We start from the raw sequence: 128,565 nt of genomic DNA, 5'->3' as shown, positions 1-128,565 counted from the left end.
ATTACCTTTGCTCACGACTATTTATTCCGCGCCAGGCGCAATGTTTACTCCGTGCGCCTTTGTCATGACACCGAGGCTTTTTCTGTCAACAGCAACTTCTCAACAACTGTGCGTATGAACTAAAGCTTGTTGGCTTACACACACACCACACGTGTACACTTTCTTTTTTTTATTCCAGATTGTGTTAAGAGCCACTTCATGGTGATACACACACATTTGCTGTGGTAGATTCGTTGGCGATTGTGAAACCGAGGTGTCGGCGGGCCCGCACTTGTTGGATTTGAGTCTAATTCCTGTTTACACCACTCCGAGAGATCGCGTATGGATTTCTTTTTTTTTTTCTGAGCAAGAGGTATTGAACCAAAACAGAGCGAGGATCTTAGAAATGTAGAGAAAGAGAGTTGGAAAGAGTAACCTCTTTTAGTGCCCACTAAATGGAATCGCCACTCTTGTAGTCTAGACACATGCCATAAAGACAGGGGCACTAAATGGCTATTTTTTTCTGTTAATTGCACCGTCTGTTCGGGGGAAATGGCGTCCACTTCTGCAGTAAATAGTAAACAAGTAAGACTGGATGTCCGAGGAGGTAAAAAAAAAAAAAAGAAACTGCCCAGGAGGCTTCGACATGAACTCGGGTCTGTGTGTAGTCTGCTAACCCCAATCCCTCTGCGCACCGCTGTCATCCCCATTCGTCTCGTCTGAAAATTGGAAAACTGCCTGAAATCCAGTCTTTTTTCAGAGTAGGATTTTTTATTTAAACCTTGTGTGATTTGTATTATTTTTGTATTATGTATTTCCATTTTAATATCTGGGCTGGGGAAGATCTGGTTAGATGCAAATGTTTGCAGATCTGTTGCGGCCAATCGTTTAAAAAGAATAGTCTATTTATCTGAGCTGACCCAAAACCTCATCCTGTCTCAACACATCTCTTATGAATAAATTATTGTTGACTAATTGGGTTGTGTGTCAGGAGGGAAAGGAAAGGAAATCATAGTTGGCATGTTGTTGTTTTTTTTCTCCCTGTGTGTGTGTGTTTCTGCGTGTGTGTGTGTGTGTGTGTGTGTGCGTCCAGCCAACCTTATGTGACCGCATGTGCATTTCGCATTGTGTTCCATGCGCACTCAACATATGTGCATGATGATTGCACGTGTGCATTAACCACAATTTATAATTAAATGTAGTCTTTGAACTTCAATAATGTCAAGGCCTTCACCTTTAACCCGCTGCAATAAAGTGGAATCAAGGAGCCCCTTTAGCCCGGAAATGTGTGCAGCGGCGGAAAGGGCCAATGAGAGTGAGCGGGAACAGAAAATGGAATGTGTACAGAGATCAACTTTGACCCCTCGCATTAAACTACAGCAGGTAACTTTGCCAGCTTTAGCACGCCCAGTAAATACACTTTATTGTCCTTGTAAAATGTATACGTTTTCACGCATGAGGCGTTTTAAAACATGTTGGTATAAACTGTAAGACCTATATTTGTATTCTCTTAAGAAAGAAAAAACACGTTGTCACGTTGGTGTGTGGCTGTCGCAGTGTGCCTGTCGTAATGGGTGGTGCTTTTTGCCTGGGTGCAAACATGAAGGTTTGGATAGTGGGTGTGAGTCAGTCCATCCTGGGAATCCTTGCTTTAGATGTGACTCCTGCTCAGGGTGTTTGTGTATCGAGGCGGTTTTACAATGCAGTGTGCGTGGTTACGCTTTAACTCCAGTGGTTCAGTGAAGGTGAGGGTCACCTGGTTTAAGTCGGGATAAAGGTTAAAGTCTTCATCAGGGCTCAAACGGGTTTAATGCAAAGAAAAGAAATGAGAAAAGGGGGTGGAGCGTGGCGCGTTCCAGTCGCCTCCACGCGCTTTTACGCACACGCATGTATGATATTAGCAGGGACCCGGGATGCATATTTCTCTGCACGGAATGAGATAAAGCCCAATTTGCATATGTCAGTGTATTATCAGGGAAGGACAGGGGGGCCGCTCTGACAAAAGAAAGGCAATGCACACGGAGATCAAGGCTATAGGAGCTCCTCTCTCGCCACACCCACCAACCTTGGCCCTGGGACGGTGACGTGGGTAATTTGTAGTTCTCCCCAACGCCGAACGTCACAAACGGGGAGAGCTGCAGAGGCTCCCCCCTGCAAATGTTGTCCATCAGCCACACGGGGGCCGGCTGCTCTCCCGGCCTCTGCGCCGGTTCTGTTTCCTCAACGGAATCTTGAAAACGTTTCCTGAGATGGATGCCCCGGTGACATCAGAGTAGTAGGCTATTATTAGTCGTAGAGAGACATCCTCTTCCGTGATGCGCTGTGTGACAGGACGGTCCAGGCAGATCCTGTCAAGGCTCGTGTCTGTAGCTTTGTGCACTTGGGTGTTGTGCAGAGGGAAAATGGCGGTGTGTGTTTTATGTATGGGGTGAACCACAGGGGCTAGAGGATAAAATCTATTGTGATTAATTTAGAAAGTAAAAAAGAAAATTAATTCATTCAGTCTGAGGGCTTTACTCTGAAGAATTATAAAACTTCGAAACGACCAATAAGACCAGATTTCCTTTTTATTTGAGGGAAGTGTATTGATAGTAAATAAATATTTTCCTCTCGAATCCAGTAAAGTGTGTATTAATATTGACGTATATAATTTTATTCCTATAGGCTTATAAACCATTATTTATTATAGTAAAAGATGGTAACACAAAGATTGACATCGTTCTTATAATTGCTGAATAATGCAAACACGCAATAGATTTTTCTTTGCTTTAAAATTAACAGCATAGAAAAAGAGAACAACTTGCAAAAAATACAAAATGTGGTGTGTATAAAAAATATCACTAAAGCTTCATACCAATGAAGATGCTTTTCAATTTTGTATTGAACCATTTCCAAATATTTTGCTGCGTAAAACCTATTCACCAGTTAATTTGTTAAATGAGTTCGGGTTTTATCTTTAATTATGAAGTAACTGTAGGGGTATTCTAGTTTTTTTTTCCCCTGCAAATGCTAATCAATTGGTTATAGGCTATTGGAGGGTTTTATACTACAGTGTACTACTCACATCTCAGCACCTATCCTGTCTTACAGGCCCATAAAACAGCTCGACGCTGTAAAAACCAGCCCCTGCTATTGCTGCAACAAAATAACTCTCAAAACGCTTCCCTTTACATTAGTGCATTTGCAGTGCACTATGTATTTATTATCGCCATGTACCGAGCTCAGGCTCAACAAAGTTTTCAGTTCGATTTGGCGGCTGGTGTGTGTGGGTGTGTGTGTGTGTGTGTGTCTGTTTGCTGTGGTCGTCAGCGGCAATAATGTAATACTGCTGCACTTTGTTGGCGGTTGCCACTTTTGGTTTTTAATTAAGAACTTATATGATTCTGGCACCATAAATTTGCAGTTGCGCATGGAGTGGACAGCAGCATGAAAGAGGACACAAAGCAGAACCTCCTCACATCCAACTGGAAAGATATTTCAAAGTGGCTGCCAGGAGCAAATTAGTTGTGTCGCCCCAGTGGCTCCTGATTAGTACAATAAGGAAACCCGCTAACACGCCTGCTGTCCCGCAGCATTCAACACCCATACCTGCAATAATATAACAGCCCCCAGGTTTGGAAATCAATTGCACCACCATTTAGGGGCGAAGGTATGGGGTTGTAGTTTAGACAAGTGTAAAGACCGTGATAAAATACAGTCTCAGTCTCAGTGTGTGTGTGTGTGTATGTGTGTGTCTGTGTGTGTGTGTGTGTGTATAGGCCCCTGTTGGTTACAAACTAGTGAGTACGTGTGAGAAGAAATCCTTGGAAGATTATCGCACACAAACAGCATTATTTACACACTTAAAAAAAAGAACTATCCTCACCCCAAATTGTCTTTGTGTCTTCCTTAAAATTAAAATAGTTTGAATTAACCACAGATAATCTACCGAGCATCTGCAGAAAGTAAATACCCGGACTTGTATTAATGGATTTCGTTTTGGTTTCTATGTCAGAAAAATAATCTTTGCACTGGAAACACCAAAACAGAGCGTTTTTCTAAAGCAGAAATATACGAATGTTCCAGCTCTACATTTTTGATTCGCCCTTTTAATCTCAATTATCATTACATGCTAGTACAGGGCTCATAGGCGTTGTATAGTGTAACATAAAGTAGTCATGGTATTTTGTCTACTACACCATTTCACGTGATTGTGGCACAAGGCCAGTTCTTCTTGCGTTATGCGCAATGCTAATGTAAATTCAACACCGACAATAGTACGCGCCAAATCACGACAACTAACCTTAACAACTGACAACTGACTGAATCTGAATGTGATTATTATTATTTTACATTATTTTCACGATGGTTCAGCTTGTGACGTTACACCTGTAACCTCTGTGCACACCGTGTGTTCTGCCTTCGCACGAAAACATTGTGTTACTGTGACTGGTGTGTGACGTCCCAACAAACAACAACAACCCCTCATCATTTCATTTCAGGAGTGTGACGTCATCACAGTACAATTGTCTTGTTGCTATACCGGATCACTGAGACGATAATGACAGGTCTGACTCCGACCGCGTGAAGGTACCAATGTTCTCCTGTAACACATGAGGGTTATTCAGGGCACGGTGCACATGCACATTTAGGTCATAGTCTCATTTATTTTTATGTCTATGACTTTTTTTTTTGAGTCGAAGTAGCCGGCAGGCAAGTTTTGAATGTGTCATAAAGCCGGGTTTTTTTCCGTGTGTGTCAGAGGTGCGAGTTGAGCTGTGCATTAGGTGTGGCTATTATCATATCCTTGCATAAGGATGTGTGTGTGTGTGTGTGTGTGTGTGTGTGTGTGTGTGTGTGTGTGTGTGTGTGTGTGTGTGTGTGTGTGTGTGTGTGTGTGTGTGTGTGTGTGTGTTAGAGAAAGATAGAGTGTGGAAAGTAACATCCGTAATAATCCTTTATTCCAGTATTTTACTTTTCCTATAGGTGAAAAAAACCATTCAATCTTCAAACTGTATATTTTTCACGAATCACACAGAACGTGTCCCCCATCGATCCAGTTTTTTTTACTTTTACTGCTTTCTAAAGTCTCCACACACAAAGAACCGCATTATCCTTCAGTTCATACAAAAATCACCAAAGCAGCTGTATGATATTCTCTGTTGTGCAGCTACGTTAGTGCACGTTGCTCATGAATGTAGGAAATGGATTGACTGACCACAGACACACTCTGTATTTCATTTTATTCGAAGGTGGATTTCACTTTACATTGAGTGTATCACAGGTGACACGTCGTTATAGTGCAAACATCACCGTTTAAATGCAAATGCACATACTGATTCACAGATTGATAATAAAGAAGGAAAAACATGTCGCCCTTGCCTTTGGAAATGATTCTGAACTGAACACACAGACAGACAGACCGGCGCGCGTGCACGTCACACACAAAACAAACTCGAGGACCCCACGATCTTAACGAACACTTAAACCAGTTGAACCCAAGTAACTACAGTTTGTATTAGTAAAGTTAAAGTTTGATCTTTTTAAGAAGTTACTTGTCCTGCAAGACAATGTAAATATTCAAAAGGTGAACATTTGACATTGTTTTGTGGCAATAAGATAAAAATCCACATTCTACATCACTTTAGCTTCAGTGAAAATGTTGTGTCCGTTTAAAAATGGGAAAATATATAAACAACACTCTTCGAGAATATTAAATTCGTCCAGTAGGTTTTATGTATTTAACATAAAATAATTCAACCCAGCGATTTAACTAAAGTTTATTTTGAATTAACCTTCCTGCGATTGATTCTTGACAAATTTAAAGCAAACTATTTCTTAAAGATTCCGCAGCACAGTGTCAGTCTTATCATGTCGTAGGTCCGTGTGTTTTTGTGCGGACTGCAGCACAGATAACACACACGTAACCAACACAACTGCGCTTTTTCGAACTGAACACAATATCTGCAATGAGAAAATAAACACAACATGTGGATACAAAGCTGACTCAAGTGTTTTTATATGCAAAAGTCACAAAGGTATATTAACATTTTACAGTGGGCTGTTTTTGTATATTTGTGTATTAGCCTCTGAGATTTCACACTAACGTTAGTCTGTGATTTTCAATTTAAATATTCCCAAACTGCTGTGTATGTGTAGCAAATATATCCTGCACATTTACTCATATTCACTGAATTAATGTTTGCAATTGTCTCCTTTTTTAATATCATGACCTGGTTTCGCCTGCACACGCGGCTCAATTTCTTAACATCGTAGGTTATATTGGAGAAATTCAAAATGTAAACAATTATTCTGATCTGCACAAATATAAAGAGTTTGACGAATAGTTTTAGAGTAGAAAATTAGAAAAGAGTCACAGCAAATGTTTTAGTTTGACATGGCAAAAAAAAGGTACGTGCAAAACCCGCATTCGTTTAGTTGAGAGTTAATTATCCTTCCCTCTGGGCCACACTGAGAAGCATTAAGGAAAAAAACAAAAACACCAGTAAGACTATTAATTTCACATCTGTAACATTGGAATCACATGTGAAACAACGAGAAACTTCCTGGCAGTAAGATAAGATTGCGCATAACAATAGCCCAGGTATGCAGTGAATTATTTATTAGGCTGTAAGATGTTTTGTGGTAACAGTTAAACCAGGAAAAAAGGGAGAACGAGGGGGGGGTGAAAAAAACTTAATGCTTGACGTAATCCTGTTTGGGGTTTAGTTTCCTGTTGCAGCACAATAATAAATATTCTTACAGGCCTATCAGCCACTAGCGAACTAATTCCACCGTCTAGTTAACATTTTGTAGCCCATTTCACAAAGAGAACCACTTAGTTCATGAAGAGAGGCTTCGGTGTAGTTAAAGGTAACTTATAGACCTAATAAGATTAAATATGTGGCCTGCTTAACGGATTAAGGTGCAGCTCTGTTACAGCGGTAAAGTAACATGAAGAGAAAAGGCAGAGAGATAATCTGCAGGACGAAATATACGTTTTATTCACTGCATTAAACGTGTTTTGGTAATTCGACCCAAGGACGTCAGTAAGACGCATTTCACAATGTTCCCTTCGGGTCAAATGCAAAAGCGAATCGCTGATTTCCAAACATAACGTCAGAGCTTAAACCGTCTCGGTTTTTTTTTTTCTTCAATTCAAATTCACAAAGAGCCTCATGTCTTATCTGATTTTCTGTCGGATAACACACCTGCATACACAGCTTACCTTGCTAAACCGTTGGCAACAACAACGCCTGTCGATGAGAACAAACTCAAAAACACTTTATGACAAAATCCTCGATGGCTTCGTCCTCGCAGCTCGGGGCGAAAACGCAAATCACGAGGCGAACGAATAAAAAGTTGAAATAAAATCGGAAGTTCTGAAGTGAAACAGAAATCAAAATCTCATGAGCCACGTAGTTAGTCGGCTAAAAAAAAAAAAAATCCCCTGCTGCAGCAGTCGTCCTTTGTTCCTCCCGCTGTCCTGACCCCCGCGCGGTCGCTAGGTGGCGCTCTTGCTCCACCAAACGCCTGCAGGTTTCCCAACTTGACCGCGCTGACGTCACGCCAGTCTGGAGCATCAAGGCCACTTCCACGCCGCTATTGGTCTGAAAATCACATGACATGTCTCCCAGCATCCATAATTATGTTGCTGATATTTTTGCACCCCCCTCCAAAAGATGTCAGCATCCCACTGTCCTGATTGTCCCGGAGAAATCCCGTAGTCCAGACCAGTGGAACACACCACACGATCACTGTGTTGCCAAATGCAAAAAAAATGTCATGTCCGAATAACATAGCGCCCGGTAACTTCCTGATGGATTCCTTAATGGGAGGATCATCTTCCTTCAGGGGTGAGGGTTACTCCAGCAGCCCCGGAATGTACATCCACTCAGCCGCAGAGTACGGATATTCAGTGATGAGAAACATTGGCAAGATTGGACCCTCTCCACTCTCCAAACGAGACGAGGCTCCTCCGGGCGCCCTGGCGCTCGGCGGCTTCCAGGACGGGCCCTACCTGTCAGCCCAGCTGGCCACATGGACCCCAGCCTCCAAAAGCAGCAGGGACGAACAACCTGTTGCCCAGTGTTTACAACCCTGCTCGTTTCCAGCGGGTAACGTCAAAGAGGAGGCGTTTTGTTGCCTCTATCAGGATGACAGCAATAAGGGGAAACACACAACAGAGTCGGCCACTTACATCCGGCTGGGAGACAATAGCTGCCGGCCTCAGCAAACTGCCGCCTCGTCCGGCGGCTGTTTCCAGGTGTACAGCGGAGCGAGGCCGCAGCAGGACGACCCGCAGCAGTTCCCCTCCGGCTTCTCCCTGACACACTTGGCGACATCTGTTGAATCAGCCCCAGCATCGACAATCAGCTGCAGCAAAGCGGCGCAGGAGGCGGCGAGAGAGGCTCCAGAGACAGAGGGGAGTCAGGGCAGGAAGGAGGAGAAGGCCAAGAGTGACAGCTGCTCAGATAACTCGGACGGGGATTTAAAAGGTAGATTAATACTACTACTAATAATACTATACAGCAACCCCCCCCCCCTGACACACACACACACACGCACACACACACAAAGACACACATACACACACATACACACACACACACGCATATAAACGTATGCAGACAAACACATGCACACAAATAATTTGTTAGTTACAGCTTCCCCAAAATATTCCACGCGTGCATGGATGCATTGCTATGTGTGTATGTGCGTGTTTGTGTGTGTGTGTGTGTGTTGTGCGTGCACGTTGTGTGTCACGCTCCAATAATGCAGACTGGTGTTTGATAGCAGTCATATGGGGCTGTATGGGCATTTGACAGCCTCGCCTAGCAGGGGTTATGGTTCCCGTGGTATTTAACACCTTTCCATTAATGTGAGAATGTGAGATGGGCAGTTATCATTGAAATAAACACGCTCTCTCTCTCTCTCTCTCTCTCTCTCCCTCACACACACACACACTCACACACACACACACACACACACACACTCCTCTCCCTCTCACTTTCTCGTCCTCCACTCTCTCTCTCTCTTACATGGATCATATTCATTGTCAGACGGAACCATTTTTAACAGCACAATTTTGCGCCTTAAATTTCTTGCACCGAGCCAATATATGAAAATTGTACGGTTTTTATCAGCAGCTGAAAACGTTTTGCTCTGGCTTAATAATTTCAAAACCTCGGTGCATATTTCTCATGCATGATATTTCAAAAATCATTAGAAATTCACGTTTCTGCCTCGATGAGGCGATAATTCATAATAACTCCAGCCCAGTTTTTGCAGCGTAATAATTTAGAATAAAAGGTCCACGTCTGAGCACACGTGTCTTCTCTTTTACTTTATTCTAAAAGTGGCAGATTGATAATAATATACTGAATTTCTGGGTTTTTCTGACAAAACCACAAATACCACTGTTTAATTAGATTTTATTTTTCAAATATGTGATCAGTCGATTTATATAATATGTTATTATGATCTTACTCATAATAACGATATCATATGATAATCTACTCCTCATAAATTGAAGCTAGCTACAATTATGTTATTGCACATTCCCTTTGCCTCTTTTTCTTTTGCTCCGGTTTAAACCTGGTTTCGGTTTGTTGTGTTATTTATGAGTTGGGCTAAAAGCATGATGACCGACAAGCTCCTTTTTAATTTCCTTTAATTTAATTGGAAGATATACCAAAGGCAAAGGAGGCGACTTATTGAATATGTGTGTGTGTGTGTGTGTGTGTGTGTGTGTGTGTGTGTGTGTGTGTGTGTGTGTGTGTGTGTGTGTGTGTGTGTGTGTGTGTGTGTGTGTGTGTGTGTGTGTGTCCCCTTAATCCCATATTAGTGAATTAAATGTTTTGACAATGATTAAATGTGGGCCACTAATTCAGTGTTCACATTAGGGTAATTATTACTGTAACCTGCGTGTTGTGTGTGTGTGTGTGTGTCTCTTTGTGTTTGCAAAAGAGGCGTTATTCCCTAGAGTCCACAAGCTAATCAAGGAATTAACTGAATGTGTAGCAGTGTGATTTCTCCCTTCTGTATCACACACATGTCTTGCTCCTTTGTCCCTGTTATGTTTTTATTATTATTAGTATTAATCCTGCATTATGCTACAGAGACTTCCTAATGTTTTGGGATGAACCTCCCAAATTTTTTCATTTGGCACTCGTGTGCAGAAGTAATAACATTTTATGGGAGTCTGAGGTCCAACAAGACAAAAGAAGCGCTTACACACCCTAGTTTGATTTGATCCAATTATAACCATACGTCATACGAAAGCAATTTGCGAGCTGTAGGAGTTGTAGCTCAAGGTGGGATGTGTTGCGTCCTTCATTTGTTCAAGTGAGTCACGGAGTATCCGCATCTATAGGTACAATTTAATTCTGTTGCTGTTGGACGGTCTTCAACGTGCGTTTGAGAAATGGGTGTGTACATGTAGCAGCATCCGCTGTATTGATTGTGTCATGAAGCTGCATGTGATTCCCTGCACAAATCCTCCAGGCCTCTGCCGTTTGGCCATGGTTGTAATTTCTCTTTGTTTTTCTCCGGTGCAGATGATTTATCCGCGGGGAAGACGATGGGGAGCTGGTTACAAGCCAAGAGTGGTCGGAAGAAGCGGTGTCCCTACACAAAGTACCAGACGCTGGAGCTGGAGAAGGAGTTCTTGTTCAACATGTATCTGTCTCGGGAGCGCCGCCTGGAGATCAGCCGGAGTATCAACCTGACCGACAGACAGGTCAAGATCTGGTTCCAGAACAGACGCATGAAGCTCAAGAAGCTGAACAGGGAGAGCCGCGAAAGGGGGCAGGGTGCAGTTTACAGCTACTCTTGAGGAGATATTTACGCACACACACATCAACATCTACACTCACGCACACACGCACGCACACACACAAATTTAGACATAACACAGATATGACGCATGGCACAAATACAGACAGGCAGGCATGTATCATTCATCATTTATCAATTTTCCTCTCTTATCTGATACACACACACACACACACACACACACACACACACACACACACACACACACACACACACACACACACACACACACACACACACACACAAACACGCCCTCCTAAATTGATGATACTCCCCAGCCTGCAGACTAGACTTTGATTTCCAGGTGAACACTTGCTGCAGCATGGGGTCAGTGATGTGCTGTTACCTGGTGATTAAATTAACAAAAGAACAAAAACAAAGACCAAACCAAAGGAGGAGACGCTCCCCAGCAGTGTATAAACAACTCGTGGCACGTAAGCAGTATCACTCTGCTGAGCCATAATGAATGTTGTGCCACTTCTTGTGCAGCTTCCTCCCCCGGTGTCTGCCGCCGTGCTGTGCACTGTGCATGCACAGGATGATATCAAGCTATGTCATGGCACACGATTCCAAAACAATAAAAGGAGGGGGGAAACGCAAAGGTTTTATACCAACTTTGTCCTTCCCCTGATGGCATAGTGGTGGGGATGAGAGGGAGGGAGAGACACTGCGGATGAGAGAAGGAGATCAAGGCAGTTTTAATAGAAGTGAGAGACCATAACGTTGATTTAAATATTATCCAGGTGACCACAGTAAGTCAAGGTCATAAAATTCTAATGTCAGGTTCGCCCTGGAAAGCGTTGGGGGAGGATTTTATGATCTGCAAATATAATGTGCTGCAGCAGTAAAAGATGCGTTTAAAGGTGTGTGTGGAGGAGGGCTAATCCACACAGTAGAGACTGCAATGTGTGCAGGATCCAGCCGAGTCGCCGGGGCTGGCAGGAGCAGCCACCCTCCTCCTGCCCGGGATAATGGGAGCTGCACGGGAGCATGGAGATAAGAAAGATGGTGGATAAAAAGGGACAGCGACCACGACGGCTGCAGGGACAATAACAACAACAACAACACGCATCACGGCAAACACGTGGATAACTAAACACGGCAGGAAGGCGTCTGCGGGGGCGAGTGAAGGTAGGACTCATATTTCATGAATATTTCCACGTCCTGTGCAGGAAACTGTGCCACATCTGTCAGGGAAGCCTGCTTGACAGCTCCTGTGGCACGCACGGTGCATGCCTGCTCACGTTGATCACTCACACGAAGTGGCGGATATTATTCAGCTGCTGATGATTTCTTTTGTTTTTATTCCACTCTGCTGGTTGCTAATATTGTTGGCATTTTTGTTTGTGGATGCATACTCTGATTTCATTTTAAAGGTGGCATATATGTACCAGCTGAGTACACGCTGTGCTTTGCAGCTACATACTACTCATGCTGTTACAACTATAGGATATTAAAGCTGACACGTTTCTTTATGAGTTAACTCGTCAACACGTGCATTGCCATCTAAGCAGTGTAATTGAGAAAGTAGCCTGGCTGCAGCCCGGTGTGGTTTTTTATTGTGCTGGTACTCGCCTTTCCTCTTTGTGCTGGATAGTGTTAATCCTCACTTGGCTTTGTGCATGCATGCATTGTCCTTGTCCGTGGATTCTAACCCCCTTTTTTGCGCGAAGCTGAAGCGTGGTTTAGGTAGTTTCATGTTGTTGGGGTTGGCTTCCTGGCTCGGCAACAAGAAACTGCCTTGATTACGTCAGTTCGTCTTCATCAAGGGCACAATTTCCGCTGAATTACCCCCTATAGTCACACAGGTTCCCCCCGCAAATGGCATTGTAAATGAACTGAGCTGCAATATCTTCGGACAGAGACGTTTTCTTTCTTTGGCTGTTGTTTTGTGGCGGGCTGTAAAACCTCCCGAAGCTCTCACAGGGAGAATAGGTTGTAAACAACATGGGGTAAAGTTTTAGACTGCGTTGTGCTGCATCTGTCATCACTGGTTGCCTGCATGGGTTTAATGGTTTCAGCTGCTTTATGATCGGATATATGGATTGATAGATGGATGGATGGATGGATGGATGGATGGATGGATGGATGGATGGATGGATGGATGGATGGATGGATGGATGGATGGATGGATATTTGGCTCTTATATGTTTATCCTGTAAATGAAGCAGGTATATAAATTGATGCGTATTGACATCCCGATGATCCCATGTGAGCAGTTTTTGTTCTTGGGTCTGTTCACGCACGACTCAGACATGTGTCTTTTTCCTCTCTGAATTAATTTTGTTTTTATACCAAGCAGAAACTTAATTATAAAATACCTGACGCTATATGAGCTCAAATAATTTACCACAGTTTATGCTTTAATGGCCTCACTCGTTCGGTTATAAATCACATTTTGATAATTAAGACCTGTTTAATATTTTTTGTCCTGTGGAATTTCTGTAATTATTGTGTTGTGCATTCATCAGTGTAACTAGGCTACTTTATTCCATATTTTCAATGTCCTCAATCGTGTTCATCCCAGTGTCAGAAGTTTTCTTCCTTGAAATGAAGATACTTTTTACGCCCAACCATTATTTTATTAAATAATTTCACTTTACTAATACAAATAATTTAGTTGTTTGATATTGTTCAGAATTAAACTCCAGTAGCATCAGTATTGAATATTGAATATGATTATCCAATAGCACTGAAATATTTAAATGATTCAGCAAACATGGGAATAAATGTATTTACATTGGGAAAATATAGCACATACACACATTTACCTCTTGCCTTAAGCCAAACCATTTGATTATTGACAACATGAATCAATAGCAGTGTACAAGCAGAGGTAAAATAAGGTCACGGAGGAAAACAGAAATCTTCAGGACAGATTATCGAGAGGAAACACAATCATTTATTTATGGAAGAGTCTGCTCCTGTGGCGTAGTCAGCATCTTTTTTTCTTTTTCTTGCAAGGGAGACCAGTGTTTATACCGGTCACTATTTCCCCTTGTTTTCTCAGCCCCCTCCTCCCTTTGGCGGTGGTGCAACTGGAAGAGACAGTCTGGAATCCAAAGTCACTTTCATTCAGCTGCAGTGAATGAGTGTCTCCCTTGGAATGCATCACTGACAAAGACTTTACAGCGCTGGAAACAGCCCCGAACGCTGCACAGATTCACCCTAAAACCATATACACATAAAGCAATTTATTTCACTTTGTTGTGGTGCACAGGAACTGAGGGCTTCACACAGACACCTCCCTAGGACAGCTGAGGATGTGTTACTGCCACTGGCATGATCAGACACGAAGCAACTATGCTTACCACTCCTCTGCCTTTTTGGGGGGTTAAACTAGATTTAGATTTTGAGATGTATATTTAAAAAAATCAGCATCCTGGACTGTGTTTGTACAATTTTACAATAATTAGTAAATGATTAGGTGGAGAAGACAAAGGACAGTAACTTTCTTTCTCTGGAAAATGTTCAGATATTTCTTCTTGTTTTTTATTTTGAGCGTTTTCAGCCAAATGAAACTCAAAATGCGTTTTTTATATTTAATCATCATTAGGGTTATAATTAGGAACAATGTCCTATTTCAATGGTGTGGAATTAGAAATTAAAGCTGTTTTACGCAAGACCAAAATCCAAGCTAAAACTGATGATCTGATCATTATTACACGAGGGTTACTCTTATCATATCTGTTATGATATAAATGTCTATATTGATTAGCAATAGATCCCACAATGTGTTATTCTGTAAAACGTGGGAATTAGATTTGAGGGAATTAGATTTGAAGTGTTCAGACTGAAAACGTTTATTCGGATTGGAGCTTTATTCTATAATTAAGACGCGTATCTGGCTTCTCTGTTTCTGTGCTGATCACAGTGACTCTGGTATTCGCGGTGCTGTCTGTTCCGCACATTGGGACTTTTATAAATAACTTTTGATATTCACTTTGAATTTTTCCATATGCATAGCTTGTGCGCGGATAATATGCTCCAAATGTTGACTATAGATAAAGCACTAATTGGTTTACACTGCATCGTGTGTGTGTGTGTGGGAGAGAGAAACTTCCTGTTTGATGTGGAGCGTCATGGCAATATTTACAGTGCTTAGGTCTATATGTTGTGATTCTATCACTGTTACCGGAAGAATGGACAACGCGCCTTTACACAATAAGCCATGAGATGTATGAGACCGTATAAAGAAAGTCCTGTCACAACACTCATTTGATATCCATCTAACCTGAGGTGACGCCAACTGGTTATTCTGATGGAAGTGAGAGCTAACACAGTCTAGACTGAACCGACAATGAAGAGGATATTTACATGAACATACACAGGAGATAATATTGTCTTAATTCGTCCATCTGCTTTGTGGTCATAAGGAAATACATGCAGAATATTCTGTGGTAATTTGCAATTCAAACTTTTTAAATAAAGAATATTTAAACTCTGCAGTTTGAATATTGGCTTTGTTATTTAAATCGCAACCGTTTCATGGTGCATATTGAAGCTTTTTAAAAGTGGTTTGAAGGTATCGGAATTAAAGGCGTTGGTCCTCAAATAGTTAATTCAAACAGTAACATATATATACCTACATCCAGACTGTGACTCGGTGTCAGGCTTCTTTCTCCAATTGACATATAAAGACCCCCAAACTGCTAATAAACGTCCTGTATAACCAAAACAACTCTGTCCACGTCAGTTTGGAGATACGTTACACAGCCACAGCTATCTCAATCGTATTTGCTCTGTTGTTATCAAGGGAAATCTTGATCGTGTGATAGAGAAATGTCAGACACAATCTCATATGATCGTATCAGTTTCAAGTATTGATGTTATCACAACCGATTAAGTCCTCATCATCATATTTGAGGTATATGGGCACATCCTGTCTGAAACACGCCGTGTGTTCATGTTACAAAGTCAAAGGATCGATTGAGACAGACTGAAGCCTTTAAGAGGCAAATGTGGGATTTTGGACAATAATAACAAAAATGACTAAACTTGGCTGTGGAGGAGCGCAAAGTCTATTTGAAAGCAAACTAAACAAACATTGTTGTTTGATTTATCTCCTTAACTTTTACGCATTCTTTTATCTTTTATCTGGTCTTTGTTTTTGTGTATCGATGACACCGGAGGATATTCTGTTGAACGAAATTAACTACTGTTACTTTTTGCTTTGTTCACCGTATAGCAGGATGTTTTTCTATGTAAAATGTTGAACACAGCGTGACCATTTGAAATAAAATCATACTGTTATCCATGCGGGATAGAAGCGTTTTTTCTGGACCTGTTTCAGTGGCAGTTTCAGTTTTGTTCGAACGTAGCACAAGACAGACATTTGAGAAACAAGAAACAACTGAGGAAATCTTGATGATCTAGTTTTTATTATAGCTCATCAAACATGGATAAACAAGTGGAATAGATACGTTGTTTAAAATATAATTACTTACTATTAATGGACACACACGCGCACGAGCGCGAACACCCACGAGAACATAAAGGAATGAGGATTTCAGTGGATTACTCTGAACATGGCTATATGACTCTATAATGTATTTATATGACCATATGTTATTGTAATAAATGGTCATTGGGCACTTTGTCATTCAGCTGTAATGGCAGCAGTTGAATTAACGGACTCAGACCTTCAACCTGCAGAAAACACACGTACACACACACACTCATATACACACACGCGTATACGATCTGGTGTAAAATGAGGTAAATGCAGTTAACGGCTTTATTCCTGTAAACATGTGGGGGAATATTTGAGTCCCTGCAGGCTGGCGCAGTCATCAGCACACTCCAGGATACCGTTTGGCGCAATCGGGGTTCAGGTCTGGCGTCTGGCCTTTTAAATTTCATGGTTGAAACTGAACTCAGCAGCCATGACGCACATCGCACTTCCAGAATGCGTCTATACATACCGATTACATTTTTTGTCATGCCATATGCGCGAAAACTGAATATTGAATAACACGTCAGTTCATTGTGAACCGTGAGAAATAATTTGGACAAACAAATGTTGCAATTGTATCTAATAGGTGACGTCATTTGCCCCGTGTAGTCTGGGCTTTGACAAAAGTCTTCTTTTAATTTCAACACATTCGGATTCAAACAACTATAACTTCAAAACTGTGTTTTATTTTGAAGTTTGTGTCTTTGGTTAAACTGTCAGTTCGTACTTTATGGATCATTCTGCGCCCAGTTTGATTTAATTTCAGCGTGTAGTGGTTTGCACGGCTGCACTATTATAATTTCCCTTTTACGCATGACCACTGTTTGATCTGCACAAACATATAAATATTTCACTCTCATCTTAAAGTTTAATTAGCCCTTTTTCCTGACCGCCTTTCTTGTTTTTTTTACCAACCACTTGTCCACAAGATACAATGTCAGAAGCAATTACGAACACCATCACGCGTATAACCCAAAAAACAAACAGCCTCCAAAACCACAGGCGGATAAAACATAAACGCAAACACAGCATCAAAACAGCCCAAAAAAAACAACACCCGTCAGCATCACTATTAATTCTTCACCCTAAAAGCACAAATACTATTTCGCACCAAAGTCACCACATCACAGAAATATAACGTGTGCTGCTTTTAGTGGGATTTACTGGTGCATTAGCTCTGCCCCCGTCCAGTCTGCGCACACATGCATTAAAGTTCCCTCATTATTATTTATGGTACAATTAGTCTAATTGTGTTCCCCAATGACACTGGTGCCTTCCTCGCTTTCCTCCGTCTCCTGCGCATAGAAGCATTGTCTTATATTTGTCTCCTGCAGAAGAGGTCAGGGTTGTTTTTACAGCCTCATAACTGACAAGCTACGCTGGTGCACTGCAGGGCGAATACAGTAAAGTCCTGGCATTAGACACAACACGAGCATTAGTCCCAATGTTGAAAGCCTTCATTGGGTTGAACCCGTTTACCTCCACTGCTCCTCTGTCCTCCTCCATCCTGTGTCCTCGGCCTTTTCTCTTTTCCTTGTCTTTAATATAAATAGTTCCACACGCATCTACAGTGGCGGTGCAGGTTTTATGCTTAGGCTGGGGGAACCCGGATGTACTCTTATTAACGACACGTTTATGAACAATCAAATGGCCCTCGTTAAAATTTATTGATGCGCATAAAAAACATGAACGGTCACCAGCCGAATATAGCCCGCTGTAGTGGGCTGCTTGTCAAGAATCCGAATCCCCTCCTCGCCTATCTCCGCAAATCCCCACTTAGGAAATGTTTGGTCTGTTGCGCCATCGTTAAAACAGTGCAAACTTTATTGTTGGGGTATCCTGCATCCCGGAGTTGGATCCCCCCTCGCCTCTGTGTCTATATATGTATATGAGCGCGTGGCTACTGTGAAGGCTCCTCTCTCTATTAAGAAATTAACAACATTCCGCAGGAAGTTATAAACCCTCCACGTTATCGAATGCTCTGCGGGTTTAATATGCGACCGCACACAACCGCTATTAACACTCCTAAATATCATCTTCTTATAGAAACATGGCAGTGAGAGTTACCTCCAATGCGTCCGAGGGAAAAGGAGCGAGAGAGCGTATTCTTTAATCCGATTTATGTGCAACGGTATCCCAGGATAAGTGGCGCATTGATCCACTGTACAATTTCTGTGGGGGTAAATATAATCACGTGGCGGCGAGGCAGCCAATAGCAGGCAGGGAAGCGTTGAGAAATAATTACCTGCCTTGATTGTTCTATGGCTAGATAAAAAAGTACACATACACTCCATATAATAATCGGATGCATGTAAAAGAGTCGGGGAGGCTTCGACATGTCGACCACGGGTCCCATAAGTAATTATTATGTGGACTCCTTGATCAACCATGAAAACGAGGATGTCCTTGCTGCAGCTCGCTTCTCCGCGCCCGGTTCGCACCCAGCCGGCCCTCGTCCGACGTCCCTAGTACCGGAGTGCTCCGACTACCCTTCCTGCAGCTTCGCACCCAAGGCGCCGGTCTTCTCCACCTCCTGGGCCCCCGTGCACTCCCAGTCATCAGTGGTTTACCATCCATACAGTCACCAACCTCACATAGGCACAGACTCGAGGTACGTGCGCTCATGGCTGGAGCCGATATCAGGCGCAGTGACTTTCCATGGCTATCCGGGAAACGGCAGGCACTACGGGCTGAAGCCCGACGCCTTCCAGGAGCACAGAGCCGGAGAGTGCCTCGGCTCCGGCGGACGGACCTACGCGGATTATCTGTACTGCTCGTCCACTGACACGCGAGACAAGGCGCAGCAAAACATACCCTCTCCCGAGTCGGAGCTCCTGGCTTCGGAGAAACATAAAGAGGAGAAGCCGGAGCTAGATCCGAGTAAGTTCAAGCTCCTGCAGTCTTTTACAGCCGGGTGGGAGTCTGTTGCTTTTTAGATTGTGTAAAAACTGCTTTTGCTTTGGAGGCTTTTTTTGAACGCCCCGCATGAAATTATAAAGTGTTTGAGCCTCTTCTTTGCTGTGCAGCTCTGAATCGCCTCTGCTTTAGGGGGAGAAGCTTTAGGAACTATAAAAGACAAACGCTATTAGGCTGATATTGGGGCTATAAAACCAGACGGGGTTGTAAACATGGACTCAAACCTACAGGAAGACGTTGAATTTGGAGGGACACTGCTTAATGTGGAAAACGTGCGAGGTGTTTCTTTTTTAGACATGAGTCAATATTCATCCCTAAATGCTTTACGGTGCATTTTTACGACCATATTTTGACCCCGTGCCATCACATACAGCAAGTCAAGCCCCATGAGCCGACTTTAAAAAAAGGAAATGTAGGCCAATCGTGCGAGGTAAAGCCACACTTTTCCCCTTGACTCCAACTGATTACACACTTTATTCACACGCACAATAACGAGAGGATCAACACGCAGTTATAGTTGCATTCAAAATCAGCTTTTTCTCTCCGGATCCAGAACAAATTCACATGACTCCTGCGGCCAACTTGAGGAATGTAGGGACACATAGGAGGACTTTCAGCACGGACCTGTAACGGCTTGAACTACTGGCCATTTTATGGGCCAATAAAGTGAATAAGCGCATTGAGTATTTTACGACGGTGTGACTCGCAAGTTAAAGTGACAAGGAAGCAAATCAGTGCAGACTCGAGCTGAGAATCTCTCCCTCTAAACGTTGAGTATCAGCTTCAACACCACAGAGCCCAGTGTGATGTGTTTAAATTGACGCATCATCACCATCACCATCATTGGAATTGTTGTGAATCCAGAGGCGCGTTTTCCCCCTCATGAGGCAGTCATTTGTCATTTAGTATCAGTTTTGATAATAAGTATGTGTGTGTGTGTGTGTGTGTGTGTGTCCCTGTCCTCTTGTTTTTATTATTTGCATCTTTATTTTCATTTTTGTTTTACTTGCAGATAACCCAGTGGCAAATTGGATACATGCCCGCTCCACAAGGAAGAAGCGATGCCCTTACTCAAAGTACCAGACTCTCGAACTGGAAAAGGAGTTTTTATTCAATATGTACCTGACTAGGGACCGCCGGTACGAGGTGGCCCGGGTCCTGAATCTCACCGAGCGGCAGGTCAAAATCTGGTTTCAGAACCGGCGAATGAAGATGAAGAAAATGAACAAAGAAAGGAACGATAGAAAAGAACAATAACGTGGACTGCAGTCTGAGGACTCAGGCGCGATGAACCCAGTCACATGGACAGCACAAATGTACCAAAACACACGACGACCCCTTCCTCTCCTCCACCTCGCTTCCTCTTCTTCATATTTATCACTTTGTTGGATTTTGTATTAACCTTCAGTTCGAGACTGTTTGATGCTGATCATGTTATCTTTCCAGTGCACACGTTGTGTCAAGCCTTGAAGAAAAGAAACCGAGAAATAAAAAAGAATTCAAAGAAGACACCCACATTCTGTTTTCACTTTGAAATACCTTTATATAAATATCTATCATTTTTCTTGTTCTTGTAATAGAAAAGTCTACCACAGCAGTTTGTTTACGTTGAAAAGAAGAAAGAAAATACTTGAATTCTTTAGAATTTTCACAAACCCACAATAATTTATGATGTGAATGTTTCTTCTCTCATGTTTACTTCCTTTGTACGTTGTTGTGCAGGTGTTGTATTTTGTACAGACACAGAAAACATCTGCGATCTAGTTTGTCTTGTATTTTTTTGTGATAGTTGTTGCTGTATTTGTGCATCTTCTCTCTTTTGTTTGGGACTGTAGTCTACGAGTTTAATTATAGAGTGTAGCTATAGAAACTCTGCAAATATAAACATAATCACTAAGTGCTTGTTTTCTGTATTTATTGTGACTCGAAGTGGACATCACGTGTGTGCGCATTTGGCCATTAGTGCACGGCTGCACACGAGGGCCCAACGAACTGCACCTCGACTCGCATAATATCTTAATTTTAAAAAGCCGCAGAGAAAGTGCAGCCACGCTCAATCATTATTGTACTAGCGGGGCTGCGGATCGCAAACATTTTATAGTTTTCTAATTAATTGCGTCTCCACACAACTCTTCCTCTCTGGTGTGTTTTGGTCGTGTACAGCTATATAAGGCCTCAATGAGCTCTGCTATTGCGCACAATGACGAAGCCCGAAGCCCTCACGGTGTCAGCGCAGCTAAGACTTTAGCAGGACAGAGTTGTTTTCATTTTTGCTTTGTGTTAATTCTTTAGTTTAAATCAGCCACATTTTCAGCTTTAACAACTCACGCACACACTGAGGAATATGTGCGTACAAATCAAATAAATGCACATTTTACCATGCGGAGAAAATGCGCATTTCTCCAGAAATAATAATAGTAGTAATGGTTTTAAGGCACATCATTATTTCTGCTGTTGTGTTTACATTTTTACTAATGTGGAGGGGCTGCCGCAGTAGCCTTTATTTCAGTGTGAACTCAAACACAAAATAATTTTAGAAGAGCTAATTCAAATGCACACAGCACAATACCCTATTTGAAAACCTTTGCGCAAATATCCCATTTCTAAGAACGCAGGCAGATTGATTTCTAAATATAAACCACTGCTGCGTAGTTTATTTTTTTTAATCTAAATCAATCTCCTACTAAAATAGACTACACTTCGCAGAAAACCTCAGACTGAATCCGAGCAGCTGAGTTTTAGGTGAGAGACAATTTCCCATGTCTCGCATTTGTTTCCTGGGATAGGTCTAAATTGCCTTTTTGTGGTGGCGAACAATACGGACAGGATGCAGCAATTTCAAAGACCAATCCAGCACATTTCCGCTCGGCTCGGACAAAAATGCCAGTTTTACAGCCCCTGTTGGAGCTCGGCTGTTTGTCTCAAATGCAGACGAACAAAGCAAACTCGACTAACTGGCTAGACGTCTGGGCTAAATTACTTTATGGTTTTAATGGACGGTGGTGGTGGACGCGTTCAAAGGAGAGTCATGCGCACTGTTCGGGGGGACTTCTGGCCTGATGGGCCATCCGCAGCCCCTCCGCAGGCTGCGTGGGTCTATTAGCCCACAATTAGATGGGAAAACGTCAATAGTTATTGTTCATAAATATGGCTGCTGCAATGCACCCTGGTATACCGGCAGGTACAGGGGCCATGGCGTTAAATGATAAAACCCACACTTGGAGCTGGTTGTACAACAGGGGAGAGTGGAGCTGTGTGCTTCCAGATGTGCTGGTAAACAGCTGCTTTATTTCAGGAAAAAGACCAGAATCATTCAGGCTTTGGACAAATGGGGAGATCCTTTCTTTCCACATCACCGCTGTTTCTGATTGGTGGACTCACTCGGGTTAAGGTACGCATCTCGACACTAGATGACGCTGTTGGTCCACGTTTTGAGCAGAGTGTGTGTTTTGAATGGCTTTTTTTTTTTACAACTCTGTGGCTTGGCTCAAGAATGAATAGCAACCTATCGATGACAAAATGACAGATATGGTCACGCACCGCATTTTGCGTAATAGGCCACAGAGCAGCATTCAGGAATGCACTAAGGTGTTTGGTGTGTTGGAAACAGAATGTGTGCACACATTGGATTTATTTTAAATTGATCTTTTATTATTATTATAATTTTCAGTTTCCTTCTATGTTTTGAGGTAAATATTTATTTCAGTTTTTGCCAATTTTTGGTTTTGAAAATCTTGGCTGTGGACGTGGCTGACGTGGTATTTTTTTATTACCTTTCATCGTGTGTGCTCTTTGGAATTCCTCTCTCGAGCTTAGACGGGAATTACTTTTAACGAGGGGCAACAATATATACATTTCTATAAATATATAAATAGATTATTAGGACGTTATGTGTCTGTAATGTTGCTATTTTTAAAATAGTTTTTAGTATTTTTAATGCTGTGAAAAATAATATATCAGTTAAAAATGTTTTGGTGGAAAAACAAACCACCTAAAAATATAATGAAACAAAGAGTCAGGAAGCGTATTCAAAATATATAATTACTACTTTAATAGCAGTCATAAAAAATTCACATCAATTACATTGCAATAATAATACATGGCAACACTGACAGCAGGAATAGCAACAGCATTATACAATGAATTGCATCAAACAACAACCAAACATAATAATCACAATAGTAATAGTAATAATAATTTAGGACATGCAGTTTATTTTATTTAAAAAGAGCTACCTGCTTATTGGTACATTTCCATGTTTGACTGTATAGGAGCATCTGCACTAGCGGTTCAAAGCACCCAAGAAATGTGCAACTATGATTGTCAATCTGCATATTTATAGAGTGTGAACGGTCTATAAATTCGCCCCGTGCGCCTTTCATATTTTACGATGATGCGTATAAAACGTCAGTAACCTCACAAAAACCACACTGGCATATTTGGAGAGAGGGGGGAGGAGGGAGAGAGTCCATACGACTATTGAGCTGGGAAATGTGCGCGCGTTGATTGTGGCTAAACATCCCATGTAAAATTTTATGAACTCCTCCACGTGGGAGATTTACTGCTCATCCTCGTCGGTTTTACGGGGTCAGTAAGCGGCACCCTGTATTCATAGGTCGTGTTTATATTTGCGTGTGTCGGTGTTTTACAGCGCGCGGTGCAAAGTGTGCCGCTCTGCTCCTGCAGCTCCACGACATGACACGGCCGGGATGTTTTGTGTGAAACCCCAAATGATTCGCCTGTGTCACACAGCTCCAGTTGTGTTTTGCTTTTGTACTATTTTGTAGAATTGCTTTTAACGAGCTCCTGGAGTCAGTAAAAGGTCAACTATTTCCTAGGGATCGGTGCGTAACCTTCGCTTGGGCCCGAGAGGGCAAACACCAGCTCATGACACCTTTACACAGTAGATACTCCTGCTTCATGCACCTCACAAGCTCCACGCACAGACGACAAGACAAACTATAAACTCAGACATGTGGTGGAAATGCATCATGCTTCACAGTCTTTATATTTTAACCGTTTCCCCCCCCCTCGTCTCCATTGATCAGCTCGGCTTTTTAAGTTGTAAATACAACATTGATCACGTTTAAAGCCTCTTGGGTTGTTGGTTATGATTAGTGTAGCTCCTCTCAAGGTGGATATATATACGTAAGGGCCCACGTCTGACCGGTCACAGAGAGATGAAGGGGTGGTGGGGGGGAGTGGAGGAGGAGGAGGGAGTGGGGGTGCGCCTGTGCATGGTGGGGGTGGTTGGGTGGGAAGCTCAAAAAAAAAAAAAAAAAAAAAAAAAAGGAAAAAGACAGAAAAGAGCAGCGTCTGTGACTGTGCCGGGCGAGCAAGTCAGCTTTTAAACCGTACACATCCGAAGCACAAGCCATGAGCCGGGTTTGAGCCTCGAAAAAAACACCACCCCACTCACGACTGCGAGAGAAATCCGATGAGAGGAACGGCTCAGAGAGAGTGAGCTGCCGTAGATTGTCCAAAGGGGCAGCGTTTCTCCTAGTTCCGGTTTGTCTGCCTGTGCGCGCTGCGCGAGTTGGGACCCTAAACAAAAGGCTGCCATCATCCTAAAGGAGATATTCCGCTGCGAGAGAGCCCGTCTGCTTGATGCCAACCAAACATGAGCTCCTATTTTGTTAACCCTCTTTTTTCTAAATACAAAGGCGGCGAGTCACTGGAGCCAACTTACTACGACTGCAGGTTTCCACAAAGCGTCGCCCGCAGCCACACGCTGGTCTACGGACCCGGAGCAGCCGCGCCGGGCTTTCAGCACCCGTCCCATCATGTGCAGGACTTTTTCCACCACGGGACCACGGGGATCACGAATCCCGGATACCAGCAAAACCCCTGCGCTCTGGCGTGCCACGGAGACGCAACGAAATTTTATGGATATGAAGCCCTTCCGAGGCAAACGCTTTATGGTACCCAGCAAGACGCAAGCCTAGCGCAATACCCAGACTGTAAATCGTCGAGCAGCTCTAACCCCGGAGAAGGACAAGGCCACTTAAATCAAAACACCTCTCCCACTCTTATGTTTCCTTGGATGAGACCCCACGGTCAGAATCGTACAATTATTTCCTATTCTTTCTGTGTTGCTCGGTGCGCGCGCCTGTGAGTGCCTGTGTGTGTGTGCGTGTGTGTGTGTGTGTGTATGTGTGCGTCAGCGTGTGTCTGCCTGTGTGTGTTTGTCTGCATGTGTGCTGAATGTGCCTGAGCACATGTGTGTGTATATATATATGTGAGTGTGACTCAATAACTATAAAACGAAATAAGTGAGGGAACATGATGGGGCACATACAACCTGTACTGCAGGCTGCTGTTCCTCTGCAGCACATGTCCATACAGGGCTGAGTTGTTGCTTTCAAAAGTGCCTTTAAAACACTGGATTGCTCATCGCAGCTCATGACACCAGCTCTTTCAAGTCAATTATCGTTCACATAAGATATTTCACAAACTCCGGAAAGGCACTGTGTGGGGTGGGGGGTGGGGGGGAGGATGGATAAGTCATAGTTTAAAATATGATGCTACCACACAGCTCAGATTGAGCATGCAGAGTGACAGGAGGGTTAGCTGCAGACACAGCATGCCCCGGTTTATCCAGAATCCGGGTTTTAGGGATTTGGGGGTAATTCGACCCTCAGGCCCAACGTGGCTCAGACTCATACGGCCATAATCATAAAGGCTTTGTAGACATTACCTCTTCCATTCACGGATCATCATGTTCAGGCTATCAGGCTACATTAACTCCACACAGGTGTAAACCTCATTTTTATCTACTCAGAGACATTTAACATTAGCCATGCCCCCATCTGTTGTTACAGTGCACCTTCACCTCTTTCCACACTATACATTCTCCTTATTTCTTTACATTCTACTCTAATGTATGTGTGTGTGTGTCTGTATCTGTGTGTGTGTGTGTGTGAAAATCAGGCATTTAGAAGCCATGTCACTAGAGAGGAAAACCATGCGTATTACCTTAAAGAGGCTTCAATCTGAAATAGACTATAATACACGAGGTTTGTAGGAACATGCCATAATATACATGTAATAATTCATAATTAATAGACACACTCTTTAAAAAAAAATTAAAAAATACACTGTCTTCTCATACTCACCTATAGGAACTCTTTAGTGAAGTGGGCGTTAAAGTTGCATTAGACAGCTGATCACTCCACCAACTGTTAATGGCACAAACATGACTGAAAATTACCATTATTACTTAAAGGATATTTATTTTGAAATTTCCCCTATGAGCAAAAATATATTACTGATAATGTACACAACTTTTAAATAAAGGTATTCCACGGTCTGTATGAGTGGATATGAGCTGGCACATGGGGTGAAAGCCAGGATTAATCGCCTATTCATGCTGATGGAAATAAAATATGCAATTCAATGCAGAATTAATAGAAGTCATCTGCATGTTTTTTTTTTTTTTTTAATGGGGAACCGTCCTGCTAACCTCTGGCTTTATTTCATTCAAGCCCCAGGCAGACGGAACGGGAGGCAAACCTACAGTCGCTACCAAACTCTTGAACTGGAGAAGGAGTTTCTCTTCAACCCTTACCTGACCCGCAAGCGGAGGATCGAGGTGTCCCACGCCCTGAGCCTCACCGAGCGGCAGGTGAAGATTTGGTTTCAGAACAGGAGGATGAAGTGGAAAAAAGAGAACAACAAAGACAAGTTTCCGGGTCAGAGGGGAGAGGCCGAAGCCGAGGGCGAGGAGGAGGGCAACGAGGACGGTGAAGTGGAAGAGGCCGAGGAGAAAGAAGCGGAAGAGAAAGAAGAGACCAAGGAGTGATTTTATGGTCCTTTTTTATGGTTATATGGCTGAAAAAAGGAAGAAAAAAGAGAGAGAGAGGTCCCATAAACAGAGGAAGAGTCACAAGGAGCCAGAGAGCGTCAACTTTATGACCACCCTTTCATTTTGTCAAGAGGGAACAGGAATCCCAACAATATTGCTGTCATAAATAGACAAGATTCTCCCTTCTCACGTTTCTCCAACATCGCATTTCCATTTGAAATTTTCTAGAAGCTACACAAGCTTGTAGCAATTTTGTTTTTGTTTTTGTATTAGGAGAAGGGGGAATAAATCTAAAAACGCATGTTAGATGGAAAATGGCTTAGCTCTTATTATTATTATTACTATTATTTGTTTTTTAACTTTCACAAATTTGCTTTTTTAATAATAACAACATCAAAAGCCTAGCCAATAAGATCAAAGACATGACCAACGTCGACCTGTGTTGTAAATAGATTATAGCCTACATTCAAAAAATAAGAACATCATTTCAGTCAGAGTAACCAATGTAGGCCTATAACTTAGTAGTGAGTGTTCAGACATCATCATCATCATCATCGCAGCAGTTACATTGGCTGTCAGCCTGTGTATAAACCCACACGTTTTATTCTTCTAATTGTTACTGTAAACTGTTTTACTCGTCTTCATGTGAATGGCCTAGACAAAGATAGCCATTATAGCTCCTCAGACATCTTCTTGTTTTCTAGGATATACCAGGGAAATGCAATCGTTTGAAATCCTTTGATGCTACCTAAAACCTGGGGAAATTGCAATAGAGATTTCTGAATATAAGAGATTTCATATGGTTTTAATTTTGAAAGTGTTCTATATCAAAAAAACCTTATATTATTAAGTTATGTATGTAGCATTTACCCAATATTACAATATACACTTGTTTGAAGACAATTTGTGAGTCTTGGGAAGACAATTATAGCTCAAAGCCAAGCGAACAAGTTAGAGATTGTACCACGGCACTACCTAAACTCAGAGCCTTGCCTTTGCAGAATTTATATTCCACACTTACATGGCATCGCTCTGATCTGATCGCAAGCTATTTCCCCAACAACTAAAACTGCCTATGACGCACATTTTACTGTGTATGATAATACCTGCTACAATTACAACGATTAAAACAAAAAAAAAAAAGTAAGGGAATTTTTATTTCAATGTGCTGGTGATATAGCGTAGTTGTTTTGCACTGAATATAATCTTTATGTACGTCTTGTTATATATTGATGTGAACAATATGCTCGTTTCCTGGTGTTTCTCCTGTGAAAGACGGATTTGTGTGTCCCCCGCCATTGTTGATGTAAAATCACGAATAAACAAGATGGCTCACAATCATTTCTGGGTTTTGTTATTGATCTAACCGCCTCGGTTGTTCTGCAGCTACTCACCGCCTTCCACGCAAAACACACACCAAGATATGACGCATGCATACGTGAAAAGTGAAAAGCCAATAATCCACAAATTATTTTTATTTATTGATTGGCCAATTCAGAGTTTTTCTTTTTAAAATCCAGACTTTTAGATGCGATAGAAACAATCAGGGCTCACTACACAACCCTCAGTTTTCATATCATAACGCTTCGAGAGGTAATTTGAAACAAATAATCAACCCCTCCAACTACGACTGGAAATGCACCAATGCTGGTGTTTTGATGATGCTATAATTTCCAGCCCATGTGCGCAAAATGTTTAACAGGCGGTGGCAGGAGGGAACAGGAATGCTCGAGCATATTTAATCGCCCATTCTCTGAAGTTTGCATAATTTAAACTTTGCAACTCAATCGATTAAATAAACGCCAGACTTGCGTTTGCGCACGTCTCCCTTTACCTTTTAAGGAGAGGCTGTGGGTCCCAGTCACAGCATGCGCACTCGCCAACGCCTGGGTCGTATTTGATTCATCTTCTTAATAAAATATCAAAAACAAACTTCCTCTCTTCGGGGAGGACGCCAACCTTTTCTTAATGAATCTTGGGATGAATGATGGCGGTTTGAGATGAGATTAACAAACATCTGCTGGCGTGTTATGTTCATCATCAGACTAAATAATGGCAGAGCATGAGGGAGGCTTGGAGCGCTGGAGGTGTTGCGTCCAGACGGAACCTCTGGAATCAAAGCGAGTGTGAGAGGCCAAGTGCAGGTAAAACACCTTGAGTCTCATCTTCTCCTCCTGCTGTGTTTATGGTCGCCGCTTAAAAGTAAACTCATATATGAGCAGCAGCCCCCATAAAAGCAAGAGCCACGTTTATTTGTGCACAGCAACGTGCCTCAAATACATCAATCCAGGTCACTTCGAGTGTTGTTACATCTGCTCAAACACCAGGACCTGCTCGATTATATTCATAGAAATCCGATCCCCTTTTTTCAAAACGTGTAATCGGACCTCTCTGTCTTGCACCTAGCGTTTGAAGCAGATTTTCACATGTATTTCAGAGCTGCGTTTTTACAATTGAAGGCCCAGACACGCTTCTGTGCTGCTGCTGCTGCTGACTTTCCCTTTTTTAAATTTGACTTTCTTATATAAATGTATTAGTGCTACTTAGCAACTAATTGCTGCTGTCGTCTGTCCCTGTGGTTGGAGTCGGTGTCAAGCATCTAAATTATTTAAAGCTCCTGGTGAGTCGAGTCTCTCTTCTTTTTTTTTAATCTGCCCAGGTAGGCCTATTATGATACTAAACTATTTGAGCCTATTAACTATTAAGCTGAAGTGATCCGTTTGGTGTGTATGTGAGACACTGTGTGCGTAAATACTTAAACTGTGGAGACCAGTATCAGGTGTGAGCGCCAGGACACCGTTATTCCTCAGAGGAATATATACTAAGCCTATCTTTAAATTAAAATTCGATGTGTTTATTTTAATTTTAATTTAACAGGTGCATAGTGGGATTTGGAAATTTCAGACTTATTTTAATGCATTTTTTTAAAAAAGACAGATGGAAAAGAAAAGGAGCTGAAGCTGTTTGTTCATTTAATATTTTTTATTTACATTCAACCCCAGTAAAACTAACCTGTGGAGAAAAACATGAGCAACAACTGAGAACAACATTTCTTGTGTTTGATTGGTAAAATTCAACGAGTTGCATCTAAAGTACAGTGTTACAGAATTTACATTGTGCAAAGTCTTTTTTTCACTCCGAAATTCATCTTTAATATCAGACATGAATAGTGCAAAATCAAAACAACAGAAGCAAATGGAGTTTTGCAGATGCTCACTTCAGTGTCGTTCCCCTCTCTCTCTTTTTTATTTTGCTTTATTTTCCCCCTGAATTCTTCAAAGCGCATCATCCTCATCCAGGCTCTTTATTCCTCTGTTTGCGTGCGTGTCTTCTTTAGAAGATTTCCGGATGTGTGTCCCCCCCAAGTCGCAGCAATTCTGTGCCACGAATTTCGGGGGCCCTTTGTGTGTGTGTGCGCGTTTGTGTACTTTTACCATAGGGTTGACATTGCCAATAAAGTTTAGTGGACCCGCTGTAAACTTTATTGGCGGTGTAAAGGATGGGTCCACATCTTTTTTGTCTGTGTGTGTGTAGCCGAGGCTCAGTGTGGAGATCACGGCCTGCAAGGACACGATGCACCGCTCATCCAAGTACGTAACACAGATACATTCTGATTATTTATTTCATTCGTTGCATAATTCCTTTTTTCATATAAAAGAAAAGCTAGAGGTCTTTGCTCTGAGTCATCAAACCTGCGCGTTGGGCTCAAATGAAAGGATTTCTCCTCTATTGTTCATCTGGAATTCTCGTATTTTCCATGTATTTCGATGCTGTAATTCTGCAGATGGCGAAATAATCATCTCGTAAACCCAGAGGTTGCCTCGTGTTGTCCATATATGTCACATGTACATTTCATGTCCATATTTTCCTGAGGCAAATATATAGTTTCTGTACTCTGCATGTGCGCAAAACCTGTTGAAAGTCAGAACCAGATTTACAGTGTGGCAGTAATGTTATTTCCTCCTTGTCATGAGGTCTGATAGTTGATGTGCTGCGGTTGTTCTCCGTAGGCTCCATCTCCACCTTACCTGCTTTTCCAGTTTGAAAAAAATATATATGATGGGTTGTAGCCAAGAGTAAAATTTTGCATAATTTTGACTTTGTTTCCATCATGGAACCTGGAGTGTAGACGATGCTGGATGTGTGGTGCAGTGACATGTGACAACTGCCATGTTATCCATCCTGTGGGCCAGCCAGGGACACACAGGCCCTCATTTGGAAGTATAGTTTAGCCTGATCCAAGTTTAATAAGACCTCTCTGTCTCCACGTCTCTCTCCCGCTCTCCCCTCCCTCTCCTTCCTACTCACACACTTTTATTTCCCATTTCCCTTTGGCTCGGGCACCTACATGTTGGCAAACAGCCTGTCCACCGAAGGTGGGGAGGACTGTCATATCTCTCTGACGCGCGTCTAATTTTTGGCATATGGGGGAATCTTCCGACATTTCCATATCGTGTGGCCATTTTTACTTTTGTCACATTGTGGGGAAAAAAGGAAAAGGAGAAAGATGGGTGCAAACATTCCTGGTTGTTAAAGGGAGAAATTTACAGCTGAGTAATAAAAGTTTACGACTGAATCCTTCCTGCGATTGGCTGCGGCGAGCCACGTGGCGCACGCTCTATGAACATGAACTTTATGCTGTTGTCTATTCTCTAGTCCTTCCCTTGTATCAGCAGCAGACCAAGCTGGGGCGTAGAAACCTCTTTTTTCTCCTTTAATCGAATATAAAAACGCGGCACTGTCTCTCTGGCTCTAGTCCGAGTGATATTCATCCGATTTCCGACTTCCTGACAGAGGGGATCTTCGGGACAGCCGCCGCTTCTACCATCCGCCGCCTGCGTCTATCCCCCCCGGAGGCAATAAAGCCACGGCTGGGAAGGGGGGGAAAGGAGCGATCGAGCCTGCTGGAGAAGAAAAAAGACTTTCCCCGGTAAACAGACACCCTGCCTCCATAGGCTCCTCATCGCCGCGACGTGAGGACAGACAGCAGCGCACGGGAGATGTGCGCTGTATTGATATTCCCCCCTGCTCGCCATCGTGACCCCTCAGCTGCAAACTACACGGACATGCCCGCTGAGGTAAGATCACACATTCGTCTACGGCTCTTTCTCAACGTGTTGTTCGTGTGTTTGGCAATCGGCCGCATGTTTCTGGCTTGGATATGATGCGTGATGCAGAGGAGTGCGTGTGTGAGATCATGAGAAGGCGGAGGCGTCTTTTTTTTTTTCTTCCTCCCTGTGTAGCTGTGACCTGACCTGTAGCCTGGGAGGCTGCTGGTGCGCACAGCCACTGTCACTGCGCCTCTGTGGCTTCATGGAGCCAATAACCCACCACCCCTGCGTGTCTATATGCTCTTCTACCTCAGGCCACAGTAGCTGGGCATTGTACAGATGCTGTGCCAGCTAGTTATAATGAATTGCTCACTGATAGTAAACTTCCTCATCACTCATAGGCCCTTCTGACCAAGGCAGTGACAAATGACGTCCCGGGCTGACTGATCTGCTCTAATTAGCCCATTTCTTGTCCCCATGCTTGTTGTCACTTGTTACATCCAGAGTGTGCCAAGAAGCTCAATAACATCTATATGCAGCTGCACGCGCGCGCACATATGTCTCGTGCACGCCTACACACACAGACAATTCAATATGTGGTATTATATTCGCACTCAGCTCTGTGCAGTGCCCCCTAGCGACCGGCAGCGCCCCATGTGGAAGTGGGTGGGTGTTGAGGCTTGTTGTTTATGGCTGCTGGTTTTTCGGCGGCGGTTCACTGCGGATGTCAGCTGACCCGGCTCATCCACCGCGGCCAGCAGGGAGGGTTCCTGCGTGTCTGATTTGTTGTTTGTCACTTTTGGAGAAGGGAAAAGATTTGTCGTTGTGCAACATTGTTGTTGTGTTTTTTTTTTCATTCGATAGCCTCTAATGAGATGCAGTGAGATAATGGCTGTGTGACATAATCACTGAGGACGGTGTGAGGAGTTAGCATGTGGTTTTTTTTAGACCATGAGAGCAACCAGATGATCAAGTTGTGATGAAACCATTTCATTCATTCACAAAAAGAATCTTGCTCAGTGCGTGTGTGTGTGTGTGTGTGTGTACTTGTATATCTCTGAGCATACAACCTACAGAGTGAGGACATTTTGGGAACGTGAGGATATTTTGGCCGGTCCTAACTTTCTGACCCACTTTGAATCAGCTGTTTGAGGGTTGAGACTGGGATTTAGGGTTAGGGTGAGGCATTTAGTTTTGATGGTAAGGTAAGGGACCAGTGAATGGATTATGCCAATAAATGTCATTACTAAGATAGATACACAGACGCCTGTGTGTGCGTGTGTGTGTGTGTGTGTGTGTGTGTGTGTGTGTGTGTGTGTGTGTGTGTGTGTGTGTGTGTGTGTGTGTGTGTGTATGAGTGAGACACGGTATTAAGAATTGAGGCCTGCATTGCATCACATAACAAAGGCGTGTGTATATTGCAACGTGATCTTAAAGTGTGTGTGTGTGTGTGTGTGTATGTGTTGACGCTGTAACGCTGCCTCCGTGTTATATTATGTTATGTTCGGGGTTTTTTGTGTTTCTGATGCATCTCAGCAGTGTTGTAATATTGTGTGTGCAGATATAGACCCAGTTTGTGTTTTCATGGCGGTGGAGTTGTGTTTTTTCTGCAGCAGCTCAGCGGCCCTGTGTCTCGATTCTTGTCACAATGATTGTCACAGCCTCGTTCTGAAAAGATTTAAAAGTCTGATAACCTACTGTTACACACATTGTTTGCTTTTCCCTCGCGAGACATTGTTGCTGCAATGGATCGTGTCCGCTGATGCCCAACATATATATCTGCCTGCAGAGAGAGGGAGGGAAAGGAAGAGAGAGAGCCCATTAGATGCACGCCATTTGGGTCGTTAGTTAAATTTGGTTTAAAACAAGAGTTGAAAAGCACAGTCTATTGTTTTGCCCCACAGTGTTTTTAAAAGCAGAGATGGGCTCACATAAAACTCCATGAAGTCATGAATCTGTCCGCATCACCACATTCAGAACCTCACTTACTAATCCCGACAGCACAAAAAAATTTTGCCCACTAATGGTCATAATTTATGATGTGTGGATCAACATGCGCTCATTGGGCAACAGCTTCCTGAGTGCTTAACGAGCATAAAGTCGAACACTTCCGGACATTAATTGGGCCGGCCAGCGATGGTAAAGTGCTTATAGAGGGCTTTACATTGTTAGTATGTGAATTACTCCTTATTAGTAAGGTTTAGAGGCGGGGGAGAGAAAGCATGAGGGGCTGAGCAGACTCGGGCTCCCCTCGCTGTGTTTTTAATCTTGGCTGATAATGTCGAAATCTTACACGTCCCGTATCACTAATGCTGAGGGATGTTGTGGTGGTGGATGTGTAGCCTGTGCCTGCGTAAAGAGAAAAGGTTCATGGGAGAGGCTGGGCCCTTTTTGTGCTGCAGGGCTGCCAGACTTGGGCCTCGTGCAGGGGAACTGAATGTAAATGTGTGTGGCAGCGTGAGCTATAATAATAATGATGATAATAATAACGATAGTAATAATAACAATAATAATAACAACAACAATAATGATCACAATAAGCCACGCGTAACGTAATTTTTCTGAAGGCTGCATTGCGCATTCGCAAATTAATGTATATTTAATGCAGATTATTAATATAACGGGTTAATACCTAATAACAGGCTATTGTCAATAATTTATATTTTCCTCTCAGACCGTCTGGTCTCGTTCTCTGTTTGGAGGATCGTGGTGGAGACGTGGACCAAACGGCTCCACTGCCTCCTGCGTCAAAAGCCACGCATGTGATTTGCCTCACGGGCCGCAATAAAGCAGTAAAACACGAGGGGAAGAATGACCTTTCTAATTCTGCACCCTGGCACAACCTCCGCTGCATTCCAGTCCCCTCCAGTCCACACATTGGCTTTACTGTTCAGCCTTTATTTACAACCTGGACTTTATGGAGCGGCGTGTTTTTTTGTGGGGTTGGGGGAAGCCTGTGAATGACAATTAGCCTGAAGGGATTCTGTGTTTAGAAACCCCAAATTATGTTTTAGATGATATTACCAGGGAAAAACGCGTTGAACGTAAGTGTGTATTAATTTTAGAATTTCTATTATAATCTGTTTATGGTGACCAGGCGATGACCACAGAAATTGTTACTGACATTTACAAATTGTCTCTGACATTGTGAGCATGACAAATTAATAAAGTTAGACTCACCACCAGACATCAGATTTAAATGATCCCAGTTTGTGCTTTATTTATATGGTTTGATTTTAAATAGCAGACGTTCATGTTGCAGTTAAACTCACGTTTTCCCTTTTAAAACATGTGAGTGCTGAGTGTGTCCCCTCTCTGCGTGGTAAATAAATTAATCTAATTAGTTGTAACTATATTATAATTAATCCGTCATCGACTATTTCCTAACTTAATATCAGAGTGAAGAGGCTAAATGGAATAATCCCAGGACAGCAGCAGACGGACGGTGCAGCCTCCAACTTTTGGGCTTTTATTTGCCCCAAATTTGCGCGTCGCGGATGTCACATATGGCCACGAATAAGCTGAAGGGAAACTTTTATTGCACCGGCGACTTCCTTCTCTTTGTTCTTGTCTGTTTTATGGGCTATTCAGGATCCCAAACAGCAGACCAAACACTGCTGCACGTTTAGGCTGCGAGTATTCACCCCATTGAAGAAATCAATGAGGTGGACCAATAGGCTGCTGGAGCCACAACGACTGCGTTTGAAGCAGACATTTTCAATAACTGCATCGATTATCCCATTGGCGTCCATTATGGCCTGTTTCGAAAAAGCCAGGACAAAGTTAATTTTGTAGTTGTAAATTAACGTGTGCACATTGCTGCGCATGTAGATGGAAAGCGTCAGAATTTCTGTAAAATAAAAATGCCAATTGGGTAAAAATGCACTCTCCTGAATTGTGCAAAAATTAATATAATTACGTAGATTAAGGTAATTGAGATTGAGGGGCGCGAGTCTTCTATAATAATATTTATGTGGATTTTTTTACGCATTTTACTCGGCCCATTTCACCCACACGCTGCCTAAAATTTGCTAAAAAGAAAAATTCTTAGGTAATTTCCAACCCCGTCATTTGCTGCCGAGATAATGATCGGTTCCTGCTCCCTCTGTGTGTGTCAGAGGAATGTCAAAGTATGACCAGAACAGGGGGAAAAAAGGACTCGAACATCTGCATAAGCATTTGAAGACGTCACTTTTTTTTTCACTGTAATTCAACTCTTAGTTTCTGCGCGTAAAAATATCAAGTATTGTTATGATTTAAAGAGACTGTACCTGAGCTCACAGTAAACAGCGGCCACAGTTGACTTGACCTGTGGAGGATTTTGCCTGACGTGTGGCTGGACAGTCGCATAACTCACTGGATTTTTTTTTTCTCCAAGAGAGTGGCAGAAAAATGATCTTCTCGGGCGCACTGCCTTTAGTCGATACATATTGTGTACACGATTTTCCACATGCTGTGCAGTGCTCTCACATCTGAGCTTGGGGGAAGGTTTTTGCTGCCTGTGTGTTGCAGGGCTCTGCAGCAGAGATAGTTGTTGGTGAGCTGGGGAGCGTCACTTGTTTTATTGCCCTCACGGAACAGAGACCATAAACGCATTCTTAACCACCTACACTCCTCCCCAACCCCCCACCCCGGGGTTCACTGCAAAAGCAATGGAAATTGCTCACATGCCAGATAATTCATACACAATGGAAACATTAACAGTTGTGTTGGAAAACTCGTCGATAGGGGCTGAGGTAAATAACAAATGCCAATATTAATTTTTAGTCCCCTAATGCATGCAAAGGGGCTGCATGAGCGTCCTGTGTGGGATGAGGACATGTGAATGGTGTAGGTCTCTGCAGTGGTGTTGTGAAATTAAAAGTGAGTGAGGGTTTTTTTTTTTGGAGCACACACACTCACACACACACACTATTTCTCACACACACACACACACCCACACACTCTCTCTCTCTCTCTCTCTCACACACACACACACACACACACTCACACTCCCTCTCTCTCTCTCTCTCTCTCTCTCTTCTCTCTCTCTCTCACACACACACACACACACACACACACACACACACACACACACACACACACACACACACACACACACACACACACACGCACACTAAATAAAACAACTCGGATTTTGTGTATACCTCACTAAAATGAGTTAAACCCAATCAACCCTGTACGACACATTTGCACATGAGTGGATGTGTATTTATCCGCCTTCCTCTGACTGATCACTGCACTGGATGACATTGGCCACACTCACACGCATCGCACTTCCTGCTTAAAAACACGCACACATCTCTCAAACTTCGTCTGCAGCTATTTCTCAAACGGCCAAGCTGCACCGTGCGCCTCTCCAAAAAATCTGCGCCGTGTTTATCGGCATTTAGCAGCATGTTCAAGCTCTGAGCTAAAAGCTACAGTTTCTGCTCAACTCCTGCCTCTCAATTGGCGGAGAACGGTCAGCTGACATTGTCATATTGTCTCTCACCGAGCCAAGCCTCGGCTATAACACTCGGGTTTGTGCGTCTTAACCGGAGATTGGAAATTAATAATATTGAATCCTCAAAGTAGCCCACGTCCAGTCGGGGAGGCGGAAAGTCGAAGAAAAAGAAGGGGACCTTGGAGAAAGGTGTGGTTGTTTGACAGAGCCGGGAAGGAGATTTACTGAGGAGGATTGAAAAAAAGAGACCGATAAAGAAGTGGGGAGAGTTGGAGAGAGGGTTACAAGCAAGGTATGAATTCTTATTTCGCAAACCCGTCGCTCTCCTGCCATCTATCCGGTGGTCAAGATGTTTTGCCTAACGTACCCCTGAACTCCACCACCTATGACACAGTCAGACATTTTTCTTCGTACGGCGCCGCTGTGACCCAGAATCGGATATATACACCTTTCTACTCCCCTCAAGACAACGTGGTGTTTGGCTCTGGCAGGGCACAGTATGAGTATGGATCAAACGTGTTTCTTCAAGACAAGGACGTGCTGCCCAGCTGCAGACAAACAAACATGGGACTCAACACACAAAGCCACATTGCTCAAGAGTACAGTTTGGATCAGGGGAGAGCAGGATCGCAGGACCAGAAAACCAACATCCCGATCTACCCGTGGATGCAGCGAATGAACTCACACGGCGGTGAGTTTTACTACGACAAATAAATTAAGCGAATGGGCCAGTTTTACGATATGTCTTACCAAGAGAGTAAGTTACTTTTTATGACCCCATAAAACATTACTGTATTCCCCCGACTTGTAGATGGGCCTTTACATGTGCAAACAAACAGCTTTCATTTTAAGAATGATATAGTAGCCATAATCAGCAGCGAGAGGCAGAGAGGAGACACCAGGATGCTTTGGTTATTTTAGATAATAAAGCAAAGATGCCCTTTGAGGCAGGGATTTGTTTTACAGCTACAAATGTGTTTGTTTTTCTTTTTTGGGATTTGGATTAAACTTGTGAACCCCAACAGTGAGACAAAACTTGTGTTTAACTTTTAACAGACAGAAGCATGTTTATTTTATTTTTTTTAAATGCCAACATAGGATGGGAGAGATATGTGACTTTACTTTGTATCCCAAACAGGAGTGGGCTACGGGACGGACAGACGCCGAGGACGTCAGATTTACTCGCGTTACCAAACACTCGAGCTGGAGAAGGAGTTTCATTTCAACCGCTACCTGACCAGGCGCAGACGCATCGAAATCGCCAATGCGCTTTGTCTAACGGAGCGGCAGATCAAAATCTGGTTCCAGAACCGACGCATGAAGTGGAAGAAAGAGAGCAACCTGACCTCCACGGTTACTGGTAGTGAACAGACAGCAGCCTCTCAGGAGGAGGAAAGCAGTCCCGCAATTGAAGAAGCGAAGGATGAGGACAAGAAGAAAGAATAGTTTTTAAAGGAATTGAGAAGAGGAGGAAAGGAGACCACCTGATGACCATTAAAACCCAACATAACTACCTAAAAAATAGACTTGAGAGCGGCGTCACTGCATGATGGCTACCCCGCAGCTCTCCCACTTATATCTCATGTTGACCACAGGAGTGTTGAGCCTTATGAAGTCAAGTCATTTCAGCCACACGTTGGCCCCTGTGTCACTTGGAGCGCTACGTTTTTGTGTGTGATTGCAATGTCACACTTGTATTGTGAAAATAAAAAGAAGTATTAATTTCTATGTTATGTCCCCTCACGTCATTAAAAAAAAATGTGTATTTATCCCCCACACCCCATCCACCCCTGTGAACTCTTTGATCGCCTCACATAATACAGTGTTGGTCCAGACTTAGTATTGTACATGCACATTCCACGGAATCAAAGGAGAGGACCGGGCGGACACTTCCATCTGATCACAGTGTAATATAGTACTTGAATCGTGCGCAGAAAAAAAGTGTTCTGCGTATAACCTGAAAGTTGCACGCATAATCCAAAAAAATCCACAAACACACACAGCTGAGATGCCTGTATATAATCCAAGTACTCGTATATAATGTCAATCCTGTGAGGACCTATGTGCATTTAGCCGCTTTGATAGACGCAGCATAACATACAATTGCGCTTAGCCCCCCTTTTATTTTGATCATTTGACTCGATAGGATTTCCTTGTGAGATAGATTTGTACACTAGTGATTCTTCACTTCTGTTTGGGAGTTACGAATTCATGTCTTTGTCATAATTGTGTATCATGGAATAAAACATTTGTAAAACTTTCATGCTTGTGTTGTGATTTTTGGACGCACCCCGCACAATACCTAGCATGTGCCGGATGCGTAAATTACGCACCAAACTCAGTTGGTGTTTGGGGAGGTTTGAAAGTACATTTTAATCGTATCATGAGGCAAATTGGGGACAAATGGGAGGATGAAGTGATTTATAAGCAACTAATAAGCTCTTCCATATTTAATATTGGACTTTATGATTGGCATTAGAGGGGCAGGGGAATGAGCAATTGTGCAATATCCACTACGACATTCCCGTAGCTGTATTACTATAACATAACTTCCCGCGACATCCACGTTTCGAGCTCATGCGTAAACATATTTAAACGAAGGGAGCATTTAAACCGGTATTTTTTATTATTATAACAATTATGGCTATTAATACTATAACAAGTATTATTATAATTATTAGCCATGTTTATTATGTGGGGCTGACGGTGGACTCGGGGCGTGTTGGGGGGGCAGAGAGCTCTGACCGGTTCTGACCGTCCTGCCCCATACCAGACACCAGATGACGCTCTTGTCTTACTGTCCTGCCCTTTTTTGCGCTAAAGATCCCTGCCTGGTCCTCAACAACCAACAGCTCAAAGTTTACCGGACACGTTTCTCCTATTCATCAATATCCCCATTGAGTATCAAAGCCAATTTATGACTGGCCAACATGTGCACGTGATCCCATACAAATACACCATATTTGGGCAGCGCACGTCGGATCAAGAATAAAAAAAGATACCAAAGCCTACTCCACCTATAAATCCTGGATTATTTTTTTAGAGAAGACAGCTCTGATTTTCCAAAAGCGGCTACAAAGAAAAGCAATGATCAACAAAAACAAGGAAATAACCGCAACCTCCATCCCGCAGCCCTCTCTAGTTTAAGAAAAAAACTATCGCTGGTGGGTTTAACATGAGCTCGTATGTTGACAGCTCCAATTTCAGGCAAACAAGCGAGACAACTTCTCCAAACAGTATGTTTAGTTACGATCTATCTGGGCACAGGTCCAGCCACTATGAGGATGTTAATGTGAACGGGATATTCACTTGTCCCGTCCCCACGACCTCTGTGGAGCGGGAGGAGATGAAAACTAGCCTGCGTGGCAATGCGGATACTCCTCTCCCGTCAGGACCACAGATAACCATGATCTCCGGTAGCTCGGCTGTGGACGCGAGCGGGCTCGGCTACGGCGGCGCGCTGCTGGGGCGCGGGGCGGACAGGGACCCGGAGAGGAGCGCAAAGTCCGGCGGCAACAAGAGCCAGGAGGGCGAAAGAAACGCGGAGAGTGCGCAATCGGCGAAACGACACGCAAACGCGGGCCAGCGTCAGGACGCTGAGCCGCGGCCGCAGATCTATCCATGGATGACAAAACTGCACATGAGCCACGGTAAAGTTTGCCTATTTTCTGAAGTGCGACTAAGATGCTTGCTCTTATTCACTCTTTACGCTGCAACACTTCTTTTCGCCCGCTCTACTTTCCCTCTTGAGTTTTATAGGCCAAACGCAGGAAATAATAAAAACTCGCGGTCATAAATTTTATGACAAAGGCATCCATTGCTCGTAAACCTGCTCTGTTACGGTGAAGAGGTGATCTGCGGCGTGATTTATGGACGTATAATTGGATAAGAGAACAAATCTGTGATGTGAAATAATATTACGAATTCAGCCTCCGTGTATTAGTGTTTCTTTTGCCTTGCTTTGTTTATGGTCTTGGTTTAACTGCATGTTTTACATTGTCACACTCTCAGTCTGTGTGTGTGTGTGTGTGTGAGTGTGTGTGTGTGTGTGTGTGTGTGTGTGTGTGTGTGTGTGTGTGTGTGTGTGTGTGACAGAGAGAAGCTTTAGCCTTAAATTGAACCCTGGGAAACACCAATGCCCTGACCCAATCATGAACTTTTCACCTCTATAAGACGTGAATAGGGCTGCTCCTGCTCCTTAAACCGCTGCCTGACTTTTTAGGCTGCAGATGGAGAGGAGCTACTTGTGTTTTGTGTTTCTCCACATACTAAAAAAATCCAGACGCACACACACACACACACACAGCAGGAATATACAAAAAAATATATATTTAAAGTCCAGCAGCACAGGCCTGTTGCTTTACTTAGCACGCCTGTGCACGAGCACGTCTATAAATAGGAGAAAGAAATATATCTGGGGAGCATCAGTTTCCATTTTCTAATCCCACTTCTTTTCATTTTACACATCTGTTTTCCCTCCCACGATATTAGACTGTAGAGAGCAGCAGTATTAGGCCGAGACCAGTGTTTACAGGGAGGCCAACACGCCATCACTCATTTCATTTTACATATTGAAATTAGTTTTTTTTAATGTTTTAATGTGAAATGGTGTCAAGGCCCCCTCCTTTAAAGTGAGAGCATTTATTGGATCTAGTTAACCATCCTTATCAGCCTGACATAAATGTTTATTACACGGATCCACAGTAAGTAATATCAGGTTGAATTAGGTTATGTAAAGATATTTGATCTTTTAAATGAGGGTGGAGGAGGACATAAATTCACATTTTTCTGCTTGTAATGCTTATTTTTATGGATATTCAAGGCTTTTTTTGGAGTAATAATATTATTATCATCCTGTTATTATATTTATTCACCACTACAATGCTACTGAAAGCTAACTTATTTTACTACCACTTCAGAATCGGAGGGTAAGCGGTCCAGGACCAGTTACACCCGCTACCAGACTCTGGAGCTGGAGAAAGAGTTTCACTTCAACCGGTACCTGAGCCGCCGCAGGCGCATAGAGATCGCCCACACCCTGTGTCTAAACGAGAGGCAGATCAAAATCTGGTTCCAGAACAGGCGAATGAAGTGGAAGAAGGACTCAAAGATCAAAGTGAAGGAGTAGAAGTGGCCCCGGTGAACATGGGGGTGCACGCAGCACGTTTTCAGCCCCACACTGCACAGTGCTGGAGCGCCGCCTGACCTCCGGATGAACTGCTAGGAGCAATGACATCATGACACCGCTCTGTGTGCTTTATCACCAATTATGTGTCACTCGCTGCAGTTTGGGACCTAATGTATTGAATATCGCTCACTTTGATCAATCGGTTTACATTTCTAAATTAATTTGCAGCCCATGCGATGATAACCTCACTTGACTGCACGATGGGGACAAGAGGTTGAGGGGAGCAGGGCCCTGCACGCTGCGAGGCTGCTGGTCTGCGGTGCACTGAGAGGCTGCACCATACTAATACTAATACTAATCCGTGTTTTCAATGTGGACCAGAGTTTGGTGGAGGCTGCAGTGACAGCATGCAACATTTCCAGCTGTGTATCATCATAAACACTTTGAGGGGAGCGGGATCAAATGAAGGCAAAAAAATATTCCCGAGTGCTTTTAATGAGCTGTCCTGTGAGCAAGAGTCAAATGGTTTCCCACCAGTAAAACCTACTTTTCCACTTTCCTCCCCTCCCCTTATCTTTTTAAATGGACTCTCTAACATGTTGCAGTGCCGAGTTAGGATGTTGTTGGACGTGTGGTGTCTGTTAGTGAGTGGATTTTCACTTCCATCCATGTTGTCCTTGTCAAATCCCTGTGAATCTAAATCATGATGTATAATGCGGCGACTGTGTGTGAAAATATTGTGATGTGCAATGAAGTCATTTGTCTTCTCCTTTGTGAACTGGAGGTTTAACACGAGGGCTGTGGAGTAACTTTCATTTTCTGTTCATTGTAACCAATAAACTCTCATCATTAAAAGTCCGAATATTGTCAATATGCACATTTCTATTCTCCTGATTTTATACTTTAATGGTAGAATTACGCACATTAAGTGTATTTAAATATTGTTTTGTTATGAAATCCACTGAAATAAACTACTTAGAAATTGAGAGACTATTTCCTTTTGTGTCCTCCTCCTGCTCACGCGCTCTCTCTCTCTCCAGTCTGACTCGGAATCCGCACAATTTCATTGACTGACAAACGCGCTCGGAAGTTTAAGGCCCCTCATAAAACTTTATTGCCCCTTTTTCCAGCACTCCACCACAGCCAGACACCGCTTCCTGTTTAGTCAGGGAAGGAAGACACACACAGACACACACAGCCTGTGATAACACGCGCCCACAAGACAACATGGATGCAAAACCTCGGCTTCCTGTGGCCGCAGAGCTGCGCGCCATCATTGTCGCGGCCATATGGCCACTTTATGATGTCGCCCTGCTCTTTAATCCTGGCATCATCACACTGTAGTTAAAAACAACACCGTCTGCTCCTATTTGAGGATATAAAATCACGCCAGTAGCTGCCTGTGATCAGCAGCAGCTTTAAATCCAGTGTGACGCAGTGTCGCCCAAGGTTATGAGCTCATTTCTCCCCAGCGCTACTCAAAGAAAAATAAAAATCAACTCACCTCTCAAACTAACAGCTTCCTATTCAACTTCCTTGACTGGTTTGAGAAACCGGTGGACGCAGCGTCCACTTTCCCATGTGCTCTGTTGGGGCCTAAACCTAAACGTGGACAATGCATTCAATCCCCTTTTACTATGTCTTTCTTTTAGGGTATTTTAAAGTTTACAAGGTTACATATGCCAATTGCCCCAAGCAGGGCCTGTGAATGGTGCACGGGGATCACGTGGTGTCATTTAAGTGGGTTTTATGGCCTGGAAGAGCTGACAAACCTTCGATATATACACATCATATATAATCTTAACTGTCCGGAATCGCAGCTGCCGGCTTCCCCTTCTCTGAGGAGGAAAGGGCTGTGTGGCAGTGAGGATGCAGTACCTTTCTCCGGACTGTGTAGTCGGTGTGGTGCGAGCGACTGAGAGCTGCTGCAGTAAGTTGCCTTTAACTTTGCCTACAGGCCTGAGACTGTGCTTTTATTTCCCCGTGTTATAATAATAGTGTTTGCGTTGTATCAGTGTGACTTTGAATGCATGGGTGTAAACGCATTAAGTGCTAATTTAATGTGTAATTGGTAGTAAATGTTTTTTTGTATCCAATCATGGAGCATTTCTGTTTTTCATAATAGCAAGGATTTAATAATGAGGTATTTTTTACAAGACGTGTACTGTTGCATATTAAGTGCATTGGAAACAGGAATAGTAAATTATTTTTTTTTGTCAAGAGGGTTATTCTTTTACGCAGCATGGTCCATCGTGTTTGTGCCACATTTTAATCCCGAGAAATAAAACCAAACGCTAGGTTTTTCAATGTCTCGCTGAAGATTTTCAATTCAGTGTCATTCAACAGTTTGCTGCGCGTCATGTCAGCGAGAGAAGAGGCAAATATTTGAAAGAAAGGAGACGTGAGGAAAAATTTAAAAAGCAAAAGAAGGTCGGCCAGAGTGATCAAAAAATCATCTGGCGTCCAGCTTCATGCACCCCACCTTCTCTCTCTCTCTGTGTCTCGTCAACACACACATACTGTCTCTTTAACACATTAAATGTAAAAACAAGTTTTAAATAAATGCATCCTCAGTAAAGTCTTATAGTTTGGTAAAGTGGAAAATGCATCTGAGACAAAGTATTGAAGATAAAAACGGGATTAAAAGGTTGTGAGATAGGTTAAATATTTTGTGCGTCATTAAAATGAATCTAAAATACAAACGCTGCTGATAACGAGCTTCATCTCGTTGCTTCACCTCGACACGAGGTTAGTTTTTGTTTTCATCAGTCCCTGTTCTTTTTGAGGTCATGTCTGAACTATTGGCACAAGTCTGACTCAAAGATACTATCCAATATATATCTGGCATCGTCCTAATCCAAATATATCTCACTGCATTGCTGCTGGAAATAATACAAAATGTACAAAAATGTCTTCTAAATATTTTCTGTAATTCGTTTGCTTGTTTATTTTTATTTTCGTGCAAGAAATAGCCCTCATGCTCATTTTTGTACTTGTTGTCTCACAGTGCAGGAACATATATATTTTTTTATATTTATCAGTTTAGAGGCAGATGATGAGACAATTTTGATCGTCACATCATTTTATTGCCCACATGTTGTAAAAAGCACTTTATAAATAACATTCTCTCCTTGGTCAGCGTGTGCAGCTGCAAGTTGGTCTGATATTTTATATTTGGGTGAGAGTTTAGCTCAGCTGACAGAACAAGGTGCAGCGTTGATGCACGGCTCTGCTGCAGCATCTGATCTTAATGCAGGAATTAAATGACAGAAATGGAAACGCTTTTGTTTCAACTCTTGTCTAAACGACTGTCCAGGCTTCAGCGTTGGTGCACAAATGAAGTGAGGTCAGTGCCACTAACTGCATTAGTGTCTGGTTTACTGTTCGATGCCACTCACTGTCTGGTGGAGTTTTTTGTCAGGATTACAGTTCTGTTTTCAGGTGTGCAGGGTGATCAATTATACACCTCCGATAGGGGGCACTGTGTAACACGCTCCTGTGTGGGTTAAACACTGTTGGGGGGCAATGTTTCCAAGCCATAGCATCGATTATTGCTCCTTTCTTCTCGATATTTTATTTCAATTTGCCATATTCTCATTGATGTTATTACTAATATTAATTGTGTTGGCAGGTGGAGAGAAATTGTAATAACGTATCAAGAAAATAAAACAACCCGAAATTCTAGAAAGTAGTTTAACTCCCCCCAAAAAAAAGACATTTAAAGTATTTTCTGTTTAGCCATAAATTAGACACAGATTTGATGTGTTATCTGACATCTTCACAGATGTTGCAGAACTTTTATAATGAATTATTGAATTATCTGATAGATTTTACATCCTCGTGGTTTTTCAGTCACTGCATCTTTTGGAGAACGTTTGAATCAGATATCTCGTTGAATCTAATCTGGATAAGTAAATGAAAAAGATGCAAGATTCCAGCTCAAATCAATCTAGTGTGGCTCCAGTGAAAAGGGAAAAGGGAAACTGTCTAAACATCCGTTTTCTCCGCCACGTCCTGAGCTCGTGTATCTCTTTCTGTGACCTGTGGATCTGACACTGTCATCATTCAAAACGCAGAGGTCATTTCCGGGTGAGCGCAGACTTCCCTTTGTCTGAGTCCAAATAAGACCCACAAAGTGCCATTCCATCGTTTTGCACACCTCTGACAATTTATTTACAATGTGAACACAAAGTCGTGATTTTTTTTAATTGACTGATCGCCGTAATTCAAGTCCAGGGATTTCTATTCCTGGAACATTTCAGCCCGAGGAAAAACCAAAACGCTTGTAGATTTAGTTTGACTGTCTGAAAATGACCCGTCCTCCATCCCTGTCCTCGGTCTCATGTCCTGCAGGAGTCCGCACATGTCCGAGCTTTTCTGGGACATTTGTGTCCCTTCGATCAGGAGACCAACAGAGATCAGGGTCAGACTGAAGCGTCATTAAGATTAAATAATAACTCAACACATCAAAACTGTGTTAGAATCAGAGAGAATAAACCTTTAATAATTTGAATAGTGTAATACACAGGTTATATATGCCTCTTCTCTTATTATTTATATCCTGGTTTGCTCATATTTTCAGTTTATTTATTTATATCACTTTTATTATCTAAATTTTTTTCTTTTAAATGTCTTTTTACACGACTTGACTTAACAGGTACACACTAAATTAATCTAATGGATAATTTATCGGTTATATATTTGTTTCAAACGTAAAAAACTATTTAGCAAATTCTAGAATTTCCTTTTTTTCCCCTCCTTAATTTAAATTTCTACTAAAAGTCGTTTTCTAAATTAAAAAGAAGATAATATTTCGGCCATTCCAGACCTAATTTTTCGTTTCTTCTTTTTGTTTGTTCCAGACACTTCATCGGGTCAAAGCGAGTCGCACCGTGGATGTGTCAGTAAGTGTTTATCCGTCGCCCCTCGCCTGTCCACCTGGCTCCGGCCAGAGGATGTGACACTACACGGTGGAGCTTTTCATGTGGCTGGAGGCAAACATCTGGCTCCACTGACTCGCGCTCTTAACGAATTTGTTTGAAGGTTTCTGGTGTTTGTGCCATGGCTGCGCATTGACAACAACAATGTTTAACACGTTTTGATGTCAAATTTTCCAAAAAACCTTCAAGTCAAGCACTGATTACTGTCTCTCTGCGGTTGGGTGTAGTTAACAGTTAGAAAAGTTGGGTTTAACAGTGCACCACGACTCTAATGAGCCACAATAATGATCTGCAAACCAACCAATGGTTTCTGTGGGACCTCCAGTATCTACAACCACCTCTGCTCCCCTGGCTGCTGCTGCTTTTGCAGGGCATTCAGGTCTAACTAGTCTCCAGTCTGTCTGCACTTCATTAAAACTTTTTATTTTAACTGGACCATCCTGCCTAACGTTATTGCACCTGGGGAGAGTAAACGTGTAAAAGGCTATTAGGTTAAGGGTTTGATTAAAAGCGCATCGCAGCCATTTTCATCAGGGAGAGGGGGGGGGTATTGCTGCACTGTCAAGGTGCTGCTGGTCCGCCAAATTAAAAACAGCCATGCATGGACAGAGCAGCCGCCTCCACATAGTTTTGCGCAGATTTATTTTGTTTACATATGTACATGTGTGAACACGCTTGTACACGCTGTTATTTTGCTGGGGGAAAAAGAGGGGGGGTGGGGTGGGGGGCGAGAAAAGCTCACCGATTTCTCAAATGAACAAATGAAACATCAAATTAGTCCGCCTCAGGGCCTCATTTTTTGTACTTCTGCATTATAACTAGTTATTGAACTAGGTGCAAGATCGGAAAGCCATTTGTGGGGAGAAAGAATTCATTGCTGTCTCTCCATCAATAATCCGTGGCAGTGAACTATTGGAGCCAGTCAAACGCGAGGGGTGAAACGCGGGTCAGGCTGTCTAACTAATATTAAAATGCGCCCGCCAGAGCGCGTGGGGCGAGTGGGGAGTATGTGCTGTGCTCCTGCGCACATGGCTGGGTGCACGACGAGCAGCGTGCATGTAGATGAGCCCACAGTCTGGTAAGATGAGCATGAATCTGGTTTTGTTTAGTACTCTCTCCTCGTTAGTTCACTGCTCCTCGTCTTTGGGACGCTTTGTTCTTCAATTTTTAAAAAATCTATCAAGCTGATCCACGGAGTGCACGCGGAGAAATATGTAGATTGAGATGTATTTTGACAGAGGCTTGAAGTCCCCCCCCCCCCGTGCGCTTCCACTGTAATCAATTCCATTGATTCACAATCTGAGCATGTTTGCTGTTTTTAATAACCCCGGAACAGGTCACATGTCTGATATTGCATTTGTCATCCGAGGCCTTTCTCATTAGCTTCCAGAGTGGCAGGAAGAAAGGTTACTGAGCGGTCAGTATGGTAATGGTGAGCAGAAGAAATGGCTGGGAACAATAGAAACTTATTTTTCATCCGTGCTGTCACGCCGTCCCTTTGTATCCGCCGTGTTTGCGAGCGAATATTCATAGAGGAGCCACCTCAAAGGCAGAGGTTGAATGTGGAGAAAAGAGCCTCTTGTCCTCTGCACACGACGTGCGTGTGTGTGTGTGTGTGTGTGTGTGTGTGTGTGTGTGTGTGTGTGTGTGTGTGTGTGTGTGTGTGTGTGTGTGTGATGCATTCGTGTGTAGCCTTTACGCACGGATATTTTTTATATTTCAGGGATGTTATTTCAAATGTTGTAAGTATCGTGTCAATTGCAGAATTGATTTGTGGGACTCCGAGTCCTCCTGACTCACAGCATCCGCTCGGGCGCACGTTTACTCAAGTATCCATTGCAGCCTTAATATCTGTTGTGACTAGACTCGATTGCATGCTACTCCAGTTACACACACGACGACGTGCTTGCACGGATCTTTGCCTGAGAGACTCCACCTCCTTCTGCAGTTTGCATCCTAACAACATTAGTTGTCTATATGTACCCTGTAGAACCGAATTTGTGTGAAGTACAAACAATCGCAAATACGTCTCTACAGGAATACATGGGCAACTGAAATACCACGCCGGCCTCTGGATTGCTGTCGCTCCTGCTCCTCTCTGCACGTCTCTCATGACTTTTCCTGCTGCTGCACATATACGAGCATCACACACAGACACAATATGCAATGCACTCGCGATGTCACAAACTGTATTCACCCTCCAGACGAGCATGCACTGAGTCGTACCGGCCACAGAGAGAAAACCCATCTGTGCAGTCTGCGGCTTCTACTGTGTCAGACCCTGTAAAACACGTTAGGAACCGGGGTCGTTTAAAAGTGACTGATTTACGGCTTTTATTGCTCTATAAAACGCCTCTAACATCCTCGCTGGAGGTAATAGAAATGTCCTCCGCATTCTCTACCAACACGACAGAAATATGCCATTTGACCTGGATTTTTGTGAACCAAGTTATGCAATTGTTGCAACTTTAACATACAATGTGCTGCTGCTTGTCATTTTTTTAATTCTTATTATTTATACATGCTTACAGATTTGGATATTTCCCTCAGCTGAAGGCTTTATCTGAAGACAGTTTCTAAAAAATGCAGTTTTTCTTAATGTGTCTGGGAGGCTGCTGAGCTGTTGGGAGTTAACCTCTTTCTGTCTCTTTGACCAAAGTTGACTCTGAGATAAGAACGAGGAGCCTACAGCAGCATGACAAGTTTATACAACCAGGCCGTATCACTTTACAGTACAACAGCATACCTCCTCTAATGGGGGCTGCTGTTTAGCAGAGCCTCAGCCTGGATTAGCATGAAGCATGTGGAGGCTGCATTTCCAAATGGCAGTTGGGCTGACATATTGCAGTTTGTATCGATGTATTTGGGAATAAGATTGACTGAAACGTATTCACAGGATAGTGTTAACATGGTTGCATTTGTTTCTCTGCCTGTATATGTTGGATTCTTTGAGAGGCTTGCTCTCAACAGTTGGATTGTAGCTGCCCCGCTCTCATCTGCTGGTCACAGGGAAGCGATTGTCCACACACAGACAAAGTTAATTTACTTATTCTTCATGTGGTTTTATTTAGGTTGTAACTAAGCTACCAAACATGCCTCACAAGTATAAAGACAAGGACTTTGTGAGGAGATCGACAGAAAACAGCCGGGAGCAGAGCTTTTACCAGCAAAACCCCCTGATTGTGTTAATAATATGTTTCCATTTAATAATCGTAGTTTCTATCCAGCATGGTATTTCTGCAGGCCGGCCCTGCATGCAGGAGGATTGCTCAATTACTGGGTTGTGAGTGTGCTGCTGCTCTAATGCAACTCTCTGGTCTGTGAACCTAGCTTCATTGTGCACAGTACTACTGCAGATAAGTGAGCAGATCATACTGTTCTGCTGCTCTCTGGTATGTCCCACCATGATGGTGCCGGTTGTCAGATCAGTGACACCCCAGTGGTGCTGTTCTGTGTTAGCGGCCGTTTGATGTCACACTGGGAGCTCTGAGTTAGTCTGGCCTGTTGGCTGCTCCCCTTTTGGTTCAGTCTGTGACATCAGTTGTAGAGGTTCCCACCCTGTGTTGTTTCTGTGACATTTCTCTGCTCGTCCTCCTCCACTGTTTGGATGGTGAAATCACAACACGCGAGATACTGAATTGTACACATACACTTTTTTATTGTGTCATAGCTGTACATTTTAGAATTAGACGTTATTAATACAGGTTATTTTGCATTCAGGGTTTTTCACTTAATGCACTTTTTCACCATCACCACCATGACTTTTCTTTATTGTTAACATCTTATTCTGCTCAGTCTCTGGTACAGCACCTCACACCTTTGGCTCCAGCCACCTTTGGAATAAGCGGGACAGTAAAAAATATATAACATGGAGCTATGGTTAAAAGTTAGTGAACATGATTGTCTACAAATCAGCAAACCATATATTTTGGTGTTTTTTTTTTAATTTGCTGCTGAGATATTCAAAGCAGCTTTAAAAATAATTTCATTAAGAACCTTTGGCTGAATCCCTCCTTCTTTTGGCAGTTGGTATCAATGAAAACACAAAGGCCCAGTTGTTGAAAGAATAAACTGGAACAACCAGACAGATCAATTGAGACTTTAATTCAGGCGGTCTGACTCTTCCTGTCTCCAACATTATAAATGATTGGGGCCTATTTTCAGAAATCCACCACACCTCCAGTGCCTCTCTTGACATTTACAGTCACAGTAAACCTCCACTATTTGTGCAGGAATGGTTTTAATAGGAACAGCAACTCACAGAAGTGATGCAGCTCTAATTCTTAAGTGCATTAATGGACCATAATGTGTTTCAGAGCTGAAGTGCTGCTGGTTAAAGACTGAGCCCTCATTAATTAGCAGATAACCTTTATTTGAGGTGTGCAGCCTAACAAAATGATTGGTTTGCTATTGTCGTACCTTATCCTTGGCGAATCACCTATTGTCCCTTTGAATAATTGAGAGCAGCGGATCTTGCCTGTTTTATTTTTTCCTTGGTCAGCAACTAGCTACTAGTTTTGTCCCCAAGATCAATTGCTTTGGTAAAACAACCAGGGGAGAGAGAGCCAGGGAGGGAATGAGAGAGGAGAGAGAGAGAGAGAGAGAGAGAGAGAGAGGAGAGAGAGAGAGAGAGAGAGAGAGAGAGAGAGAGAGAGAGAGAGAGAGAGAGAGAGAGAGAGAGAGGTTTGTGCCCTCAATGGCGACTGTAGGTATGCTAAATACCTCTGGTTCCTTATCCGGGAACTACCTCTTCATCTGCTATTGGGCCATAGAGTCACGTGGTAAAAGTAACTTTACAGGGCTGCTCGCAAGTAGGAGGGCTTTATGGAGCAGAAAAACGACAAAGCTAGAAAAATTATTTTCCACTCCAGAAATTAATGATCATGAGCTCGTATTTGATGGAGTCTAACTACATTGATCCGAAATTTCCTCCATGCGAGGAATATTCGCAAAACAACTACATCCCCGAGCATAGTCCAGAATATTACAGCCGCGCAAGGGACCCTGGCTTCCAGCATCACCACCAGGAGTTATATCCTCCGCGGGCGAGCTACCAAGAGCGCCAGTTTAACTGTGCAAGCATCCCCGAACCCGACACGCCACGGGGACACGGAATACCCCACTCTGCGCACCTGCTGACAGGGAAAGGGCAGCCTGCTTCATGTGATACCCCACAGTTGTCCATGTCCCCCGCCACCCCACCGGCCGCCACCTCCGCCTGCAACCAAGCCACCCCGGAGCATCCAAACAGCACAGCCTCCTCCAAGCAGCCCGTGGTGTACCCGTGGATGAAGAAAATTCACGTCAACACCGGTAGGCAACTTGTGTGTTTATGTTCCCTGCTCCCCTCTCGCTCCTCTCTCCCTTTCCCTCCCTTTATCAGTCCCTCTGACTCCCATCTCGTTGCCAGCCCCTGTTCCGATAGCAGGGAAGCCTTTGAAATGGCACAATTGAGGCGGATTTACGACTCGGCATTGGTAATTACACCCACCATAAATTTTATAGCCGAGGTATACTCAGGGCAGCCGTATCACCATGTGGCTTCTGCTGTTATGTATTGCGCGATGGAGAGAAGGGGGAGAAACGAATAAGGAAAAAAAAAAAATTGAGCTTTGTAATCTTGCATTAATAATTTAGCTCATAGTTGGATGTGAGTGTCCTCTCATTACGCACAGATTTCTTAACTTCCCTTTGAAATTTCTCAAACAGCCAAACATTCACATCCAATAAATCTTTCCAGCCATATCTCAGTTGAGGCCATTCTTGTTTACCCCTCCTTTTTTCCTCCCTTCTCCGTCTCCCTTTCTCTCCACTTCTCCCCTTTTTTTCCCCTCAGCGAACCCTGGTTACAATGGGACGGAGTCCAAGCGGTCTCGGACAGCATACACCCGGCAGCAAGTCTTAGAATTGGAGAAGGAATTCCACTATAACCGATATTTAACTCGGCGGAGGCGCATCGAGATCGCCCACACCCTGGTTCTCTCCGAGCGACAGATAAAAATCTGGTTTCAAAACCGCAGGATGAAATGGAAAAAGGATCACAGGCTGCCCAACACCAAAGTGAGATCCTCCACCTCCTCCTCCGGGTCCAACACAGGCTCAGCAGCCGGCGCTGTAGCCGCTGCCTCGGCCACTAACACTGGGGCCCCCGACGAACTCTCCGGAGCACAGCATGGCGAGGATATTACCAGGTTATAAAACCACAGACCACCGAGTGTGGCTAGAAGAAGAACTGGTTATTTATAGAACAATTATATATTTTGTTTTCGTAGCTATCTTGTGCGGTTTCCTTTAAGTCCAAAGTTATATAAAATGCATGTTATATAGCATGGATTACTGCGAATACCGATGGATTATTTTTACGTGATACAGGGTTTAATTTATTTGAAGCTGAATTAAAATGATGTTTTTTATTGAAAAAAAAATGTTTTGAATGAAGGAAAAAAACAAGGTAGAAAAATTTACACTTTATCGAAATGTTATTGTGGGCCGTTCTTTTGCCCTGCTGCCCAAGGTGAAATGCACAATCTATTTATTTCAAGCAACACTGGAAGGAAATCAATATAATAATAGTTATTTTTGGTATATAAAAAAAAGGCTGGAAACACACCATTGATCTTGAACTTGTATGTTTAGGAGAATAACAGTGTGTGAATTACCTCGTGTATTTCAGAGATAGGAACCTGATTTGCAATTTTTAGTTTTGTGGTGTTGATGTTGTGTTTATTAGACCGTTATCAAGCAGATTATTGTGAAATGCAATAAACGGAGTTTTAGTGTTTCTTGTGCTAATCATATTGGTCAATAAAACAGTGAGTGTCTACTAGTTTTACATACGTTTGGTGGAACTTCATTTTTGAGGCAGGGTGAGCTCTGGAAGCATTTTGTTTTGGGCTGTTTGGATCAGTCTCTTTAAAAGTGAACAGACTTACTGGAACATTTTCACGAGGGCAACGAGAATCTCTGTGTTTTTCAAACTGTGTTTTTATCAAACCTGCATCTGGAATTTTTCTTTTTTTGCCTCTTTCAATTTGCAATGTGTACAAACATTGTGTGTGCGTGTGTGTGTGTGTGTGTGTTTGTGTGTGTATGTGTGTGTGTGTTAGTGTGTGTCTGTGTTAGTGTGTGTGTGTGTGTTAGTGTGTGTGTGTGTGTGTGTGTTAAAGCCTCACTAATAATGGACTGGAGTTCTTTCTAAAAAGAAAAACAAACTCTGAAAAATGAAATAGTTTGCGCTGTGCATTATGTGCAACCTCATCAGTCTGAAGGGCATTCAATTACCGCTAAAGACGAGCCACTGAGGCCCTTCACTCCACACTGCCTCAGCTCTGCCACAGCCACGAGGGGAGAAGCTCCTGAGCACACAAATAAAAGAAAGCTGCATGCGAATAATCTAGACGACCTTTACAAATCTGTTAGAGATTAAAGATTGTTATGAGCATATTCTTATCCATTTTGTAACCTATGTAATTGCACTGGCTTTTTTTCTGTAATCCAGTGCGCCATACGTGCCACTGTGATTTCAAATGTAAAGGGAAAAAAAGATAGAAATTAAACAATATCAAAATAAAATCGTAAATTGCAGATATAGACTTCAACATGATGGTCTTCGTTGAAAATGCCAGTGAGGGTGGGGAGGGAGTCAAGTATGGCTGACCTTTGTGAGCCTCAGGCTGCTGTTTGTGAGCAGCAATGTTTATGTTTTCTTCTAACTATCTATACTTTTTGCTTGTATATATATATAAATATATATATATATATATATATATATTTATATATATTTGTGGCCATATTTACATGCTGCTCCCCGCCACCAACCCCTCCCCCTCCCTCCCCCACAGTGGCCACTTGGCCTCCAGCTCTTGAGAGCATAGAAACCTACAATTTAAAAAAAAGAAAAAAAGCACAAAACGCATCTCTGTGCAAAGTCATCGTCCGCTTCTCATCTGGCAGGCGGACCAACAACACACCACAGGAGTGTTTACAACTGTATAGACCTGCTGCTGGACTCCTAGAACAATAATAAGACCAAAATACCACCCAAACATGAGCCCACCCCTCCTCCTCCTCAACTGAACGGTTTTTTTTATTTTCTCACACTGATGCGTTCTTTATTTTGATTTTTTTTTAAGTTTCCTTTTTGCAGAGAGGATTTTCAGTTTAAACGTGACTGAAACCCAGAGACGCGCAAGAATTTGATAGATTATTGAAATTGTGACATGAATAGGCCTTATATAAAATGCCTGGCGTGGTGGGGGGGCACAGGGAGCACAAAAGGAAGAGGTATTCTCCATCATCAATCTTTCACTGCACAGCTTTGTGCCGCGTTCTGGAAGAAAAAAAAAAACGCTCAGACAACAGCCAGATTTGATCCAAACCAAATATTATGTGCGAGGCTGTTTGCTTTTCATAGCACCACCATTCTTATCCATGAGATCTGAGCTGGACCACGTCTACTGGACGTTATAGCGGCTAGAATCTGCTGTCTGTTTTGGGGGGTGGGGGGGGGGGGGGTTGTGGTCCTTTGGAGAGGCGTTAGAATGGTGATGAGACGGCGCTGAGAAATGAATCCAGGAGCCTTTATGTTGCCGGACAGATTAGAGAAATTAATGTGCTCGCCACAGTCGCAGCATCCCTCCAGCCCCCTTTTCGAGGCCCTGTCGCCTCCATGTCGCGAGGCTGAAAAGCTACTTTATTGAAGTTTGGGGGGCGAAAGTGGGAGAAGGCCGAGTTCAGCTCGAGGACACATTTTCTGTCCCATTAGGCTCATTTCAGTCTGGATGGCCGACCCCTCCAACCCTGTGACCTGACTCCCTGCTCTGTACGTGTACCTTCTGTGTGCGAACCTCGCTGGTCCCCCTTGGCCGCGGCTTTTCTTTCTTTGTGGATTTTTGTTTTGTTTTGGTGGGACATCACCGAATGTGTTGCTCTCTCTCTGTCCACACATTGACCCAGGACACTGTTGAACTCTGGGACAGTCCTCGGCGTCCTGTAGATGTAATAATAATTGTAATAATAATTATAAAAAAGCATGTAACTCGTTTCATTTGAGCATGTTGCATGGCTTTTTTTTGGTGGGAGATCACTGAATGTGTTGCACCTTTTGTCATCACATTGACCCAGGACAGTGTTGAACTCTGGGACAGTCCTCTGCGTCCTGTAGATGTACAGGACTTATCATAATAATAAGAATTAGAAAAAAAGCATGTAACTGCTTTAATTTGAGCATGTTGCATGGTTTTGTTTTTTGGTGGGACATCGCTGAATGTGTTGCACCTTTTGTCATCACATTGACCCAGGACAGGGTTAAACTCTGGGACAGTCCTTTGAAGATCTTCAGGACTCATTAAAAACAAGTCTTGTAGGTCAGGATTGACAGTTGTGCACTCCAGCAGCAGCTTTAGGCCCAAACTAATGGGAATGCTTCTGCAAAAGTCAGGGGAAATTGACAACGTGTGTCTTTTTACTCACTCATGAAGTGCAGTCTGAAAACCCCAGCCCTATAATCTTCTATAATAATCATAAAGATTTCATTTCTTGAATTTGAGCATCTTGCTCTTTGATCTTCAACCCAAGTGCTGAAGATTTGTGGTAACTTTAACTGGAGCTAATGCATTGACAGGAGAAATACACATGGTTGTAATATTCTGAGTGATTTTGCAAGATGTGCAAGATGTGCATAAATCCGATTTCCCAAGTTTGTCCTGGCAAACAAGCGAAATATTGTATTGCACTGCCACTTTTTCAAATATCTTAAAAAACTGTTACATTCCCTTAACTTTCCTAAAACAGAAGGCAGTAAAAAAATAGCTTTGTGCCGTCACGGGATTTAAGAGAATAACTGGTCTCAGGTCAGCACATTTTAAAAGTGAGCTGCCAGTTGTAGCTGTGTGTGTCTGACAGGACTGGGTCAACTGGTCATTGTGATTAGTTTATGAACAGACAAGGACCTTCAACTTGCTAACTCTCGACAACTCGTCAAGGTTTTATTTTTATCCAGATGCTAATGTTTTACCTCAGAGGAATCTGAATAACCTACATAATCTTTTCTGCTTTTTTTTTGCTGAGAAGTTAAGATTTACTGCAAAATGCCCCCCGAAAATCTTTAGGGATCATAACAAAATAAAAATAAAATGTCAGGAATGTTGACAACCCCTGAGATATTGCTTAGTGAAGCCAATGCATCACTGTTGTTGGGTTTATTTGGACAATCCGACTCGGTGTTCTCGTTTGCGAGCAGCCGTGAATTTATTCTAATATTCTTATTTCCATTTCCACTATAAGCAACAAGTCTGGTGTGTGTGTGTGTGTCTGTGGCCCGGAGCAAATGTTCAGCAGTGACGGAACAATATTAGACAGCACGTCCTCCAACATAAACAGTTGGCACCAAGAGCCAAACATCTAATCCCAGTGTCTGTCATGTGTGTGATCATTCATCCTCCTCGTGTGTGTGTGTGCGTGTGTGTGTGTGTGTGTGGTTAGATGCATCTTTGATTACACACCGTGATGTCCCACTTTTGTTTTTAGCTCTTGTAATTTAAAATCTACACGAGGCATAAATTCTTATTTTTTTCTTTTCATGACTTTTCGTTGGCTTCGCTTTGCCAAGGACGAAACTTTTACGCGCAGCCCTGTTGTGAATTTATGATGGGGACAAACAAAACGTGTGGTTTTAAAAAATATTTGTCAAACAAAAACTCACGTCATCGTGTCAGTCATAAATCAGACTAATCTCCCCTTTTGTGTTGTTATTACACTTTGCGGAAACTTTTATAAACATGGAGAACACACATTTTAAACTTTACGCGTTTACTTTTCTGCTCTCGTGAGCTTATATACGCGTAAACTTTAAACTGTGATAGTCTTACCTGTCAGAAGAATGAATTAAAAAACAAACACAATATCCGAGAATAACAGCTTCATGTTTTTTTCTCTCGCTCAGTTTAAAATAAACGATTTGAATGCTCCTCCAGCTGTTTGGCTTCAGCCTGCTCTTTCCCTCTGAGTTTGGAGAAGGCGCAGTTTGGTTTGTTATTGCAGGAATTCGGTGTATTTTACGCGCCTCGGACTCAGTGTTTAAATTCCTCAGCACTTACTCAGCTCTAACTGGTTTCTTCTCTGACTTGACACTGTTGAATCACACATGATTTTCAGCTCACATTGCACCGCTGCAGGCTCCCCGTGATTTACGAGCGCCCCTCAGGCGAGGGCTCTCTCTCTCTCTCTATCTTTCTCTCTTTCTCTCCCCCTCTCTAGATATATAAACTTTACACAAACAGCCATCGAAATGTTTGGAACAGAAATGATCAGCTGTTCTGGTGCAGGCTCTGGTTTACTACCCGCTTTTATTTTTTTATTTTTTTATTCTTGCTCGTCGGGGTAAGTGCACATGTGTTTGTTTTTCCTCTCTCTCTCTCCTCTGCACTCGTCTCAGGTGAGTGTCTTCTTCAGCCACTTTGCTTTGTAATGAAAGGCCCGGGCCCGGTGTATTGTTATGGTGTAGTGTGTTTAAACGGCAGCCATGGCAGCTGCATAAAGGCTGAGAGTTGAAACAGGGGTCACGCTGCTATTTTCCAGGGACAGACACTCTCTCGCATTGACCAGCAGTGGGTGTGTCATAAATCCGTAAATCTCTCTCCCATCCGTTCACTCGAGGGAGCAGATGCACCATGTCTTTTCTTTGTGTGTCTCTGTGCGTGTGTGTGTGTCTTTTTGTGTATGTGTGTGTGTGAGAGTGTGTCTATAGGGGGGAGAGGCAAACGCATTTACATAAAACTAGATTTTAAAACTCCATCAGACACGTTAAAATGATTTACTGTCAGTGCTGGAAAACATTTAAAAAGCAAAAGGGGGAGACACGCACGCAGCATCATCTCGGGGATTCACACTCTTGATGTCCCACGTCACTCACACACACACACACAAACACACACACACACACACACACACACACACACACACACACACACACACACACACACACACACACACACACACACACCCACGCACACACACACACACCCACGCACACACTCATGGGGGGATGATGGTGTCCTGGGTAAACTTGCCAGTTAATACTTTATGTCATCATAACGCCTCGGTGAGGAATATTTCATTCGCCTATTTGCTGCATCGTTGAGGACCTTCGAAATTACAGTCATTTTCCTCCCGTTCAAGGTGTCACCGGGGGCCCAGTCACTGCACTGAGTTATGATTATGTTATTCACTTTTCATTAGCAAAAATGATCTGAATATGGCTCGCCGAGACTATAGATCGACAATTATGTGTAGGTTAAGTGAAAACGCGCGTTTCATTTGATTTGCTCCCTCTGAAAATGATCCTCTGATGTATTTGTGCAGCCACCAGTTGCATGATAGCACAGTTCATCTTTATCCTCTGAGCATCAGGGCTTGGTTTTAGTTCATGTCCTTCAAAGTGCTGCGTACAATTAAAAAAAGCTGGATTCATTTCCGGATTGTAATCAAAACTTAAAAACTGCCAAAATTCAAAATATAGAAGTTAAACCTGCTAAATGGATGGAAAAGACTTAAATACAATTACAGCCATAAAAGTTTGTTTACATCAGTAAAAGAGCACTTTCATTCATATAACTGAGGAACAAGCAAATTGGGTTTAAATTGTCAATGTTATTTCACATCCATAGATTTTACACGAGGAAATAGCTACATATTTCTTTTGTAACTGTTTTTAATTTAGGTTTATGGATATTGAAAATTATATTTCTCCTGAATAGAAAAAAAAAAAAAATTATAAAAATGTATATATCTAAATGTTAGACTTTGAGGAACTTCATTGGCTCAGAGCTGCAGGATTAATACCTTTCATGCACTTCATCCACAGACAGGATTTACAGTGGTGCACACACACACACACACACGCACACACACACACACACACACACACACACACACACACACACACACACACACACACACACACACACCTACTAGCAGCAGCTATAGGCCCAAATTAATGCACATGCTTATGCAAAAGTCAGGTGCTGTTTGGGGGAAAATGACAATGTGTGTCTTTTCCCTCACTTATGAAGTGCAGTCTGCAAACTCTAGTCCTTTCATTTCACTCTGCATTGTTTACAGCAATATAGGGCACCGGGCCCATAAATCTTCCGCTTGCTCTGCCAAGACAGCGCCATTTGTATGCACCGTTTTAACCGACAGCATCCTCTGCCCATTAACGTCTTCTCCCCAGCTCCCTCTCTCAGTCTCCCCTTATCTGCCGCGCTCTGTCCCTTTGGAAATACATTAACTGATCCGTGCTTTGGTTTGAGCCCTGGAAACCAATTATGTTTTGGTGTTTTTTTTCGTTAGTGAAAGGGAGTTTATAATTTGTAGAAAATAAAAATATACTAAGGATCGTGCCGCGCGCTCCAGATTTCTCGACCTGGGCGCATTTGCAGAGACCCTCCTCCCCCCTCCCCCCTCCTCTCTCCTCTCTCGCTCTCTGCAGGCGCGAACTTATTGCTATGAAAAATAAAAAAGTTTATCGACAGTTTCCTCGGCTGTTTGTGTCAGCGGGCGAGAGAGGGAGCGCAGAAGTTGTAAGGAGGAATTGTAAAAGGGTTGACACCCAGAGCGACCGGCGCGCTTTTGTGCGAGAGAGAAAAATGATTTATTGCCACCGAGGCGGTTCAAACAGAGTTCACGGAGAATTGTGGTGGAGGCGCGGAGGAGCTAAATTATGGTCTTGCTGAGCCAGTATATCATAGATCCTATCTCCAATTCAGAGAGTGTGTTCAAGGGTGTGAGGTAAGGAAAACAAAACCAATTTAATTACTTTCCCCCATTTCAGCGCGGCGTCCGGATCCATGCTGCCCAATCCACCTGTTTCTATCAATAATCACAATAATAACAAGGAGAGGAGCTGATAGATTTTTTTTTGGGTGCACAAGCTGACGTCGTTATGGTTTAATTCCTGTTCTATTTCACTCTGTCTCTATATAGACTGTGGAGATATTTGGCACTTTGCTATTATTTTAATGGACAGGCTGGAAACTGGCTGCAGTCATTAGCTCCGTCCCAGCCTCTGATTAAAATTAAAATTTAATCAATAATAATTACAAGAAAATCAAGACACTTTTATCCTGATTGTGGCTGCCAATAAGCCCGACTCTAATTGTAACTGTATTGAAATCAATGAACTGCAAAAAAAAAAAAAATTATGCAGCCTGTTTAAATTGAATTAAATAGAAAGACAATGTGTGTGCAGGTTCAGGTAAAGGCTCAGTGTTGGAGCAGCAGCAGTAGTAAGGGGGAAGGCTCCTCTCCTTCCATGCTATGCAACCCTGAGTGCATAATCCATCACCTCTGAGAGACGTTTAAAGAGGCTTTTCTCGACAGCTTTGTTGTAGTGAAACACGAGAAAGAACTTAAATCTAAAGCCATGGTTCAACTATGATGGATACAGGAAACAGAATATGCTAACACCGTAGCCTGCGCATCCCCTCTCTCATGGGCGAGGATGCTTTTGGCTGCTATTTATAAAAAAATTAAAAAAAATGTTGTGATCACTTCATCGTTCTAGTTGTGTATCCAATTTGCATACATTAGTGTATTTTTTTTAATTAAGCAACTACTTTTAATGAGTTCTTCACCTCAGTGTGACTCAACTGGGCCACATTTGATTCAGATTTTAGCCCAAATTATTCCCCCTAAAATATTTATTATAGAGGTTTTTAATTAAGTTGCAGAATTTACGTTTTATTTAAATACTTTGCAGCCTCATTGCTTTATTTCGCAGCTCCAGTGGTGCACGTTGTAAATGCAAACAGACGCACAAGGAGCAGCTCTGCTCTGCATCTCCTCCTCCTCCTCTTTGTCCATGCAGCCGAGCAGCAGGCGGGATGTTTACCATCAGAACATGTGCAGTGTTTGACTGTTGCCTCTCACATCCACACACTCGGGGACACTTGATACTGTACCGTGATGCCTGATTAATGCAAACGCGTCGAATCGTCCTATAGAAAAGACAAATTCTCTAATGATTTCCTCCTTTGTCTTTGTGTGGCAATGACTGTCAAGCCTTTGTTTGACCACTCCCAGCGAGTCCTATTAAAGCTGCACACTTCCACTCCGACAGTTATGAGCATCTGCTCGTATTTGTAGCAAAATCCCGGCGATTTATAATGAGTTGCTAAATTTGTTTGCGAATAAAGTTCTTAAAAAATAATCGGAATTGATTATTTTACAGGCAGAAATCCACCTTAGATGAGAATATGAAAAGAAACGCTACAGCTGCAGTATTATCACAACATCAACTATTAATAATTATATTCAAATTGCGCGTAAATACGCATGAACGCAATTCATTCGATTATTTTGTCTGCATTGCACACCTGGAAAGCTTCAGTAAAAATAATTGCATGTGGTCGATATAATTATCCAGAGTGGATGAGACGCAGCAGCAGCAGCAGCAGCAATCTGCGGCTCGAGCTCGTCGCGTTGCTCTTGAATATAAAAACCTACCACCGCGCACAGAGGACTGAGTGGATGTGCAGCTGCAGGCGGCGGCTCCGTCTAATAAACGCGCCCTGTCAAAAGATTTACAATATTACAAGAAAATCAACAGCGAGACGTTCCTCACCACACATGTAATCTCTCTCTGTCTCCCCCTGCTCCTCCTCCTCCCTGCCATCTCCCCCCTTTTCTCTCTCCGCACCATAAACACCTCTTCTTTCTTTCTCCTTTCTCTAAACAGTTGTTGGAATCTGTTCATTCATATTCCGTTGTGTGATTTTTATTTCCCTCCTCTATCCCTACAGGTGCAGAAACGCGGGCAGCTCGTGGAAATGTTGTCTGAAGCTTCTTCTTCTTCTTCTTCTTCTTCTTCTTCTTCGTTCGCCCCAAATTGCAGGCGGATTACTTTGCAACTCCAGAGCTCTGTCATTGGAGGAGGCGGCCACACGTGACCACAGCACCCTTCTGGTAAATATTATTCAAATATTCCACATGGTTACTCCAAGTTCTTCGCTGCATGGATTTACACAGTCAGGTTAATTGTGATGGGATATTAGACAGAGAGAGCCCCCCCTTGTCTTTTACTACTACTGAGGGATTCCTGGTTTTATTTGAGACAGTTTGATGAGCTGGCTCCATGGACCCCCAACAGCCCACCGCCCTCCCACTGCAGCTGCATGGCAACAGTTTTGCTATGAGCTCTGGACAAGTGCCAGTGCCAGAGTACAATGGAGGAGGCGGCGGAGGCCAAGACGCAGAACTTAATCAGCAAAACATGACCTCCTCTGCTCATGTCAGTTCCAGGTTGAGCCCAGATGAACAGTTTCAGAGCCCACTGGAGCGCCCGGTTCACTGCCATGCCAAGGGCAAGCTGGACATCAAGAGCAGGAGCTGCACTCTACTCACCATCTGCCGCTCCGGAGTAATTTTTCCCTGGATGAATCCACGGACAACTGACTCTGATCAATCTGGTAACTCTGCCCTAATTTATTACTGAGTATCTCTCACTTTTTGAACTGAGTGAGAATATTGTTGACAGGTGGGGTAAAGCCATAAAACCGTTCTAACTCAAACCATATCTGACCTTCATCAAGGAACTTTTTGTTACGTGACCACACTGAACCATTTCATACTGAATAACAACATTCACCAACAGACCAGTAATATGTTTACTGTGTCACCTGCATCATTTTTAATGCACGTTCATGTGAAGGCTCTCTCTCTCCTTTCAGATTAAAATAGTCCAGTGTATGAATGAGCGTTAATGTTGCAGCACAGCTAAACAAATGTGTGTGTCGTGCTCTCAGCTGTTTGTTTTTCCACTCCTGCAGGCAAAGTGGAAACAGAAAGGCTTCAGTCAGTGAGCTGCACAAAAACATCACGAACAGGCTTTTATTATGAATTATTATATCTGAATCAGCAAACATCACTTCCCCCCCCCCCACAAGTCATAAAATAATAAGTCAAATCAAATGTAGAATCTGTCCAAATACGTTTATTCTAAGGGGGAAATCGCACGGCGTCTAATTAAACCTACAACAAGAAATAAAGACAGTTGCAGAATCATTTTTGAATATATAAAACACAAATCGTTTTTTCAATATTCACTAATCATTCTTCTTAGTTTTCACAGTGATGCTTGCACACGAGCCTGTAACAGGGAAGCTGCAGCCTCTCAGTCTGGTGGAGGATTGTTCAGCAGTGCAGTTTACTCTCTGAGGTCACTCCAGGCCTTATTAAGTATCCATTAACCCCTGTATGTTATATTGTTATTAACAGGCCCCTGCTATCGCTGATATACATGTCAAATGGAATCTCTAATGGTGGTTATTTTCAGTGGTATAGTCCCAAGGTACCTTTTAAGTGACTGAGATGGGGATTTGACAGGCCTGCTTCCGTGTGTAGCTGTGATTAATGTGGCCTGTCAGGCAGCCGTAGTGGCGTCAGATGTTTCCCCCAGACTGTTTCTTCGGGTGGTAACTTTCCCTGAACACATGACACAGTAGACAGCCAGTCTTGTAGAGTGTCTCAAGCATGAGTGAATACACAGGAAGAGCTGAGGGCCTTGTGGTCTCAGGTTGATTGGTTGAGGATTAACGTTGGGCCTTATTGGCACTTGAAGTCCTCCACGTGTGGGGGTTATGTTTCTCAGGTCAGACTTGTCCGATATGTGGCAGCTGCATTTATCGCCCTCTTTTCTCTGTGTGCTTCCTCCAGCAGTAGTTGGCGGCGGTGTGGCTCCTGGTCCAGCGCACAGAGGCAGGCCTGGCCGGAGGAGGGAGAGGACGGCCTTCACCAACAGCCAGCTGGTGGAGCTGGAGAAGGAGTTCCACTTCAGCCCTTACCTGCGTCAGTCCCGGAGGCTGGAGATGGCCGCCGGGCTGCAGCTCACTGATCGCCAAGTCAAGATCTGGTTTCAGAACCGCAGGATGAAGTACAAGAAGGAGCACAAGCACGGAAAGGTGTCGGGTGCGTCCCAGCAGTCTCCCTGCCACCTCACCTCCAGCACCAGCTCGTGTGCAGATCAGCCGAGGTTCCCTGGTTCATGTGCTGTCAGAACTTCCTCCTCCTCAGACCTGCACTACATGGATTATGCTCCTGTGTCCTCCTCCCTCATTGGCTCTCACAGTGATGGCAGCAGGGGTCAGTGTGTTCACCCGGTAGACCTTCCCCATCTGAGTTGTATATTTCCATCTGTTGCAAATGGTCCACCGCCCCCCTGTACGGGCGTAGATAGCCTTCACCATGCTGGCATTTCAAACTGGCCCTAGGGCCCCATAATGGCCGTCCCTCCTGTGCTCATCAAAATCTCAATGATACGTCCACTTTCACTTAGTTATGAAAGACTGGAGGACGTGTGATTAGCGTTGCCGGGCTGAAATCCCTTCAACACACCCAGTCATGAAGCTTTTTAATTAAACTCTCCGAACATGTCCTAATTAAAGGAGAGCTGCAGTGATACTATTCGTGCTTCTCGGGCACCGTGACAGACGACTGCAGGTCCTCAAACTTGCTGCTCCTTTTGCATGTTCACTGCATGCACAAGACATTTAACCAGTCAATAATTATATGTTTTGGTGGTAATTTTCTGGATCTTACATTTGTATTGTTTTGCACGTGGAGCTTGTACTATGAGTGATCTTTTTACTTCCCTGTGTTTGCAGATAACAGTTAAGTGTGTGTCATATATTTTTTAGTGCCACATTAGGCCTCTTGTTTATTATTTATACTGCAAATAGTATTTGTGTAAAAATGTTTAAAACTGTGAAATGAACAGAGTAATGTTCACATTGAATGATGTTATATTTTTGTTAAAGCCATTAAAGGATGTGGCAAGTCTTTGATACTGTTCTTGATTAATTGAGATGTCACATACTGTACATGCTAAATAAATGCATTTGGGAAAACTGTACTGTTTACGCTGTTCGTCGCTAATTAAAACATGTTTTTTCTACTGCACTATTTCATGATTAAGAAATTCTTGGATTAGGTCCCGAACGGAGAAAAAAAAAAAGAAAAGAGAAAGATTGTGTAATTAAATGACGGCATGCTTTAGATTCATTGAAAACTCTGTAGTATTGTGCATTCATGTTGCACAGTCTTGCCACATAAGCCTCTCCCTCGCTCCTGCCTCCGAGTTCCCCACCATTAATCACCGAGACAAGGCAGTCTTTCCAGCACTCCAACCACAAGCTCTGAACCCACTGGGCACCATGACAAGATCTCCTGCCTCCTCCTCCTCCTCCTCCCCAGCCCCTGCCTTTTCAATAGCCAAATTGTAGTGCTGCAAGTCGGGGCTGGCCTCGCTCTCAGGGGGCATGTTAGTTGTGTAGGTTAAAAGCCCTTCCCGCAGCCTATAGGCTACAACAGACCAGTGAGCTTCACTTACTTATGACAACATATTATCTTAAAGAACAATGAGGAGACTCTGTGTGAATGATTGTGTCTTTGTGACACCAGGATTCTTGAGTTGTGAACCGTGTCACGGAAAGGTTATTTTCCTGTTTCCCTATTTTGAATTCAACATTTCCAACTCGCCGAGCTAAATTACCCACTCGGGGATTCATGCGTTTATTTGACAGAAGTGGGTCACAGGTTCTCTTGGGCCTCAACAGTTTTACACATCAGACACAGACAGCCGCTTTCATGATGAGGTAGCAAACCCTCTCACTGCCACAGTATCAATATTATCAGCAAAGTTTGGGACATGCTGACAGTTTTATATCAGTGGCCTTACTGTAAATGAGTTGTCACAGAGGACCACTGACAGCCCTGAAACGAGGGAGGTGCAGGAGGAAGCGGATCCCCCCCCCTCGTGATCCTGGATAGAACGATTTTCTGCTCCTAATTCATGACCTAATCAGACCCTGGATCAGCTGTCCTTTGGTAAATATTTGACACCATTTGCGGCAGGTCTCGGAAAGTGTCAGGGGAGCGATATAGCCGCCATAACTCTGTGGAAATGTTAAATAAAATAAAGTGAGGTCCTCGCCACATCTGTATCACAGAGGTGGTGACAGCCAGGTTATTTAAGAGAAACGCAATAAAGGGCAAGAGAGAGGGACAGAAAGAGCCGAAGTGAGGAGAAGTTTTCTCCTACTGATATGTTTGCTCAGAGACACAGAGAGAGAGGGAGAGAGGGGACTGTGAGGAAGACGGACCAGACAGTGCGGGATTCCTGAGATTCTTGCATGCGTCGGGTGATTTATGGTGTTAATGGTGCAGAGGCTCAATAGGACCTTTACCTCTGGTTCCTCACCACATTCTCCCTCCAGACACCAAAAGCCGAGAGGATCCACACACTGTCGTGCAGTAATTCTGTGGACGGGGTCAAGGGGGTCCCCAGGGGTCAAGGAAAGCCCCCCCCCCTCCTCTCCTCCTCTAAGGGCCCCACTGCAAGGGAAACAGTCTACTTCCATTCCAACACTAAGTTTGCCATTTGTTTTCACAGTGTGTTGCTTCCAGTTGGCAACTAAAGTCATCATTTCCGTTTTACTGTTCTTTAGAGGGTAAGATCTGCAAAGCCCCCAAATCCTCACATCTTTCTTTTTATATTCCGGGCTTTGATCAGACCTGAGCGATGCATTAAGTGGATCTTTGAAGTGATGAATGACGCCAGCCGTGGTGCCATGAAACCAGCTTTGGTTACGGTCCATCATTAATTTCAAAAATTTTAGCGTTTTTGTCCTTTACAGTGACGGATGCTCCACTGTCCCATTTGCAGCTGTTGTGGAGCTGAGTTTTGAGGTTGGATTTGAATAATGTTCCATGCATCGGGACGTTTCTTAAGCTGCCGTGAAAACAAAACTGCTGTGTGCTTTAACAGAGACGCGCAGCTTTAAGCGACTCCCAAAACATTTGCCCCTGCGTTCAACAAATGTGAAGCCCGAAGCTCTTCATATTACCATCTCAGTAATCTGCTGGTGTCTGCTGGAGTCTCATGTTATGTTGTGTTATTCCTTTTCATTTTATGGGGATCACCATCGGAGGAAATGAAGGGTAATAATGATAATGAATGTCTATGTCCCAGCCCCGGCTCTTTTTTTGGATTGTTTGACTGCTTGGTGGTTGGAGAAGTTTGAGGCCTCAAGACCATCAGCGCTCCCACAGAGTGTTTCTGTGTTTTCTGTTTGGTTTTGATTTTCAGCCAGTGGTTTTGTTTTTGTATCTTACACCACAAACCACACTTGTTTATACCACAAATGAGTGCAAATGACTAATGCTCTCCACAACTTTCATGAATTGCAATAAAAACTCTGCAGATTCACATAAACTTCTCTGTCATTTCTTTATTTACACAAGATCATGTGTTGCACAAGACAAGTCGAGAAATCAACCGCAGGAAAGTAACAATTATGTGAAATAGACAATTAAATACAACAAACTTTTTTCAACATGACATTAAAACGCAATCAATAGTGTCAGATTGAAACATGGTGTTTATATAGATATCTCTATGCAGAAGTTCACTTATGAACACAGATCACAGTTTGAACTCGTCATTAAAACAACTTGCGTTTTCACATTGTTTGGGTCATGTTTTTTTTTTATTCTATCAGAACATGGTAGAGAAATACAACGATATAGAATTAAATAAGACACTTTTGACAGATTACAATTATGTACATAGGAACAAAAAGCAATCCGGTAATACAATAAATGAAGTCGTCTTAAAAGGGTTAAAAGCTTGAATCTTCACTTAAAGCAAACTCTGCAGAATTTATGTTTTTGTATTAATGGTCATTCATACTTGTACATTTTTCTGACCACATGGAAAAATTGGATGTTTTGTTTAAAAAATACAAAAAAAGATTGTGGTGATGTTTTGTATTTTTAGTACATGGTGATGTAAAAGACAATTTACAATTTGTGACAATGGACAATGTAACAGGAAAACTGAAAAATAAACCTCATGCACCACAATGAAGAAGTGCAACCAAACTTTACTGCTCTGAAGCTTTGACAGACTGAAGCTCTGCTCTGGATTTTCCAAGAGTTACGGAAGAACCTGAAATATGATAGAAATGACAGAATCTGCTGTTGCTATGTGCTGAACCACAAAACTAAATAAAAAATGTTATTTTAAATGCTTCAGATATTTGGGGGGCGTTGATATCACCTGTTCATTTGGTTGCAAAATGCTTCTCTGAGAAAATAAATGGGACGAACATAATAATAACGATTAGGATCAACTTGAGGCTAATTTTCCTGCTGAAACATTGTGTCTGAGAATTGAATGGTTTGAGTAATAGAAGTAAAATCCTTCAGTGACGGTTACATGCAACACTCTGGTCCATTGTTGAGTAAAACCCTAAACTTTAATGCACCGGCCTTTAGGAGCTTTTGTTCTTTTTATGACCTATTAACCTTCTGAGTCTTTTCCCTCCACAGTAGTAACTGCTGCCCACCACTCTCTCTGGGTGCTTGTTGCTCAAGATGATTGTTAAGTATCAATTTCCTGTGTCACCTTTATGGGTTTTATTTATTTGTCTGCTCCTTCACGTGGAACAGAGGCTGAGCATCACTCAGGTAGATGGATTATAACTCAACTGCTACGACTCATCAATCTTGGAAATTTGACTTCTTGAATCTCATACAACTGTTACTGTCACATTACGGCACGGCATTATCAAGATCAATGACGTTTTAAATGCTTCCCAGTTAAGGATGATCGGTGACAATAAAAAGGTAAGTTGGTGATGAAAGTGTCTGGGCTGTGGTGAGCAGCTCCGTGCACGTCGAGGTGAAGTCCTCCGGCTGGAGCTCACTTCTCCCTGTGAAGAGTGAGCAACATGGAGAAATGAATGAACCTGTAATCACAGACACAGGAACCCTGCTAAATGTCACATGTTGACCATTATCGATCACTCAAGAATTATTTACCTGCGAATGGCTTCATCACACTGAATCTGATCAATGCACACTTTCTTTGTGCTTTGAAAGAATTGACTGTAGAATTAACAGTAAATACCTGGCAAAAAAGTTGCCAATAAAGTACTGTAAAATTACTGTAAAAAGAATTACAGTATATTACAGGATACGTTTTACAGTTTTTTGTTGTATATAAATTACAGCAATTTCTTGTTTGTTTTTTTTACAGAAAACCACAATTACCTGTAATCTAGTTTACAACATTACCTTGTATTCTATTCAGATTACAGAAGTTACCTGGCAACTAAAGTTGCCAATAAATAGCTGTTAATACTTCACAATACAATATGATGTTGTACAATTGTTTTAGTTATTTTTTATTTTTTTACATTAGCAGTTTTGCAAATTATGCATACTGTGAGGTATTTTGAATGAGACCAGGCATACTGTTTATCCAAAATTCATCTACATTGCACTAAAGTCTTTTCACCTGTTAAATAAAAACGGAGCCAGAGCTGCAACAAAATAAAACTTTTATTGACACTCAATACAGTTTTTAAGAACATGGTGTCCTTTTTTTCAGAAAAGCTCTTAAACGTAAATTATACATCTTTGGACACCGGCCACCCAGTGGAATTCACATTGACCAGAGTTTCAACATAGTCAAACATTATTAAAACTGACAACATACTCGGCTTAAAGGCCCAATCTGAAACCAGGACCTGAGGTAGAAATGTATTAAGAAGAAGGTCACATAATTTTTGGTATAATTTAACTTTTAGCTAACTAGCTAAAAAAGATGACCTTTTTTCAGTGTGTTTGGAAATCTTAATATATCAGCAAAAGATGTAAATACTAATAAAATGTTAAGAGAAGAACAATGTCCAGTCACATAGTGAGGAGGAGAACAGTCCTCATTCTTTATGTTTGACTTACACTCAAAGCCATTCAAAGTCCATTAATCTCTTGAGGAGAGAAGAGACGTGAGGACTGACAGAGTTGTTCTTGTTTTCATGCACCTTCCCACCTCTTTGGCAGACCAGCTTTGCCGTCTTGGTGCCTTTGGTTGGATTGATTCCAACGAAACATCTGAAATCACAAAATCACACGAAAAGAAACTTCATGAAAAATCGGCGCGGCAGCTCCTTTTAAAAGAGGGAGCCGAATCCATCAGGTTGTTCAAGACAAGATAATCATTTGCCCATTTAATATGAAAAGCAAAACTTCACAAGATTGCATGAGCTGACCAGCAGTGATATAGTTGCATCAACATAACCTCAGGCAGCAGGTCCTCTGGTTGGAGATTTCCTGATTTCCTGAAGTTATACCTGCTAGAACAAAACAAAAACGTATTGCAGTGTATCAGCCGATTTGGCTCACAGATGATCAGTGATCTGCGGGAAAAAACAGCAGGTCATTCCAACTACAAAAAATGAAAACCAAAACCTTCAGTAAAATAATTTGTTGTGCATTCATTAGCCTACATAAATTAGCAAATTAACATGCATAGTGGATCACAATATACAGCTTTTAATTTTATGAAATGAGCTTTTCTGTTTTAAGTGCTTTATAAACATTAATCTAAGACATACCTTCGGTTTGCCAAGCGCTGAGAAGCCTCGACACTGGATAGGTGTGATGTTGGCAGGGAGATCCTCCTCTTTGATGAACTGCAGGTCAGATCTGGATTCCACTCCAATGCTTGGGACTGTAGTTTGTCCTCTGGTAGGCTGGGTAATACCACCAACACAGCTTGTCTGATGTCCTCCCCCAGTACTGACATGTCAGTATATATCTGGGAGGGAGTGGTGAAATATAATCACTGATGTGCCATTCAGCTTGTACACATTAATGGACAATAATCAAGGAGATCTTCTTGCTTAACACACATGTAGTTTGAGCCCTGGACTACCTCTGTTAGACTGTGAATACCCAAATCAGCAAGTTCCACAGCCAACTGCCCCCACAATAAAGTAGACAAGATGAATGCCAAATGTCTCTATGTTCAAAACACGATTTAGCTACTATAATGGGAAACTGCAGTTTCAATTTAGGCCCAATCCCATTTCACCCAGCTAGCGCGCTAGCATGCTAGCTTTAGCGCGCTAGCGTTAGCATGCTAGTTTTAGCGCGATGTTACTGAGCTTAACTGCTCCTCTCATAACAAAGCATCCTGGTAGGGTTGCATACTAGCTTTTCAATTTCAAATGCCATTGATTCACTTTAAGTCATTCACTTTAGTAAGTTGTCACTTTAGTAACTGCAAACAATAGCATTGGTTTAATTAAGATCTCAACAATGTTATTACAATGACATCCCAACAAAGTTGAAGCCCATATTAATTTTGTAGGGAATTAACATTCAACTTACGTATTATGTAGTGGCTGGACACGGCTGTTGCTTCTCTGCTCCTCTGCTCCCGTGCTCTCATGTCAAAGTCCTCTTTCAAACCGCCTCGTGCAACGCAATCGATATCAACAGTATTTAACTGTAACATGCACCATCTACAGTCAGAATACAACTTGCCAGTAATTTTACAATGTGTTACTGTGGAAAAATGCTGTTAGCTACTGTAATTATATTTGTCCCATGATGCATTGCGATATACAGGTAAACATCGTAAAACGACAGAACAAGAAGTTACTGTAAACTTTTACTGTAGAAACTACAGCAATTTGTTACAGTGTGGAGTAATGGTCACGTGTGTGTGGTTACCAGTTTATTAGGTACACAATATATCTGCAGTATATCATTTATAATGTTAAATATGGGTTGTCTGTTGATTTGTTGTTCATCCCATTTCTAGTGAAGAGGGTGGATTAAGGTTCAGAAACACAAACTTCAGTTGAGTTGAATCAACACTTTTACTGAAAAGCTTAATTCACACAAGCTTCATAAGGATTTATACGTACTGTTAAACAAACATACATATAAACAAGTGTATTACACTGCTTTAGTTTTATCTAGTTGTACCTAATAAACTGGTAACTGAGTGTATATTTGTGCATTCGCAGACTGCAAAGCATAGTTCATGCAGAATTTCATCTTTTGGTTGAGTAACCATAATGGTAATTTCCACATTTTGTCTCCTTTTTGTTACCAGTGCAAACCCAGTGTCGTTTTTCTGCTTGTATTCATCATTACAAAGTAATGTTGTACAACACAACCTTCAGAGGCAGGTGACTCTATCATAAGGAGGAGAAGATTTAAATACACAATGTACAGAGCAACAAGCATATTTCCATTTGATTGAATAATGTGACTGTAAAAATCATGGATCTGAATATTTCACTCAACCTATAAATAAATACAGGGTAAGCTAACTCAGAATGTGTGTGTGTGGGTGCGCGTGTGTGTGTGTTAATATATATATATATATATATATATATATATATGTGTGTGTTTATGTGTCTATAATTACTGTTTACTGCAGACAGTGAGAAATAAGAGAATTTTAACTAAATAAACATGATAATAAAACTATGTATTGTAAATATCCAAAGATTTCTTGAATCATAACATTCAAACATTTCCATTGTTGACATTTTCCCTTTATTATCTGCTGTAATAATCTTAAACCTCAAAGGAGAACTTGTGCCTTATTAATATGGATTCAATTTTCTATCAGCATTTTTGCTACCAACCATGATTAGCATGCTCAGTAGATTACTGCTCTGCACTGTGAACAAGCAGGGGATGCTCAAGCCGAAGAAAATAAAAAAAACACATGAATAAAAACCCTCCCCTCTTTTTCCCTGCAGCGAAACAATGGTGTACGAGGGAGAATATTACAGAGTGTGCTGCAGTGATGAACATTTCCTCCTGTTTCATGTTTAACCCTGCTCATTTCCCACAGTAAGAACTCCGGAAACACACAAGTGTGCACAGCAGCTCGGGGGGAAGATGACTGATGGCTTGTTGTCATGATGTTTGGGATTCTGCCGACTCGAAGCCTCTTGGCTCACTGGAGCCGTGAAGCGCTGCAGTACATACTACAGGCTATTGTTGAAAAGTCCTCATATTAGCAAGGTATTGCTTCATTGTCACAGTGCTGAGCCCATGCAGAAGGCAGCCGTCTGTAATGTCCCAGGCCATTTGCACGGTAGTTGCATTGGATTTATTATTATGGATCATGTACTGTGACAGATTTCATACCATTCAACAATAAAGCAAGGACAATTATTAGACTTTCCCGCTGTGAGTGCATGGATTTTTTTTTGTTGTGTTGTATTCCCTGGATTGTGTGTGGGCCGGGTATACACTAAGCTAGATCTTTCTCCTGACATCACTATTCTTCAAAAATGTCAATATTTGAAAAACCGGGACATGCTCTATCAATCATATAGATAGCCATCTTTCAACCGGTCAATGTGCCACACTTGAATATCTGTTTCTGCTTCTTCTTCAGCCCTGCACTGACCCTCTCTCTCGATTTCTCTCTTCTCCCCCTCCTGCTTTATTTCTATTTGTCCCTCAGCCATATTGCAGCTATGATGATGCCTCATTGATGAGCCTGAGCACCATAAACGTGGCAGAGATGGCTGTTCCCCCCCTCTTGCAACTGCATTAAAGGACGGTGACCTCTCAGGGTGGTGGTGACAATCGTCTGTCAGCGCTGGTTAATTCCCAGTCTTGTGAGGGTCAAGAGCTGACATATAATGAGGCTTGACAGTGTTGGAGGGGCTGGACGAGGGTCTGGTGTCAACAGCGGCCTCAGTAGCATCGTGTCAGCAGCAGGGGCGAGGGTAGTGGAGGTAATCCGAGCGCGGCCGAGCTGATCCCAGGGCCTCGGCTTCCTATTGACACACATCAGGGCATGGGCGCAAAAACAAATTAGCATCAGTCAATATCATCTCCCTCCTCCTCCTGCCTCCTGACACATGCAGCCACCCAAGTGCTGCCATGTTTACCTCACCTCCAGTCAACACAATAGACACAATAGTGATCGTGGTGGCAAAGGCTTTTAAAGGGGGGAAAGCTTTTGGGTTTTGGGGGCAAATATCTGGTCTGTGGTTTCGGGGAAGTAAAATTCAGATTTGTATTTATAGCATCCATTTCACCTAAATTGTGAGATTTGTGCTAGTTCTTGTTTCTGAAACCATATCAGGCTAAATTTGTGGTTTAAGGGAAACAAGCTGTCCAGAGGAGAGGAGCCTCGGCTAAATATCATTTGCTTTTGTTGTTCTCGTGCTAAATGTGATCATATAACTTCTGTTGCACAAAGGTGCTGGGCAGTGATGTGGAACAACACCTATGATATGCTAATCAAACATATGGCACTTCCAGGAACAAACACGGATAATACTGTTCATGTCCTACAAGATAAAAAGGTTACTTGGTTTTAAATGTGATTTGAATGCGTCCGAGAGCTATAATAGTCTCAGGCTGCTTCATCTTTTATCTTTTTTAATTCGTTTGCATAGAAGAAAGCAAAGATTGCTCACACCTGTTTTTTTTCCCCCCTCTTCTTCTTCCTCCTCTTCCTCTTCTTCCTCCCCCCCCTCCTCCCCTCCCTCATGCTGAAAGCCATTACAGAAATACAATTTCTAATACCTCCGCACAGGTCTTCGATCGACTGCAAACAAATTTATATTCAGGCGGTAAACAGAAAGCTGCAGAGATTTATTTATTGAGTGTGGAGGAGAGAAACAAGCTAGCGCGTGAACCCTGAGTAACCTCCGAGCTGACATGAAGATGGATCAGTGCGCCATGCAAATGCATGGAGAGAGGGGATATATTGCACTCAGTCATTCAGCACATCGCTGCCTGTAGAATCCCATTAACTCCCACAGCTGGGACCATATTTCTGCGTTGTAAGAATGCAGTTAGAAGTTGTTCATTACGCTGAATTATATTGTAATTACTGCAGACTTAAAATACGAAGGAAACGTTGGTTAAAAAATAAAACGATGAGAATAGAAACGCGTGGATAGGTTTTGTTTTTAATGGAATGCTGGGAGTGTGTGTGTTTTTATCTGAGACATAATATTATTAATAATAATAATAATAATAATAATAATAATATAGTTGGTGTAAGAATTACTATATATATTGTTACAAATATTTTCTCATTGATAAAACTAAGCATAGAAGAGGGAAATATATTTCTAATACTATTTCTACTACTAATACTGATACTACTACTACTACTACTACTACTACTACTACTACTACTACTGCTAATAATAATAATTATAATTATAATAATTATAATAATTATAATAATAATAAGTCCAAAATAAAGAATATAGAATATTTAATCAAATTCAATCATTGCCTATCTTCAGTGATTATTTAATCTAAACAAATTACATGAAACAAACGTTATTAAACTGAAAACAATGTCTCGTTAATATTTCACAACTTTTGTTTTTCTGCCTATATAAACAAGAGACGCCGTCTCTTAGCTGTAAATATAAAGTAGGAGATATTGTCAGCTCTGTTCCCATAACTCAAAATGCACAAACTGCACAGGAGGTGAAAACACTGGTTGGGTTTCTGTGGCTATACCATAACGTAGGCAAATTGAGTCGTTTGCATTTATATTCCCAGAGAGGCCCAACATTCCATGGACTTGCATATGTATTGTTTTCAACTCACGCATGTAGAGGTTTTTTTTTGTATCACTACGCGTTTAAATAACAGCATTTGGGGTCATTTTTACGCAGGCATGAAAAGTAGGCCATGAGCAGTTGACTCATTCCTGATTGAACATAAACATGTGTCGAAAAGAGCAAAATGCTAAAAAAAACAACCAGTTTTATTCTCGCCCCTGTTTGTCAAACATGAATGAAATGTGGAGCTGCTTTAACCTGCACGTCCCCAACACGTCTTTTCTGTCACTTACAACTTCTTGATCTCTGCTCGGAGCCATTTTTTTTTTAGTATTTGTTCGAGGCTAATTACAAATCTGCTGCCACTGAACTTCTAAATACCAGCTGTCACGACCTCTGAACCCATTAAGTGTGCCTTTCACATGACCTAAGCCCTTTGCTAAAGAGGGCCTGGGCCTTTTTCTCCTGGAAAAGCCTTAGAGTATTTGCATAATCCATTAGCTGCATCAATGTAGGGCCTATATCATGTTAATGTGGGAGTGGAACAGAAGTTTCTTTGTTGTCTTGAAAAATAATCATCGAAGAATTTGACTATTTCTTAAGGACTCTTGCCTATGGTAGGGATATGTCTGACGTCATAATCTACCTGAGGAGGTGAGAGGCCGATGAAGGCCCTCATGATGATGATGATGATGAGGAAGAGGGTGATTAACTTTCTTTTTCTTTTCTATGGGTGCCTAGTTGTGGCCTGCATGTTGTTGTGAACTCTTTACGCCACTGGAACTGACCTGAAGTCAGTTCCACAACTTGCTTGCTCGGCTCAATCCTCCCTGATGACACAGATGTCCAGCTATTGGCCGACACCGGGAGGGCACGTCATCTCCATCAATCCGCCGTTTCTCTCTCTCCGAGGAATGTGTCCCCCCCCCCGTGCACGGTCGTCCAGCCGCCCGGCCATGCGTTACTGGATGCATGAGAGGCCGGGCATGAAGTGCAACCCCGTCCAATGAGTATGCAGGGGTGGGTGGGTGGGGGAGAGAGAGGTGATAATGACTTCCTATGAAGAGTTAACGGCCGAAGGGGAGAGTAGCCTTCTGTTCACGGGCTGCTGCCGAGCAAAAGAGGTCACACGCGGGGACCCGGGCTTCGGGACTCGCCCTGACCCTGCGGAGGGAGAACCGGAGGGGGAAGAAGTTGCGTCAACATTCAATCCGCTGCATCCCCACTACTTTACACTCTCCAACACTTTGACTCTGTGCACCCCTTCCTCGGACAGCCCACCTCCTCCCCCTCCTCCTCCTCTGTTTGACACTCTCGGGGGCTTCTCGACACCGGCCTGCCCCCACTCGTCCCGTGTCCCCTGGCGGTGCAGGGAACAGGGGCAGGGCTCTCCAGGACGCGGATACTGCGCGTCAGCAGCCGGCAGTGGGGCAGGAGGACGCACAGACTGTGGGTCACTCACGGAGCAAATTCGAATCTACTCTCACCACGACCCCGAGACTGAGGGGCGAAGTTCGGCCGGCGCGGACTGTACCGTGGCTGTTACGCATGGAAGGAGTAAAACTTTTGAGTGGATGAGAGTGAAGAGGAGTCAGCACCGGGCGGGTAAGTTTCTCTTTTTGGTCAGGGGACATTGAGCATGAAAGGGGGGGGATAAAGTAACCTTGAGACTAAATGAGTTCACGCTTGATATTTTTTTTTTTTAAAGCTTTGGATAACTTTCATTCATAGTTGGCAAAGTTTGTTCGAAGTTTTTTCTCCACCAGCTGAACAAAAAAAAAAACAGAAAAGAAAAGCTGACGTGTTCTGTGCGTCACCGTGCACATTGTGATCCGCCAACAAAAAGCTGAATTGAAAAGAACAGAAAGGCACCACTGGCTGTTTGCGCAACGCCAGATTTGAATATGCACACAACGACTGGATCACTATTTCCTTAACGGTTCCATGTTAATGTCAAGCTGTTGTTTAGCATTTTTGCTCCACCTACTGTTACAAGCAGGAGTCAGACAGGGAGGTACAGTAAAAGGCCTGCTCAGCCTCAGTGTGTGTGTGCAACCCTGAAAATGATCAATTATTTACCCTTGCCCTTACTTACCAGTGGCTTTTGAATAATGCATCAGACCAGTGCCTGTCGAGACTCACAGGAAGTTGAGTAAAACTTACTCTTGTGAGCTGGAGTGCTCCCCGCGTATTGATTAGTTGTCTGTTGGTAATGAAAGCCCTTGCCTATTGATTTCAGTTTGCAGCACCTTTACATGTGTCCACCTTTTTAACATAATTGCTGTCACAGATCATCATTTCCCTGACTGATGAGTCCTGGGCAGAGAGCCCACTGAAGAATACATATCCCTGGCTTTAGAAAAAAAAAACACACCAATAGCCAACTAATGTGAGAAATGCCTATCAATCCTCAATTTGATCTCATATAGATCCTCTGTTTGATCAATAATGTCAGTTGACTGACTGGCCACTGTACTTGGGTTGAGTTTCATCAATTTTGCATGGAGGAAGATTTACAGCAGTGGAGGTCTGGTCTGTCTTTTCATTATGTTCTCTCCACAGAACGGTCTCAGTTCGCTGTGAGGGTGCTGCTGACCCAAATGTTCAGTGACCAAAGATGCTGGTTGATCATTATCACAGACAGTTTAAGGCCTGAGATCCTCCACGCAGGCTGCAACAGACACCAAACCGCGGCAAAATTCACATTAGTGGGGAAGATAATGTGGATTTAAACATTATTTTCCGGATTGTGTTGCGTTGTGTAGTGCACAAAAAGTCACAACAACACTTTTAATTGTGATACAACAAGCACAAAACTATTTGATTATCCACTTGCTTGATGCAGTTTATACCATTTGCATGCTCAAAATTCAGATTAGTGGGGAAGGCTGTATGGATTATACACATTCTAATGATGTTGTATTGAATAGTGCACCAGAGGTCACATCAGCACCAGGCTGCAGGGGGTTGTGTAACGTGCAACAAACACAAAACTACAGTTTACACCATGTACATGCTCAAATTTCAGAATAAGGTAATATAGACTTAGCACATTATCTTTAAGGATTTTGCATTGAATAGAGCACAAAAGGTCACATCAGCACCAGGCTGCAGAATTGTGTGTCATGCAACCAAAACAAAACTACAATTTATAAGATTTACATGCTCAAACTTCAGATTAGTAGGGAAGATAATATGGATTTAACACAGTAGGTCACTTCTGATTGTGTTGCATTGAGTAGAGCACAAAAGGTCACCTCAGCACCTTTAATTTGCAGTGTTGTGTTTGATGCAACAAACACAATTTATACTGTTTGCAACTCAGACTTCAGATTAGCGGGGAAGAAACTATAGGCGCAACACATTATTTCTAATGGTGTTGCATTGAGTGGTGCACAAAAGGTCACATCAACACCAGGCTGCAGAGTAGTGTGTCCCCCCACAAACACAAAACTACAGTTTATACCGTTAGCATGCTCAAAATCCAGATTACTAAAGATATTTAACACAATACTTCTGATTGTGTTGCACTGAGTAGTGCACAAAAGCTAACATTATCACCTGTCATTTGAAAGCAGTGTTGTGTGTGATGCTACAAACACACAACTACACTTTGTACCATTTCCATTCTCACAATTCAGATAGGCCTACATAGGATATAAAATGGATTCAACACAGTATTTCTGATTGTGTTGCATGTAGTAGCTCACAAAAACTCACATCAGCACCCGACTGCAGGGTTGTGTGGGAAACAGAAACCATTTAACAGAGTATTTCTGATGATGTTGCACAAGTAGCACGAGGTCAAATGAACAGCTTTAATTTGAAAACCATGTTGCGTGTGTGTGTGATGCAACAAACACAAAACTACTTGATGATCTGCTTCCACGCTCTGGACAGACAGAAAAACACAAAAAAACAAAAAGCCTTGAAGATTCAGAAAAGTGGTGTAGTGATAATGTGAGTTCACAAACCTGGGTGAACATTTTCCTGATGATGCCACTGTGAGAAAAGCAAGAAGAGACATCAGAGCCTTTGATTTTCTCATAAATATTTCAATTCTATAAGACACAAGAAAAGAAAGCAGCCATTTGCAGCTTTTGATCACTAGATTAGTTGGTGTTTCTCTGATGATGCCCCTGTGAGGGAGGTGAAAGGTCACAACAACAACAACAACAACAACAACAGCAGCAACAGCAACAGCTACCGTTGACTGGTTCAGGAGTCGTTTTATTCATAAAACACATTATGGCCACTCATCTGATCCACTCCTATGCACTTGAGAAAGCCATTTGCTTGCTCACTCCCACGCACGCAGAGACCTCTCCTCGCAGTCTCTGTGTAACCTCTCCCTGTATCTCTCTGAAGGGGATCATCTGTAGGAGTAACTCATTAGCACCGCAGTGTAACTTGGAAAAGAGTCATTAGCGAAAGTATATACGCTCTCCTCTGGAGGGTGTATCGGTTCTGGCACAAAGCAAAAAGTCTTGCGTATTCTTTCCGGCGTTGAACGGCCTCCACAGACCTGCTGTAACCTGATCTCCAGGCTCGCTGTGTATATTCCCAGTGCGTCATTCTTCAATTATGCTTTGACAGCACCTGAATTACTGTGGGCTGGATGCCCAGATGACTGAGGCAATGTGTATCGATCCATCCCTTTTCTTCTTCCCTCTCCTTGGCTTGGAAGGCCCCTCTGTTCCCTTTGCTGGCCGGCTATTTTTAAACGTGCAAGTCATTCCTCAAATATTTAGTTTGATTCTTTAATGCCTTCTGGCTGGCATCAATTCTATTATCTTTGGAGCCATTAATCAGAATGTGCATGTGATTTGCACTCCTGAAAGCTCAAGTTCTTAATTACGCACAATTCCTCTATTGGTTCTTCATTCTCTCTGCCCTCTAATTCTCAGCCTCGGTTACCTTGACATTCATTTTCTTAAAACACAGATGTCGACATTTATCCTATAACTGACCTTTCCATCTGCTGTGCTTTTCCAAGTGGCTAGAGGCCCGTTAACCTTCCTCTCTATGAGTTGTGGTGGGACACGTTGGACTACACCTGGCGCACCGACTCCATTATGCAGCCGCGGCAGCACATTTTCTCAGAGGCAAAGACACACTGGCGACTACTCACAGCGTCAGCCATGAAAAATCAAGATATAGCTGCGGCTCCTGTCATTCATTGCACATAAGTAGCACAGATGATACTTTAATGTGTAACCCAGGAACCTCAGAGGAGGAGAAGGCAGGCGTTTGTCATTAATACAGTGTTTGAACGGATTTGCAAACTGTTAAACTGTCATTGGCACAGAAAGGCCTTAAGACAAATTATTAATGATTCTGATGAATGCAGTTAATGGAGTGTGAATGCAACAAAGTTGTTTTGAATCGCTAGAATATTTCTCTCACACATATCTGCAGTGTTCAGCTGCATCCCTTTTTTTTTCCTTCCCTGCATGATTTGGTGAACTCGTCCAAACCTTCACAGAAAACGTGCAATCGAGTGCAACGTTGAAATGTCTCCAAGTTTGAGGCGATGACTCAAAGCTGTTCATTTTTCATTTGCTGTGGTTTTATGATGTTGTTGCATGATGTCGCACAGGTGTCTCTGATCTTGTGTCCAACGCCTTGAGTCATTTCCCATCCACCTGTTTTACAGCATGCACCCGAAGAATTTGCACTGTGCCTATAGGCTATTGCTAAAGCTGATTCTTCGGTGAAGTACATCTTTGTTACAGAGACAGAAAAATGGCTGCAGGGTAGAAGAGTCTAAATCAAACGACTGGCTCGGGGCCAATTCCTACAAATGTTTTTTTTTATTTTTAAGTTTCCAAAAAATAATTACAGCTATTTTGAATACTTGAGTATTTGTTTGAGTCATTTCCCCGTTGTACAAAATAAAGCTGTCTTTTTTAATTAAATATATATTTCTGATACTGATGGATGTATTATAGGCTGATAAATATATCTATTTAATTGCAGGTGATTTAGCCAGTACACCAAAATCAAAACTATATATAAATGAAAATGAGAAAAAGAGTTTACTGTAGGGCTACAATATTTTTTTTTGTTCTGTTTTAACTCTCATTTTTCATCTTATTTCCTCCATATGAGCGTGGATAATTTTATTCAGAAGGCCTTTATGTGCTTCTTTTGTGATTAACCTCATTGATCTTTGCTGACGACTGATCTCATGTCCTCTGCTCTCAGCCGGGACGCACTCGACCTGTGGGTTCAGTGTCGGTGGCTCGGGACTCGGTGCTGTGGAGGCTGGAAGCAGCAGCAGCAGCAGCAGCAGCAGCAGCAGGATCTGCGCGGATGTCCATCCCACGGTGCCCGGGGCCCCGAGGACCTGCTTCAGCACCAAGCAGCTGACCGAGCTGGAGAAGGAGTTCCACTTCAACAAGTACCTGACGCGGGCCAGGAGGGTGGAGGTCGCCGGCGCCCTGCAGCTCAGCGAGACGCAGGTGAAAGTTTGGTTTCAGAACAGACGCATGAAGCAGAAGAAATTACAGAGAGGCGTCGGGCTGCTCTGCGACCCGGGCCCCGCGGCCCTGCTCTCACACGCCGGCTCTTTGGACACCTGCCCCGCTCCGGAGCCGCGCACGACCTCGCCACAGCACCTGCCCCTGATGCCCTGAGCCTGCAGATGTTTTGATTTGGCGTTTTGCATCGGTTTCACTCAGGCTTCACCTTTATTTGCTTACACCCCGATGGATGCTCGCTGCAAAGAAGCAAGTTTCTTCATGCAAGAACGGGTCAAAACAATCAGTCACCCTCCCCGGCTTCAGACTGGCGCTCTGATTTGAATATTCAAATTCAAGTCTCCATCTACACGATGTAAACGAAGATACGAACTTATATTGATTGTGCAAAGAGACGCGGGCACAGGGTTTATTTATTTTGTACAATTTATACATGAATACATTTATTCAACAGGACACGTGTTTCCTTGTTTTCTTTAAAATAACACACACATTGCATTTTTTTGAATTTAGGCTATTTGTGATAGGTTATACATTTGATAATATGTATTTTATCGACGTAGAAAGAGAATACATTTGAGCAGCTTTTATAAATTATTCCACCAAACAAAACTGCTGTGTTTTCACCCAGTTTCACTACAACATTAAGCAGATTTTTTAAAGTTGTTGAAGAAAAACTCACATGCACCTAGACAAAGATGATCAGGCCACTTTGACTTGAATGCTGCTTTAACTTATTTAAAATTCAGGTTTTCATGATCCTAAGCACTAAGATTAAAAATACCATAATTGGCTGATGGATTTATTGACCGCTCGAATTAAGACTATTGATCCGCAGTGATCCATCTATTCCAGACGCAAATCTGGGAGCATTTGCAGCGCATCTGTAATTGCATGTTAATGGAATGTAAGGAATATCACGGCCGGGAATTGTTGCTTCTTTTTTGTGTTTTTTATTACTATTATTATTACCCCCACACTCGCATCAGAAAATGATAATTTAGCCTGAACACTCACGCGGGAGCGCACACAATAACGCGCTGCCTGTGCCACGCTTTGAGCATCAGCCAATCAAGTGCGTGGCCCCTGCAGTTGAGAGCAGCTAAATATTCCTTCCAGATTCACACCTCATCTCATAGAAAGTATAAAGGGTTATAAAGTCGGCCCTTAAACACTGTTATGTTCCCGGCAGCACCAGGCGTGTTCTATCATGTTAATGTCTATTTTAATATCGAGACATGCTCCATCAGCCGCGTTAATTTTATGTTGGGGACTGTTTTTATTTAGCTTTCAATTAGTGGCGTTTGCACTGGATATGAAGGCAACCGGAGGTAAAACGGATATTAACGAGAGCCACTTCAATCGGCTGGGTTGTTAAAGCTTAGAATTAAAAAACAGAATGAAAAAAAAACTACCGATTATAGCATTTAACAGGCGTCTTAATTTGAAGTCTGACGCGTTTGAACAGATAAAAATAATAATAATGATGATTATGAGAGAGTCGCAGCTCTGCAGGAGTTGGACGTGGAGGCTGCAAGGCCAAGCTAATATATGCGCTCGCACCAGAGTTCACCTCTCACCTCTTGACCCCCCTCTTGCCTCGGGACACCGATGACCCGGTCAGCGGCTCCCACAGAAAAAGACCGACCATTAATTTGGGTGACCTCGGAGTCTGCAGCTTTTTCTCTTTTCTTTCTTTCGCTTTTTTTTTTTTTGGATTCCAACAAGCAACTCTTTTGTTCTGGTGGTGGGTCTCTGCGTCCTCACAATAATAAGTCATGGTGCTGAATGGAAGGGCGACCGGGCCATATGATAATTGTTCATAATATAATTCCACGTACCAGGGCCAGATAATAATGCATTTTTTTTCCTACACCTAGAGCTAACCCATTTTCTCTGTCCTATCTCGTATTTTAATAAGCCAAAAATTATGCTCCTGGTTCACTTTATAAACTGGATGAAAGAGTCTTTTCACCAAATAGCTTTTTGGATATAAACTACGGACCTATTTTTAATAACAAAGTTGAGAAATTAAAGTTACTTGAGCATACTTAACACCTAATATGATCTCGCACCAGAGTTGGTATAAACAAAATTTAGAACAACTATTAATTGCACGTCCCATGCTTATTATATATTTCATGCATCTGCTTGAATATATATATATATATATATTAAATTCAGAGATTAATTCCTCCACGACCACATCCCTCACAAATTTCACCCCATCAATATAAACTGAAAGACATAAAGAAGGATAAGAGTTCAGACTTCTGACAGCACAAACATTTAAAGGTTTTATTTGTAATAGATAAGAAGGATTTCACAGGCAAGCTCGGCTGGAAATGTGTTGGACCCCAATTCTTTTAAAATTTGCATTTAAACAAAACACATTCCATTAAGGCCGTGTTTGTCTAAGCAAAGTAGCACAAAGTGGAATGTTTAACAAAACCATCAAATGTGACCATGTCTTTAAATGCAAATGCTGGTGGAGTTTACGAGGATGATGATCGTGTCGAAACTGTGAAAACAAACAATGCAATAAACAAACAATGTGGAACATGTGAACGCAGAGAAGCTCCCTCGTGTCCAGAGTTCCTGCTGAGAAGTGTGTTGGGTTGACCTTGTTAGAAACTCTTTTATCATCTCGTGCAAATGTGCTCCCTTTGCCACAGGGCTTCGAGTTACAGGTTGTAGAGGAAGCTTGCAGCAGGTGTGCACTCTTCTTTTTTTCTCTCTCCACAATCCAAAAATCAGAGCTTCCACTGAATAATAGATTCACTAATAAACACACAACAATTTAGAAATAACAAAACGTGTGGGTAGAAAATCTGAATGTGAGTTATAAGGATGAGGTGAAGGTGAAAAGAAGTAGTTGATTCTTTCTTTTCTTTTTTTTTTGGGGGGGGTGAACTATCGCTTTAATTTCATTCTGTGGCAGCTTCTGCATCTGCCTCTCAATTGATGGAAGGCGAACCACATTGTTTGTTCAGACCTGACATTTAGTGCGTAAGCGTTTGAGTGTGACTGGGCTCTGATGAATTTTGTGCTCTTCTGTAATTCCTTTCCTGAAGATGTACGGCTGGCTCACGAGACTGACAGCTGTGCAGCGCTCGCACGCCATCAAAGCACACAGGACGGATGTGGGGAAAAACAAAATCAAAGTATAACTCAGCTCTAAATGTACTCGGCTGCCACAGGTAGCAGCGGTGTTGACATTGAACAAGTTGGAATGTTCCTCACCTTTATTTTTTCTCCTTTAAAGCAATACGTTCTTGTGGGGAAATTGATTCCAGCTCTAGTTTATTTAACTCAATTCCTTTCAATCAATAGAAACAGGTTTATAATATATAACATTCTTTGTAAAAATAAAGTTATTTGCTATATATTTGTTGGTCTTTATTGAGATATTGAAGTGAAACCAGTGATGTATTAGTTTATAAAGCACAGTCTCTATTTCATATTGTCTTTTATAACAAGTTATCTGATGCAGATGTGAGCAGCTGTAACCCTCCTCCTGAGCGCCGTGCGATGAGATAACACATGCAGCCTACACAAAACCTCACTTTACATTTTAAATTAACAGATGTAAGTGGGTTCCTTCTGCACTCGTTGTAATTAATGCTAAGTTGATCTAAAATTAACTGAATGCATAATATGCATGTAACATCCTCACTGGTGCTCCGGGGAATGGAATCAATTGATCAGGCTGATGTGCAGCACTTACACATAACTCAGTTGTTGTTGTAATTACTGATCATTTGAATTTTCTCCTCCCTTTGTAGTTTTTCTGCTCCTCTGATTTTACTGTTTTGCTTTATTTGCAAACACTTTCATGCGCTATTAGTGTTTGCTCTCGTTCACATATTTGACTACCAAACTGATTTGCACATCAAGAAAGTTGAAATGAAGTGCACCTGTTTGAATGTGAGCGAGTGTGTGTGTGTGTGTGTATGTATATGTGCATGAGTATGTGTGTGTACGTGTGTGTATGTGTGTGTGTGTGGATGTGTGTGTGTGTGTGTGGATGCCCTCTGTACGATTACACAAATATGTGTTTTGTTTCCTATGTGCCATTAATAAAGCACTCAGAAAGATACAAAGCACCTATTTGAATAATTGTTCACTCATGTGCTCACAACACTAAACACACACACACATACACACAGGCGCGCACACACACACACACACACACACACACACACACACACACACAGATCCATACATAACACATTCTGACAGAGCTACACTGAGCAACATGCACACCAATCCAGTCCTTGCCTTCCCTCTCCATGCTCCACTCCAGGGAGCAGATGTTTGGGGACAGCTTACAGCCTCAGCGAATTTGTGTGTACAAAGCAAACAGCAGCACTCAGCACTTCTGGCTGCAAAGGGAAATTTGCTCTTGAAAGGGGGAGGGGGGAGCGGAGGCCTTGCATTTAGTCAATGCAAGGTATCATGAGGATGGGGAGGAGAAGGGGACGAGTGAGAGAAGGGGTGCAGGCAGAGGTGAAACTGTATCAAGGTTGCGAGCCTTGTTGCATATAGGAAAATCCTACTATTTCCTGAGACATCTGGTGCAGTGGGTCGGAGCGGCGCGCGAGACCGCCTCACGTGCACACATCACCCCGTGGCACCGTGCACCAACCAGCACCCCCAGCCCCTATCTGCTTGTCTCTGACCTCTCCGGTGCAGCTCTGTCTACTCACTAGTTTGGATTGCCCTTTCAAAAGTTGCAGACAAGCACAAAGTGAAGGGAAACGAGGGGAAACAATGCAATGAGCCTTCAGAGGATTTGCTGATACTGCATGTGAGACGGCAGCTATAACCTAGGACCAGCTATGCTAATGATGTCATCGATATCATTTACTGATTTAATGATGCTGGTCCTGTGGAGGTATGCTGCCAGTGCTCGCTGCAGTTTATGACCTAAAGAAAAAATTTTAATATGACTTAAAAAATAATAAGCAATGGAAATATGTTGTTGTAGCAGACAAGACCTATCCTGAAATTTATATTAGATAATATAAATATATTAATTATGATCAAAGGGCATAAATAAAAACGTGTTTTTAGTCCCTCTTCCCTTCCACAGTGTTTACGGTCCAGCTTCACCACATATGGTCGACAAGATGCTGCACACACTCTTATGTAAATAGAAACATACACTCCTCTGTCCAAACACGTGTGCGAGAACACACATTTTGACCTCTCATCAGTGTATTATGATCCCTAAACAAACCATCATAAATGAGCCCTCTGATGCTTATTTGTCTGAACGCAGGCAGCCCCCTCCTCCTCAGCCCCTGGGGCGAGGTTGCCATAGCGACAGATTCACAGACATATGGAGGGAGAGGAGACGGGGAGCTGGGTTGAAAGGGCGGGGCTGCAGGGGTGAGGTGGAGGGTGGTGGTGTGGGGGTGGTTGGGGGAAGCAGAGGAGAAGGGGATGGGTATCGGTTCTGGGACGATGGCGCTCTGTCTTTCAGACTCGTCTTCGTGTTTCATCTGTCAGTCGGCCAGTCGTGTCAGCCTTCACTCAGCGAGGGAACAGTTCATGAACTTTTCTCAATCAAGTCTCTGTCAGGCGCCATCTTGGTTGTATTTCATGAAGGAAAGGATTGATTCTCGTGCTGCTCTCACGGCCTCCTAAAAGCACGGCATGTGCAGAAGCTGCCCCTGGCGAATAACTCATGGGAAAATGTGGAATGTGGAATTTATTTTGAAGGCCGTGTTCACATTTTGCAATCCATACAAAAACAATGACTAATCAACATGGGAAAAACAAGCGTACAGATGTTTTTGCTAATTAGATTCATGTGATGTAAGCAGCGTTTCAGCCAACCTGAGAACAGCTCGACAATGGACAGGGAGAGAGAAAGGGAAGAAAAGGGTGAGGGAGTGAGAGACAGAGGGGGGCGGGTGAGGTGAGGGTAGGCATGAGTGGCCATCAGGACTGGCCTTGCTGCTATAAAAACACCTTATTTCTATCAGCCATTTTATGCAAAAGGGGGCGACCAGGTGCTCAATCAAACCTCACTCGTACTGTTTTATTTTCATCTTCACCCCTCCCGGTGCTTTCTCCGCACAAACCTTCTGCGTGCCTCCCCTCTACCCTCGCGCCATTCTTCTCCTCCTCCTCTCCCTCTCTCAATGTCATTCGTCTTCCCCGCTGCCTCCCCACTGCCTGCTCTCCAACTGATATGAGAGAGTGACCCGTTGGGCCCGCAGGGGTCAAGTGATACAAGGTCATTGGCAGGTCATCGCTGCTCACTGGCTGACCTCTAAAAGGACTTCTGGAAGGAGCCAATCAGGTCTTGCGTCTTCCCTCCCTAAGGCGGATCCCCCCCCCACCCCTCCCCAGCTCATCAGCAGCCTGTGTCACATGACCAGGGTGAAGCGTCAGAGGGAGGATGATTAATGATGCTTTTAGTACCTGTTTAGAATGAAGCTGTCCACACTGCACTGTAATTACCCACTCCCAGGCGGCAGCTGCCCAACATAATTGCTTTTTGTTTGTTGACCTGGTTTATTGAGGAGAACGATGGCTTTGGCTGGGTAAGATGGTGCTGTACAGTACACAGAGGTGAGGACGTATGTACGTTTAAAATGTGGGGGTGACGCTTTGGGTTTGAAATCAGCGCAATCTTCAAAAGGATCTGTGAGAAGACGTGTGTCCTAGCAGATAGAAGTGACAGGAAAGGTTCCTCAGATTAAATAGTGCGTGTCCACATGCTGAAACAAACTGACAGCAAATATGTAGCTGTGGTATGTAGCCACACAGTGTCAGTCGGGAAACATTAAGACGTATAACCCCCACCACACACACACACACACACACACACACACACACACACAAACACATATAAGGTCAGCGAAAGCCACAGACCTCTTAAAGTTAGTACATGCCACTGACATATAGTCCAAGTATTTAACTGCACAGTTAAGGAGGGCTCTGCTCTGTCATGGATAATTTATGGCAACATCTCCACAGCCACATGTGCTGTGTTGCTCTGAAAAATTCAAAACTAAGTTCACAGGGTCACTGTAGGAAATCCCCCCACCCTCCCTCTTCTTCTTTGGCTACACGCCTGAGGCAAATATGAACATTTCAGTACCTGCAGCGCTGTGCCACGAGGACAGTGACAATGAAACCCAGATAAACAGCCCCTCGTTTGACCTATGGAGAGCATAAATTTACCACCCATAAATCCTTGAGTGTTTCAGCTCCGTTTGGCGCATTTGCCGTGTGCCTCTCTACCCAGACAGAGAGAGGCAAGTGTCGGGTATCAGTGCTACTGTATGAGCAGCTTTCATCCTGCTCCTGGTTCTCACATAACTCAGTCCTGCAGCCTTTATCACCGGCTCATAAATAACTAGGCTATCGCCTGATAATGTCCGCTTAATGCTTAGTCAATAAAGCCCACAGTAAGAGGGGCCTTTTTTAGCCTCTCTCCTGTACATAAATATAAACAGTGTGGTAGATTGATGTGATGGGCAGGCTCTCTCCACACTGGGACAAAAAAGAGGCAGCGTGTGGGCCCAGAAGCTGAAGGTGGGCTGTGGGGCTGCAGGTGTTTAGAGGAGATAGTGGGCTGTAATGAGGGGGCTGCAAGAGAAGGGCTGAGCGGATAGCCTTGACTGATCACCTGTGAAAGGCACATACACACATTTACACACAAATGATAGCACACAGACTGTAGCGCACAAAGGTATATATGCACGTACACACTCATTCACACACACACACACACACACACACTAATGCCATCATTAGTTAACCCATTGGTGCTGATGCCTGGTGAACAAAAGCTCATCCTCTCTATCTGAAGGGCATTAGAGCATTATGATAAAGAGACTCCCCAATGAACGGCTTCTACATCTTGTTCTTGTTAAGCATCTTTTCTTAATCTATTGACACATTTGCAACAACGGCCATACGCTGCTCCCACAGAATTATATCCCGGGATGTGTGTTTCATTGTTTTGTGCACATTGCAGGGACAGTTATCGACCATTGGCACTAGTCATCAGACCATCCAATTCCAGCGCGGCGCCAGGGGCAGCTGTAGTCAGTGTGATGGCTGGAATGGGATCAGACTGAGCCCCGGGGAGACAGAGGAGACTGACAGGGATGTTGCCGGGCTGAACGAGGGGGCTGATTGTGATCCATGAGTCAGACGGTGCAGCAGCACCTGGGCTTGGAGCAGCAGCTGGGAGAGATGGGCAGGGTGTCACTGAGTGGGTTCGAAATGAGAGGGATGATCCAATCAGCTCTTATTGACATACTTGGTGGGGTGCAGTCGGTGGTTTGGTTGTTATATGAGCGTTTACTCTGCACACACGTTTTGTCAGACTAGGCTTATCCCCAAGATTAGGTAATTCACCAAAGAGAGAAGAAAACCCTGCTAATTCATTAGTTTGTTTGTTCTCAGATTGTGTAATCCACTGGTTTGACAGAACTGTTTTGGGATCAACAGGGGAACATTTTTCCTCTTTGACTTGAGCTTTCATTATCACTATATAACAATCACTTTATCGTGGCTAAGTTTGCCTAAACCACATTGACTGATGATCGCTCAGCTACGACTCTGAAGAACTCGAGAAGATGAAATGCAAGGAATGTGTCTTTAAACCTTCACTCTTCAACCACTTTAACATTTGTTGTGTGTTTCCTTACTCTTGCTCAGGGTTAGGGGCAGAGGATGTCCCACCTTGTGAAGCCCCGTGAGACCAATTGTGATTTGTGAATATATGGGCTGTACCAATAAAAATCAATTGATTGATATTTGATATGCAACAAAAAATAAAAATGTTCTCAAGAAGTGTCAGACGATCATTCTTTATGCAAAGATTTGACAGATGATGCAGATCAATATGCGGTTTACACATACAAATAGTGGGACCATGTAGATCCATTCACCAAAGAATATATAAACTCTGTAAATGTTTCTCACAAGAACCAAATGAAAATATATCAACTTGCATATTTTATTTTAGTAATTAACATAAGCTTGAATCCTCTGGCTATAATATCTCTTTAATTTATCAAAAAACTCTCTTTAATAATCAAATCAAACAACAAAGCCAAACAACAAGTACGTGTCACACTCTAGGAATCACTATCCAGGAGAAAATAATGAGTTCATAATTTATGCATAACATGTACGGCCATGTAATGCAGATTAATGACTGACCAACCAACCTTAAAGTTGCAGGAAGAGCTGTTTGCTAACAACAGAGATGCTAGTTGCTTTTAGCATATTGCTTTTAATATGCTCGAGAGTTAGCAGCGGTGCAACAGCTATTTTTCAACAGAATGCAAAGAGATGGGCTTGTTACAGATGAGTTTGTCTGACTCTGGGTAAGTAATACAATAAACTTATTCTATAAAAAGGTTGGCTGTACTTACTCGCATTACACCCAGCTTGTTTACAAAAGCATCACTGTCATCTGCTGCTCATACTGGACTCCATTTATCAATATTTGCCTCGGTGCAAAACACTAAATGTGTTTGTGCAGTGTTGTGCAAGACTGCTTAAGTCTCTTGTTATTTGTGGACTCTACAATTTGTGCAGCGTCTTGTTAAATTGAAGTTGTGATTTGAGTGATTGAGCGAGTGGTGATTTCATTTCGATCTCCCCAAGGACACGTTTGGACACATGCACTCTGAGAGCCACAGAAAAACCTTTCAAGTGCTCGAAGCTAGAAAACACACATTCATAATATCTATGTATACTCATATTTTTGCCTCAAATCTAAAACTGTGGGTTTAAATGATTGGGTTTATAAAACACTGCAGAGTGAGCAGCCATTTAATGACCTGCACTCCCTGCATTTACAATCACCTCACAACCTCAGGCCACAGACTTCATGCCTGGCAGGTGCTGCACCAACAGGGGCGGTGGATCCGAGGGTGATGAGGGGGCAGGGGCCAGATTTAGGAGGAAGGTGAGCGAGGGGGTTCCCACAAACAAGCAGAGGCCCGTGCTCCGAACACTGCGGCAAATGAATCTCCCAGGGTAATGGAGACAGAACTATTGCAAAATTAGGAGAGACATTAACTGGGGTATCAATAAATAAACCTCTAATTAGGAAAAAAGAAGCGGAGCAGAGCTGGGGCAGCAGCACAGGGGGAGAATATCAATGGCACGCTCACATCTGTATGCAGGCACAGCTCTCTGGTGAGGGGGCTGGGCCTCACTGGGGCTTCACCAATGGCATCGGCTCACCCATCCATTCCCAACCTGCCCCGGTGGAGAGCGTGCCCATTCTTTGACTGTGCAACCCAGCAAAGCCCCCTCCTCCATCCCTGCCTCCAAGTGTAACCCCCAGTTTCTCCACCTCCACGCCTCTTCTCTTTCTCTTTCTCTTTCTCTTTCTCTTTCTCTTTCTCTTCTCTTCTCTTCTCTTCTCTTCTCTTCTCTCAAAACCAGCTTATCTGCACAGTGCCCTGAGTGTGCCGCTGTGCTCTGTGACTTCACCATGATTGATTGTGGTGTGGGTCCTCCACTCCCTCGGCGAGAGAGAAAATGGAGGAGGGAAAACAGGAGAGAGGGGAATGGGCAAAGCAGAGAAGCCAAGAGAGAGAGAGAGAGAGAGAGAGAGAGAGAGAGAGAGAGAGAGAGAGAGAGAGAGAGAGAGAGAGAGAGAGCCTATGATGGGAAAAATGAAATAGAGGGAGTAATTGTGTCTGTATACACACGTGCATGTGTCTCCATCTGTTGGTATGCATACAACAGAGTACGCTCATGTTGGTAAGAATGATAAACTAGAGTGAGTGCATGCTGTGAGTCTGCATGCAGGTATGTATCCAGTTCTAATGTGTCAGGATTAGCTGGACATGTGGCCAGCAGGTGGATGTGGAGGTGCAACCTAGGTGCTGGTGGAGGCTGAGGATGGAGGGGTGCACGGCGCTGACCGCTCCCTGTCTCTCCCCCTCTGTTCCCTGGAGGGTAATAAAGACTGATGACACTGATGCTGTGCCATCCGGCTCCACAGTCTCCACTGCACAACCATTTGCGCCATCATTTATCCCGCTCCCCCCCTCCCCGCTCTAATTCTGCTTTAATAACCGCCAGCTCCATTCATCAGTGTATTGACGGGCATGACAGGCGGTGCGGCACACACTAACTCCCTGCCCTTTACTCGCTCACAGCTGGGGTCAGCGCGAGGTCACGCAGTCAATAATCACAACACACCTCACTGTCACCTTGGAGCGACTGCATGTCCTGCATATCTATCCTCACGCTCGCACCAAACTCCTCGGTGACTTCGCTGCTCGGGAAGGAAGCGTCGATGTTGCTCCTCCGGTGATCCCAATATGTGAATGTGGACTCAGAGGACTCGGGTCCATTAAAGCGAGTTGGATTATTCCAGTTCTGCAATGTCAAAAAAAAGACCACACGAAACCCCAGTGTATTCATTCTCTCAACTCAATAACGGCAAGTCTGGCATCATATTTACACTTTGCTCTCGCCGCTTGTGTGTTGAAGGAGAAAGCATTGAGGTAGGGGGGGCTACAGTCATTTGTTACAGGTGCAGCCTCTCCCTCACTATCCTTGGGCACTCACCTCTTCATATGCAAAACATGTCCTGCTGTCCTCTGACTCCGGCACAGTTTGCTGCCGTGACACGTTTTTTCTTCATTTCAGCTTGACAGTGACATTTATGTTCATTTGCTCTGTGCAATTGAGAGGCATCTGGAGAGGCTGTTTCCCCCTTTTTTCCTACTCCCTCACCTCTTTCTTTTTTCTCTCTCTCTCTCTCCTGACAAAAATATTAATGCAGATTTGCATGCCACACTGAGTAAGCCCTTGATGAACAGTTGGATTTTGGGGAGCACACAGAGGAAAAAACACCTCTGCAATTATACATGGCAGGAAGACTGAGGAGTGAAACGGGAGTCCAGTGTTTTTAGATAGATGAGAGCTTGCGTGGTCCCCAGGACAAAACCAAGCTCGGTGACACTGGGAACCGGCACCGGCCCATGAATCTTGCGATGCTGCTGAGTGTAGTATTGCTGGGAGTTGTGGTCGCTGTGGGGAACTGAACATGCTGCACACTGTGCTGGGCCGAGTGGCACCCACCCTTCCACCACGGTCACAGGATTTATCCCCTCTGGTACGATCTACAGTCCCTTTCCTGACCCCTCCTGCTCCCGAGTCCAGACACGCAAACACACAGAGGCACGAACGAGAGGCCACACACATGTTAAACATGAAAAAGAAATGAGTTTAAGCATTTCATATTACTTGTAAAATACACGCTTTACCTTCAAATGTGTACACACACTCCCCCCACCCCCATATCAGCCTTGTGTCACCTATCCTGGCCACGCAGCAGCAGCAGCCAGGGGTGCGGGTGCTGAGGGCTCTAATCCGTGGTGCAGGTCCCAACGGCAAGGATCATTGAGCTAATTAATAACATGGCACAGAGAGGGATGGCAGTCATTAAGGAGCCACGGCTGTGTGTGCGGAGATGCTGTGGGCTTCTGCATGGGTGTTTGCATTATGTGTGTGTGTGTGTGTGTGTGTGTGTGTGTGTGTGTGTGTGTGTGTGTGTGTGTGTGTGGGGGGGGCACTGCAGACACAAGGACTCACTCTGCCATGCAACCCTTTGATTCATAATTCACGGAGGCCACGCGAACATGAGAGCACACCCATTATACAGCCAGGCCCACATGCATATATGCAAACACACACATACGGCAAATGAATACGCATGACACACATATGTAGATTTCACGTGATTTACCGCATGTGACACTTTAAAGTACCCTCGGCTGAAATTATTTAAGGGTCAGCCCGAGTGCAGCTTAGGTATCGGTGAAGACAACTCTGTGTGTTACTCCAGTTAGATCGCGCTGTAACTCAGACCCAAGCAGAGCGGCACAGTGCTCCATGGGGCTCTGTATAAAACACTCTACTGCACCAGCAGAGCCCATCATTTCTAGTCTGCAACCATATGTTAGGAGGTGCCGTATACATCGCCAATATTTACTATAGGCTAGGGGACCAGAAGGCTAAGAGCACTTAGTTGTGTGAGGCAACCCAATAGCTCAGCCTGGGCTAATGAAAGGAAACAACAGGAGCAATTAGCAGTGTAAACAAACAGCTCGCGGAGGCCCCAGTCTCCAGCCTCCCCCCTGACAGCAAAGGGACTGGCAGCCTGGAGTAGGAGGTAATTGGGGGAGCTAGGAGCCGAGACAAAATCAATGGCAACGCATGCACAGACACAGCACGATTACTCACCACCCTGCATTGCCGCCCCCGGGACTCAAACGCGACAAAGGTGTAGTAGCAGGTTTGACCCTGCCGAGCTAACTCTCACCTCAGGAAATGCTGCTTGACTGTACCTTAGTGGCACTCAAGTGTGGGCACACTCACACGGCAAGGAAACATTCGTTTTAGCGCATGTACAGAAAGACTGACTCACATACACAAGCACGGAAACTGACAGCTGACACCACACAGTGTACAGCATCGCACTTTGACCACTGGCTACGCAGGGGCCTAACGACCTTCCTCTCAGCCTAATTGATCTCATCGTGGTACCATTTATGTGTCTGCCCCTACACTAATGTCTCCTGCTCACTCACTCATTGGGAAGCATCAGCGTCTACAGTGCGACCATGTGGCTGCAGCCTGCAGACAGCCCGCGGAAGCTACGGCCATGTACGTCTCCTCCTTCTCCCTGAGTGGAGCCGCGGGGCAGAGGGGCATCACTAATGCAGGAGGCTGGCGAGGACTTCCACTCTGCAGGGCACATTCTGCTGCAGGCATGGGGCTTCTGCTGTCTGAGTGCTGGCCAAGACAATAATCACCAAGAGAGACTTTCCTGCAGAGTTTTACAAAAGTCTCCCCCTTCATCCATTATGGGATGCTTTTTCAGGCCCAGGTTTTGTCTGAATCGTGGCTTGTTGGCTCATGTCTCGGGCAGCGAGATGATTTAATAAGTAGCAAGAACACAGCAGTGATAGATGAGTTCAGATCCTTTACATAATGTTTGTACAACATACCCACACAAATATACAAATATCTCTGATAGAAGTAAATATCCTTCACTTAAAACTCCACAAGTGAATGGGTCAAGTGCTACATGTCAATTCATTTATTTATTGACTCCTCTTTCATGATGGATGAACAAGCAATAGACGTTGTAGCTTAAGGGCAATCTAATATAAAGGGAGATATAATATCAATAGTTTTATTTTGGAGATTATTCTATCATATAATGTCTATATATTTAACAAGATTATCATTTTTTTTCATGCAAAGTCTAAATTATCAATGTCACAAGTGAGCTCACCTGTCAAATAACTGTAGTGCAATACAATATTAAGAATCAAGTACAATTATAATCTAAATGGTAAAAATTGAGTAGATTTCAGTTGACAATTGATAATTACTTCAAGCAAAAATACAAGGGCATTTTCTTTTTCTCTGTGGAGCATTTGCATCTTTTATCTGGTTAATAATCCAGTAATTGAAAATTAAATGTCTTTGTGTTTTGGGCTGCCATTTATAATGTGCTAGTTTAAAAAACCCTTTTCCAATGTTTTATAGACCAAATCATTATTTGCTAAACTAAAAGAAAGAGATGAAGAAGAAGAAAGAGAGGAAAGAATGTGCTGACTTAAGAAGGGTCACATTTCTAGTCTCATTATACCTCTAATGTCAGCGATAATACCAATCAGGGTGTTGGCTTCTTCTGCTTTAAGTGCTGTAAAGTTGCATTACAGTGGCGAGAGGAAAAAAAATACATTTACTTCATTACTGTACATAAGTACATTTTTATGTATATATTTAGGCTTGAGTAGATTTATTTTCAGGTAACATTAGACCCCGCCTCCTGCAGCAGCAGCATCACTCACTGGTGATCTCAGATGGATTCAGAAGAGGCCGGCACGTAATGAGGTAGAAGAAGGATGCATTAAGGAATATTATACACTCAGCAAGTACTTTTACTACTTAATACTTAATTGTATGTAACTGCAAGTACTTACTTTTACTTATGTAAAAAGAAAATGTGGTACTTTTACTTTTACTTCAGTACATTTTCATCTATTCATTTGTACTTTTACTTAAGTCAAATGTTTGAGTACTGGCTCCGACACTGTGTGAAAACTATTACGCCGAGGCACTGAATGATTCAAGACTTTAATTCTAAAGAGATTTAACATGGACGTGCATTTAATCAAAGTGGAGACTTATTCCACCAGTTATGAGTCAAAAAACATCACCTGCTTCCGCTAGATTTCTGATTTAGTGGTCAAATGGATGGATATTGATTCTATTAGTCCTGATTATTACTGTAGATGCTGTGAGACCACCTGCTCGGCTCAGGGGGGATTATATGGACCGTTAATGAGCAGAGTGGAGACAGAAACGGAGACACCTTCTCTCTCACATGCAGAGCAGGCGGCAAGTGGAGAGAGGAGAGCGACCAGGCTCCAGTTAATGTTAATACAGGAGACAGGGCTCTGACCAGGGCGCAGCACAGTCCCATTCACTTAACAGCTTTCTCCATAACATCATCCGCTCGCTTCAGGGAGCCGAGCGTCTGGATGCTGGACGTTGTGCACACACACCCACACTCAGCGCCTGTCCTCCAAATACCAGTGCATTACTGCCCTGGCGCTCATTGACAGGGCTGCCACTCACCACGAAGATGGATACTCCTCCTGGGACAATTCCAAACCTCCTTCATTGACTCATTTGTTTTGCTGATCTAACTACCTTTGAGCACAACGTTGAGGGAAGTGTGTGCGCTCAGGACATCAGTATCTTTGTGTGTGTTTGTGTGTGTGTGTGTTTCTATGTTGAGCAGTGACCTCAGTTTCCCACTCCTTTGGCACTGGTAAAACGGCCTCATGGGGGGAATGTTAACAGCCTGAAAGCATGCAACCAAGTGCAAGTACAAGTGATGCCCTCCCTGCTGCAACAAATAAGTCCTGTTGCTCATTTATGCACGTTTCCCTCCAAGTTTCTACATTAAAAACATGTAAATGACTGGTTTAGGATCCCAGCTTCCCTGAGCATAATATTTACCCAAACAAACCTTTGAAATCTGCATTTCCATTCGGTCTGAGGAGGCTCAAGAATTATCCGCTCACTGGGTTTTATTCCACTCCACTTGTCCAAAACCATCCTCGTCTCTTATCAGCCCCACAGGACTGTGTCATGACCATGGACCAGACTCACACACGTCAGCAGACAGCCCTGCATTCATCACACCCTCGCGGCCATGTCGATAGTCACCAGGCTGAGCAGGCTCATAATGAATTTGAGGAGTTGCACACCTATAGCAAAGTCATTTACTTTATCAGGCCGATAAAAGGAAGTGATAAGATAGTGGCCCTGCACTGTAAGAGTATCAGCCTCTCGCCGCTATTCATCTCACACCGAGATCTACAAATGGCAAAGCTCATCACTCAAGGCGGCCGCACTGGGCCTTTATCTGTGGGATTTGAAAAGGGGCTAATATCTCATAAGAATCTGTGCTTATGAAAACCGCCATTTCCATATCATTATCAACAGGAATATCAGACTTCCATACTAAAAGGCTCCCGTGGCCTCTCTGTGTCTGTTCTGCTTCTGGTTCGGGGACTGCTGGGAGGATACAGGTGCAAATATGATTTGGGCCTATTCCTCTTATGAAGTTGACCCCCTGTAATTGACACAGACACACTGGCAATTTGATTAGCTCTTCCTGCTGCTTGAGGGCACTTGACCATAGCAACCTCGTCGCCTGTTTCATGTACATAGCTCCACCTATTGGTGAAGTTGGGGAACAGCAGTGCGAGCAGAGGAAACAAGCTCCCTGACTCACAGTGTGTGTGGAATTCAACCACTGGGCCAAATCCAAGAATATTTAACAAGCAAGGAACAACACAGCGAAACCAATTAATTCTGTCGGATCATCTCTGCAGGAGCAAACATGTTTTTAATTATTCATTATCTTTGTTATCTTATTAAACAATATGCACATTTCTAATATCTCATGCTCCTCGTGCTCAACTAAATATGTGTAAATATGTGTGATACAGAGAGCATGCACGTATGCACAATGATTTGCACACAGATATGGGTGTGTGTGAATGTGTGTGGGTGCGTGTGTGCGTGTGTGCGACTAAAAGTAGTTGATCGTTACTACAAAGAGAACTGATGAGAAGAGCCTCTTGAAACACTTGAGATAAGATCGCTTGCTCAAGTGCATTGACATTGTCACCAAACACGAAAGGAGCAGGAATGCAAGTCAAGAGAAATGGAAAAAAAAACACACACAACAAACGCACACTCACACACACGCACACGCGCACACATGCTCTACAACAGCAGTTTCATTCACAGCCCTGAACAAGAATGTGCTCAATAGCAAAACAGCGTGTCACATGAAGTGAAAATCACTGTACATCGATTCATCAAGATACATCATTAAAGCTGTCAAACATCAAAAGTCCTGTGATCACAGCTCATTCTTGAGAGAGACACCAATAGCCCAATTCATCATATTTGTTTGAGCAATGAAAGGCGGAGTGAGGCAAGACAAGAAAGAGGAAGGAAGAGACCAAAGAAAGTGCTCAGAGTAGTAAGTCGGGCCAAGTAAAGAAAATTCAAGAGTATAGGAAGGAAATAAATGAAGTGGAATATGTGATACAACCGGAAAAGGCAGCAAAAGCAGACGAGACACTTATGGAGAGGGTGAGAATAAATACAGGTATAGTGCCAAATGAGAGATAATTAATAGCAAGTGACAACAGAGTTTTTTTAACACCCCTGTTTGTAGTGGGATGCCACCTGGACTGAGTCCTAACCCCTGAGGCTCTTTGAGCTGAGCATGCTGGTTCACAGCTTCACACACCTGCACGCACCAAGAATGTGCACCGAACGCCATCGCTCGCTCCATCCCGCCGATGATTTTTTATGATCTGCGTCGCTCGCCCTCACCTTTGTTTGACCTCACGAGCCTTCCAGCCCATCACTCACTTCAGTCCATATTTATTATCATTTATCATTTTATTAACATGGGAAACATTCTGGGGGAGGGGAAGGGGGGGGTGCTGTGTTGCTAATTTCTACGATGCTTGTAAGAGGACATCTTTAAAGTTTACGCGGCTCATGATCAAATGGTTTTTATATATCCCCCGGCTCTTGTATTCTCCAAATTGCTTCAATAAATAACTTGTAAGTCTAATTATGCAGCAATTAATTGCAGCCAACATGGAATGCCCATCAATCTTGTAACTTGAAAAAGTCTTTTCCAGCACAGGCTGGCAGTGCAAATAAGAAATTTGATTAGATTTTGCAAGCACGTATGGCATTGTGTGTGTGTGTGTATGTGTTTGTCATTATGTGTGCATATGAGTGTGACTGTGTGTATGTGTGTTTGTGTGTGTGTTTGTGAGGTTACAGCCAGATCACAGAAGAGAGAGCTCCATCCCAGCAGCTCTCTCGGTCGGTCGCTCGCTCTCTCTCTGCAGTCTGCTCTCTGCCGTCTCGTCCAGTTGCTATGGCAGCAGTGGTGAAGGCTGTATCCATGGCCAAAGGAGGAAGCTGGCATCCCCCAATAACAGACCTCCCGTCCCCCCTCCTCTCTCCCCGTCTCCCCCCGCCAGGCTCCTGACCCGCTGGTGAACCTGCCTGGGGGTCGGAGGTCAATGGCTCAGAGCTGCCGAGTGACAGTGAGGGATGATGAGGGAGAGATTGAGAAAGAGAGGAGTTACACCACACAGATGGGGAGGAGAGATGAGAAAATGAAAAGATGAGACTAAATTTGATTACTATCAAGAGGTGGGGGGTGCGGGTGGCAGCACCGCATTTTTAGAAAATGGCTGCTGTTTTGCCGGGAGACTTTAAAATGGAGGTGGAATGCAGATTGGGTTGACTTTCGTGTTCTTGTTTTTAAAGTGTTTGTTTACTGTTGCTGAGCTGAGGGCTGAGGAACAAGCCAAATAGACAAGGGGGTTGGGTGGGGGGACGTTTGAGACGGGGATGGGACCATTGTCAATCACTTCCACTCCTTTGTTTATTGATTCTGTGCGTGTCTGCGTTGCACGAGGGCACAAGAGAAAGTGTCTCTCTCCCTGGTCGTGTACAGCCCGTCTGGGGAGAGTGGAGGCATGTGTGAAGGGAGCTGTGTGTTTAGTATGGTATAGTCAAAGAGGTTGATATGGTCAAAGGTGTGTGTTTGAGGGGGGGTGACCTTTGACCTCTCTGCCTCCGAGAGGTCAGACGGTGTTGGGTTAGCTCCGAACACAACTTCCTCACCTTGAAGACTTGGTGTGTGCGCTCTCACCTCGGGGGTCTGTAAAAAAAATAAAAATTCATCAGCGTGTGTGTGTGTCAGTCGCAATTTCCCAAAGTAAAGATTTGCTGACGTCCAAGCATGAAATGTAGCATTAATTTTAAATTGAGTTCAACTGAACATAAAAAGGAGGAAGAATCGTTTTCTAATATCATCCCGAACACCCATCACACGCAAATAGTTTGGTAAAATCTAACAAGAGTTTATGGGGAAATAATAAGGATCCACAGGGGGGTGTTGACCCAGGAAGGAGGCCCCCTACCCCCCCTGCCCCACTACCCCTCCTACAGACACACACAGCAACAACACTTGCAAAGTTACAACCTTTAATTGTGCAATACATTGACATCAACCCTGCTGCCAGTGTGAACCAGGAAATTACAAAGCACAGTGGCTCCTTTCAAAACTGTGAGGATAACATTACCCCCTAGTGGTTAATGTCTACAACTGCAGGCCGATACTCATGTAGCCCATGAGTGAATGTCAACAGCCAACCATACAATCAATCTCCATCCATAACACTCTGTGGTCTGTACAGTAGCTATGGTGGAGAGGCTCTAACACTCTGCCTCTTCCATCTGATCCATGCTATCTTCCAGCTCTGTCACATGTAGATACAATTTAAATTATTAATATTAAACTATTATTTATGGCTGGTGTGCATTGCAGGAGCTTGTAAGTTAGGAGAGTCTATAGCAGGAAGCCACATAGTAGAGCAGAGGGGTCAGGGCAGAAGGTGCGCGTTTGGTTTCCTCACACACACACACACACACACACACACACACACACACGGGGTGCTATGCAGACACTGTACGCAGTCGCTCTCTCTGCTGCATTCTTCTTCTTCCTCGTGTTCTCCAGATGTCATGTCCTCTTCGTCACCCCTTTCCTTCGCCCCGCTCCGCTCGGTCCCCCTCCTCCACCCGCCTGGAGACTTGTCACAGCCCCTAACCGCATCAGGAGCACTGCTAGATTGGATATACATGATCTGTCCATCCATCAATGGGGCGAGGGAGGGCGAGAGACAGAGAGAGAAATGGCAGTCTATCTGTAAGGAGTGAGATAGAGACCAGAGAAAAATTGGAATGGAGTGTCGTTTGCGAGCATAAACCTTTGCGCGCCAAAGAAAAATTATCAAAAGGCAGACATAAACATATTGAAAAGGGTTTTCACACAACCTGTGTTTGTGCACGTCCAAAGCTGATGATCAAGTTCATACAGGATTACAAAGCTCTCTGTGCAGTGCTAATGATGTTTGGATGCATGTTCCTCATCACTGTCATTGGTCAATAATGTGATTGGTGATAATGGACTCAGATGGGGATGTGGACTGGCTGGCGGACCTGGCAGAGCTGTATAGACACCGTCTCCCCTGCAAAGTGAGAGACAGTTTTCCGGCTTCATCCTCGCGTCTCTGCCTCTCATCATTTGTCTCCTCTCTGAAGCTGCTGATGCTGAATCACCTCGCCACTTTCCCTCCTTCCATTCTGTGGACTGAATGAGCTGGAACACGTGTGTTATGGCCCCTGTGAAAATATGTTACAACGTGGGCACACACTGTCAAAACCGGCTCTATATGTATGTGTGTCTATATGTACTTTATCTGCAGGTGCAGCCTGGTCAGATGATCCTCCTGTTGCAGACCAGGCTAGTCCAGCAAATTCAGATTCCTCACAGATTTGTGAGATCATTCAATCAATCAGTCAAAATGTATTAAGTACCTTTCAAAAAATCAAATGAAATTCAGAGTGCTTCACAGGTGACTGACAAAACACAGGATGTTAGAAATGAGTAAAGAAATGGTTAAAATCATACAGCTTTACAGACTAATGCAGACCGGAGCAATCAATAATAGAAAAGACAACAATAAAGGAAAGTTAGGATTATAAAAGATGTATAATAACATTTTAGCAAAACAAAATAGAACGATTTAAATAATAAGCATGAATAAATATAAATTATAAAACCATAACATTATAAAACACTACATAAAAGCCAGCCTAAATAGGTGGATTTTTAATTTACGTTTGAAAATATTAACATTTTCACCGCCTCTTTGTCTAAGTGTTTGTTTATTGTTGGAACTGTCAAGTTTCTCCATGATATTGTTAAGTATTAACCTTATTATGCAAAGTACCCCTGAAATAATATATGTTGTGATTTGGTGCCATACAAATAAACTATAATACTGAATTTAATTGAAGTGAATGAGAATCTTAGAATTTGCCTTGAGGTTCCAACTGTGCTTTGCATGTCTGCTATTTACGACGTTGGTGTTGAATTAAAAGTTAATAACTATTATACATGAGTATTTACAATTAAGGTGCTAGGCATCATGAGCACAATTATTCTGTAAAGCCCCTGTGTCATCTTTCAAATGTTTCTCTTCAGCTGTAAATGCAAAACACATTCGACGGCAATAAAACTGCAGAACTGCCCCATTTCTACTTGTGCTGTTGTTTCTCGGAGCTACAGACACTGAGCTGTCATACGTGAGTTTGATGTTCACTATACAGTGTAAGCAGGGTTCAATCTGAGGTTGCCCCGACACTCCATCGTTTTATCATGTGATATTCATCTATGTCGGTGCCATTATCTTTCCCACACATTTCCAGGTGATGCGGTATCACCAGCACATCTGCACATCTCCCCCTTCTCCCCTCTGTCTCCATCTTGTTCTCCCTACTCTCTCTCTCTGTCTTATTCTCTCCTCTCCCACTGTTTTTCCTCCCACCTTTACCTCTGCCTTCTCCTATCTTTCCTTCCATTTTCACACTGACGCCCCCCCACACGCCTCTTCCTCCATCTCTCTCTCCCTTTCTCTCTGTCCCCTCTCCACTCTCTCTCTCTCCCTCTCTCTCTCCGCTGTGCTCTGATGAATTGCCTTCCCCTCCCGGTGAACTCGACCGATAATCCTGGGGAAGCAGTAAAAGACCATCGATCAGCCTTGCAGACAGGCCCACAAGCCACAGCACAGGAACAACACGCTAACAACAAGCCTCTGCACTTGGCTTTCACTGCATATATGTATGTGTATGTATGCATGAGCATGCATGTATGTAAGCATATATGTAAAACTCTTCATACTGTATGTATATAAACCTAATGCATGCATATAGAGAGAGGAGATGGGATGCATGAATGTCCCAGTATGGTCTTGTATTACTATGTTTGTTAGTATGTTCCTTCGCACGTTAGCCACATACAATAATGACTTTAAGAGTCCTCTGATACAATCTATCACTGCAACACTCATGTTAATGCGTCACCATGATGCAAGTACACACTGAAGAGTTCCCCCTGTGCTCATCCTGCTCCCTCACGTGATCCGTCCCCTGCTGTGTGTCATCCGTATGGAATGTTTGCATATATGTGCTAACATGCGTGTCCATGTACATATGCAGTAAGTGTGTGTGTGTGTGTGTTGTGTTGTGTGTGTGTGTGTGTGTGTGTGTGTGTGTGTGTGTGTGTGTGTGTGTGTGTGTGTGTGTGTGTTTGTGTGTCTCTGTGAGTGTTTGTGCCTATTAAGTGCGGATGCTTGTCAGCATGTGTGTGCATAGTATTTGTATATGTATGCAGCACACACACAGGCCATAAATCATGCGGCTTTCTCCAAGCCCATCCTGAAGGAGAAGGGTAGAGAACGCACATGATCTTGTGCATAGCTTGATGGCTATGAAATTGACCAATTGATTGATTGAAACAATTAATTTGGCGCCAAGCTTTTATGGCAAAGAAGCCGAGCCATCATTAGTTTGCAACAAGCAAGTGGAGACAGCAGGATTATTTTATAATTCCCTCTGAAAGGACTACCTACTGCTCCAGGCTTAGGATAATGATATGTTACCAACTATTGGTTGAAGTTGCATGACGTGATTGGAAAGCTCGGACGGTGCAAAGTCATGTATGAAGTCCATTCGTCTTCGTTCTCCATTCTGCTCACAAAAATAAGCCAACTTGAGCGATTCAAGCACAAGACATCCAATGGTCATTATTCTATCCCCTTAAATATGACAAATGGACGACTGCTTCTATTGAATCTCATTCTTTACATGCCATATTACAAAGCACTGCTGTTCGCCAGTGTGAAGGAGCTTGACCATAAAAAGCCAGTTGCTTGGAAAATAAATCTCCACTATGACAACCGGTGAACTGCTTTTCATTGAGGAGGCTCACCATTCATACTTTATATCTCCCTATCTTTTTGTTTTGGATCTGTTTGTGAGTTGTCCTTCACTGCCTTTCTCTTTGCTGCCTTTGTTCCTAATGTACTGGCAAGGCTGACTTCATTAAGCCCTGTATGCAGCAAACACATTCATGCCCTATTTTCATTTTTCCTATTTCATTTTGCCGTGATACACCACAGCACTGCCACCAAAGCGGAAAATAAAGCCCCTATCAGGCTTGAAGCCATGTGCTCTTTGAGAGAGAGGTGACACCTTGTGGTGGAAGCAGAGAACCGCGGCACAGGCTGAAATCCCACATGCACAAAAGGAGGACCAGCTGACACCTAGAATTGTACAATGCAGGGAACCAGTCTGTAAATATTTGCAATTTAGAGAATAATCCCAATGCAGAACAAGTGAAGAGCATGCACACAACCCTGCAAACCTCAAAAGACTACTGCAACAGGTATTTTAGTTATTTCTCAAGGGTGAGAAGGCGTGGCAGGGCCTGATTCTTCTAATACCTGCAGAATGACTTAACGTGAGGGCGTCTGTAAAGGTGCGTGTGTCCCTGTGTGTTTTCCTAAGAGTGAAACGCCACCACGGACGTTGACAGATCGCAGGGGAATGTTCAATTGCAGGTTGTTGCGTCCTGCTGTCATTGGGATCATCTGTCACAGGGCAAGGCTAGCTGGGAGGCAGGAGCAGGCAGGAGTGAGGGGCGTCACTCCTTCCAGAGATGATGATCGCACCGGGGCTCCTGCCAAGCCGGCTGCTGGCCCTGTCTTGCTCCTGTGGTCCCTTGGAATTCCTCTCCTTCACAGTCTGTTCCAGAGCAATAATATTACAGCTTTGATAAAATGCACTGTAGACAGAAGCATGAAGCAGAGAGGGATTTTCCCACTTGGCTACACAGCAGCTCTGTGTCTCTATCTCTCCATCTTTTGGCCTCGGTACTTTGTTGACTGGCCCAAATCTCTGTTGAGATTAATTTGGCAGCTCCGGGGATTATCTCTGGTTTGATAATGAGACGTGTTTTGCTACAAATGCCACACACAGATGCTCTGTCTCGGGGAGATGAGTCAATACAGAGCCCTGTAGAAACATAACTGATCTGACCTGCTTTCTCTCCCTCCCTCTCTCCCTCTCTCCCTCTCTCCCTCCCTCTCTCCCTCACTCCCTCTCTCCCTCCCTTTCTCCCTCTCTCCCTCTCTCCCTCTCTCCCTCTCTCTGCTCATTTGCCTTACCCACCATGCCCTCCAGTAACCTTTCTTATGTCTTTCCCACCTAATCATTTACTTCCTCATCCTTCCTTTCCCCCTTTGTTTCTTCTTCCTGCAGAGAATCTGCTGTTGTCTTAACCGCACAAGGCTGCACTTTCGCGTGTGCACCCTCTACAGTCAAGGCCGGGGAAGTGCCTTTGTTGTTACATGAGAGAGGATACAAACAGGAAGGCCAATTACAGCCCAGCAGTCATCTATCTGTCAACCATTTGACAGGAACATAGCACAGCCAAATATATGACTCCGCCATAAATCACAGCATCTCACTCTAACTAGCCTGTCTTGTGTGAGTAATTAGTAGAATCATGCAGAAGCATTTCGGCATCCCCAAATACCATTAGATCATTTCACTTTTGATTTTCAGTCACTTTTCTCCAAAACCCACACGCTCAAATAGCCAAATGTTCCTGAAAATTAGATGCATAAAACTGATTTAGGAGACACTCAGGAAATCGATCATGCAACAGAATCATTTAATGTTTAAGGAAGGGCCCGGTGATTTGTGGGATGTTGAGACAGGGTTCATATTCCACATTTGAAGATTTAAAAAGAGGACCTTGTTTTTTCATAGTGAGCCTTAACCGCCTTGTATCCCTTGCAGCAGTCCCACCCCGAGAGCTCCATTGCTATTGCAGATGCTTTATGACGGGCAATTTAGCTTCAGCTGCTATCTGAGCCATCTCAGGAATGGACGCGCTTAGAATCAAGTGCAATAAAGCAGAGAAGGAAGTGGAGAGAGAAGAAGGGGGGAAGAGAGAAAATAAAGAGAGACAACAAGCTCGTCTGGACAGCCCCCTTTGGACAAAAGGTTTGGGGGTAGGGTCTCCCTGTGGACACACACACACAAACACAAACATTGGTTTCCCAGGCACTCGGCTAGACACGGAAGGGGCAAACCTGTTTGTTTTCATAGAAGCTACCAAACAAGGCCAAGCGCTATGTGAGTTAATGTATGAACACATGTAGGCTTTTTCTCTAGGTGTAATGTGCAGTATAAGTTTTTCTGAGTCTATACATTTATCTCACTCTGTGTGTGTGTGTGTGTGTGTGTGTCTGTGTGTGTGAAGCATTTGGTCCTCCACGCCAGCTAGGCTTTGTTGAGTCTGCTGAGCTCCAGGAAATCTCCTGAGACAGGGGGACAGATTTACACCCTTCCCCCTGAGAGGGCTTTACAGCCCGGGACCCAGCGGAGCAATGGAAGGGCCAAGAGCGCCAAGTGAAGAGCGGGGTGATGAGACAGAGAGGGGAAGACGAGAGGAAAGAAGGGAAGGATAAAGGGGAGAGAGGAAGCATGAAATATGGCAGCGATTGGGAGGTCGAGGTGGGGGGTTGTGATATCAGTGGAATGTAACATGGCTGCTATTTGCTCGCCGCCCTTCGCCTCTGCACACAAACACTCATCCTCCTGTACCTTGTGTCTCTCTCAATTTATCCCTCCTTCTCCTACACACACATGCACAAAGAACGGCCATAAATCTGCCAGTGAGTGCTGCTGGGATAGAGACACCTAAGACAGGCCTATGCTGTGTTTGGAGAGAATGCAGATGTACCTGCCTCCAGCATATCATCCTCTGTCCCTCTTCCTCTCCCCTCATTCTCCTCCTCTCCGCCCCTTCATTTTATCCTCTTGATCTCTCTCCAGAGTTTTCTGTCTCATGTTCTTAACCCCTTTCAACCTTAACTCAGCTCATCTCCCCTCCACTCCGCACTCCCTTCTTCCCCTTTGGTCTCACTTTAAGGACTGATGCTCTCTCCCACTTAGGGGCGGGAAACGAAATGCGCCAGCAGAGTCCCACGCCATTGTTGTGCCGGGATGCGGACGAGCCACAGGACGGACAATGGTGCAAACAGAAGGCGAGACACGGCTCACGCTACAGGCGGCACCTTGTGGGGAAATAATGGTAACAAATATAGGGTCTATGGAACCTGTTTGCTGCAGTTCCTATAGTCTGAGAGTCAGCATCCATCATCCGGTGACAGGTCTAACTACGTGCTGAGTGATACCTGATGTCCTCAGATGGGCTACATTCACAGCCAGTCACATCTACATGATATGTCTGGGATAAAGAAAGACGGGGGCCATCACAAAAGAAAACAGGAAAAGTCTTGAGTAGGTTTCATGTTTGCTCATAATGGAGAATGGCGACGGCAGGTGTAGGTTTTGAGGGGATCTATAAAAAAACCTCTTTGTTAGTCAGACGGCACAATAACTATAACTAGTGTTTCAACCCATCTGCACCAGTCGTGATGGCCTCCAGACAAAACAGACCTACGAGCACACAGACGCACACCCGCACATTCTCAGCTATACGCATCAACACCCGGGCCTTGACATTATCACAAACCAGCCCCACACCGTCTCCCAGCAAAAACAAGGCCTCAAACACAGGCGCACACACGTAAACACACAATGTCCAAACAGACGTGGCCTGCATGACCTGATTTACAGTGAAGTAAACGCTTTAAGCCGCACATCTCACTCCAACACCTTAACACCTGACAGGCCTCTCATAAATAAGACTGGCCAGAGACTCCCACATAATTTACACCTTTGTTATCTCCTAAGCTAACATGTAACAGGTATCCAATCCATATTTCACCACGCAGAGCTCAGCGGGCACTGGCAGAGATAGGCATGTCCGAAGTTAGTCCAGAAGTTGGGGGCCAGGGCGGGGGGACTTCAAAAGATCACGAGAAAGCTTTGGACTTTGAGATGTGGTGTGGGGATTCAAGCTCTCTCAGCCTGGAGTAATGTATGTGCATGTGTGCGTGTGGGAGAGTGCATGTGAGTGACCCTGGCCTGGGGCGTAGCCTAGCCTAGCCACAGCCCAGCTCAGATCAAGGCCCACAGCCAGGAGTTCCACTTCTACGTCTGCCATAAATCGTCCCGCCTTTGTCTGTTCTCTCTTTCACTGGCTGAAACTTATCCTCTTCCATTAAGAGTGATGGATCAGCAGCTCTCAGGGCGTACGAGACTCTGAGGTTACAGGTCCTCGCAAAAGATTGTACTTTACACTGTGAATGTTGAAGACATAACATACACCCACAAACGCCCCCCCATCACCAAACAAACATAACAAGACGTAAAATGCATTTGAAGGCAGGGAAGGAAAACACTGGAGCTGGTTTGATGTTTGAATCATTTCATTGCAGCTGATGTGCGTCTGAAGGTGTGTTGTGTATATATTTTTTAATTTGTACAGTTGCAGGCTTATGCTTTTTAATTGTCAAGGTACTGTCCTTGGTTTGACAGCATCTGTGCTCCCTCTGGTGGCTGCTCCCTGCCATAATCACTTTTACTCCCAGAGGTCTACCTATTATTATTATGTGTGTTTATTGGGTCTTAAACCATAATAATTCAAACTTTACCAGGGGATCACTCTCTGTGGCAGGCATACATGTAATATCAAATAAACAATTAACCAAAGGCTGCAATGATTTGTGTTTGCCATAATTGACATGGATTTTAAATTATAGGCTACTCCTAAAAAAAGCATGTATTATATCACTGTAAAAAAAATGACAGGTACACAGAATGCAAAAAAATAAAAGAAAGAAGAGGAATTGTTTGTTCAGCCATAGCAGTTGGCTGTCGGACTGATTTCCCACAGCGAGAGAAAGATAATAATTTGGCAGGAGATGTTACAAAACTTCTCCGCATGTTGCAACAACGACCTGAGACCTGCAGCTGTGTGTGGCATGTGTGTGTGTGTGTGTGTGTGTGTGTGTGTGTGTGTGTGTGTGTGTGTGTGTGTGTGTGTGTGTGTGTGTTGGGTGTGTGTGGTTTGTGTGGTTGGGTGTGTTGACTGTAAAGCTGTGTAACAGTAAAACGTTGATATGTTTGGAAGTGTTCAAATTAGGGCCGTAGAGAAGACAAACAGCTTTAATATCAAAGCATGGTGTTTAACATGTCAACAATCCTTTAAATTTGGAGTATTCTGTCAGGAAAACAAAGTAGACCTTGACCACAACTGAGGCCTCTGCAAAAAACGCCTCACATAAGATTTAGGGCAAAGAACAGGAAAATGCAGTAAACCCTTATATAGGCCGTGTGAATACAAATGCAAGGGGAACACACTCTTTCTAGTTTAATTCTCGAGCACAGGACGCATTAAGATGGTGGAAGCATATAAATATTCCTGATATAAATTGTATTTGAAGAAGTGCTGCTGCTGCTGCATCAGACTGAAGCCGCAGGCCAGGCAGAGTGATGTTGCCCTCAGGTGGTGAGAGTGTAAAACAGCAGCGGTGGATGTGAAGTCCATCAACCGGCTGAAAGATTCACTAGTGATGCTTTCATCTGCTCGCTTGTATAGTGGCCCATTTGTGTTTGAATGAATTGTGTTTTTGATTTAGACCGTGTGTGTGTGTGTGTGTGTGTGTGTGTATGAGTGGGTGTGTGCGCGTGTGCGTCTGTGCGTGTGCGTGTGTGTGTGTGTGCGTGCGTGTGTGTGGCTGCACATGCGCACTGGTCGGGTGAGCGCTGGCCTTTGTCTCGGAATGTTTGGCCTCGTGCGCCTGCGCATTTCTCCGCCGGACAGCAGAGGCACATAAAGCCTGGTAAATTGCACCAGGGCAATAAAATGGCAATAAAATGACAACAACAGTGCATTAATCCATCACCAGGGAGCGCTGGAGGTACTGTAAAGAGCTCTGACTGGAGCCGGGAATGATTTCTTGGGTTTATCTGCTCAGCGGCTGCAGAGCACATCCAGCATGGCAGGGGGCAGTGAGGAGCTGAGAGGAGCTGAGACTCCCCCTGCCAGTGGACTACAGGCCCATATTAATATCATGCAGGTAGGACACAGTAATAAAAAGATGCAGCAGGTTTATATTGAATGGCCTGGCTTCTTTTAATTAGAAGACAGCAATAATAAAATGAAGGAATGGAGCTTTGAAGTAGCAGGGGGGTGGTTGATGGAAATCCCCATCTATCTGCCTGTTTTACCTTCGCTCTATTCTCAGCAGCAATTTCCAAGACATGTTCTCACAAGGAGGCAGAGCTCCTCTGCTGCAGCGGTGCGGCCCCTCTGGCGTGCAGCCCACCCCCCCACTCCTGACGTCCCGTGGCTCCTGGAGAAAGAGGGCTTTATTCAGGAGCACCTGGATTTATGTGGGGGAACCAGAAGCAGCAGGTGATGGAAACTGCCGGCCCAGTAGGCTGGCTGTGGCCAGGGGGTTCTGGCAAAGTAGTAAGTGGGCCCAGTGGGTCACACTGTCATTTCCTGTTTCTCTAGCCTTTTACTCTCGTTTTACTGTTCTCCGATCCCGGCCTGCCTTCCTGCCAGAATCACTTCCTCCAATAGGAAACAGATGAGTAGCCCAGAGTCTGAGGTGGCCGGGCTTTGCCCTTCCCATCATCAAGGCAGGACATCTGACATACATTTTCACATAGTTTGGACTCAAACGTGCCTTTTAAAGAAGCAGTAATGCAGCCGTGCAAACAAAAACAATCAAAGGCTGTATTCTGGGCCTGTTAACGTCTACACAAAACTTTCCTTTCTGACGTCGCCTAAAGGGGAAGGCATTCTCTTCAGGTTTCAACTTGGATACTTAAGCACTGGTTACCTGGCTCACTACTGACAACGAGTCTTTGATTTTTTTTCGCCTGCGACTCAGTGTTTTCGGCTGCTGACATGACAGTAAATTTAAGAACACACACGGAATAACCTTTGAGCACGAGGCTGTGGTGTAAACACGTAGACCTCTCCCCAGATGAAAACCACTAGCCGGTTTGCCGTCAGCTATTCCACAGCAACGGCATTCTAAACTGAACCAGGTGTGTACATGCCACAGAGAAGAGGTCAAAAGTGGAAACACATGATCCACTCTTTCTTCTTCTTCTTCTTCTACTCTTGTTCCTCTAATAACCACTGCCTGGTGTAAAAAGAAAGAAAAAGAAAGAAAGCTTAAAGTGGCCCATTAAACCGTCTAGTAACGCTTATGTAATGTAGCTCAGGTCATGGTGAACACATTTAAAACCAGGTCAACCGGGGAGTAGGTTAGTTAGTTAGTTAGTTCACACACACAGATTTGTGCCTCATTTGGATTTAATGTAACTAACTTACTAACTAGTCGACTCCAATTCCACACACATTTGTGTTGCATTGTTTAGTTAGTTACAAATGCAGTGGAATTGGAGTTGAATAGTTAGTTAGTTAGATAGATAGATAGATAGATAGATAGATAGATAGATAGATAGATAGATAGATAGATAGATAGATAGATAGATAGATAGGTGGTTAGTTACTGCAGCTATCTAACTACCTCCGATTTCTATGCACATATGTTGCCTTGGTTTGAAAACTGTTTAGTGAGTTAGGGTGGCTTAGTTAGTTATTTAGTAGTGAGTAAACCCTAACAAATTCATACCTAACCCTGGCCTTAACCTAACCGCATTTCACATCTTACCACTAACCAGAACCAGAACCTTAGAAAATAAGTTTTGCATCATTAGGGCCAGTCTTTGGTCCCCATTAGGCATAATAGTCCTGACAAGGTGTTTTTGCAGTAAAAGGTCCGAAAGAGGCAATGAAAACGAGTACACACACACACACACACACACACACACACACACACACACACACACTCATGGCTCATACATGATCACATATATTATCAGAAATATAAGCTGGGGACGCTTTAAAGTCTCTGAGAGGAATGTGTGTCTCTAACATCAAGCTGTGTGGTGTATGGAAGCGGAAACCAGTCTTCAAACCAGTTCAGAGCTGGTATGTGTCCTGTGACCCTGTGTCAGGATTAATTGCTCTGAAGTTAACTAAGTATGTTAAATATGCTTGTAGCTTAGATAGTGTGGCTGTTTAAACGACAACACAGGTAAGCTGAGAGGATCAGGAGACAAATGGACAGTGAGGTACAGTGTTGGACAGTCAGGGGAGAGCAGGGGGGACAGGCAGGGGTGGTACGAGGCAAGTAGGACGTGTCTATATGTGTTGGAAAGAAATGTTTTTTTGGACTGCTCCACTTCCCAGATTCTCTCACGTTCACCGGACCCCCGCCACGCTGCTCAGCCGGGGTTTATTTCTGGCCCACAGTTGAGATGAGGGCCCTCGGTGTTTTGACGAGAGCTGTTTGGATAAATTTGCTCGTGTGTGTTACAGATCCCTTAAGCAGAGCTGTGTATCACGTCTCCTCCACCCTCAGAAGTATGACGCCCGAGACACGTGATAGTTCAGCAAGAGATTCAGCCGTGAATCAGTGCGAAGACCGTCCTCGTCCATTTCACCAAGTTTTATTACAAATGTGTTTACTGCTAATCAGCGTAATGGACTGGACTGTGAGCACTTGAATGTGTTTAACGTATATATCCTGTCGGCCTCAGGAGATGACGCGGCCCCTCACAAGGACGGTGGTTGTTATATTGAATTATAAAGACTATTCAAGAACCTGTCAAGCTCCCCTTTACCCTGCATGGAGCACATCTATTGCTTCTTTTATGTGTTGGATTTGTTACGCAACACGGCTTTATAAAGTATTTATCAAGTCTTTATAAGCCACTAAAATCATAATCAGTCCAGGAGCCGCCTCCGGCAGCAGACCGGCCCATGTTGTTGGAAGCTTTCTGCTCTGAGGCCTGGCCCGAGCTCTGCAGCATTTAGACTTGTGCCAGAATTATTCCTTGTGGATCGGTTAATATGAACTTCAACATCTCCCACTGAAATAAATACCGCGACAGAAAATCCCTGGGATTTTATGGCCTCTTCTGAACTCTAATCCTTGATGGAAATAGAAGCGTACGATTAAAATGTAAGATCTGTGGAGTTCTACGGTGGACAGATGTGATTTCTTTTTTCCTTATTCTCTGCCAAAAGGAGTCTGTCACAGCTGGACTTCTCTCATTGGGTCATAAGCCTTGTGTATTGGACCTCAAGCGTATAAAACTTCACCATTCATATACAGTGTAACATTAGCTAGTTTATGGCGCTGCATTATGTCGAGGCTGGCTCTGGCTGGGAGCAGAGGCAGGGGAATGTTGTGGCCAGCGCTGGGTCAAAGACTGTCAGGGCTCAGGGCAGGCAGAGAGCCAGCCTCGGTACGTGTCTGCCTTGAATGTTAATGGATTAGCGCTCGCTACACATACGGCCAGACTGGGAAACTCAAGATGACTTTTAACGTGAAAGGCCGCCTATAAGTCGCCATCATAAATTCAGGGACACATGCTGCCTGTATAGCAGCATTGCAGCGAGGCGCGTTTCCTCCGGGAGGCCGGGGGCTGAGGGACCGTGTGATGGAGAATGGGGGAGCAGGTGGGCCCTGCGTTGGCCGACCTTGCCTCTCGAGCCCCCACAAGATATGATCAGAGTATAGTGGCAGCTGCGGCCTTGCTCAACAGCAACCCGAGGTATCACGTAGAGCAGGTACATGGATGCAGTTCGCAACTACAGACAACGGTGCTAGCCTTACTGTCACCCCACTGCAGAGCGTTCAGTGTGCACACGGTGTTTTAAACCCAAACCCTGCTGATTTTGCATTTTTCCACCCCGAGAACCGCCAATTCTGTCACACAGTTTTTCTCTTAATTGCTCTGAGCGAGTAACTTGGGCTTGTCTAATGTGAATTTCCACATGGCAAAGAGAGCTGCAGTTGTTGTGCTCAGACTCTGCAGCGACAGCCCTAATCACTATGTGTAATTTAGCAGCGGGGGACACTGAGCTAATCTCGCAGGAGAGCATATACTCCCAATTTAAAATCAATCAAGATGCATTTGGATTTTTAGTACCTCCACTTGAGCTGCGCTGTAAATAAGAGCGAGGTTCGGAGCACATGATTGTTGTCTGCCTGCGTGGGGGGTCGTTTGAAACCCACTGATGGATTCACAGCACATTTCGCTTCAAAGTTTCACACACATTCTGACACTAATACGTCCCATTTTTCCTAATATTTTTTCCCGCTGCACTGCAAGTAATTAAATATAATTATGTCAGTGGGTGATTTCTAGCCATTTACTGAAGAACTGACTGGAGAGCAATCATTAGCAGCAGCAAGGATTTAAACACTTGCAAGAAAAACAAGTGACACATGCTGGAACAGAAAAGTTATGGTGTTGGAATTTGTAATCCAATTATCTTATTTGAGTGAATAAAACACTGTGCTGTGGTTTCCTATGATTTTCTGTCTCTAACCACCGAGGACTTACTTAATGCCTTCAATCTTTATTTTTTTTGCTTTCTCTCCGCAAATTAATTTATGGTCTAATTACAGGACAAGCCTCCAGATATGAAGGAACACAAATCACGAGTCCTTACCAGATGGCAGAAAAACGGCACAGGATAATTGAAAATCTAGAAGTGGATCAATATTTAGAAAGCCCAAGGTTACACGAAGTATGACACTACTATTAACATGGGAAAATGATGCATTGCATCCGCAGGCAAATTGGCCTCTGTTATTTGATGGTGAACGAGTGCAACACTTCCATGTGGTGCTGGATTCTCAATCACAAAGATAGCACACTAGCTCTGAACTACCACGGGTTAACTACACATGCATCCAGCGCGAGCTCGTCGAAAAAGGCACAGTTGCAGTCATGCTAACGGCCATGTGCACACACTTGTGTAGCTTTGGCCCATGGTGTGTGGATCATTTCTGGAGGTCTCCTTTTCCGACAGAATGAACCATAAAGCCTCAGAGTCCCACTGTGCCACAGACTACCCCCTGGCCCACCCCACCCTTCTCCTGCATTTACCTCTGGCCTGTTAAAAATGATATCAGCTCATGGAGGGCAAGCATTAGCATTTGCATTTTATTGGAAGCACAGAGATTTAGAGCAGAGGATATATCAGCTCTGAGCAGACAGAATTAGTTAACAATGCATTACCTGCCTTTTATGGCAGCTATAACTCTTTCCCCTGGTGGGGAGAGGAGATGGAGGAGGAGTGGTGGTGGTGGTGGTGGAGGGGTGAAGGGGAATCACAGCCAGCAGAGTGTGGGCGGTGAGAGCCATGGTGCAGTAGAGAGAGAGAGAGAGAGAGAGAGAAGAGAGAGAGAGAGAGAGAGAGAGAGAGAGAGGGAGAGAGGGAGGGAGAGAGGGTGGGGGGCATTTAGCAAGAAGAAGCTTTGTCTATGGCGCTTTACTGCACATTAAGTGTGATAGCCACCCAAATTAGAGCATCACATCGCAATCACCTTCACACAGATCAGTGCCCTGCGCTGAGAGATGATGCGCCAGTCATCACTGCAGACCTTTTCATCTGGTCCCAACAAGGAGATGGAGACACAGCTGTTTGGCAGCTGTGTCTCCATGATCACAGCACGAGAAAGGCCACATCAAATTACACCGGCCTCTGTGATACTTGTGATTTACAGCAGTCAAGGAGATTTTTCACAGTTTTTCTGAAACCAAAGACGACGAACTTCCCCCCCCCCTCACATATGAGGTAGTAGTGTGTATTGCACTCTGCTGTGTTGGTGTTATTCGTATGAGTGCACTCTTAGTTGTTTGTTGTTTTTAGTGGTTTCCTTGAACAAGCTGTGTTACACTGATGAGGCCCGTTGTGGCCGCGCCTTCCCTTAGCACAGCTGCACAGTAGCTCCCCTGACACTCATTCGGTGTAATGTGTTGCAAGACGACCCACCTCTGCTGTGGGCAATACCCACTGGAGCTCATTTGCTATAGAAGTTGCTGGTACAGGATAGAGTGTGTTTGAAATACGGGGAGGCTGCTTTGAATAAATAAATAAATAAATAACTGCACACTAAAACCAGTGTACAGACTGACCAAGGTAAAAAAAAAAATGCAGCAGTGTTTGTTCCTCTGTTTGAAATCCTGCAAATGAAATAAAAATATATTTCAATGTTTGATTCAAAATGTCAAACAGTGTCAAAAAAAAGTATGATAGCATTCAGAGAAGTTGACACACCCAAACCAGGCACAGATTATTCCCTATTGACCCTGCCTGACTCCACTACAGTCATTTCTAGCAAACGGCTCCAATCTGATTGTCCTGATTTTAGTTGTTTGGCATGGATGAAGATTCACTCTGCGCGTCTGTTGACCAGGCAGCAGAACTGCCTCTACATCTGTATTTGCCACACACACATCCCAGCCAGCGCTCCCATGAGCACCACTGTGGCTTTCCCAACCAAACCTTCTGGCCCGAGTTTGTCAGCAGACAGCTCCAGGCTCCATAAAACAGCCTGCTGCTCGCTCCCTTTGCCCAGCTTAATGGTCCCAGGGGCTGGAAATTTACTAGTGACCTTTGCATTCCATTTGGAGTGTAAAAGCCTTTTTGCTAGGAAAATTCCATCACTTTAGACGTAGCCGAGCAGCACTCTGTGTGTGTGTGTGTGTGTGTGTGTGTGTGTGTGTGTGTGTGTGTGTGTGTGTGTGTGTGTGTGTGTGTGTGTGTGTGTGTGTGTGTGTGTGTGTGTCTGCGTTGGACAGAGCGAGGGAGTCACTATAAAAGGCAGCAGGAAAGAAAAAGAGGGTGGTGAGAGAAGAGCCAGGATTAGAGTCAAGCTTCACTGGTAGTTTATTACTGATGTTGCAGTTGTCCCCCCCCCCCCAGTTGAGACACTACTCTTAGTCCACAGACATTTTCTTTATTATAGCAAACACCTCAAATCTTTCATTAATAACAAATTTCCCATATTTATCGTGTGGTGGACAAATTGTGACAAAATGGACACTGCTCCTCACACATCAAAGTCCAGCTTTGATGGATATTACTTGGTGTGCTTGTACGCTCCTTGTTCATTTTTCTTGAGTCAGTTTAGAATAGAGGAAAATTGCGTTTCCTCACATATTGCAGTATTAAATAGTTTGTGTATTCTATTTGTCATCAAAGCTTTGTGATGCTTACACTGACATTTTTAAATGACTGAATAATTAGTAGTGCAGTGCCTAAGCATACCATACTGTGTGTTGTACCTCTATATACTGCATTAGAATTAAAAATAAATCGATGCGAGTTTAAAAACTGTGTCACATGAGTTTCCAGACCTACAGTTGGCTTCAGCAGATGGGATGTCATTCAGTGGACATTACAAAAAACAACGCACCTCTGAAAAGAGTCACAAAGATGGATCCCAAAAATTGAATTCATGAGATCTAGTTATATTGAGCAACTTTAGGTGTTTGAACTGTGAATGACTTGCATAAAAACAGTTGACTTTTACACCGGTGTTATTTAACAGTGCCATCTGCTGGGGGAGAGCAGCTGGTGCTCTTCTTCAACATGGAAAACACTTTAAACTAGAAGTGCATTCGGGAGAGCGAATACCTCCACCAAGGCCCAACAGACCCCATGTGAAACCACATTTAAATTCAATAAATCATTATTTTTATTAGGGCCTGCACCAACCTTCACACACTCATAAATATCAGTCCCCTAAAGAGAGAGAGAGTAGAGAAATAAAAGGAAATGTTGAAAAATGCTCTATCTTAAAAACGTTACAGAAAGTAAAAAACTAAATTTGAGATCCCCACCAAAATTGATTGGATTCTCCCCTGACCCATACTGCAGCCTTCCACTAAATTTCATGGTAATCCATCAAGTAGTTTTTGTGTAATGTGGCTTACAAACAAGCAAACAGAAACTCATTGGCAGAGCTAAAACGCCTTATTTTGACAGAGACCACATCAAACAACTTCAGTCTCATATTTGTGACTTGAGGTTTTTTTATTATTCCCCCAGGACAGTTACTTTTCCCACCTGTTATTATGAAACATCACGACGTTAAGCTAAGGTTTAGTGCGGTTTATTTATTACTCTTGTTTCATGCAAAACAATATATCTCATCCCTGTGGTCTAGGTCTCAAGTTCCAGTCGCATCATAAAATAAAAGCCAACTGCCATTAACTTTAACACTGAACATTTTTATTAAAGAATACTACTGTACACATACTTTTAACATTTAATTCACATAAGAAATAGTCTACTTTAAAAACCCGAGGGTGTAAAAGGACAAAGTCATTTTTAATAAAGGAAAATATCAATAGAAACATTAGCTCAAGTGATTTAAGTTCTGTGTGTCATCGGGAGAAGGTCACAACCTCCAGTCACAATGTCTAATATAGTTTTTTTTTATAAATAAATGGGGAAGAGGAAAAAAAAACATCAAATGTCACCTGTAGAAAGTAAAACTTGGTCCTCAGAGTTCATGTTGGAAAACAAATCTACATTTTAAAATTAAATTAAAATATATCAGTATCCAGATGTGTAAAAGAATTAAGCTCAATTTGCCAACAATGTCCCAGAAAAATATGAATACTTATAGCCAAACATAACCAAGTTTCTTGTCACAGATGAATCCATGATATTAAAAAACCCATCAGACTGGTTTTAATGCTTCAAATCATGACAACAATATTCAGTCAATGTAACTGTTTTACACTGTTACAAATATACATCCATCAATGCGTAACTAACTACAGGGTTTTCAGCATAGATTGGTCTCAGTCCAAAACATCTTCATCTTTTAGCCACAAGGTGGCAGAGCTCAATGGCTGGTGTTAACGCTGGTTTAGTTCAATTGAGAGAAAGTGAAGATTGTCTAACCTGTGAAAATGAGTCTGGTTCAAATATAACACTTCTGTTAAAAGCAGGGGTTAAAAAAATAAAAACAAAAATAAAAAGTACAAAACTCAGTAAAATCGTTTTATTGTCCTTTTCTTTGAATGGTGGTAGCATAAAGAAAATAAAAAACAACACAACATTCATATGTTAAAACTTGGATATCACAAGAGATACAAAAAAAAAATTACATTTAAAAAAAAAAGTTTAACGAGGGGAGTATCATCACTACATTATAAAGATATGAATTGGCCGGCGTCCTCAGTAAGTTTACAAACCGAATCGCTTATTTCCCAGCAGACAGAACAAACTGAGAAATCTACACGAGATAAAAAGTTCTAAAAAAGGAAGTGATTATGCAGTGAGGAAAATGCTGCTGTGGTTGCTTCCTCAATATCAAATTCTATGTTCTCATTACCATTGGGTTCTTCAAAAGAAAAACCGGTGCGCTGCTTACATTAGGATGGGGTTTGTGTACCCACCTCAGGACAAGCTCATAGTTTGCGCAGCTTGTCCCAACCCTGGCTTCCAAGACGATATTCTGAGTTTTAAAAGATGACCACCTGCACAAGTGGATGCAAAATATCTTTCCGACTTAAAATCGTATCCTGTAAGCACTAAAAACATAAAGACATTAAAAAAAAAAAGAGGGTTAAGAATACAAAGACAGAACAGCAAAATCCCTCCCCAGTAGCACATGATCCATCCATCCATCCATGTCAGCTTCTCCTCCTGTCTGATGGACTCTTCTCAGCAGTCTGGGCCCCTTTGTGCTCTGTTGTTGGACATGGTAAAGAGGAAGGGTGGGAGGTTTGGTTGTGAAAAATGTCTGAATTAAGCTTGTCCCTGCAGTGGAGGAGGTCCCATTTCCTCCTGAGGTGATGCCCTCATGCACTGACAGCGTCCTTCTCCTTCTTGTCACTGTCTTCATGCCAGGTGAGACGCTCCTCATAGAAGGCTATGACGATCTGTGGGCACTTATGATTGGCCTCCTTGGCGAGCACAAGATCAGCCTCATCAGAGTCTTTCCTGCAAGAGATGAAGAGCAGCAAAATTTGATCAGGACCGGTATTAGCTGACGCAGGGAGAGAATAGTTAAACATACATCAAGAGCAACATTTCTAATAACAGCATGTATTAAACAGTTTGTATCAAAGGTATGTTCAAGAACAGTCCTGCATCAAGTCAGGTAAGTCGTCAAGTTCCTGTAATTGGACTTGAATGAAACTGTCAGTGTTTTTGGTAGTTCAGTGTAGATTGTGAATACCCCGACCTAAACGCACCTCGACCCTTTGGGCCGGGTTTGAACTACATTTTTGGAATGATTTAGGTTTGAGTTGGCCTTGGTCACGTTGGCTGGGCTATCTACTTGAAACTGCACGTGCCTGTAAATCGAGGAAAATGTCCGGCTCGGGTCAGGTTCCGACAGAAAAAACAGAATTATAATCAAGTCCAGGTTGGGCTCTGTTAGTTGTCTCTTGGGCTTGGCCGGGTTCAGACAGAAGATTGCATCCTTAGCTGCACATTTTAATTAGCACAGTTAAAAAAATGTTTTCCATTGAACAATTAGCTAATGCGTAATTAAGGAGTTTTGTTGTGTTGCTTACTGCTTGTAAATTAATGGGCAAGTAAGCCATTTGTGCTGCTAATGAGCAATTTGCCAGTCTCAATGTGGCACATTGAGATCTGCAGTTTCAAACAATGGTGCCATTACAGGTACCAGAGGTGTACACCCAGAAACCAGAAGAGTTTTCAAACCAGTTTCACTAAACCTCAAAATGCGGGGGATTTTTTTGCATAACCATTAAGCTGGTTCCAGATATTGTTTTTGGTATCTGACATATTTATTTACATTAAAAATTCACATAACATTATCCAAAACTTGCAATTGCTTTGAATTTCGAGAGGAATTTATCAACAACACCTACCACTTCATAAGAAACATTAGGTCCCCACAGGAGTCAGTTGCTCCAATGATCTTCTCAGGCTCAAGTCCTCTTTCAAAGCCACGAGCAACTAAAATGTCTTCCTATAAGACAAGAAAAACATTTATTTAGTTCACACACACACACACACACACACACACACACACACACACACACACACACACACACACACACACACACACACACACACACACACACACACACACACACACACACACACACACACACACACACACACACACACACACACACCTATAATTTAACACTGTAGACTTATTAGGTTCGCATGTAGTAGCAAATAAATGCACTCATAATTCTTACAGAAATTTCCAACTTCTTGAAAATTAAGTTAATAATTATCTTTCAAAGGAACAAATCTGTTAATCTCTTATTTCAGAACAAAATTGGTTAGATATGTCAAAATAACTGGGAACAGTCTTAGAAAATTAATGAAAGCTGTTGATATCGATTAGATTCAAACCTTTTCTCTTTTCAAAGATGAGACTACCCATCAACTGTTAATTAACATTCACACAATAACCTTTTAAATCAAGAGCTAAACTATAGTTTCTCTCAATAGTGGAAACTGCTTCGGAGTCCCCACTGTGCAGCACAAAGCCTTGACCTTGTGTTAATCTCACACATGCAAATAACCTTCATTTACTAAACAATGTCCTGTAAACTGTAAATTTAGTTGGAATCAGAAAAACTTTTCCAATATATTCATCTCAAGTTGTCAGTTATTTACCGCATCTACATCCATTTTAGATTCAAAACATAACACCAATACAAGGTATTCCTCACCTCCTTTTTCTTTTTGGCTTTACTTCCACCTTCCTCGTCATCATCTGAGCTCCTCTTCTTCGAGCTGCTGGAGTCTTTGGTCCTTCCCAAGGGGCCCGCGGTTGATTTGCTGGCCCCGCTGCTTGGTGTGGAGCTTGCACCGCTGCTACCGCTGCTGCTGGTGCTGCTTTTCTTGTAGGTCTTCATGAATTCTGAAATAAGCTCTGGGCAATCCAGATTCTTCTCTGGCTCCCACGTGTTGTGCTTCCTGAGGAAGATTACAGTGCAGCAAGTCAGTGCCAGTACAGTGAGACATCTTAATCAACGGCACTGAGCAGAGATAGATAACCTATCATTATCGGAATTATTATCAAACTTGACATCAATTGCGATATTCATTCAACATTGAAATGTATCTTGTAGCTTCTGTATCCTGTTCTTTTCCTGGCTTATACAGCAGCATTACAGTAAACAGTATTTTATCAGTTTCTGCTACAATTAACAGTTAGGTAATGCATAATATTAGCTAATCTTCTGATTACTATCTCTTATTAAAAGATAAAATGGCAGAAAATAGTGTAACTTTTTGTTACAATTCCTCACAGCCATAGGGGATAAGTTCATATTCAGATGCTGTTAGCATTGTGTTAACGTAACACTTACTCTGAGTATCCTTTCCACTTCAAGAAGAACTCAACTCTGCCCTTCACCACCCTCCTGTCCAGCACCTTCTCCACAACATATTCTTCCTCATCAGAGGACGAGGAGTTGTCTTCGCGAGACTTTTTGCCCATTGCGAGGTTTGTTGTTGTTGAATACTAGGCTGTTGCAGGCCAAAGGTAATTACCCTGTGCGAGAAGAGATGACGATAAAGAGCATGTAGGCGGAAACCCGGCGGATTTATTCCGGACAAACAACGCAAATAAGATTCAATAAAAAGTAGACACTTGTAGTTACAGGTCGGTTAGTTTTAACGTAAGCCAGCGCTGCTTTGCTAAGCTACATCCTATTTCAACCACAGGCACCGTTTCATTGTAGTTTATCCAAACTGATACATGCACTGAATAAATGGAAACATGCTTCATTCGTTAGGCCGACAAACCATTGTCTGTGACGATCAACTAACTTAAAAACTTAAGCTTTACACAAAGTTACCAGAAAACTAAGCATCGACTACACGCATCCACAAAAGGTACGGTGTGTTGTTAGCTACGCGACTAGCTAACCGCTACCTTTGAAAGGCAACCTTGCTAGCGCTAGCCTGCAAGCTAGCACTCCCTCGAGCTAACTTCGCTATCAAACAAACGCACACATGCACAAAACCCCTCGCAGTGTCGCGGAACTGCTCTCGTGCGTGAAAGACCGCTCACCCTGTGGATGTGTAGACCGCCGGGTTCGGCCTGTTATCCGCAAGCGATGTCGTGTGTCGTTTAGCGGACGTGTAGTCTGTGAGGCCAACGCTGCGGCTAACCTAGCATCTAGCCTGCTTCACATAGGAGGTGTAGTGCGCCTGCCTGTACGCAAAAAGCGCGCGTTTAAGGCGCACAATGAACGTACCCGCCCCTCGGTCAGCTGATGACATACATAGACCATATACACACACACACACTTTACGCTTTTAGCGCGGCGATTACTCAATTCTTTCAGAGTCAGACATCAACACAGTAATATTAATATATCTGCATTATATAAACGAAGAACAATTTTTATTGTGAGCGAAATTTATGTACTGCACGTGAAATCCTCCCATAAGTCAGAATCATCCCCGATCGGTGATATGTGCTTTTACACTTTGTTTTTAAATACCCACGTTCATTGTAGTAATAACATCGTTGTGTGTTTATCAACCGGGCGACACCTGCGAGAGGATCTTTCACACACAACATCCATCGTCGCGAAATGTCCGCTCGTCGCCCTCTTATTGGATGCTGGCGGTGATTGATTGATCTCGGTCCAATCAGACATCAATGGCGGCCGGCGACAGACTACAGCGGGAACGACGGGCCAATCAGAGCGCGCCAGGGGTGTAGCCATCGCTACTTATTGTACTGCTAAGTGGCCGCTGATCTCGCCTGACGCAGATCTCCTCCATCGGGTCGTTCGCAGGGAGCCTCACAGCATCAAAACGCAACATGTCGATGAAAGATGTGAGTACTATCATATTGTCTGTGTTTTGTTTTGCAGTGCGCGTCTTGCTAAGTCCTCGAGTAGAAGCACATGTTAAAAACACGCTGTGCAGACTGCGTGTTCATCAGAGCGGCTGCGGTTTCCTAGCGCTGTATAACGCCGCCATTTTATAGCAGCTGGGCCTCGTGGCCTATTGTTCATGCTGTTACTCGTGTGCAGATATTTGAGGTTCTCCAAACGCGTACCGCCTCAGTTTGTAAACAAAGGGAGCCGCCGCTTCGTTGGGTCGCGTTTGCTGTAAGTGGTCGCATGCAGAGGAAATGAAAGGGGCTAAACCACCCGAGCCGACTGCTAACGTTAATGGCGGCGACGGTCTCCCTCCTCCACCCTGTCCTGATGTTTGATAGTGACGCAGGGTTGGATTAATAAATTATAACGCTATTAATCCTCAAATTCCGCGATGTGAACCCGGTGACTACAGAGGAAGCACAACGCTCGCTGTGTGTATTGTTGAATGTAGCCTGATGGTAATGTCCTTTGTCCATTGGCCAGGTCCCACGTGAGCCGGAGCAGCTCCGCAAGCTGTTTATCGGAGGTTTGAGCTTCGAGACCACAGACGAGAGTCTGCGAGCTCATTTCGAGAAATGGGGGAGCCTCACAGACTGTGTGGTAAGTGGGGGTTCATTCAGAGCTTCATCCTTTTGTGATCAAGGTTTATAAGTCCAGCCGCTTTTATATACAGGCAGGAAGCACCTGCTTGTCATTTACTCGTTATGCCATTGAGGAAATGTTCCTGGTTGACGGAAAATGTGCTATTTGGTTGTATATAATCGTTGCCTTCTATATTATAATCGTATTCAATTTCTAACATATCAGTCAATTCTAGTTCCACAGTTAAATAAATCCTCCACCATACATTGTTTTTCTTTTCTTTGAAAAGTAAGATGCCAACAGGGTTTTAGATGTTGTATTTAGTGTAGTTGAGCTGATCTTGGTTATGCTCGGGTGAAGAGGAATCCCACCTGTCACTCATAGTTTTATATTTGAAAGATGTGATTAAACATTGGCTCGAAAGTGTGTGCTGTAACATCGTTTATAGGTTTTGTGTGGACTAAGTAACAATTACAGTTGAACAAATGATTAATGAATGATCACTTATTTGCGTTCATCATTTTGAAGCTCATAACCTAATTAACATACATCATATGGCTGCTGTATATGCACCCCTTCATCTAGTTGTGTGTAAGACTATACTCAAGTTTAACTTCTTCATCAGGTCATGAGGGACCCCAACACCAAGCGGTCCAGGGGCTTTGGATTTGTCACATACTCATCGGTGCAAGAAGTTGATGACGCCATGAATGATCGCCCCCATAAGGTTGATGGGCGTGTGGTGGAGCCGAAACGAGCTGTTTCTAGAGAGGTATGCTTCTCTGCACAATGAACAAGTGAATATGTCTTGCATGTAAAGGTAGAAGGGCGCAATCAAGCATCAAATGTTTTTTATCACAGGATTCAAACCGACCAGGTGCTCATGTAACGGTAAAGAAAATCTTTGTTGGAGGCATCAAGGAAGATACGGAGGAGTGTCACCTGCGTGACTACTTCCAGCAGTTTGGCAAGATCGAGGTCATTGACATCATGACTGATCGTGCTACGGGAAAAAAGAGGGGCTTTGCCTTTGTCACGTTTGATGACCACGATTCAGTCGACAGGATTGTCAGTGAGTAGAAATGTTTGTTGTCGCATGTTGTGTCAAATTTAAGTAATTGTTTTTATTGGTTATTAAATAAATGCTCTTGTCCCACAGTCCAGAAGTATCACACGGTGAACAGCCACAACTGCGAAGTCAGGAAGGCCCTTACAAAGCAAGAGATGCAGACAGCAGGCATGGGTATGAGGGGTATGAAGGCCTTTCTTCAACATACCCTGATTTTAATAAACAAATTGTCACAGTGAATGCTGCCGAGTAATGGGGTCTTT

The 128,565-nt window shown here is 43.4% G+C and overlaps 9 protein-coding genes across 17 annotated transcripts in view; 8 read left to right on the top strand and 1 right to left on the bottom strand.

Annotated features, from left to right (window-relative positions):
- Positions 1-7,646: 7,646 nt before the first annotated feature.
- Positions 7,647-63,478, top strand: hoxc8a (homeobox C8a). 3 transcript variants are annotated; one of them, XM_047340239.1, is made up of 3 exons: positions 7,647-8,456; positions 10,518-11,925; positions 63,335-63,478. In XM_047340239.1, the coding sequence occupies exons 1-2, from the start codon at positions 7,739-7,741 to the stop codon at positions 10,793-10,795; spliced, it is 996 nt and encodes a 331-aa protein (XP_047196195.1). In that variant the 5' UTR covers positions 7,647-7,738; the 3' UTR covers positions 10,796-11,925; positions 63,335-63,478. The 3 variants fall into 3 exon arrangements, with proteins under 3 accessions (XP_047196195.1, XP_047196196.1, XP_035014702.1); XM_047340240.1 differs by lacking the exon at positions 63,335-63,478 and adding an exon at positions 26,650-26,747; XM_035158811.1 differs by lacking the exons at positions 7,647-8,456; positions 10,518-11,925; positions 63,335-63,478 and adding exons at positions 24,469-25,221; positions 26,650-28,310.
- hoxc9a (homeobox C9a) lies at positions 18,284-21,063 on the top strand. Its single transcript, XM_035158818.2, has 2 exons — positions 18,284-19,129; positions 20,178-21,063. Exons 1-2 carry the CDS (start codon positions 18,586-18,588, stop codon positions 20,420-20,422), a joined length of 789 nt encoding a protein of 262 aa, XP_035014709.2. The 5' UTR covers positions 18,284-18,585; the 3' UTR covers positions 20,423-21,063.
- Positions 29,934-54,366, top strand: LOC118110766 (homeobox protein Hox-C4a). The gene is made up of 3 exons (XM_035158817.2): positions 29,934-32,047; positions 47,457-52,847; positions 53,371-54,366. The coding sequence occupies exons 2-3, from the start codon at positions 52,412-52,414 to the stop codon at positions 53,730-53,732; spliced, it is 798 nt and encodes a 265-aa protein (XP_035014708.1). The 5' UTR covers positions 29,934-32,047; positions 47,457-52,411; the 3' UTR covers positions 53,733-54,366.
- hoxc6a (homeobox C6a) lies at positions 37,061-39,727 on the top strand. Its single transcript, XM_035158819.2, has 2 exons — positions 37,061-38,157; positions 38,605-39,727. The coding sequence occupies exons 1-2, from the start codon at positions 37,761-37,763 to the stop codon at positions 38,910-38,912; spliced, it is 705 nt and encodes a 234-aa protein (XP_035014710.1). The 5' UTR covers positions 37,061-37,760; the 3' UTR covers positions 38,913-39,727.
- Positions 40,154-43,580, top strand: hoxc5a (homeobox C5a). Its single transcript, XM_035158812.1, has 2 exons — positions 40,154-41,116; positions 42,386-43,580. Exons 1-2 carry the CDS (start codon positions 40,642-40,644, stop codon positions 42,592-42,594), a joined length of 684 nt encoding a protein of 227 aa, XP_035014703.1. The 5' UTR covers positions 40,154-40,641; the 3' UTR covers positions 42,595-43,580.
- Positions 63,479-63,505: 27 nt separating the features above from the next.
- Positions 63,506-66,441, top strand: LOC118110765 (homeobox protein Hox-A4). 2 transcript variants are annotated; one of them, XM_035158816.2, is made up of 2 exons: positions 63,506-64,000; positions 65,250-66,441. In XM_035158816.2, the coding sequence occupies exons 1-2, from the start codon at positions 63,667-63,669 to the stop codon at positions 65,798-65,800; spliced, it is 885 nt and encodes a 294-aa protein (XP_035014707.1). In that variant the 5' UTR covers positions 63,506-63,666; the 3' UTR covers positions 65,801-66,441. The 2 variants fall into 2 exon arrangements, with proteins under 2 accessions (XP_035014707.1, XP_035014706.1); XM_035158815.2 differs by having other exon boundaries at positions 65,247-66,441.
- An 11,562-nt stretch (positions 66,442-78,003) lies between these two features.
- On the top strand, positions 78,004-83,892 carry hoxc1a (homeobox C1a). The gene is made up of 2 exons (XM_035158575.2): positions 78,004-78,559; positions 83,162-83,892. Exons 1-2 carry the CDS (start codon positions 78,004-78,006, stop codon positions 83,590-83,592), a joined length of 987 nt encoding a protein of 328 aa, XP_035014466.2. The 3' UTR covers positions 83,593-83,892.
- Positions 83,893-121,796: 37,904 nt separating this feature from the next.
- Positions 121,797-125,983, bottom strand: cbx5 (chromobox homolog 5 (HP1 alpha homolog, Drosophila)). The gene is made up of 5 exons (XM_035158754.2): positions 125,826-125,983; positions 125,119-125,303; positions 124,477-124,723; positions 123,655-123,755; positions 121,797-122,755 (listed from the first exon to the last, which is right to left on the bottom strand). Exons 2-5 carry the CDS (start codon positions 125,247-125,249, stop codon positions 122,614-122,616), a joined length of 621 nt encoding a protein of 206 aa, XP_035014645.1. The 5' UTR covers positions 125,250-125,303; positions 125,826-125,983; the 3' UTR covers positions 121,797-122,613.
- A 462-nt stretch (positions 125,984-126,445) lies between these two features.
- hnrnpa1b (heterogeneous nuclear ribonucleoprotein A1b) overlaps positions 126,446-128,565 on the top strand; it is a 4,220-nt gene continuing 2,100 nt past the window's right edge. For 5 of the 6 annotated variants that reach the window (XR_004696992.2, XR_004696991.2, XM_035158750.2 and 2 more), the window contains exons 1-5: positions 126,446-126,602; positions 127,135-127,251; positions 127,859-128,005; positions 128,095-128,305; positions 128,393-128,476. Coding sequence is in view for 4 of the 6 variants with exons in the window: in XM_035158750.2 (XP_035014641.1) it covers positions 126,588-126,602; positions 127,135-127,251; positions 127,859-128,005; positions 128,095-128,305; positions 128,393-128,476 (574 nt within the window). In the remaining 2 variants the exon portion in view is untranslated. The remainder of the gene's footprint in view (positions 126,603-127,134; positions 127,252-127,858; positions 128,006-128,094; positions 128,306-128,392; positions 128,477-128,565) is intronic. The other variant, XM_035158752.2, reaches the window with a different exon arrangement.

Source organism: Hippoglossus stenolepis, chromosome 6 (genome assembly GCF_022539355.2).
Source record: "Hippoglossus stenolepis isolate QCI-W04-F060 chromosome 6, HSTE1.2, whole genome shotgun sequence".
Classification (NCBI taxonomy): domain Eukaryota; kingdom Metazoa; phylum Chordata; class Actinopteri; order Pleuronectiformes; family Pleuronectidae; genus Hippoglossus; species Hippoglossus stenolepis.
The sequence above is the reverse complement of the archived record's forward strand: the minus strand, read 5'-3'. Positions and strand labels throughout refer to the sequence as shown.

Excerpts from the sequence above, each read along its gene's own strand:
- hoxc6a (XM_035158819.2), top strand. The coding sequence starts at position 37,761 with ATGAATTCTTATTTCGCAAACCCGTCGCTCTCCTGCCATCTATCCGGT. Across the intron at positions 38,158-38,604 it reads GCGAATGAACTCACACGGCG|GAGTGGGCTACGGGACGGAC; the intron begins GTGAGTTTTACT and ends TATCCCAAACAG.
- hoxc5a (XM_035158812.1), top strand. The coding sequence starts at position 40,642 with ATGAGCTCGTATGTTGACAGCTCCAATTTCAGGCAAACAAGCGAGACA. Across the intron at positions 41,117-42,385 it reads AAAACTGCACATGAGCCACG|AATCGGAGGGTAAGCGGTCC; the intron begins GTAAAGTTTGCC and ends CTACCACTTCAG.
- cbx5 (XM_035158754.2), bottom strand. The coding sequence starts at position 125,249 with ATGGGCAAAAAGTCTCGCGAAGACAACTCCTCGTCCTCTGATGAGGAA. Across the intron at positions 124,724-125,118 it reads AAGTGGAAAGGATACTCAGA|GAAGCACAACACGTGGGAGC; the intron begins GTAAGTGTTACG and ends AATCTTCCTCAG. Across the intron at positions 123,756-124,476 it reads AAGCCAAAAAGAAAAAGGAG|GAAGACATTTTAGTTGCTCG; the intron begins GTGAGGAATACC and ends CTTGTCTTATAG.
- hoxc1a (XM_035158575.2), top strand. The coding sequence starts at position 78,004 with ATGACTTCCTATGAAGAGTTAACGGCCGAAGGGGAGAGTAGCCTTCTG. Across the intron at positions 78,560-83,161 it reads GAGGAGTCAGCACCGGGCGG|CCGGGACGCACTCGACCTGT; the intron begins GTAAGTTTCTCT and ends CTCTGCTCTCAG.
- hoxc8a (XM_047340239.1), top strand. The coding sequence starts at position 7,739 with ATGTCATGTCCGAATAACATAGCGCCCGGTAACTTCCTGATGGATTCC. Across the intron at positions 8,457-10,517 it reads CTCGGACGGGGATTTAAAAG|ATGATTTATCCGCGGGGAAG; the intron begins GTAGATTAATAC and ends TCTCCGGTGCAG.
- hoxc9a (XM_035158818.2), top strand. The coding sequence starts at position 18,586 with ATGTCGACCACGGGTCCCATAAGTAATTATTATGTGGACTCCTTGATC. Across the intron at positions 19,130-20,177 it reads GAAGCCGGAGCTAGATCCGA|ATAACCCAGTGGCAAATTGG; the intron begins GTAAGTTCAAGC and ends TTTTACTTGCAG.
- LOC118110766 (XM_035158817.2), top strand. The coding sequence starts at position 52,412 with ATGATCATGAGCTCGTATTTGATGGAGTCTAACTACATTGATCCGAAA. Across the intron at positions 52,848-53,370 it reads GAAAATTCACGTCAACACCG|CGAACCCTGGTTACAATGGG; the intron begins GTAGGCAACTTG and ends TTTTCCCCTCAG.
- LOC118110765 (XM_035158815.2), top strand. The coding sequence starts at position 63,667 with ATGGACCCCCAACAGCCCACCGCCCTCCCACTGCAGCTGCATGGCAAC. Across the intron at positions 64,001-65,246 it reads AACTGACTCTGATCAATCTG|CAGTAGTTGGCGGCGGTGTG; the intron begins GTAACTCTGCCC and ends TGCTTCCTCCAG.